A 109,051-nucleotide genomic window follows, 5' to 3' on the forward strand; every position below is an offset into this window, starting at 1 on the left:
CATGCAAGCTATGAACAGGTTCAAGTGATTGAGATGTTTTCACATATAGTCCAAATCTAAGAAATACAGCCGACATGTCACTAACGCTAACTGGTGTCTTATGTTAGCTCATTATAGCTCATATCAGGTTCAGCCAGCTAGTAGCAAGTTAGCCCAACCTCAAATACTGTTTTTTTCTCTAGTACTAACGTTAACTACTGTAGTAGGCTATTACTACTAGTTGGCTAGCTATCTAAATTACCTAGTCGACAGTTCGATTAAATTATAAACCTTTCATGAATTACACAGTGTGACCCTTCAAACCTGTCAAGGTATACGGCTAGTTAAGAATAGATAACTAACTCTTAACATATCGTTATCTAACGTTAGCTACCTAAACTCGCTGTTGTTGGCAATATTTAGCCAACTGGCTAGCAAGCTAGAGCTAGAGGCGAGCTAGCCTTTTTTTTTTTAGCTTACTAGTAAAGCCGGCCAGTGACTCAAGTAGACCGTCTTTGATCCATTGCTTTTTTTAAACTATTTTCCCTTGATCTTTAATATACACTTTATAACATTTAAATGTATACCGACAGTGGCAGTCTAATTTGTATAACTTACCCCTTTTGGATTTTGGTCTGTATAGTCAACCCCCTCTGCCTAGATTCGTGCCTAGCCAAACGGCGGAAGTAATCGAGCAATGGAATCGCAATGGAATCATGTCGCGCGCTGAGCCACAGTGATGAAACACACGCAGTCGGGGGAAAAGGGACAAACTGTTTCAAGCAATCCGCGATATAAATTTCCGTCATTTGAGTCAGGAAACTTTGTGACACGGTAAGTTCCAAACCTCTGGCTTTTGTTTTGCAGAGGCTCACGTGTCTGTAGCCTCTTTGTAATTCACATCGGATAAGGAATTCACTCTAAAAAAGTAAAGTTCTGAACACTGAATTGAGATATCCATGTGCATTCGTTGTAAATGAAAATACATGAAAAAGCTCCTAACTTTATGTACTAATTTATAAAATGCCTATGCATCTGATACATGGTGTAATGGCAGATCAAAGTGTGCATATTGATGTTATGGCAGATCAAAGTGTGCATATTGATGTGAGATGAGGAAGTGACTTGTAATGATTCCGCATATAAACCGATGTACCAAAATATGTTTACTGTCAAACAGAAACCAGATAACTCAGTAACAGAAGAAGTGAGCAGAATCACAAGCCGACCACAGTGTTTTATTGGGTGCTTCAGTAATACAAGTGCACAACAAACCACCCTTCCATTACAGAGGTGGCGGGTAGCCAGTAAATATACAAGTCCTGCCTCTTTCACAGGTCGACCTATACTTTTGTGGTCTGCCTCAAAAGCCTTTGAAAAAATACATACAGTACAAACAAAACCAGAGGGAGTTGAAGAGCATGACATTTCTTTTGATGCAAATCACCCTCCTTTTCCATGCACATAACATTGATGACTGAAATATGTAAAAAAAACAAAAAAAAAAAAAAAAAGTTATGTAAAAGCATATACATTGTTCCTGTAACCACTAAGAAAACAAGGATACATATTGTATAGTTGAAGGACAATGAATGTTTAATACAATAATTCCAACCTTCAGATATTGGAAAATAAAAATCCCAATCTACTCTTTGTATAAAAAAAGCTTTCAAGTCAACAAGGAACAAAGAACAGTTCTTTACACAGAAAATGAAGATAAAGGTTGAGGAAGGGAAGGGGAGGGATGGGTATAGTGTTGCACTTAGTGAGTGTGCTTTAACAGACTGGGGGGAGAGAGGTAGAGAGAAGTACAGTGAGGAAGGGTTAGGAGTGGTAGAGGGATGTCATCGTTTAGGGGATCTATGTGGCGTATCTCTTTGTCCACTGCTTGGCTATTCTGTCATGTTCTGTTCTGTTGGTCAGATATTGTGTTGCGATGCTCCCCACCAGAGGGTCAGCTGTGAAGGACAAAAAGGGGGGAAGAATAGGCATTTTTGAATGAAAATTGCAATTGTAAATTAAGTTTGAGATGTTGGTTTAAAACATTTTATATTAAAAGTGAAATATACACAGCTAGTATTTTCAAGGACTGGGCATTAGAAATGTAAATTAATACAATAATATTAACAACAGCAGTTATAAAAAGTTATAAATTGGAAGCAAACTTTTTCTAGATTTAAAATCTTACCAGGGTTGCAGTCTGTGAGCAAGGAGCAGATGGACAACAGCACCTTGGAGATGGTGAGGGCTGGACTCCAGTTGTCCTTCAAGATGTCCAGACAAATTACTCCCTGGCTGTTGATATTGCAGTGGTAGATCCTTGTACGAAATGTTACCTGGCAGAAATGTAAATACACCCATAAAATGGTCAAAACATTGATAGAAAACATTGGTTATATTAACGTTGCCTTCTATTGTTGAAGTTTGTGAATGTGGAGTTGAAATGTCCCGTAACACTTTTTGTTTCATAGCAATGCAACAAACTTTGACAGGCAAGACTGTATATACATCACTGATTTAACTTCAGTCTCACATCTGTTTAGTCTTGACACCAACACTCTCCCTCAAACATACACATCTGGAGACCATGACCCAGACCTTCCAGAGGAAACTTCTAATGAGCCTTGGCATTCCCCAAATCACACAGGACAGGTTGTTATAAATAACTCCCACAATGATGTTCTCATGCACAAGGTTGTCTGCGAGTCCTACTTATAGTTGCAAAGAGACTTTTCAGCTGTCTTGAAGGTGGGGGATAAGAATTGTAGGATCTTTAGAAGTCCATGTAGTATTTATTTTTTGTAAAGACTATGGATAAATGGAGGAATTAGCTGCAGATCACTCATGTGGGGTGATGGGAGGGGGGGGGGGCATCAAGCCCTCTGGCTACTCAGTCAAACTGGAGCCTGCAGTTTTGTTTAAGTATGCTGTTAAACCCAGAACTGCTAGTGACACAGCTCAAAGAACCAGAAACAGAGGGAGAAAGTGTGTGTGATAGTCAAACTCAGAATGAAGATAAGAGAAAGGAAGATTGAGTGCTCTGGACAGCAAGAGTTAGTCCCCATTCATTTTGATAATGACAACTCAACAATCTAAACCGCTCTGAAGACCATTCAACAGAAGACACTGTTTGAAACAATGAACATTAAAAAGGAAGGCTTGAAGAGAAAAGGACAGATTGTCTTTTTTACAAACTGCTACCTCAATGAACACAACTTGTACAATAAAAGCTTTAGTACATCTAAAAGGAATTGTGAATGTGCTTACCTTGGGTGGTTTGAAGGGGTAATCAGGTGTGAAGGCGATGTCGAGGAAGAAGACCCCTCCCTCGTAAACAGAGCCTGGCGGGCCCAGGATGGTTGACCTCCACTCATAGATGTTGTCTCCTTTGGGGCCAGCGCTAAAATCAAAACAAAGACTTGTCAATATTTTATGTATCGCAGAAAAAAGGAACGATACCCAATCACCGCTAGCAGCTGGCTTGTCTGTGTGAAAAGGTGAAATATCCATACCCATCTGTGACAGAATGCTCTAATTAAGTAACATATTTTACTCCGTCTTCCAAGATTCGTAATCATTTTGAACAACATGAAGGTCACATCCTAACGACTTCCTAACCCTAACCTCCCAGATGATGTGTAAGATCACATGGTGGCTGCTCCCCGCATTACTGCCACCTCTGCCGATCTGACAACCACTAAGCTCCGGGATAAAGACAGTTTAAAGTACATGTCTGGACTGACGGTTGCCTGGCTCCTACCCCTGCCAGCAGGAGAGGGTTTGTGGATTGTTGGAGAGCTGTTAAAGCAGGCTAACCCTTCTGAGCCAATGTCTCTTTTTAGACCAATAGAATGGGAGAGCTGAGGACCACTGTCAAAGCCGGGGGTTCCTCAGATAAGTGGGAGGGTCCAAATGTACACTTTATAATTAAAACAAAAAATTGAAGGTCTGATAAATGGGCCTCCATTAGTTGATGGCAAACCCCTTTCCGCCAGGCATTGGAGGTGAATATTAAACTATTGAATAGAGTAATGACTCTTAAAAGTGTCTTTAATACAAAACAATATATAAATGTGTAACTGGCTTTAGAATACCAATCCATTTCAAAAAGGTGTAGGCCTAGTGGCCTACATTTGCTAATGCTAACCTAGGCTCTGACTTTCATAATACCTCAAAGGATAACTTGAAACACATTTAGATGGAGACAGTTCAGTCAAACCATCCCACAAACGTTTAGAGCAAAGCAATCTTACGCTGGACATTCAAAAGCAGTGGTGAATACAGATATGTAATATTAGTATTTAATTCCTTGATGACAAAATATGTCATGTCCCTTCTGACAGAAACTTGAGCAAAATTTGCATCACTGCTTTGTGAATATGGACCATTTAGCTCATTCCAAATGTCAAGTTGCTTGAGGGGGAGGGGGGGAGTTTAAGAAACAAAGAAAAAGATCTGTGGCACCCTCTGCCTCTCAGTCTACATCTACCCAGCCTCTGTAGCAAGACAGGGCTAGCCCTCAACAGCCTCTTCCTCTTTCTAGGGATGGGGAAAATACTTCTACCAATCAGTCCCCATGGTCTATGGCCCTAGAAACATAAACATCCTATACATTTTTTATCATAAAATTATGCTTATGACTCTAATGGTTATGTCTTGCAAACAATATCTTCTGTGCAATCCCCAATAAATCTGCAGCATGTCAGTGAAATTCCTTGATTCAGTGAGTATTTGGGTCAATTGTTCCAGGGGTCTGGGATACATTAGAGTGCGGGTGTCTGTGAGAATGCGCCCCAACCCCGTCCACTGAGATTACACTCATGTGTGAACCCGCTTCAACAGCTGGAGCACTGCATACACAACCGAGCCCCCAAATAAAACAGCTTTAAGCTGCACTCATTTAAGCTGCTTTCACACGGCTGTGACACTGGTATGCATTTCTTTTTGTTACCGTTTCACTTTTTAAACCCCAGCCTTCCCAGTATCTTGTAAAAATAACAGGTTCTCTCGGCAATGAAAAGCTATCTAAATACTGCTCTAAACTCCATGAGTAATACAGTACATTTCAATAAAGCCAAAACACATATAAAACACAATTTTGTGAGTAAGCTCATGTCAGGTGGAAAATTGGGATACGATGCAATTGCATGGTCATTAACAGATTAGTCGTTGTTTTATTTTTACATATATTTCTAGGATATGCTTCAAGAACACATGTCCAAAATGGAAACATAGAAAATGGATGTGTAACACAGGCCTATCCCTCAAGTCCTACAGCCAACATAAGATGTGCAGTTACTAAAAACAATCTTGATTTCAACCTGTGATCTGTAAGTAAAGAGACCAGAAATCAATTTCATTCAGTATTTTGAATGATGTTTCCCTGTATCATCATTGTGCTGTGTGGGACTAGAGCCCTCTCTGCTCCCAAGAATACATAGTCCAAAAATTAGGGTAATCTGAAGATTGTGTCAGTGTGTGTTTTTTCCTTCCTATCATCTGGAATGACGCTATAGGGTGTAATCACTCTCAAATCAGTGGCCTGCCTTGGGCTATTGGCTGTATCGTCTGCTCTGTAATTCCCCTTGAGATAAGGGCTGTGGTTATGTTGATGAATCAGATATAGACAGCTGATCAGCCTGGATCCCTGGGTCAGTCATCCAGCTCACAACAGGAGTGCACCAGCTAGTAACCCACTGCGACTGTTTGTGCATTTGACATGCTTAAGGTGAACTTCTGTTTGTCTGTGTGTACACTGGTTTGCCAATATGCATGACATGCAATGTACGATAATTAAAAAAAGAAAAAAAACATTCCAAAGATTTCATTTTTACGTAAGCTTTCACAAGCCATCTTGGAGAAAGTAAAATTGAGGTTAAGGATTAAGGTTGTCACCTTGTGTCACCTTTAAAGTAATGTAATTTAGTTTTTTGCTTTTACAGGCCTACAATAAAATAAAACATTGCATCAAAAGTAACCAGTCATACATTACATTACATGAAGGCTTCCATTACTTTAACCCTCGTGCTGCCTTCGGGTCACATGACCCAAAGGTTCATAACGAACCATCGTTGTGTTTACCCAATTTTACCCAATACAAAAACAAATTAAAATAATTTTCTTTTAACCTTTGCAATGTGGGGGGTCTGAGACAGCCCAACGGTTAAAAGAAAATGCTTCACTTTGTCTTTGTATGCGGTAAATCTGTCGCAATACGACGGTGGGTCACAATGACTGATGGGTCAGAATGACCCGAAGATAACACAAGGGTTAAATACAATTGAGACCAGCCCCAGAAAAAACTGAAGCTTATGTTATTGAACCCATTAGACCAAAGTGGTAATGGAATAGAGTAAATGTTTACTTTTGAGTTATTTGTTCCTTAGCCAAAGATTGTACTGTTTTCTTTCACATCAGTTGTGGATTACCATCCTGTCAGTTTTAATGACCCTAAGCTGCTTCTGTGAAACCAGTTGTGTAATGGAAGCACTTCCCAACAAAATATCCACATAACGCTTCACATTTGGTTACCTCTGCACCCTATTAATAACATTTAGGATAACTATTTGCAAGAAAGTACCTCACAAATTAGGACATGGAGAGTCTAGTGACATGCATGAATCAAGACACAGGCTGTGTTAACTGTCAAACAAGTGCTATAGCGTGAACATGAAGGATAAATGAGGTGATGCTTGAGGTCCGGAACAGAGCACCTTCAGTCACTCTGAGAATTCCTCATTTGACTGAACGCTCTTATTCTCTGGGAAAAGAAAGGTCACACCGGGACTAAAAGCAACATTTATACATATATTTAAACATTTTAAGCCATATTTTTATTTCCCCAAGTATGCTGTAACTGGACTAAAATGTTCATCAAGACAATAAAAAAAGTAAAGTACAATTGTACACCATTTTTATTGGTTTGATAAACACAACTCTTGGACACATCACTGGTGTTGTTACTAGGACCTAGGGCTTCAGGGTGTTCCTTGTCTCTCATCATCATACACCCTCACCCAGGCTACTCAGCCGAAAGTTGATCAGACCTCAGGTTGAATCACTACACTAGTCCCCATGGATCCATGCACCATCATAAATAATGCTCAACTGCTAACTTCAGTTTCATCTAACACCTCTTCAAATAATAAAATATGGCTACGGGGTTGTTCGAGTAGTATAACTCAAATAGCATTAATGTATGCTACAGAATTAAGAAAACACATTCTAAATCATCAAATGACAATGACATTATGCATTGACATTTTAAAGACTTTGAGGGCCTATAGTCATCAAATCAGTAATCTGTCAGAAAAACGTGACTGACCAATTATGTTCCCGGACCATCTCTTACATATATGCAAGTCATCTGCTAAAGTTGGTTGAATTTAAATAATTTAAGTACCCAGTAAGAATATTAACAAAGCAGCATAAAATGGTCAGTTCTGTGCACAGATTGTTTTTCCATCTGAGTTATCTGTCCCCTTTTTCTTGGCAGAAACACATCTGTCTGAACCATGTTTGTTGCAGTATTTTCTGTGCCTGGATGGACCAACATTAATCTTGGATAGTCTCTCAGAATTCTATGAAGTTGATGAGCAGATGAGTCATGAAGAAGAATTCCCAGAGGGCCTTCTGCCTGGGGCGCGTACACCCCCTTCTCCCAGCCCCCAACCCTTCGGCCCCTCATGAATACTGATACCCAGAGCCATCTCTCTATGGCTCTGCTAATACCCAGCCTGCTCCCCGCTGTGTTTAATGGTACGTCTGTGAAAAACGACTCTAGGTTTGTCACTCGCACAGTCCCTGAGGGGCACATCACCCTGCTGTCATCACAAACATGGAAATGATACCATCAACGATGGGGGGGTGGGGGATAGTATGCCAAGTACAGTACCTTGTAAAGTACAGCATATCAAATATACACAATATTACTACAAACAAGGCCTCAGATAAAATATTCTGACATGGCTTAAGTATGTGTTTGACCTAAGGGCCTGCATCATCAGACAGAGGCAGCTGAGTTTTTGGAAATCAAACAAGCATTACACGGTTTGGTTCAATGGAACAGAAGCTACAGTATTTGTGTTGGAGATCGACCAGATCCATATAAGATAAGATATTTGTAAAAGTTACTTATATTGTCTGGTCAATTCATTAATCCAGCCTCCTGAACCACCCTCAGGTCCCAAACTGAATTCTACCTAGACAACGCATTTCAGCTTTTGGACGTCAGTTGCAGATTTCAATTTAGTGTTGTTCTTATCTCATCATTTGCTTCATCCCGTAAAAACACACAAACTGCCTCTGCAAATACACTTACGACATCTGACTGTTTGAATAATTGCTGTGTCTAATCCCTTTTAATGCATGACAATGCCAAGGTAATGAGGGCTGCACAATACTGTGATCAAGACAGGCTTCAAAGTGGCATTGAAAGACTTCCCATTGTCTTCAAAAGGCAGTCAAATCAACAAATTCATGTTAAGAGACAAATGTAAAAACAAAGCTGAAATAAACGGATTCAGTGGTTGTGTTTGCTTCATAGTACTTTCTATTTACCATGACAATTTTATAATTCTGATCTGCTTCCCACAATACCATGAAGAGATCACTATTTATTTGACGCAAATTAGATTTAAGAAGTGTGTCTTGTTTAGTCAAAATTGACGTTTTTTATCCTGAGATACTAAAGACCTGGTCGAGCTTTGGATACGAATTTTACAAGCTTTTTGAAAATAGCTAACTTGACCAGCAGTGAGCAGTGTAAGGTAGACTGATACTATGATACTAACTTAACCATGCTAACATACCCAGGCAACTAGTGTCTTTTCTCCCAATTTAATCTTGCTTTTGCACTGCAGACGGGTTGAGTCAAGTTAGTACCATGCAGTGGAAAGTGTCATACAACTTTTTTCAGTCAACCTAATTTTAGGAGGCTTTTAAACAAATTGTGGTCCTTGTGAACTCAACATCATACTCTGCCTTCAGTACAAAAACAAAACTAGGCTAGTTCTTGAAGTAGATTTGTAAGTTACCTACATGTATTTTGTTGGGAACAGGGGGTTCAAAGGGAGGGAGATCTAATAGAGATATCAGCTGAGGTATTTATGGTAAAAGTATCACTTAGATGAGTCATACAAAAGCAATTTTCCTTGATTGTCTTAAACAGGAAACTTGTAAATAAAAACATATCCCAAATAATTACAAAACCTACCACATCCACTTAATCTCCCTCAGTAAAAGCCTAATCTTGTCAGGCCTGGCCTCCATTTTCTTTCCTAATTTGCCTCAGAGTGCAGAATCTGAGGTAATTACTGTGGCTGTTCTAAACAGGGGGATAATCAATGACAACCTCACTTTGTTTTATTTAAGTTAATAAGGGCTGGCGTCTGCTCCCTGTCCCTAGGGATACCTTTTGTCATTCAGCGTGGCTGATGCACATGTGGGTTGCCACTTGCCAGCGACCATATATTTTCCTCAAAGGACAGACAGCCATAGCAGCAACACACAATAACCATTGTCTCTGGTATATCCCCAACAGAACAGGGAAATACAAAAGGATTGAAACCGCTTCTGCAGAAGTCACACTGTTCCATGTTCTTTTTTAAAATGTGCTTTCCAGCACACACTCTAGATACAAATGTTGCTTTTCATGCAGGGTTTAAGTATGTGTAACTTGTGTTATTTAAAGAGCAGCTCATTATGCCTTCATTCTTAGACACTGGAGTCATTGAATCTATATGTGGATTCCAACCCTTTATCAACATTAAAAGAAGATCTGAATACATTTCTGATTGTCTCCTTACCTGCAGTTTGGAGGTGGATCTAATGTTATTTCTGCAAGTTCTTTTTGGATCCTGGAAAACAGTAATGAAATAGGTTTGAATCTAAATGAAAAGCAAATCTCTGGTAGCTCTGATTGCAGGCTTTAAACATAAATATACTTAATACTGTTAATTGATCAATTAAAATGAACAAACGAGTGATAAGACAAAATTATAAAAACAAACAGCATATCTACATGTCGATAAGACCATAACTGATACTTACCTCAATTAACAACATCTCGTAAAGCTTCTTGACAGGTAAATCTATTTATTGGCCATACTGTATTATCTTAAATAAACTGCAATGCATCTCATGCTATTGTGGAAGAAATTCTTGATTTCTCCCACACTATTAGACTATAGACTGTTGTATATGTGCATCGTACAGTCTAGGTTAAAATAATGGTTCTCAGCAACAAAAATGTCTGTCCTTCAGTGTCCCTCAAAGAAGCCATTTACAAGATATTTATGTGAGGAGATATGTATACGCTAACTCTTTTATATCTTTGCTTTCTCCATTGGCCCAATGACAATGGCTATTTAGCCAATAGGATTACTACTAATTAATTCATAATATACAGGGCTAGTGTAAACAGCAAGGGCAAGATGTATGAGGCTAATTCTGACACATCTGCAACACCATGGACAACTGACCTGTTCAGCACATGATCGAGTCAGAGAGGGACGCCGGTTGTGCACACGGAGAGGAATATGTTCAAAATATTAAATAGATTTTCCTGTAGCCTCAGTTAACCTTGTGCTCAATGTGTTGCCGAATTCTGTCATAACCTTTCCCTCTGAAAGAAGCATAGGCTGGCAGAGTCAGGTTGAGAACGGAAGGTTGTGGTGCACTGCATGAGATTTTATATGTAATTGATACTCATTCAGTTAAAGAGAAGGTGCCATTTTTTTTTTTTTTACTTCTGTGAACCGATAGTGCCATGTGCATTTTTGTTGTTGCTATAACACATACTTTTTAAGATAAACACAATACGAATTTCATGGGATTGTTAATGGCATCAATGCTAACAAAAACCATGCCCCCATGAGAACTGTTAAGCAATTTCACCTCTCCAAGCACAGTAACCCCCCCCCCCACCCCCAACCATAATACCACTACAATAATCCAGATTTATGTTTTACCTCTTGGCACTGGTAGAGAGTTTGGCAGCAGTTTTACTTGAGATCTTGGTCTCCTTCTTTTTGGGCTGTGCTTGTTCCCGCTCCTGTTCGGTTGGTACTGATTCTCTTTGTTCAATGTCAGAGCTTCCCCCGCTGGTGCTGGGGCTGTCGTCCGGTCCCTGCACCTCACTGGACATCTTGGCCCTGGGATTAGACACATAACTGTGTGATGAGTTATTTTCCTTGACACAGTGATGTAAAAAAAAGTTATTTCAACAAAGAACAGCACAAAACTCACAAGATGACAATACGGGCCATGTGTGTAGATTTACATTTACATTACATTTATGCATTTAGCAGACGCTTTTATCCAGAGCGATGAGAATGATTTGCCACATTGTGCTATGGTATATGTATTACAAAGCAATACATCAAAGAAGACAAATCTATTAAGAGTGTAGAGCCCAAAACACACCAACCCAAATGTCAACCAACTGCTCCATTTAACTTCTTAAAGATGTGGCCCTCACATAGCCTTTATTGGTAGTGCTCACTTCTTGATTTGGTCATCTTGATTTGAGAAACTGTTTCCCAGTTTTTAAATGATTTCTTCATGACATTAATCATTTTCATTGAGGGTAAAGCAGCATCTTAATTGCCTAAATGAATTGGGCCCACACTATAAACTATAATGCCCACATATAATGACTACCACCTTGTATTAAGATGAGGGATGGATACAACTTAATAGATTACCATTTTAAGACAGGTATGCCTAAATACGTTTAATTATATGCAAAGGGCCTGTTTCACACGATAATTGTACTTTCTTTGATAAACTATAGATGACTGATTGGGTTGAAAACGATACGACTTTTACCAAGTCTGTCCACAGTCACTGCAAATTCAACTGAATCACTAGCCGCAGGAGAAAGTGTTCACACCAAACCGACCATGTCCCTCTAAAATACTAATTTTGAATTGAACCGAATAGGATGCAACTGGACATGACAATATTGGTTGCCATAAGTAAAACAACTGATATCGGGTCAAAATATGTTTGTGTAGCCTACATTTTAGTTAGACAACAACATTAACCTCAATTAAAATTCGCAAGAGAGGTGAGATGGTAACAGTCACCAATGTCAAATGTTAATGTGAAATACAATAGGCTATAACTACCACAATGAACGTGATACTATGAACTTATAAGAATCGACTGTTTGATTGCTCAAATCAAAGGGACACTTCAAAGTAGCTGTCACTAAATCTAGCAAGATGGAGGAAGGAGCGTTCGAGCTCAGACAGCCGCACAATAAACAAATTGTGCAACTCACTGAGTAGGCTATGTATCAGGCTGCAGTATGTTTATCTTATGGAGATAAACGCGTTTGAAGAAACTGAACAGTGACTTGAAGAGGTGCATGATATCAACAACTGCTCCGTCTTTTCCGGTGGCGTTCCATGATAAGGACATCATTGTTAAAATGTATCCACTTCACTCAGTCAAATGTATCGATTTGCAAACACTTTTGTGTCCTCTAGCTCTAGCAACGCCGTGGGAATAATATCCATTCTTACATTATACAATAACGTTTAACGCATCCGACATGCGCATATTAGCCTACCCTGTGGGCCTCTTGTACAGTGGGATACATTTGAACCAAAAATATATCACTTTCATGTTCGTTGATGGTTCTATATGTCACAACATTCTAAAACCGTCTCCCATTCGGTGTAAAACACAAAATAGGTTATGCCCCTTTCTCAAATGTCGCTGTCAAGACCATTGTATAGCACACATCATTAGCTGCCAGTGTAAGGAAAAGTAGCACCCGCTGTGATATTCCCTGCTATGGGAAATTTAAATAGAAAGGCCTCCGGTTTAAAAACTCGCAAAAATACCAGTGACCATTTAGCAGGAATCTTCCTAAATGCAACAAGAGCTCACCAAGCTCGTCGAAGCGAGGGCCAAAAGAAGGGCTTGGAAATGTGTGAATAGACGACTACCCAACATTCTGGAGTGTCCACAATAAGCTTTGAGCACAGCGTCCGCACAAAGGGAGGCACGTCCCACACATCCCCCTCATTGGAAAACCCTACTTTCGTGGGACATTTACTTACTTTCTGTATATACAAGGGACAGTTAAATACGTAGGAAACGTTTACCTGGCAGCTGGCCGTCGATGCTGTATTCTCTTTAATAATTCCAGTTGAGAAATATATCCACACACGGCCGTCTACTCGCGCTCGTGTCCTTGCTATTTAACTGAAGGTAGCAACAGAAAAGCGATTACAGAAAACTGAGGCAGCCGGACCGGACCGCCTCCATGCGCGCTCCCAGATTGCGCGCGCTGCTCGTGCACAAGTGTCATAATCTTTGAGATGGAAAAATGTCGACTGTTATAAATTATAATTTTTTCGATCGAAATTAACGTAGCCAGACTGGACTGGGAATAGTCTGAAGAGAGATTTTAAATAATCTACAGGATACAAACAATCTTAAAACAACGATGTGTGTGATGTTGTTTTCTTTTTTTTCCCAAACTAACAAACGTCTAACAAAAACGTTTTCTAAATTTGCTCTCAAGGGTCAAGACAGCCGCTGTGCTAAAATAAATAGATAAAAATGAAGCAAGTCGAATTGTAGTACAGTACCTGGTTAGTTAACAAAGCAATTAACAATTGTAGACTACTCACTGGTAATGAGGACACAAGTTTTCTGATGGACAAACAACAAATCACATTTTCGCTTTCGTGATTTCTTCACACTCCTTCCTCTATACATGCTCATGGATCTGGATCCTCATTCTTAGGCATGCCTTTTGGATTACCCTTCTCAGCCTTTAGGGCAACATAACAATAGGCCTCTTGCCAATGAAGGGGGCCGATAGCGACCTACTGGGCCAGCATCTGAATAGAAAAGGCTGCGGTGCGAGTCCTGCCCTGACAGGAGCCAAGGTCACGTCTGCACTGTGCAAAGGGGCGTTGTTATGGAAATGCAGGGTGTAAAGTTTAAACCTCAGAACAATCTGAAACCTGGTTCTCCATGTTCCCTCGTCTCTCCACACCAGATCCAATGGACTAAGCATGCCAAAAGTCTCCTATGGCAGTGCCCTGTTATTGGCCTTTTCTTTGGCTTGGCAAGAGCTTTTGTGTGTGGAGTGTGGTGAGTCGAGTGACGTTAGATTCGAACAACTTTACACAGATGTGCTGCTTGGAAGTAAAGCAATGCAATTAGATCCATATGTTGACTTAGTCACCTAGAATTATACCAAATCTGTTGAACAAATGTGAAAGTGAATTAAAAAATGTAAGTTAAATGTGTACCTCCATTGTGTTATGGCTTATGGGCAAGGGCACTGTAAATATTTTTGTTATATATATTAGCAAGTGATTTTATAATGGTGGGTTGGCTGTATTTATTTATTCCAATTCCCATTGTTAAGGTCTCATCGTAAATACCCTCAATTAGTATTACAAAAATGTGCAATGTTAAGTTGTTAATGGGACGGTGCCTCTATGTCCTTATGGATATGACATAAATACATAGAATTGGTAGTATTTAGTACCAACAAATACATTCAGACTCATCAAGCACACAGTTCTGTGTTAATTCTAACATGCTAGAATAGAATTGTATGTACGCTAGAATAGTATTTAATCTATTAAATATCAAGGCTGGAAACTATATATGTATCCAGGCCTAATATATATATTTTTCACACCGCCAAATAGAATTGGATTGTTAAGGTTTTTACAATTAGAGTTATTTTTCCAATATGTATGTATGGAAAGACACAAATGTATTGAAAGACAGGGACAGCTATTGTATAATTTTGTTTACTGGTTACAAGTTTTGAGGTATGAGTGTACATCCTTTTAAGGGACTCTCAAAAGCTCTAGGCCACTCTAAATTGAAAGGTAGGACTGCTTAGTAATGACAATTCAAATCCCTTTATTAATGTGGAAGGAAATTAAAAAAGAGGACATCTGTCAACTATAAAGGTTTACAAATGTTTTATGTTTTAAACTGTGTTATAATCCCTTAACTCAAGGATTCACTTTCCTTTAATCACAAAAATGTTTGTTTTTCTGACAAGACATACACAGCATGGTCATTGCGCCTTGAGGTTTATCCCCAGTTAGTGCATATTTATCCTTTTTGTAGAACACAAGGTGGGGCTGTGAGACCTGCTGTGTGGATCATTAGCAACCCTCTATTTCCTCACTCTCATGTCTGTATATTTCAATTTCGTGTTTTTGAATGCCAGTGACTGTTTGAAGTGAAAAGGTCTGCAGCCTGTCAGTTTCTTTTCTATATAGGAAGGCTAGGAGATATTGTGACATGGAGGAATGGGTATGATCCAAGGTCACATCATCGGTCCTTTACTTGATCCTCTGAATCCTTACATAGTCTTTGTCTCTATGCTATGTCTGATAGGTTCTGATGATGTTTTCATCAATGTTACCACATTTAATTTGAGCACAAGACGTGTCCACAGAACATTTGAGTGTGAGTTAGAGTATTAACATAAACATGTTTATTATACGTGTGTAGGAACTTTAGTACTAGCGGTGTTAATGATGAATCAGTTATAACTGCACAAAGGCACTGAGGCATTGGATCAATGGACTTAACCAGTTGTCTCTACAGTTGCAATAGGGTAAAGGAATTACCTTGGTTTTGTGTGGTACTTAGTTTCCCTCTTGGCTAAATTAAAAATGTTAAAGGGAATCAACACATTTAACAGCAGGTGAAATAATGGCTGCAAAGATGATCGATTGGGGCACTGTAAAGTAAAGTAAATTTTTTAAAAATAACTTCCAGGCTATAAGTTGTTACAATAAGACAGACAGATAAACAGAAAAAAAAGCCACAAGACACAGAGACGTGATTTGTAAAAATGTATTCTTTTAACTTCATTTCTTGAATCTCCGGTATAAACATTATGATAAATAAAACTATTTGGTATTTTTTAATCTGGAATGCCATTATTACATGGTTTCATAATAATCAAAGCTTGATATTCTCTGAATTTCTTATCTGCTATGACATGAAGCATATCTAATCATAGAAAACAAATGTAATTTAGTTACTGTTATCTTACCATGCAAGGAATGGAGATAACGCTTGTCATTCTAGTTTTGTGTCTTTCTTTGTGTATATTGTGGTAAACAACTTTATTTTCAACTCAAAACTAAGTAGCTAATTTGTTAATAGACTGTGGATTTCATTACACTTCTCTAACTACATTATACAATGTCTTCTGCCATTCACATTTATTGGCAGTTATTAGAAAGAACAGAATTAACTGTATGCAGTTCAACAGCTTGCCTGCAGATGACAGCAGTGTAATTTCTGTTTAATTTTCTGTGTAAAAACATAGAAATGCAAAGCTATTTCATTTTAAACAGTTACTTAATGCCTGCATTTTATGTTTCTTGACATACACTAATGTTATAATTGTTTTCTATAGTTTACAGTTTATTCTAATTGAGCATTTCATAAAAACAAAAACAACAACAAAAGATTTCCCTTCTTTACTGTAGTCAGAGCTCATACACGTTACTTGAACATTATGTTTTTGCTCTGCCCCTCAGCCTTACTCTTACTCAGTGACAAAAGAGGTGTCTCTTGTGGAGCGGTCCCCAAGAAATAAGATGACAATCAGCAGAACTGTAGTTTGCGAAAAATTGTTTGAATAAAAGTTGGGCAGTATGTCAGTCTCATACAATTCCAATAATGTTTCAGTGCTTTGAACTGCTGAGAAAAGCAATTCAAACCTGACCAAAGCAGTTCTGTCTAACTCAAAATGTCTACTAAAAGAAGGAAATGGCTATGCTGACTTTAAAAACTGTGAGACATCATGTTTGCTTTTAATTTTAGATCGTTTTTGACAGCCTCAGAAATGTAATGCTATCACAATCATCTTATCTTGGTGCCTCATGTTGAGTTTAAATTCAGGTTTTTACTTTGTTGGTGCGTTGTTGTGACTGGTACAGCAGACCTGCATTACATCCTCTATAAAGGACATCTCATTTGGTGGAGGGAGAGGTCCTTTTGGGAGGTGAGGGTAGGAAATTAAGTTAGAGAGACGTGAGTGAATTCTATTATGTGAAGAGAGCAGCAGCTGGTGGAGGGAGCTGCCTGTTTTGCTCCCAGACAGGATTGGGAAAAGACCCCTCTGCTCTCTGGCTCTCTACACTCGATGACCAAAGAAAAGAGGTAGCCAGAGGAGAATACACAGACCATCCACGATATCAGAGAAACTCTATCAATTGTAATTGTAGAGGCAACATTGTAATCCTCGGGGTAAAATAAATGGTGTAAAGGGGACAATGTTTGGGGAGAGAGAGAGAGTGAAAGAGAGAGAGAGAGTGATGTGCAGTGGTCCAAACCCCCCCACACACATACACACACACTCATATCCACAGGTTAAAAACACACAAGCAGACACATACAGAAAGACAGACGCACACAAATTATTATTATCTTCTCAAGCTCTCTCGGTTGGCTCATATTCAAAATAATGTGCTCTCAGTGAAAACCTGCTTTATTCCGACATTCAATTTAGCAGATTGTGTTTGTTTTTGGGGACAGACAGATAAGGCATTTGAGGAGATAAAGTGGATAATTACTTCCATCCACAGCGCTCTTTTCCTCAAAACCAAATTGTAGTGAGAAGCTCTGTGGAATTTCAAAAGAAACATTTATCTGCCCCCAACAAAACCTCAATGCAATGAATAATTTATGCACAGGGCACTCTTCCTGGCTGTCCTTGGGGGCAGATGTCTTGGAGCGGAGAGCATCCAGGTCGCATACATAAGGTACTCCATGTACTCACACTCGGCCATCCATCAGTGTGTCAAAGAAAGTTTACATACTGGGCAAAAAAACAAAACATTACACTGTGAATTACCAATGCAGCTCTTTTGCTTATTTAATGTGAGGCATAAATAAGAGCAGTAAAAACCAGAGCTGTGAGCAATACCCATTACTGATAGTGATGCATGGCTGAAAGGAATATAATGACTGTTTGGTAGAGGGTGAAGATGACTTTGTAACTTCCCAACTGCTTAAAATTATGCATTATTGTGTTATTAGCTTTATCCTATCCTTCAGGCTTTGAAGGAAAACTTCCATCCTGTAACCAAGCCGTGATTTTCATTTGACATGGTTGTAAAGATCATATAAAGCATGAAATAACTAGCATAAAAACAAAACCATTTCAAATATCCTTTGTTCTTTTATTTTATGTGTGGAAACTGGTCTTTCTTTATTTCAAAGGCATTCATTTCCTTTAACAGGCTTTGAGAGGTAGCCTGTAGACATTCTAGTGTCTGCATTGGCATTATCAAATTCATGTTAGTTCTGTTCAAAGCTTTGCTTTGACTACTAGGCTGATAGTACGGCATGGATTTCTTTATTACGTTTTTGGTGAGGTCAAGAACCTACAGGAATTTATACATTTTTAAGTGCCTGAAACAACATCAAATAATCCAGGATATTCTTTACCAGCTCTCCTACTTCCTGGTTTTCCCATAATTCTTAATTCTAAAAATAATAAAACAACTTTTGCCAGTGGCTGACTCTACGCCTCTCTCTCTCTTTTAAGATATGCTTTATCTGTCACATTGATTTGGATAGGTGGATGGATGCCAAGGATTTAAAACAGAATTAATACTGCTGTTGCACGCCAATGGGGTTTCCACCAAGTCTTTGTAAAGTATATTTTGTTGATCTAATTAATGTTCACAGCTATTGGATCCTCTTATGTCTTGATATCCAAACTTTGAATCGGGATTGAAAGTAAATAGGGTACTAAAGGGTTCACATGTTTTGGTTCGCTCACAAATAAGCATGGGCATTGTGGGTATGATCCATGTAAAATCCCATTTGACTTTCTGATTTGATGTGAGATGATCCAATAAATCAAATAGAAGATCCAAAGTACTGGTTCAGCCAACTCCTGAAGCCTGGTTTATTCTGGTCCTCAGAGATTCTGATCCCACCATCAAGATAGATCAGGTTGACAGCAAGGAACATTGATTATCTTTCCCAGAGGTTGTCTGTGAAATAATCTGTGCACTGAGGTCCTGCCGGGGCTTTCTGCAGATAATTGACCTCCATGCTTTCAAGGTTTTATGTTCTTTTAAAGACAGAGAGTTGTGTCTATTGTATGATGTCTGCAAATTAGATGACTTATTCAAGGTATTGGATTTGTTTCTCATTCACTATGGATATAGATGTTTATTAGAAGTTTGTGACGATGACTGATAAAAAGTTATTAAATGTTATAATTTCCAATAAACATTTGTATATTTTGTCTTGTCATTGTAGGTCATTGAAGGTTACATTGTAGGTTAACAAAACATTTATATGAAATCAGTATTTTCTATTTCTTACAGTTCATTATTTGTTGTTTAGCATAGGCATCAAAGGCTTTACTTACTGTACTGCCTTCCACAACTTTATTTGTACTTATTAGCTGTTCTGTAGATGACGACAGCCAGTGGCTAAGTGCCTTACTTAAAGACAGCTACATTCACCCCACACAGGAGACACATTAGTGTTGATCTCTCTACCAAAGGAATGAGCCTCACTATCATGGCTAATGTACTGTGTATACTGTACACACAGCATTCCTCAGACCCCTAGGGCTTACAATGCTGACCATAAACTTAATGGTTTCCCACTGTAGGTTAAAATATGGGGTTAAACCAATAAACCAATAACAAATATAGTTTTTATGAAGAATGATGTGAGCGTACCAGGTTATTTGCTACAACAAATAAATGAGATGTTATCAATGCCTCTAAACCCCAGAAACTGAGTGAAGAACTAAGAGCAACATCATTCCTCTTCAGGACACCAGTGTTATCGCTGTATAAGGGCAATGTAACGTCTTCCTGCACCTGCTTTGTCTTCCGTTTCCCATCATTCAATGAGACAGCCTGGATAATTAAATATTGATAGAGGAGCAGTAATTAATGATGAGTCTCTACACAATATTATCTGCCTCCGATTCCATCCAGAGGGCTCTGCTGATTGGGTGAGAGGGTCATAGAGACAAAACTCGTTTGTCAAGTCCTTTGACCTGGATCTTTGGTAATGGGATAGAATCAGGTATCGATGGAACTGAACAAAATTCACTGCACTCCCAGTCAAAAGCTACTGAGACAATGATATCCTCTCAGCAGTTTTAGGAGGAATCAGACCGTGTATATAGATTGTTAGCCAGTCCGTTAGACCAAATTGTATATGTAATTATGTGCTATTGAATGCTGTAGATATTTGTCTACACATCATGCAGCATTAAAATTATTATTATTTTAAATAATGTCTGTATGACTGTTTGACTTTGCATATGGGTGGCTGTGGCTCAGGGGGTGGAGAGGGTCATGCAGTAATGGCAAGGTTGGTGGTTTCATCCCCGACTCCTCCTGGCCATGTGTCCTTGGGCAAGACACTGAACCCCAAGATGCTCCTGATGAGCAGGCGTCTGGCATGTCAGCTCTGCTCCTGTCAGTGCGTGAATGGATGAATGAGAGGCAACTGTAAAGCGCTTTGGGGGTGCATCTTAATGCCACTGAAACATGCAATGTAAATGCAGTCCATTTACCATTTTACATCTATCGAGTCTAATCCATTAAGGATTTGGTGCAGAATATAAAATTTTAAGAGCTTTCTGATCAAATTACAACAATCTTGTGAGGTAATTGAGATAAGATTTTTGCAGTAGTCAGTACAAGAGTATCTGATCTGTATGATCTGACCTTTACTTTGCAAGTGAAGGCAAAAAAAAAAAAAAAGGCTGTACAGTACAATGGAGACATTTGAAGGTGCCTGCTGTATGCGTGTGTGTAGGTATTTGTATGTGTGTGTGTTTGCAAGCGATCTCCTGTGTCTCCGCTTTACCTGTGTGGACGTGCACCCCTGTGAGTGATGGCTCTGTGTCTGAGACAGGGTTGTGTGTGTGCAGCGGTGCGTGTAATGAACGTTACCATCAGCCCTTACTCCCTTCACTTCTCCTCCATCCCTCACTTTGCCATGCTTGCATTCTGTACAGGGATACTCGCACCTCCCACCTCCCCACAGAGACCCCTGCGACCAGGACTGATCCTTTTTAAACATAGGAGTTATGTACATGGAGCTATAGGACCGTTTTTTTTTTTACTCTTTAATTTCAGGTCATCTGTATAAAAGGTGTCTCTTTTTCTTTGGGCAGGTAGTGTTCGTGAGTGCATTTCTATCTCAATATGTGCTACAGTATGTATGTGAAAATGTGAAGTGTAATTCGATATACACTCTGCCATCTATTTGACAGAATAGAAACCAAATTGAGGCAATGAGGCATGCACATTAAATATTTTTTTTACCAGGAATTCTTTGAAAATTTGAGAACACATATGTTCTAGACTTCAAGGCTACGTTAACCAAATCCCTAAAATGTTCAACCATGACCCAGTACATCATACTGTAGCTTCAATGGCAGTGTTTTCTTGGCATTACAAGTCAACGGTAGCCAGTGTTAACCCATAAATGGAGAACCTCCTGCTGCAGTTGAGTTCCTCATGGCTCTCACACTGTATAAGATGTACAAGAAGTCGTAGACATCCCTTCACCACTTATACAAGCAGGACCATACTTCTTCAATGCTTGTTTGAGGCCTATGAGCTGAACTTCTGAAATGTGTTCTGAGCTATTTTGATTGAGAATTAGCTAGTATCTTTATCAAGTGATCAAGTGCTCCTCTACTCTACTATACTGTTCAGATAAAATGATTTAGATGTGTCGAATATTTATGATACATGAGTGGAAAATGGAACAACAGTGTTTTTGTAAAGGAGGTGAAAGGGATTTGAAATAAGTTATTAGACAGTTAAGGTAGCCTGCAGTATGTGTGGCTCTCTCTGTCCTTTTGAATAAAATTCAGCCATCGGGGCAAAAGGTATTAGCCATTTATCAGGCAACATCATGCCATCTAGCTCAAAGTGCTGAATATGGGGGAAAATGTGCAAGGGAGGCACATAGTGTGTTGAGAGTTAAGATGAGATGGGTTCACATGTGTGAATGACAAGTAGTTCTGTCATGAACTTTAACGATCAAATCAGATAAGCTGACTGTTTTTCATCTCAGAAACATAAAAATATTCATGGGTTAAGGTGATGTGTGTGTATGTGTTAGTGTACTATGTGAGTAGGTGGGGTAAGGTGATGTTAAGGCTGTGTTGGGTAGGATTCATTCTCAAATGTGCAAACTAAACCTCCCGTAGTATTTTTACCTTAGAAATAGTTTCCATAATGCTTTCGCTCACACGCAACCACGCACAAACACACACATACACTTGTAAGGACACTTACACTCACTCCCACACAACAGCTTGAATTCATATCACTGGAAATGTTTGAGCTCTTTTCTGATTTCAGACTTTTAAGAAGATAAATGTGTTGTGTGCGTGCGCATGTGTGTGAGTGTGTGTGTGTGTGTGGTGGTGCTGGTGTGGGTACCACCAACACAGAAAAACACAAACATATGGAAAGCACGTTACTTTCCACCATTCTCCTTCTTTAGCCTTATTGTTGCCATTATTGTCAATTAGCTCGACACATGGTCCACTGAACATGACTAATGGTGAGGAGTTATGCAAGGCGTACATATACCAGAACATTGTCAGCGATTACTGATGTGGTTGGAAAGGATATCTGTGGCTGACTGGCTGGGTACTGGCATTATCAAAAAGAAGCCTTCTAGAAATTTCTAATTGATACCAGTTCAAGCTTCTGGGACATGTTAAGAGTGCTGCTTTTATCCTTGTAAATGTCTTCTTAGAATCCATTATCACAGCTCACATCATTTCAAGAAAGTCTGTGTCTTATTTGTAACTAATACTTCTGTAAGACTATGTATATGATAGCTGGGAAACAGTCAGGTATGAGTTCAAACAAACATACAGTATATCAAATACTGTATCTAACAAACACACTTTTGATGCCTATACGTGATGGCCTTTAGTCAGGATTGTGGACACCTAAGTGTATAGTATACCATGAATTCCAAATTTGGACATGTTTTGGTCAAATACATTTTAATATGGTTTTGACATAACAACATTTCCACAAGGTTGATGATAAGCATATTGATGCTTATAGTTTAATGGGGGTGAAGGAGTTAGGGGTTGGTAGAGCGTTAGGGATTTAGGAGTTAGTATTGAGTTAGAGTAACGGGGTTAGTAGAGGGTTAGGGGTAGTAAAGGGCTAGGGGTTGGCAGAGAGTTAGGGGTTAATAGGAGGTTAGGGTTCGTAGAAGGAGAAGCAGAACTAATTGATGTATAAAATGGTAGGATAACATAAAGGGCTGTACTTAACTAGTTTCACCTCACCCTATCAGTTTGCACAGTGTGTGTGTTTGTGTGTGAGAATGTCTGACACACTGACAGCTCAGGAATATAAGTCTTTTATGAGACAAAGCATTGCTCTCTCTTGTGAACATTATTTCAGAGAGGGGCAAACGGGAAACATGCACTTTCTTGTCTGTCATGCTGAAGAATGGCTTTCATTTTTTATTTGATTATGTTCTCATACATTAATAAGAAAGATACTTTTCAATTCATCAGAATAATTATTCTACTTATATGACTTCAAATGCATTTTTAAAAGTACTTTATTTCTGTGAAGGAATATCTATAAATATATCACTGGCAATGCATCCTTACATATGAAACCTCCCCATCTCACCTCAAGAACCAAACATTTAAATTTAGATGTGGCAAATGAAGGAGAGGTGCAAGAACCATTTTGTAGACACCCTGTAGATATCTTCCTGAGTGCAGCACTCACACATGGCTGAAGAAGACAGGTAGATCAGTGGGGGGGCGTCCATCATCCATGGAGAAAGGACAAGGGAACCTTTAAGTCAGCAGGACCCATTGTTGAATGAAGGTCAGACACAACAGTGAAATGAAATAGGGTGGTACCAGAGGAAGGTAATGGAGGGGAAAGAAGTTTACCTCCCATGCACTTATGTTATCTTCTAAAAAACCACTGTACTTTGTACAAAACAGTCAAAATCAAGTTGGTAATTGTTTCTTGTTTTGTGATTGTTCTTGAAGGAAGAAATCGGGTAGGTTAAAGCTGTTTGCTGTAGCATTACACCCAAGCGCCACCTGACTCGTACAAAAGAGCTGAGTTTGAAAATGTGTGTTTTATATTATGAATTTCTGTATTTTCTGCATAACAGAGGAATTGTGCAGTCTTAATGCATGACGTTGATAACATCTCCCCCTTAACTGTATTTACCTGGAATTAATCATGTTTCCCAGAGGGGGGGATTTACAATCCATCCCCTCTAATATTTTCCTGTATTTACCATAGTAATTTTGTCCCAAATAATTATGTTTTCATGGTACCGGGTGAAGAGAATATTGAGAAGCACTGCTCTCGACCCACAGCTATTAATTTAGTATTAAATTACATTACTGTGAGAGCAATGTACAATCTGCTCATAGTCAAAAATGTTACAACTAATAATTTTTAAGTTTTTTTTGTAGATAGGGAAACCTAAAATGAAGGTTTTTTTGATCATCACAAATAAGAGGATTATTCTGGGACATATATAGACAGCCGGATGATGGTGAGAGAGAAAAAGATCCATAGGAAAAGCCTGTTCTTAATTACAAATGGGCAGTGGGAATGAGCTGAATATCCTCAGCTTCGGAAAGAAGAGATTTGCACTTGGATCAAAGGAGAAATTAGGGATGACAAATATCCTCAGGCCAAAGTCTGTTGGAATTTAACCGTCAGTCTAACCCCCAAGGATAGAAAGAGGGAGAAGGAGTAAGAAAAGAGAGGATGTATAGTTAAATGGAAAGGTACAGAGGGAGAGAGAATAATAGATAGAGAGACAGAAGAAGTGGAGGAGGGTCATGGCAATCTACTTGAGTGTTTGCCTTCCTCTGACTTTTTTTCAGCCACATCTTGGCATAATTTTTACCCACAAATCACAAACAGGTGTGTGCAATGCTACAGTAATACACCACTTTTTACTACAATTGTAACCTCCTCTAGCCGCATAGGGATATACTGTTTCACAATATTTATTTTGCAGTCCTTGCAAATAGTGAAATCATTGCTCATAAAACTCCACCCAATTCCGCTGTCCCATTTCAGTGATCAACAAAGAACGGCAGAACTTTTTTCAGTCCTTATTTTTTGTGTGTGTGTCCAGCTTAATATGTCACCAGACCCTGTCAGTGAAACTGTCAACTAGGATGTTTAAGACTTTGATGAATGAAGTGCAGGTTACCAAAACAGTAAATAAAGTCAGCTGTCTTTCCTCTCATTGCAAACACACAATAACCTCAAGCTTTGGGAGGTTTCCCAGCTTGGGCACAGCATGAGTCCCAATCCTCTAAATGCTTTGCCCAGTCAACCCCAGGCCCACTTTATGAGAACCTTTATTGTGTGCATTTGTAGACTGTTGTAAGGCCACAAAAGAGGATCAAACTAAATTAAAGAGGACTGCCAACAAATGATGGAAATTCTTTGTTTAGTTTTTGTCTTATCTAGTAAATACAATTTTGGATAGTGGATTTTAGAAATACAAACAAACAAAAAACAAAATAATTATATTTAGGTGTGCTTGCTCGCAGCAAGGCATCCTATTGTTATCTTACGTATATTATAATTAATATTTCCAACTGTAAACTAGTCCCTCAATTTTTGCATTACATAGATATGAACAGTGTCAAAATGTATGTCTCCATCCTGAATGCATTGCTTATACTTCCATGAAGGTTTCGTTGCACGGATTAGGAGATACTTAAGGCAAAAAGTGCTGCTAACGGTCGCTAACTAGCAAGCCACAGACAGAAAAGTCACAACATCATGCAATGTGTGCATTTGTTAGAAGGCCTGTACAACAAGTCTGGTTCAATGGAGACCAATGCGTGGATAATAGTAAGTCTTAAGTCATTTTGCTACTTGCATAGCTAGCTACTACTGGCAAAAAATACAGACCAGGGTGATGTTATTGCAGGAAACATAGCTGCTTACATCCTCAATGTCACGCTGTTTGTTTTTGTAGCTGTTTGTCAGACATCTGCGTTAAAGTTTATTTTATGATTTTAGTACCCAAATGTTGATAGGTATGGTAATCTCACACCAAATACATTTATAAAACTTGAAAGCCCTGAAGAAGACTCTACTTGGTTTAACATGGCTGGCATGTAGAGATGTGGTCGTCACAAGTGCTATTCAATTTAGCTAATTTCAAATCAAATCAACATTTATTTGTATAGCCCTTTTTACACGCAAGCATGTCACAGAGGGCTTCACATACACCCATAGAACTGCCCCTCAACCAACCTAATATATCAACCTAAGGGGTTGGTACCCATGAGAAAGCAAGATAAAGAATTAATTTACTTTTGATTATGTCATGTATCTGTTAGCCTTTAAGGTGTTTTTATTAGCTTATTGAGTTAAGGATGAACAAGTGAACATACGCTTTTAAAATGGTGCACCATCATTTCAGCAGTCAGGGAGTTGGCTACACAAGTTTAGGAGAATTGCCAAAATGTTTCAATTCCCAAGAACACGATATATTGAGTCTCTGTATGGTGCACTGTATCTGAGGGAAATTCAATTCTAGAAGCCCTGTAATAGATTGTGCTGTCTGGGTTTGGAATTGTGTTTTCAATATCCGCTTCAATGGGCAAAACAACTTCTACCCTGTGCCAGTGTTGCAGCTATCCAGAGAAACTAGTCTAATTTTATTCCCCTCAGGTTTCTTCCTCCGACTGATCATAATCAGAATGTGCAACTTTCTTCAATTTGCAAAGCTAAAGCAAAGAGAACATGCACACACATAGGATAAAACACATAGGATTAGAAATACATGTTTGGAATCATTTGTATATTTTTCCTCAAAGGAACATTCTAAAAGTCAAATGGTCCTGAATTAAATATTCCACCTCTGATCTTTGACTCAAACGGCACGATAAAAAATAGGAAACTTCATGCATATTTAAATAATCATAATTGCATAATTGATTTATTCAAATCTCCTCAATGTTTCAGCAACCCATACTGGAAAAATATATTCATATTAAACATCCTTACTACTGTGCAAGAGATCTTCGCTCACATGTTTTTTCATGGGTGAACAACTAAATGCTGAGTTAATGGAATGAGGAATAAAGCAGTACAACAATGCCAGAGAGGTGTGTTAGATAATATAACATGCACAGTGGCAGAAGGTAATGTACAATACTTGGATTTCCAAACCTAAGATGTCTAGACAGTGGGCCTCAACAAACTTATGCCTAAAGCCTAAACAGATCAAATCAACTGTTCCAGAGCTTGATCGAGATCAACCTTTAAGACATTTAAGATATTACAATTATTTAATAAGGGTTTCAAAATGTGTTAGATAAGATAATGTGTTTTTTCCTGGTTACATGGTTGTCACTTTTGTCTAAAAAAAAGCTTAAATCATCGCTTTGAAGGAGGATGAAATAAGATGGTGTCTTGCTATTGCCCTGCTGGTTAAGGAAGAGCTCATCAAAGCTCAGTGGACAAAGTTGAACTCTTTAAATAATGCATGCTGTAGCCTCTTGCCTCTGTTAGCCTCCCTTTCTCAGCAGTTCTTTTTGCATTGCAGATACATAGTTTGCTATGCTACTTCAAAGCAATTTACTGGAATGTGTTCACAGTTTTTCCCAATTGACTGTCAAAACAAATCTGGAGTTTACAAGGCAGTTGTTTTTCACTCAAGAGAATAGTGGGGAGTAAATTTTGCAAGTCACCTGAAAGGTGTTAGAGAATCTAGATTAAGGGCACATTTTGCTGTGCAGATTCCGATATTTTGATATTCTGATAGTTTGAAATTAAGTAGGTGTTGCAAGATATGGGTGTATGGAAAACCATGTGTGCCAAAACGGGAAATTTTACGTTTGTGTTAAGGCGACACATTTGGCTGTCTTAAGACGAAGGGATTTGCCGTCTTAACATGGCCATTTTTAACGCGTTCAAAAAATCCCCCCCCCCTGGTCTCCCAGATTGTTTGAACCCAAACGTTGACAGGTATGGTAATCTCACCCCAAACTTTTGATAAAACTTGACAGCATGCATTTAGTAGGCACTATTGAGTGGGTACATCAGCATGTTCTGTGTCTTCCTAATAAACAGAACATAGCATATACAGCATATACTCAACTCAGCACTAAGGATGGCCCAGTTGGCTGACCAGTCCTCACCTGTCACCCAGTAAGTGTCTTCCAAGTTTCCTTGAATACCCTGTCATTCCTGACCTTTGTCAACCCAGACGCAAGCTATTTCCACTCATATACCCACTGCCCAGGACCAGGGAGTCAAGTCAAGAAAAGGCTGAATCTCCACAAAGCTTGTTTATTTCTTTAACCTTGATAGTGGCTTAGGGAGGACGGAGGAGGTGTCCATTTATCTTGTGCCTCGGTGGCGGCGGCTGAATTTATTGGACTTCAGGTGTCATCTATGACAAGGTGCACATTCTTTCTGTGCATTATGAGCTAGATGATTGCGGTAGGGAAACTGTAAATTATTTCGAGGTTATGTACTTCTTGGAGTTATACATTGTGTTCAATTTATGGTTAGGAGTATCCGTTTGGAAAAATACAAAAAATACAAAATATACAATAATACTCAATGCTGACCAATGATAAATGCTTTGTGGAAGAGTAAAGGCTACATCCATACCATTTTACCAGAAAGATTGGATCTAATCGGATTGGAACTCTTGGATTTGGACTTATGCTTCCACTCATCATCAAACCATCTTATGAAAATGTAATCAGAAAGATATAGTTTATGTGTGACAAATTAAATACTGCTGTTTACTATTTCTGCTGTCTGCCAGAAATGATCTTGTGACTATCTACATAATAAGGCAATTATAATAAATTTGAATATATTAAAATTGCTGCCACACACAATATTATCCAATCACACTAATTAGGATGTCTTTATTCATCTTTATCTGTCTAGAGAAAGATACAAAGATATGTTAATGATATCTAAAAATGGGTGCGTTTTTGTTTTTTATTAAACTTATATGCCGACATGGAACTGTCTACTCTCTTTGTTCAACATAAAAGTGGATATTCGCATAATTGAACATCTCATCTACTTGCAAATTGGTAACTGCAACTTTCCTGCTTCTGATTTACAATGGCTTCTCAAAACGTTCATGACTGGCTGGACTAAAGGGATGTTAAGTCCACATCAGTATCCAATTAGCAGTTGTTAAGATGAAAACATCTTGTGTGGAGTTTGGCAATGGTAAAGGGGCCAAACCCTTGCTCTTTCTTGTTCCATGTCAGAGCAGAGAGTGGTCCCTTGATAGTTCTGGCACAATAGCTTTGGCCAAGACAAAAACAATTAGTTTTTGAAAATCCTGTTTTCTGAGATCACATTATCTCAAACGACACAGGTGTTCTGTTCCTTTGCTAATACCAATCAACGTAAGATGGTTTATTGAAAATCTATCTCACTTTTTGCAAAAAAACATGTTTTAGTGTTTTACTGTTGTTTTTTTGTTTTATATATAAATAAATAAAAGCAAGGCACAAAATGGTCAAGGTTAAAAAATACTGTGTATTTTCCTTACAAGCGCTATTTGTATGTTGCGTGTCAAAAGCTACCACAGATCAATTGTCATAAGATCACTGTGAAAAGAGCAGAACATATACAATATTCACACATAAAAATAAATTAAAAAACATTCAGACGATTGACTTGTTGTTTGAGCCCAGTAAACATTTGTCCATTCAAGGAATCTTGTTGTTGTCCAGTGATGAGCTCGACTTAAAACCAGTTTGTGTTTGTCAGACTACAAGAGTTCTTTGTTCTCCCAAGATCAATACACTCCAATCCTCTTCCCTTTACAAACTGTAAATGCAGATTCAAAAGAAAGAGAGAGAGAAAGAGAAATAGGGGGTAATTACCTAATAGTGATTCCTGTTCTGTTGTCTCTGTGATGTTTTAGAGTCTGACGTGGCTGAGGTTACTAGCTGGAACCTCTCAAGTAGTTCTGTGACACAAACTAAGTATCTGCTTCCAATTATTGTACTCCCTCCAGGACCGGTAGTAGACAGACACTGCAGAGAACAACTATCTGGACGTTTTGATCATTGTTGCTTTGAAACTATTATAGCAAATAATAAATTGCAATTGTTATGCAAGCAGATTCCCATAATAAAGGTTTGTTTATTGGTTATGATTTCGAGTAAAGTTCCCTTTCAGTTAAACACCAAATTTATTGTAACTTTTATTATCTTTTTTTCTTCTTCATGGTTTTAGATTCTGTCAGGCTTGAAAATCAATTCATTATTATGTATCCAAAGCACAAACCATGCCCACAATTAAAATGCTTCTTCACACACTTAAATAGTGGGAAAGGGTTTTCTCAGAGCCTACTACCCTGCAGGTATAAATGGTTTCTCCCTCCTGTACGCCATTGACCAAGATGATGTACAACACATGCTGAGGAAATGGTGGGGAACCAAGCTTTAGTCCCAGAAGACCCTGCGGGAGGGATTCAGACCAAACCGCTGTCTTAGCACATGTAGCTCTGGATAAGAGCGTCTGCTAAATGACTAAATGTAGCTGGGCTACATTCAAATTGCTATTGACTCGACATGGTTCCACTTCCATGTTAGGCTGCCTTTCTAACTGTTTCATAACAGTCATCTGTCATCAGGATTTTACTTTACCATAATGTGCAGTTGAATCTACACTTCAACCTTTGGTGATCATTTTGGTATTGTCCTCCCTCAATTGAGTCATGGTCTTCTCATATTCCTAAACAAAGAAAGGGAAAACAGTTTGACATAGAACTTTTTTTTGTCTCAGCTACCGTGTTTCTGTAATAGTTACTGTCTATTACAACATCTTGCATTACACGTGGTTGTCAGTATAGACAACTCCCATAAATATTTATAACCTACTCTGCCTTGCATCTTTCTCATGAGGACATTTGATTCAACATGAAAAGATGACCCGTTCAGAATACTAACAAAATAAAATAAAATACACACAAACTGAATTACATGCCTGAATTCTGCTCTTCTCAATTTGTAATCTCTTGTACAATATGTTTATCAAAATATTTTCGCCTTTAGCCCAATGTTTGACTTTACAGTGAAACGTACGGGTTGTGGTGTAACTGAAGATGACACTGGCCACTGTTGCATGTCATCACACACTCACCCACAAGCACACGTGCGTGCACAAACACACTCACGCATTATTTATTCATTGCTGTCACACACTGATCTATAGGTTCGTTTGTTTAAGGTCAAGACACCTGAATTGAAACTCAACACCTCTTTTGTACCATCCCCTCTCTCTCTTCATTCTCTCACTCTGTCTCCCAGCCAACATTCATTTTCCCTCCTCATCTTCTCTGTCTCTTCTTCCCTTTACTAGCTTGTTCTCGTCCCTCTCTCCTCTTTCAGGTTCTACTTTGCTCCCATGATAGCTGTTTGAAAAAACTAGAGTTGGCCTGTTGATCAGATATCCCAATAACTAATGAAAAGCGTCGTGGAAGTGACAGGGAGATTAATGAAGTGTCCCAGGCGGCAGTCTCGTGTAGCGCAGCGGGACTTCTCCCTTTCAGTTTGCAAGCGCCACTTAACCGGTATTCACGGTGACAAATATCAGCCTGTCCTTCAACTGACACCTGCAAGCCAAGGTTAAATTTGTACTTTTGCGACTGGCTCAAGCCACTGCACAGGAAGAGGAGCCAGAGAGAATGAAGGAGAGAAATAAATAAATTTGAAAGTGAGAGGGGAGAGAGTGATTGAGATAAAGGGGAGAGAAATAGAGAGAGCTGCCGTCTCCGATATGGAATAAACGTATTTACTGGAAATAGGCTCAAAGGGGAGGAGGCAGGAGTGGGGGGGGGGGGGGTGCTCAGGAATTAATTGAAGACATGTGTGCGGTGCGAAATGGCCGCCACCAAGGAGCCTGGGGGAGGAATAGAAGAGAAATTGCAACACTTGAGAACATTGATTTTTTTCTGTCTTGAGGAGACAGCTATGATGTCACCAACTGGCAGGCTATTTTGTGTGTGTGTGACTGTGTGTCTGAGTGCGTGGACAGACATTGCTCTGATCAGGACAGACTCATTTGTAGTCGATAGGGATGGTCAGGCTTCAGAGTGGTCAATGCTGTCTGACCTTCAGAAGCATTACAGTGAACCGATCAAAGAGAAAGTGTGAAAACAGAATGATGAGAGGTGGAGGTTAAGTAGATGTGAAGATGCCAGTACACACATATTCATGCTCACAGAAACATGAAATGCATTCCTGTACAAGCCCAGTCAATATGTGTTTACATTGACAACCTTCACAACTACACAAACACACATGTAATGTGCAAACATAATTGGCTGAGACACACATACAGACACTGACACACGTACATATGCATTGACTGAGATGTGATCATACTGCATTCTGTGTGGCTGGTGGCGGTGCCTGGCACTGTGCCTAAGGAGGCCAGATATAGAAGAACAAGAGGAAGCAACAAGGGAAAGAGAGAGAAGGAGAGAGAGAGAGAGAGAGAGAGAGAGGGAGGGAGAAGGAGAAAGAGAGAGAGAGGGGGGGAGGGAGAAAAAGAACCATAAATGGAGCAGATATCTCAGAGGCAGCAGCACCCAGAGCTGCATCAGAGCTCCCAGAGTCAGATTACAACTAGCCTGAGAGAGAAAAACTGAAAACAAGAGAGAGACAGATGGACAGGTGGACGGAGAATGAATAGAGACAGGCGGAAAGTTAGTGAGAGGCTATGCCAGGTGAAACCTAAACAGAGAAAGGCAGAGAGAGATACAAAATCAAATGGACACATTGTGCGGCAGAGTGAGTCAAGAAAAAGAGATGTATGCATCTGAAGAGAAACTATTGCCGGAGAATAGAGAGAGACAACTTGAAGAGTCATTGGCCCCGCAGCACTCAAGAAGAGGAAAAGAGAGGAGGAGAAAGCGGGAGGGGAAACAAGCAGGCAGAGGACAGCGAATGAGAAAGAGAGCAGAAAGAGAGAGCGCGGCAGAGAGTGAAATTGAGGGAGAGAGAGAAGAAGAAGGGAGGGAGGGAGGGAGGGAGGGAGGGAGGGGGAGGGTGACGAAGGTACACACACCACAGTGTGAAAAGAGTGCAGCATGTAGACTGGCTGCACACTCCACTTGCTGATAGAGAGACGAACTCTTGCTCAGAACACATGCACATGAAGAGTGTGTGAGAAATGCCCAGGCTACTGCCAATGGACACATGCACACATAGTCTGGCAGGGCATCAGAGAGGACATACAGACACCCATGCCTAGAAGCCATGGAAAGCAACATGTTTTTCGGTGAGTTTTTACAGTGTGTTTTTAGTGTGTGCAATGTGTATGCAGGTGCGTGTGTTTGTGTGTGGTTTATTTTTCTAGATATGGTGTGTGTGATGCAATGTGCATGTACGCTCTTTGTCTGCTGCTTGTTCTAGATACTAACAGAACAAGATGATGGTTAGTCAACCTGATGGGGATGGGGGGGAAGTATAAATGCAGACTTTATAGTGTCAGAACCCATCTCTAGGTGGCGATCACTCCCTCCCTCCACACATGTGGGTTTGAAAGCCCCAGGTTTGGATTTCAAAATTCTGTTTTATAGACTCACTCTGTCCAAATGTGTTTTTAGCAAAGGAATTCAAAGAGTCGACACAGCTAGCTCAAATATCAAGGTTTACGAGCCACTTGATATGTGTTGTATGCTAGTTAGAGATGAAAGAATGTTCCTTCCATTAGTTTTATGGGGGGAGATGAGAGGCTTATGTATACTTAAGGCACAAGTGCCTTGAATTCAAGTGCTCTCCAAACAGATGGCTTAGCGTCACTGTGATGGAGAGTTGTGTGCAGGGGGGATGTGTTCTTCATGAGATTAAAATGATCTGAAAGTCCATGTTCTTGTTCAATCTTGTAGAACGAGAACTCTATAGCCTGAGGTGACAATAAAGAAGAGCTTAAATCGTGTCCGATGCTGAGGAGTCGGACTCTGAAGTATTGTCTTGCTGCAGGGTTGAGGTCAATAAAAAAATTGTCACATCAGTGTTGTATTTTATTTATGACGTTAAAATAGCTTACTATGCTAGCCTGTGTTATCCATAAACCTTTTTCAGTTTAAAATCTATGAAATACTCTCAATGATAAGTAAAAAAAAAAATATATATATATTTTACAACTATATATTTATGAAAGAAAATGTACAACTTATATATTCACTTTTTTCTAAACATTATGTACTTACTAAACAGACAGAACAGTTGTGTTTGTAGCGGCATGTTCAGTGGGTAGAGTCAAGGTAGGACATGCTTGTCTCCTACCTTGGCTTCTCATGTAAGATGGAACCAGTCAGACTCAATGTCAACAGATAATAATTAATAAGCGAAAGCCCCTGTGCGGCTGGAACCCAATGTAATATATGCAAACTTCTTTCACATGAAATGCTATCAATTAAAGGAAGAAGGTAATTTACGTTTATTTAAGGATATCAAATTGAAGCTGTGAATGCTGTGCATTGTTCCCTGGAAACGCATGTCGATTAGGAACACATCAAGAAGGTTCACACTGGGAAGAGTAAAGGTCAAACCAACATTTTAGTTTTTCGGGGACAAAAACAGAAAATGGTTTGGATTTTCAGCAAAAACAACATCAAATTCTAATGCCACATAGATTGTGTCATAAAACACATGGCCAATAGCATTACCCTTTGTACCTACCCCTCTGCCAAATAACCCCTTTAATACAGTCTAAATGGACAGCAAAATAGCAATATATTGACAATAACTCAGATGCAGTCCTTTCTTTGAGTATGCGTCTGTAATCATACAATCCATTAGTGTCGGTTCTTGATACTTTCGGCACGTCGTACCATGGCCTTGTTGCCCACAGTTTAACAGCGAGTAAACATTTATTTGGTTAACCTCAGATTATAGAGCGCTTGGGAAGTGATTGTTGGATCACATTCAGAGACAGCTGTGATTATTAGAGGTTTGCACCACCAAAGTCATGACAACAGAGCGGGTTACACCATTGAGGGTTTGAGGGGCAGACTGGAGCCAAAGGCTAACACTTAGCAATGCTAGTGTTTCACTTTGTGAAATATAGGATGTGAAGAGTGAAGCTCATAGGGCAGAGACGAGATAAATATGTTTTTTACTAGCACAGACATATACAGACAGGGAGGGTCAGGTATACCAACTGGACAACTGGTGTACGTACAAAGCTGTTCAATTAATTGGAATACATTGGCCTGTGAATGACTTTGACTTGCATTTGAACTCATATTTGCTTCATAATTGGATTTTTATTTGCGGAGCATAATAGGAAGACTGGTTTGCTGAAGATTCTAGATTGCTTGAAAGCAGTTTTGCAGCTGTGAGGAATCTTAGCCTGTTCGGACAAACGTTATCAGGGGAATGATCGCGATCAGGGGAGGCAGAGGTAGAGGAGAGCATCGAAAGATGATTAATTATTAACCTGACTCTGTGTCCTCCAGACATAATTTTTAGCCTCTATATCTCTCTCCCTCTCTTTCTCCTGACACTGCCGCAGGAGTAAAGGTGGTTGAGCCCTGATGGATGTATTTTCTAAGCTGAAAGCTTTTACACGCACCAATATAGAAATATACACAGCTCATCCAACGTACACTACAAGCACACACACACTGCAGCTACAAGTGTGTATGTTCGCTTGGCTTTGGCAAATTTCCATTTTAGCAATTGTTGAACTCTCAAAGAATCTGAGAGCAAGATTGGAAATGTTCAAAGCAAACTCAAGGTACATCCAGTCATAATTTTATTTTCATAGCAACTCTGAAAACAATTTTGTAACCATGCAGATATGTTGAGTTTTGCTGTACTTCTTAAACATGCGTTTGCTGTTGTTTAGGGCAGGGTGTACCTCAGAGCACCTTAGAGTAGATCAAGAACTTGCAGGTTCAAATCTACCCCTGTTCTCTATGCTGCTTTGGATGAAAGCTTCTGCAAAATGAATGCTTTATTATTTGACAATGATGTGATGACAAGGATTATAATGAATTCCAACACATTACAGGCAGCTCAATATGACATAAATATTCTGTAGAAAATACTATAAATTACTGTTTACATAAATAACTTGAATTAGACCTTATACAGCCAGATAACACGATCAACACACACACACACACACACACACACACACACACACACACACACACACACACACACACACACACACACACACACACACACTCCATAAACAATGCAGGAGACACATGTATATATATGTTTTTGGTTTGAAGCTTGCAGGTAAGCACTTTACAGCTGGATGCTGCCTGTGAAATGTAACCTGGCCAAGCAGACTGAGTGGTCTGGTAACTGTATTTAATGTCTGTGAACTGATAGCCTCTCAGTGTTAAGTGAGGGATTGAGCAGTTTTCTCTCCCTCCCAGCCTCCTGTGGACAATATGACAGTGAGTTTCTTAGCCTCTGAATACAGATGGAGAACCTTTCCACCAACAGGTCCTGGGAAGTTAGAAGTGGGCAGTGCTTTACATTTGGTACATATGGACGACCATGTAACTAACTTGCAATAACTGTTGTAATTAGAACATGTAGATACAGTAAATGGGAACTTCTATGTGGACAGACTTACATTTAGGCGGTACAAGTTATTACACAAGTGAACTGACGTGGGATTAGGAGCAGGGGCAGGGGGTCCTCTCCAGGGGTGAATTGATGTTAACACTGATCTTTTTTTGGAAACACAATCTTTCACTGCCACTCTACGCCACTCCTTACTCCCCTCACCCATACCCTGATAACCCGAAGTACCATGAAATTACATAGACAAATGATAGATACATGTACCTACAATTTGGTCATAATAGGTGTACATAGTTACATGAAAGTTTATTGGACACTCATTTTAAAGTGTTTTCTAGATACCATATTTTAATATTATGGCTGAATTAAGTTCAGTTGGTCTACATCAACTTTATATAAAAACGTTTCTACTTCTGTGTTGGTTGGGCGAGGGTTAGTTGCAGAAATGATTGTTATACTTAGTACTTGTTTCAACATAGCAGTGGGCTGATGCCAACTGATCAGCCCAAATAGTGCTAAAACACTTGTCCCATGAGGTCATGTCATGGTGGAATGTTGTCCTGTTTGGACATGTTGCTCAGGACCATGGTTGTATTGTTAATGTACCTTTAACAGAGGAAACTGAAAATAGCAACGTCTTCCTTGACAGTGAGAGTTTCTCCAATATTGAAAATATGCTACTATTAATCCCTAGAGGGAAATACAACCGAGGGTCTGTGATCACAAATTACTAAAAGAGTGTAGTGGATGCCTAAGAATGGTTCAGGAGCAACACCTTAATTGCAGTGAAAGTCCTTTCATTGTTTGCGAGCAAGCCCAATTCCAAAAAAGTATGACCAATTTTCCCTTTTTTCCGAGGACTAAATTGATGTTGGACAAACTAACCTAACAACGAAATATTTGTAGCTCATTCTTCAGCACTCAACACAGTGTGACTGTGGGTCTGCTGGCGTATTTGTGTTGGCTGTTTGGACTGTGCACGTTACATTTTGGGATCTCGATGTGGCTTGGCCAAAAAAGCAACATGTTTAAGGGATGACGTCTGAGCAACATGTTCAAAGATCTAGTTGAGGGATGATGCCTTCAGAAGGATATGCTTTGTTAAAGAAGAGCTGGAACATGTCTCCACAGGAGGGTCGGCATGCTCTCTTTCTCAACAGATGGCAGTTCTGTGGCAAATGGGGGTAAAAAGAGACTTAGGCTTTCCCCCTCTCGCTTCTTCCCTTCTTTTTTTTGACTGTTTCTTATTCTTTTTAATTATGCCCTTACCATGGCCTCAGGATCCAAATGTGGCAAACCTTGTTTTTATTTGTCTCAAGTTGCTGTTTTGAAATGGTATCGGCTCGCTTTTAAGAGTCATGCTGGCCGGGAGTTTCTCTGTTGAGCATATGGCAGTAAAAAATAAAATAATTTAAAAAAAACTGCATCCCCTGGTTGTAATTATTGCTTTACGGAATGGGTTCTTTAATTCCTAATGTTTTGGAGGGCTGGGGCAGATTCTCAGCTTTTTTGATCCTCTAGTGTTGAAATAGGGCTCCTCTGTTTCTAATTCATGGCTTAAAATGCCCTTTGTTGGCATCTCATGCTCATATGACAATAAAAGTTAAGTATTTACTCTTGTTTTTCCAAGACGTTTGGCCACCTCTCACTATTGAATCACTGCATAGACCAGATTTTGCCTGGTTTAATCATTTCACAATGTTTGTTTCAACATTGTTTAGCTTTAGGTATAAACAAAGAAAAAATATAATTGGATTACAGTGACCTGGTTTCAAATGATTAAATTAATCTCACTGTGTGTGTGTTTGTGTCTCAATGCTTTGATTAGTGGAGACAAGACACTCTTACAAATGTGTGTGGGACATTGTTTTTGTGCTAAAGCAGAAGATGGGGAAAGAAACAAGCAGTATCTTCGGTCAAAATACTAAGTATGTAAAGGTTGGCCAAACATGCTAGTGATGCTTGAACACAATGGCAATTGCATATCTTCCTGCAAGTAATCTTTGATATAATATTCTCTTATACAGCATGGAGCAAAGGTACTGCAGCAAAGTTTCAAAGTCATGAAAGCCAGGATTTTTGGAAAGAATGGAAGCGTGAGAAGAAAGAAATAAAGTACACTTGACTACCGAGGCAACATACAAAATCATAGCAATAAAACTCCTACATTTTCTGTTTGCAGCACTTCATCCAAAAATGTCAATTTATCAATGCCAATAAAACCCTAATGTTACCAATAGTAATTCCGTTGAAAACATTTAGATTTCTCTTATTCCTCTCCACAGGTAATGCGTGTCAAAATGGCCTCCTGCCTGCTCTGGTGCGTCCTACTCTGCCCACACTCCAACCATCTCTGGGTATGAAGCATTTCCTTCCGTTTCCACTGGATACAGCTTCAGCTGTAAGGCTCTTCCCCAGTTTCAGTGCGGTGAGTACCACTCCCAGGTCATGTGACAAGGGTCATTTCAGATCACAGAGTGTTATAGTTTTAGTTGACCCTGGCAGAGGTCACTCAAAATAATATGTTGTTTGTCCAACGGTTGATTTAGTATCATGAGATTTTGGACTTGGAAGACGTGATTTTTCTTTTTCAATCTGAATCTCATTTAGATGTATGACCAGCCATCTGAGACTGTCACCTTCTGATGTAAACATTAATTTGTGTTGAAAGGCCAACACTATGATAGGCCATGGTACATGTCCTATATTGGAGAATGTGGTCACCCGGCATAAGTATGTGATTGGATTTCGGACTGCTGAACTGTAAGAACTGCTGTGCATGTAACATGGCCTGCACTCACCCAATGTGCATTTACTTGGAGTCATCTGTACACTGTTAGGGAACCCATTGATTTTTTTTTAAGTAGAGAGTAATTATTAGAAAATATGCAGCCTCGCAAGGTTTGAATCACCAGTCATCAAAAAATATGATGATTCCTGGAAAAAATTACTGATCTAAGTCTAATAGTTTGAGCTTTTGCTTTTGAATTACGGGAATAGCTTAATTTAAGGTCTGTTCTGGCAAGTAAACCAGATATATGGAGCACAGCTGGATACAGAGAGAAAAAAACATCCATATAATATATGCCGGGACATCACCAAACACAGTTCAGATAGCCAATGGGAGCCAGATTGTCTCAGCAAGGGAATTTGTCAGGAAGTTCCAGTTCACCCTATTCGTCTTCTCGCCCCTGCTAATCTACATCTAACGGACTTTTCCGCGGATAATAAGTAATGTACTGGGAAGCCTCCAAATCTCTGCAAGTTGATACTGGATTAACATGGAGTAATCCCCCCCCCCCCTCTCTCTCTCTCTCTCTCTCTCTCTCTCTCTCTCTCTCTCTCTCTTTGTGTTTCTCTTTTCATTCTCGTTCTCACTCACTCACTCACTCACTCACTAACTCACACTCACTCACACACTTTGACCTTCTATCTCTTTTCCTCTCTGTCCGTTCATGTTTGTCTCTCTTGTCTACCCTTTTCTGTTCCACCCTTCCTCTCTAAATCCTTGACGTATAATCACTGGCAGAATGTAGGGTGATTGTAAAAGCTTGGGCTGGCACAAACGGTGCTATAAAAGTGTTTATGCGCAAGTTTTTTTTTTTTTTTTTACAATGCAGCATACACTTGTGTGCTACTTGTGTAGGTTAGGTTTCACAGCCATAACAAAGGGAGGATAGCTGTTTCAGAACATGGGGGATTGAGGATCTTAGGAATGTGTGTGATTAATTTTTACTGGGTGGCTTGTTGGGTGTTTGGGTCATTTCTTATGTGAATGAAATTCATGAAGGAATTTATACATTTGTGCAATTGTGTTGCAATCCATCATCCCTAAATGTTCAGCCTTAATGAGAACTGTAGGTGCAGTTGGACGTACTGCAGCATATTTAGCTAAAGCTAGTTTCCATCTGTAGTCTTTGGGAGGGATATGGTTCTATCAGTTATGATGAGGTCAGGTTTGCTTATGTGCCTCTGGGGCACACTAAACATTTATTCACTCCAATACGCAAGATACAAAAGACTCATATAGACAAGATGACTGCAATGTTTCCATTAATCTACAGTGGTAATAAAGAGTCACAGTTCTGGCGTGATATAGCTACACCAGATACATTTTCCATCTTCTTTCCAGAGCCTGGAGTTTGCCACACCTGCATAAAATGAGAGATGCCAAGTCTTTTGTCAAGTCTCATGCAATCTTGTTTTGGAATGTATGACTGACATCATTAGGATGTGCTTAGCCAGAAGGGATGGCTGTGATTTGACTGTTATCTCTCTCTTTCCTGTTTCCTCTGGAGTAATCTTCAATGAAATAATGACGTGGCTAAAGTCCAACAACAACTGTAGATTTTTTTTTTAACACATCCCATAACACAGTCAAGTACGAACAAATGACATTCTTTCTGTCTGACCTAAGAAGTTGCATGATACGTTAATTTATCTAACCCAATATGTTAAAGAACGGCTGTATAAAATGGCACTGTCTGCAAGATTAAACTGAAGGGGAATTTTGAGATTCCGCTGTTTAAAAAAAGAAAATATAAGTGAATGTGAGAATGAAACAGACAATGGATAGAGACAATGGCAGTAATAATTAATTGAGTAGAGTTGTCCAAATTTCCATTAAAACAGCTGTCTAAAGTCAAGGTAATGAGATGACTAGCATGAAAATAGATCAAACCAAAGAAGGAAAAGGAAAGAGTGATTGTTCACTGGTAGGTGAGTTTAGAAGGTGCAATGAAAGAGAAAGGTGAAAGAAAAAAGTACTTTTCATTTAAAGGGATATTTCTTCAGTGTGAAAATACCATTCATCTTGCCAGGGACTTACATTTGTCTTGGAGAAACAATACAAAGTCCATTTCCAGCCTGAGGAGTAATCAGGAATGTGAGTTATTGATTTCCTCTTGCCAATCTGCGCACTGGAAAATTGCTTTGTAGTCGAGGACTAAGAGTGACACACAGGCTTCAGCCTTGGATGCTCAAACATCATGAACCATTTCAACCTCCCCCACTCCTGACTCAATGCTTGTATCAATATCCATAATGGAAATGTTGCTTTCCAAATGCCCACAGCGAAATACAGCTTTATCTGTTCTGGGTTTTGGGAGATAAATGATAGCATAAGTGCACACAGCATGTTGAAAGGAAAGAACAAAGGCGCTCAGGGACTATTTACGTTCCACCATTTGAGTTTCATTTGATTTACACAAGTCCCATAAAGATCTAATGGTTTCTATAAAGTGTCTTCCCAGAAGGACATAAACAATATCAGAAAATGGAGAGAAAAAAAGATCAAAGCAGCACATGCCGATGAGGAAATTACCACCATCCAACTGATTGCCCTCTGAGCTAATCCTTCACAACACCTGGTTAAGAAAAGCACAGACGTTAGACCTCATCATTTAGCACTCAGAGATTTTTTAACCTTTGAACCTACAAGTAGCTCCCTGTTGGCAAAGCCTCTCAATGTTTTCTCCCACGATAATATTTCAGCCGCCTGGGTACCTGCCAGGGCAGCTCTCGCTGCAGGAATGCAGAGATAATACTAAGGACCTCCGGCCCATCTTTATGGGACTACGTCCTGCCAGCTTGACTTGCTCACTAGCAATATAAGGTTGACAACACACACACACACACACACTGGTACTTGTGTTATTACCTGAGATGGTTTAAGTACTGTAAGTACTCTCTAAAACAGATCACTTGTTTCATTATTTGAAAAATAGATGAATTGCATGTTGTCTTCTATGAAAGCAAATCGTTACCAAAATTCAAATGCAAATGCATTTCCAGAAATGCATTTGCATTTAAAGAATGTGGCTGCATTATTTGACTCATAAATGAAATTAGTAATCAATCATCCTATTTGCATTTTAATTTTCTTCTTCAAGAGTGCTCAATCTTTCACTTAATTAAAATGAAAAAGAAATAGACATTAGAGATTTAATTTTCAAAACATGCCCCAGCAAATAGATACCAAAATTCAATTTGAAATGTAAAATTAGAAAATTTATTTCCAGAAATGCATTTTCATTTTAAGAAAGTGGCTGCAAAATCGTGACCACAATTCAAATGACTTTCCAGAAATGCATTTTCATTTTCAAGAACGTGGCTGCAAAATCGTGACCACAATTCAAATTCAAATGCATTTCCAGAAATGCATTTTCATTTTAAGAACGTGGCTGCAAAATCGTGACCACAATTCAAATTCAAATGCATTTCCAGAAATGCATTTTCATTTTAAGAACGTGGCTTAATCAATCAATCAATTTCCCGGCACATTTGCAATGTAATGCAATGCAGATGTGCACACACCGCCCCCTACCGAACAAGATGGATAGCTCGGTCAGCAGGGAGCTGAAGAAGAGCGGCTACTGACGTCACTCTGCTGCGCCGCTCAGAATGCTTTTTCGTTCATTTTGCATTTCTGCAAATGCATTTGAATTTGAATTGTGGTCACGATTTTACAGCCACGTTCTTAAAATGAAAATGCATTTCTGGAAATGCATTTTAATTTGAATTGTGGTCACGATTTTGCAGCCACGTTCTTGAAAATGAAAATGCATTTGAATTTGAATTGTGGTCACGATTTTGCAGCCACGTTCTTAAAATGAAAATGCATTTCTGGAAATGCATTTTAATTTTCAAATTTTACATTTCAAATTGAATTTTGGTATCTATTTGCTGGGGCATGTTTTGAAAATTAAATCTCAAATGTCTATTTCTTTTTCATTTTAATTAAGTGAAAGATTGAGCACTCTTGAAGAAGAAAATTAAAATGCAAATAGGATGATTGATTACTAATTTGCATTTCTGGAAATGCATTTTCATTTGAATTTTGGTAACAATTTGCTTCCATAGTCTTCTGAGTTCTGGGAGAGATAACGTAACATAGAGGTACGTGTCAGTCAGAAGTAAGGTGACGCAATGGCTCACCATATTTACAAAAAGGAGCAATCTGAAGCTCTCAAGTGTTGAGCACTATACCATCTATCAAGTTAAACTGTTCTAACAGTGTGCTCATCTGTTTTCCGTGTTGTATGCCCCAGCTGGTGTTTTTGAAAAAAGGTGGAAGCATCCGTCCAGCTCGCTGTCCATGAGGTTCAGCCTGCACGGCACCATGTTTCAGCATTAAAGTAGAACCAGCTGGAAGGTCATGCTAGCAGTTTGCACCTGTAACACCATTGTTCCTTAATGAAAAGCATACTGTCCTGCAGGGAAAATTTAGAAGCTTTGTTTTGCACAGAGACAAGACTCTCAGGATTTCATAATTGTTTAGATGGTTGGTTGAGGGACTAAAAGTGTGCATTGTATAAGGTCTTTAGACACACTGTATCATACCTGTCACTATGAAGAGTAACATTTCCCCTCCCTCCAGGGAGCTTGTAAAACTTTACGATATGTATTCAAATGTGTCGTTCACAAAGCCCTCACAGTGAAAACTATCAACTGAAGATAACAACCTGAATTGACAGAATTCTTGTTTTGTAGACTTAAAAATACCTGGTGTAAGATTATCTTAAATATCACTATCCAAAATTATTTTCTGAACTTCCACGCTTTTCCAATGCTCAAGTTTGATTGACAGTGGTTTCACAAAATAACATAAGGAGAAAGACATTCCTTGCTGTTGACGATTGGCTGGAACAGGATTTCTGGAAAATAATTGGCTGGAGTGGGCTGCTCCGAAATTGAAAATGGACATTGCATTGGAACTGTGTTGCTAAACAACTCTCACAGGGCCTCATTAACTTCCACAACACGTTTTTTTACCTGTTGTTCCTCTAATGTAACCTCAGGTAAGTTGATGAATTAAAAGTAATGAAGTTGTATCAAAATACTTTTTATTGTAACCATTGTCACTGCTGATTATGTAGTTGGACTTGAAAATGTCAGTTAGCTGTTGCAACATCTGAGGAAGTGAAATCACACAAACTGCACTTCATAATGTGGTCTCAGTTCTTAAAATGGGGGGTCAGATGGCTGAGCGATTAGGGAATCGGGCTATTAATCAGAAGGTTGCTGGTTCGATTCTTGGCCGTACAAAATGACGTGTCCTCCTTGGGCAAGGCACTTCACCCTACTTGCCTCGGGGGGAATGTTTCTGTACTTACTTTACTGTAAGTCGCTCTGGATAAGAGTGTCTGCTAAATGACTAAATGTAAGATCAGAAACCATTACACATTCATTCAACACTGCTGTAGTTTCCGCTTATCACCATCTCTGCCATATTTTTTGCATGTAAAGTTTGCCTGGGAAGTTATCTTTCTGAACCTTGCCGTCAATGATCAATCTTGACATGGTCTAATGATTGCATAAATGCTCCAATTAATACAAATTATTCCAACTAGATTAAGCATTGCACTGATCAGGTTAGAGTTAGGGTTGCTTGTTTTGCCATTGAAAATCAATTTCTCAACTTTTTTGCTTGCATCAAAAACTTTTGTTTTGTAGTGTGCACGTATTAGGCAGCCCATTCATTTGTTTCTATTTCGAAGCATTGATTTAGCAAATTCAACCGACGGCCATGCTTATTGGGCTCTCATTATCAACCTTGTTTGATATTCATTGAAGAAATGATGAATCATTGCAAATTTCATTGAAACTTGTAACGTGTGATAAATATTGCCAGACTGGTTTGATAGAATGATGGATTAGGAATTGGACTCCTAGGGAATTTGACAAAAGCACTATTGAACTTTACCTACAGCGCATCAATAAACTATGATGTAATTTTATTATTCGTTATTTTTGCTCAGTATCAGATCAAGACGTGCGTAGAAGATACAAGTAACACAAAGTTAAGGTATGGTTTAAGGTTTTTGATTTCAAAAAGCATTTTCATCTCAGTGGTTGCCGTGTTATTGTATGGCTCTCAAGTGCCTCTTTGGAGAAGAGCATTCCCCAGCTCAATATTTCATTCTGATTGAGACTAGATGGGGTGAGAGGTCAGTAGAGAAGACTGATTTAAAATGTTTAAGTATCATCGCCAAACTAAACTATCTAAGACCTCTATCTATGTCAAATGGCGGAAGGAGAGATGTGCGTAACGGTAGAAGAAAGTTGGTGAAAGATGGACATCAGTCGAGGGAGAGAAAGAGAGAAAGATGGAGAAAAAAGAGAGAGGAACAGAGAGAGAGTGAGAGAGTCAAGGCAGGTACATGCCAACAACAATGAACAAATGCTTGGGAAATTCCTTACTGCTTGTGTTTTGAAACACAAACCACAGTCTCGACGCATATTGTCTTAGCTGTGTTGTAATGCCTAATGAGTGGCCCAGATGTGCTGCCCTTTACGGTACATTACTCAGCTTATCAATTTAAATGAGAAACATTATTTAAATTACTTCAAATTTGCGATGCCTGCACCATATGAGAGGAGATGAAGCAATATAATAATTGAGGTGAAAAACACTTTTCCCAATGGGCTTTTTGATGAACAATTTGAAAAATATAAAATTAGTCAGTGGTAACTGAGTTAGCATGCCATTAGAATGTGCAATTCAATGATAATTGCATGAATTTCCTTCAAGGCACGTTTTTATGCATTTTCTTATTCAGTGACCAGCCCAAAAGCTCAGATCTCTCTCTCTCTCTCTCTCTCTCTCTCTCTCTCTCTCTTACACACACTCACACACACACACATATAATCGTTCAACTTACCCTCTGTGATGATGGGAATTCTATATTGCCTTTATTGTGCAATTTAAATATTGCACACTACAGCTTTAACTTAGTTCCCCCATGTTCTCACTGTCTACCCCTTTTAGAAAGCTGATAAACTGCACAGACAGTTATTGCCATAGGGGTAAAATTATATTTACTGTTGTCTCTCCATCTCTCCCCATCTGTCTTATATTAAAACAGTCCATCAACCCTTGTCAAGTGCCAAACAGCTGAGCTTCTAAGTTAGGACTTCCTTTGTATTTCTCTCAACTACCTTTCTTGTGCTAAGTGAGCCTTCGTATTAATTACCAAGTGCGAAGATGTTTCTCATTATGAGGTATATGAACAACCTCCGGATTTGACTTGCAAATATTTGTGTGGTAACAAACTATAACAGTACTGACTGATGGTAACTAAGTGACTGGGCCAGGCAGCATAGGTAATTGGAAAATACATAGGAGGCAGGATTACTTCTGACAGGTCATTCATCCCACTTAAGTTAATGGTAAGTGAGCTTGGCGGCTGTGAATGGAACATTCAGGCCTCAAGGTGGAAGCTGCGTTGACCAGTCATTCCGTCTATTTCTCTTTTTCTCTCTCCTCTCTCACACTATCTGTATTTTTGTCCATCCGTGTAATGCTGTCTCTACTGCAGTGGTGAATTCCTCAACACACAGGAAGTATGCAGGGAGGATTCTGGGAAAAGCATACACTGTTTGATATAAATACTATAGGGTTATCCCCTACAGTATTTGCAAGGATTTATTTTAAACCCAATTTTTGGGTTTCTCAAAACCATGTGTTACTTATTCTTTATTATCCCAGCTCTGCTCAATATTATAATCTGGTTATATCCAATACATGGAGTTGCCAAGTATTGTAATTGAGATTTTGTTCTTTATCATGGCGTGAACGTTGTCAATTTTTGCTGTCACGTTACTTGTCACAACTGCTGCTGTTGCACCTGGTCATATGATGCACTGTTTTAAGTTCTAGCTGTCTGGTGTCCCTGGCACCAAACCTTGTTACAGACAAGTTTCTGCAGGCTGTCAGAGAGCATCAAACAAACAGCCTGGTCTTTCCCCACCAGGGCTAGGCGACATGCTCCCAGTCTAGAACACTTCAGCACGAATCACAATGGACCGACGATGAAAGGAAAAAGACTACGAGTGAGGCAGAGAAATGGAGAAAAGAGAACGGACAAGAGAGAGGACCACACTACTAGACCTTAGCAGACTAAGAATGGGCACAGGATGAAGATGTGAGTGTGTTGGGCGGGGGAATTGGAGTGTGCTCTCAGCGGTAGGCTCCTCATGAAGTATTTGGCTCAGTGGGTGGCTGATGGGGAAAATGCATGGGGAATAATGTGTCACTGGCAATGCAGCTGTACTTTGGAGACAAGCCCTCAGAGCTGGGGGAAAGCAGCAGTCAATAAGAAAGAGATTTCTTTTAACGACTCAAGGAGCGATAGATGGATAAGTAGATTTGCGGTGGAATTAGAGGGAACAGAATGAATTGTGAGCAACTGAGCTGTCAAGGCATGAGGTACAATGAAACATGTTCCTATTAGCCACTTCTTTATATATTTTTATTCGTAGATTTGTGACATTTCCTTAGACTAATAGTCTGAAATACACGTAATGATGTTTACGCCGCTTCCATATTCTTTTCACATTGGTTTTGCGGGTGCCTGTGTGAAATTATGTTTCTCAGACTTGAGCGCCATACGTGTTTCTTGCAAGAGCTCATCCTATTTGTGGCCCAGATGTTTTTCACTCTGGGTAGGTTTCCAGTTCTCAACCTCTGGGTTCCCAGCAGGCCCCAGCTAACGTGTCTTTCTGTAGAATTCCTTGCCAGGGATCCGTGCCAGCTTCATGTGTCATCCTCTCTCCCAAACTTGGGTGAGATTTATTATGGAAGATTGTTGCATAAGCTTTTTTTGTTGAGAGTTAGCAAGCAGCTTAAGACATGCTTAGTTTACAATGCTCAGATTTTTGTACAGTTTCTTTTCTTTTTTCCTTTACAGTATCTATGTTCTGTAATTTTTGGTTGCAGTTTTTAAAGTAACTTTTTAAAGTTTGCCTTATGCCAATATCCCTGTTACCAAATGTAACTTATATGACTGTAAAGTCAAGAAAAGAAGGGATTTTACTGTAAAGTGATAAAAAAAGAAACAGTGTCAACAGATACCTCTGTTGCAGCTCAGTCTACAAAATGTATCCCTAAGAAACAGATGGAAGCAATGCTATTCTTTAAGGCTCAATCACCAAACAGATGGAAGGACACAGAGCTGACAGAAGGTGCAGCAATGCAGGAACATAACTAAATATGGAAACAGAAAAGGACTTGTTTCATACATACCCAGTTCCCCTCCTCACATATTGTGACTTTGATTTGAACATGTTTTCTATTTGTTAAAGCTTGTGTCTTTCAGAACTTGCAAGAAAGTTCACTGTTGAATCGATTGCTACTGGATTGAACTTGATTTATACAATGAAATGTCCTCAGACTGTGTCCACTGGCAAAGACATGTGCAATTTATTTAAGATGGAACTAGAAAGCTGTCAGCTGTTCAATGGCTAACTGAAGTTAGCCTCAAAAGTGAAGCATACTTCTTTGTTTGAAGCTCAAGGATCGCCGAAGGTTGATTTAAAGGTCTGGTTTCAGTACTTTTAGTGCCTTAATTATCTTTTGCTCTCTTCTCTTGCAGATGGACCCAATACAGAAAGCTGTTATGCCTCACGCGTTTGGAGTACTTCCCTCAGCAAAACGAAAGCATGTCTCGTGCAGTGTGTGCCAACTACGGTTCAACTCACAGGTGAGTGAGTGTCTGAGATCTAAAAGGGTCAAAATGTCACATGATGATGGTTTCAAAACTGGGTTTTTGCTTTCCCCTTTACACACTGTACTGTATGGAACCACTTCTAATATTGAACTTCAAATAGGACCATACGAAATACAGTGAAGATTTAAAAAGGATGGTTTGCAAAAAACAGTCGTCTAGATATCCTGAAAGCAATCAAATCAACTGACATCTCTTTACATTAAATAGGCTATGATATTGGCTGAATAACCCACTGACACCTTAAAGGTAGTTTTTTGTCTGCTCTGCTAAATGTCTGTCCTCAGTATTTTCAGATTATATGTACCACAAAACAACACAAAGGTCTATTGTCAGCTGACAACTACATTGTTATTGCATCATTGTTCATGGAAAATATCAACCTTGAAAATACTGCAAGAACATTGTGCCAGAATTTGCAATTGTACGACTCCCTGATTTTTTTCATGCAGTTTGAAAATCAAAAGACAAACACAAACAGTCGCTTTTGAGCCAAGAATTTTGATTTACAAGCTTGGGATATTACTGCATAATTAGCCAAGAAGGCTTTTTAGGCCAGTCTGTGCCACAGTAAGGGGTTGTCCTGACTGTGGCACACATACTTTATGTGCTGGATTGGGAAATGTGCATTTGTAAAGAATAATTCATTGCTTTAAAGCCATATTTGTTCAATAGTTATCAATGACAAAGTAGCCATGGGTAATGGCATTTAACCCTGATTTATAGAAAAATGGGTATTGGCATAATAATATAGCAAACTTAAATTGAATTGTTTTTATCTATTGTCACAGCCTGAAATCACAATGGTGGCACCCAGGTTACCTCCCTGACCGAAGTACTTTCTCCTCTTAGCATAGTGTACAACTACAAACACATAACATAGCAAAGTAGTGTAACAACACTTTCTTTACAAGAGTCTACAGAGTTGACCACCTCACACTAGGAACAGTGTGAATGTACCACCTGGCTGTAAGGCTGCTTGTCAACCCTTGGTCCTCCGGGGAGGGTGTAAAAAAAAAGATTCTTTCAGGGCCAGGACAAGGACACCATATGACTGCTTTTCAAACACACACGTTATGGAATAGATGGGTTACAGTCTCTGTATCTGGCCAGGAAGGCCAAATGTCCCCCCCCCCCATGCACACACACACACACCATCCTTTATGATTTCAGTGTCTTGTAATACTTTTTAAACATTAGTCAATGTTACTGTGAAATAGCTTTAGAAGCTAATGATTCTTGCAGTGCAGCAATGCAGCAATAAAGATATGATTTTTTAAATAGGCCTACTGATTGCATATCCAGATAATATCACTCTCCGGATATGTCTGGATATAGAGAAATGGTGTTTGCCTATACAACATCTTCAATGTGAGCATGTTAAGAAGAAAACTGCACATCTGAGATTGCATTTCACATACATTTATTATCGTACTAATTAATTCCCATCCAAGTTAATTTATTATCATTGTGTGTGTCATGGGGAATGTGCATGGTAGCTGAGTGTGTCACAGTGCTGGACTGCATCCATTTCCTTTCGTCTTTTTTTAGTGGTATGATGATGATGTTTGGGTTCATGGGCTTCTTTAGAGACATCGAGTAGAACCACCGTTTCCTTCTACAGTAGGACTGGGACAGTAGAGATTTGTTGCGTTACGGGCATCAGGCACTGCCTTCATCCCTTCCCGTCTACTGTGGCTTTTTAGATCTAGTCTCCCTAACTCTAACGTTAACCTTAACCGCCCTTCAAATCCTAATGTCAACCCACTTTACCTTTCAAACACTAATTTAATCCCATCTCAGCCAAACCTTGAATACAGATTCCCCCTCCAACCCCAACCATGCTCTGAGACTAAAACCTAACCCTCACTCCTCCAAGCAGGCCAGACAGCACACACACTCCGCCTTGGCCCTCTCAAGCCAGGTGGAGTTTATCAAAGGCCACAGCTCTTTTCTATCACATGGCGACAAACAACACAATAAAAACCTGCCATGTACAGCCAGATCCTAACCCTACAATCTCCCCACCTGAGACTCAAAGGCTGGCCACTGGCAGGGCTTCAAGACACTGGTCCTTAGAGCCCACAACCTGTCAATGAATGGCAAAAGGACAAAATTATGACATACTATCATTGTTTACTTAAAGACCATGCAAAGACTAATCATGGTTTTGTCAGATCAAGCATTGTTAAGGCAATTCTTCCACATCATTGCTCTAATGAAAGATTAATTGGTAACACTTTATAATAAGTCAACGCTTTTTGGCATTTACAAAGTGTTAACTAATAGTTAGTTAATCCTTTATAAAACATTTTGAAACATTAACAATACATTATTAAATAGTTAATAAGCTTATTATTAAACACTATGTTGATCATTAATAAACACTGTTAAAAATTATGCATTTTATTCATAATACAATTCATAAGGTGTTTGATAACTGCATTATCATACTTTATACACAGCTTGTTAATATAGTTGCAAACCAGTAGTTTAAAAGGTGTTAATGGTACATGAGCTGGTATAGAAAGCATTAGCAAATGGTGAACAAACCATTTACATTACCTTTATAAAGCATGAGTAAATAACTAACAACATATTTACTTATGTCTTTAATTAATATATGCCAAGTTGAATACAGGATGTACACTATGCTTTGCAGATATCTTAACAACTATTTTATAAAGACTTACTAATGATGCAACTTCTGATTAGTAATGCAAGTTATAAAGCATTTACTAACTGTTAGTTAAGGCTTTTGCGTGACCTAATCTAAAGTGTGAACTATTTATGCCTTATTAAGCATTTATAGAAAGACTATAGGCCTATAGATGTTGTGTTTTTGTTTTTTTAGAAGAAATAGCTGTTAATTTATTTACCTGGGTAATAAAATAGTATTTTATTTCCATTAAGAAGCAATACAGTAGAATTGGTATAAAAGTTGGTTACCCGAAGCTGTATTTTATTTTCCAAAAATGGCTGTAATAAACTGCAAATGTTTAGCTACTCCTCGACAGGTCTGCAAACGCCTTTGAAAGCAGAGATTTGTTAAAACGTTTGTTAACCGAGATCGTAGGTCGAGGTTTACAAACAAATCGTTTTAACAAATTGAGGCGACAAAGCGTTTGCTGACCTGTCGAAGAGTAAACATTTGGTTTCTTATATACCACAACAATACGTGGGAAGATCCCAAATCAAACACGGCGAATCTGGAGCAGACGCCATCTTGTCAGAGCAATCAGCTGCACTTGTACTGGTGACGTCACTACATCTCCAAGGCAACATATCAACAACTCTTTTGAGAACGTCTTCTGAACCAATAAGAACAGCATATTGGTTCAATTGCAACAACAGTACGAGCGTTCTGATTGGCTAATGGGTAGTCATGCCAACCGCGTATTAAGTCTTTATATATATCTATGCGCGTATTGACCTCATCTGCGGTCTGATACGTATTCTTATTGCCCTCCGCTGATGTCATCTTCAAAATGAGCGAGATCGAGGAGTTTTACTATCCAGATGACAATGAAGACATCAACAGCGACGAGGAAATTCTTAACTTCCTAAAAGAGCAGAAAAGTGTGAACACAGAGAGATAAACGACAAGCGCTAGGCAGATTGCTAGGTTTGGTTGCTCAGATTTCAGATTGGTTGCTAGGTGCTAACACTTGAAACACACCGTGAGAAGACGAGTAGAGCTGAACAAAACTACATGTTTTAAATGAAAAGAGCTAAAAATGCCATATAATAAACAACTTACTAACCTCGACCGTTCAGTCATGCCGGGAAATATCAAACTGAGGTTTTAACGTATCGACCGCTGTCACTCTCGGCTAGTAGAGCTAAGTAGTTAGTAAGACACATGCCTGTCATTACTTCAATAAAATAGTAATTTTGTGTATCACATTGTGTTGTGTCTGTTTCCTTTTGAGAAACGTATGTTTAGCCTTTGTGAATGTGAGGTTCGAGAATGGACAAGAATACCTTAATAAATAACTTATAAATGTTTAATAAGGCAGAGATAGTTCACACTTTAGATTAGGTCACGCAAAAGCCTTAACTAACAGTTAGTAAATGCTTTATAACTTGCATTACTAATCACAAGTTGCATCATTAGTAAGTGTTTATAAAATATTTGTTACGATACCTTTGTGAATGTGAGGTTTGAGAATGGACAAGAATACCTTAATAAATAACACAAAAGCCTTAACTAACAGTTAGTAAATGCTTTATAACTTGCATTACTAATCACAAGTTGCATCATTAGTAAGTGTTGTTGTTAAGACATCTGCTAAGTATTAGTGTACATCATGTATTCGACTTGGCGTACATTAATTAAAGACATAAGTTAATATGTTGTTAGTTATTTACTCATGCTTTGTAAAGGTAATGTAAATGGTTTGTTCACCATTTGCTAATGCTTTCTATACCAGCTCATGTACCATTAACAGATTATAAACTACTGGTTTGCAACTATATTAACAAGCTGTCTATAAAGTATGGTAATGCAGTTATCAAACACCTTATGAATTGTATTATGAATCACATCCATAATGTTTAACAGTGTTTATTAATGATTAACATAGCATTTAATAATAAGATTATTAACTATTTAATAATGTATTGTTAATGTTTCAAAATGTTTTATAAAGGGTTAACTACGTATTAGTTAACTCTTTGTAAATGCCAAAAAGCGTTGACTTATTATAAAGTGTTACCGATTAATTATTATCTTGATTATATTAAACAGTCATCCATATAACTTTGTTGACAGCATAGATAACTGGAGCATGTGTAGGGGGTGATTGTCATAGAAGAGCACAATTATTATAGATATTTTGGTATTGCCACTCAGCTTCTGATTTCAGGAAGAATCTGAAAACAAAGTTTTACCACAAAATATTGTTTCATAATTACTATTCGAATAAATTACCGTCCTCTCTTTCTCTCATTTGTTATTAGTGAAACGTCCCCCATAGCCTATTTAACAAATGGACAATACCCTGATGGGAATATGGCTGGCATACTGATTTATTCTTAGAGGCAATCGCATTCTTCCTGATACCATTCTTCTTGCCACGGGCAAAGTCATCCAGGAAGTGCAGAGAAGTAAACAAGGACAACTGAATGTCTTTACATATGGCCTTGTCTGAAAAGCCAGGATACATCCTACGTAGAGGTGAATCTTGGTTAGTCTACGCGTCTGGACTCTAAATTGTATCCATCAATTAATTATATTTATCCCCAACAGAGACCCCCATGTCACATTTGTGTTTGAGAGGAAGACACAATATGCTCATCTGGTCATAGGAAACAGAATAGCTTATTCTCTGCCTGAAAAGGCTGGTTTGTGATTTCACAAGTGCACTTTCGATTTTTTGCCCTTTTAAGGCCAGCTCTCAGTTGGACCTTTCTGGCTCAGTTGAATATTTGCTAATCTCTAATTGTTTTAATATGATTATAACTTGAAACAGACTTTGTCTGCTTTTTCCTGTGTTAGGCTTGTCTGGGTCTAAATTGAGCTACTTATTTGTTCTTCTACAGAGCCAAGCCCTGGCCCATTACAAAGGAACCAAACATGCCAAGAAGCTGAAAACTCTGGATGCTCCCAAATGCAAGCTCAAAGGCTTAATGGTCACCAAGGAAACAACCAACCTGGAGACCTCTAGGAACATCAACACTTCAGCAGTCTCCAACTGCACTGACATGAAAGGTTATTCATTTTCATTTTTTAAAACGTCTTGCATCTACAATAGATTTACTTTCTCCAAATCCATTAATGTACAGTATCTTTTCAGCAACAAATTGGTAAACCTATTAAAATTTAAATATAGGGAGCCCACCGGATAAGTGGTGTATAATGTAGGCTGAGGCCTTACCTCAGTGGCCTGAGTTCAAATCCAGCTTTTGCCCTTTGCTCCATGTCCTTCTCTTTCTTTCTCTGCCTTTCCTGTCACACTTCACTTGAAAATGGTCTAATACAGCATGACAAATATATCTTATAAAAAAAAAAAGTAAAACTTATTTTTTACTGTAATAAAAATTACAATTATCAACTAAATGATGTTGTTCCTGTGTACAGTAGCTGACACATTTATTTGATGGTTTGGTTACATTTATTTGATCAGTTTAATCATACTCAGGAGCCGATGTCAACTGAGATTGTCCAGATTACGTAACATCTTGTCAAAATAAGTATGTGGAAGAAATGTTCACGCCTCAAAACTTGTAGACAAGGTGAAAGATACCTTGAATATCCATGTAAAACTGCTCCAATTTAACTTTTCAGAACGTGGAATCTTAGGAAATTGAAAAAAGAACACGGGGCATATTTGTCTGGGTCTCTCCAATATTAGGTCTCAGTATGGCATATCCACAGAGTACTAAAGTTCTATGTGAGAAAATGTTAAACCGAAACACATTTTCGGGCGCACACTCTGGCATTTATATTTCAGCTCAGGTCTCGACATCTTCGCTCTATAATATTCAGCTTTGTTTGTTTTCTGGACACGCATGCTCAGTCTCTGACACCCACAGACTTGTACACTTGCATCAACTTAGTTGTAGCCAAATTAACAGTTGATACCTGAATTACTGTAAATCATGTATTCTGTCAGCATATTCAAATCAGTTAAGCACTTTCATCCTGTAGTCATTCAACATAATATAAGAATAAACAATGGCCATCTCTGACCGAACCAGTTTTCTCCTCCACCTCTTATTGTATCTGGACCACATTGGAACGATGGTACATTTGTCACAAGTGGCGCTACTTAATGAATATTTATAGGCTCATATGTCAGTGGAATTCATTGGTGAGGCGGGTAAATTCTACATTATCTGCCAGGCTCAATTATTTGAAGGTATATCAGTGCCAGAAAGCTCCTCTGACGAAAAGCAGGGGTCAGGGAGGAATAATGGCTACACAGAGCTTAAATGAGCAACAGGCTGAGCAGCCACAGACACTTGCACAAAGTCAGCTTTCAGTGTGTTTGTTTGGTTTTGCAAACTTCTGCCAAATATCGATTATATTTTGCAAGTGCTCATTGGCGCTCTTTGGGAACAAGAGTGTGTGGAACAAGAAGAGGTTCATTGTTTCCATTTTGTGTGTGTATGTCTGTGTGTTTGTGTGTTGGAAAGGCGGGGTATATTGATTGTGTTTGTTTGGACACATGCTTGTTATTTAGGTCTCATCGAGACCTTACATCGAGATCTATTTTTTCAACCAAATGAACTCGAGAGGGTCCTGTAAATGAAAGGCGGTGGTGTGATTGAATAGATTAGTCAGTGACTCAGTAGCCACCCGTCAAGCCTGCGTATGTGTCTGAGTGTATGTCTGCTCCAATGCCAAACAGAGAGAGAGAGAGAGAGAGAGAGAGAGAGAGAGAGAGAGAGAGAGAGAGAGAGAGAGAGAGAGAGAGAGAGAGAGAGAGAGAGAGAGAGAGAGAGTGCGAGAGAGAGATGCCTGTAGCATGGCCCGACATCTTTCAGTTCCAGCCCAGTGCCCGAGGAAATGTACCCTGATATTAGCTATTAAAGAGGAGATTGTCAAGGGAGCCTTGCCAGCCCTGACAGCAGCTGTACAGCGGAGCAGGCTTGAGGAGGCAGGGTGCTAGCGTAGGCTTGTTCAGCTAGCAGCACTTGCTCCACTGCTTCCTCCCTCACTCTCCATGTCTTTTTCAAAGACAGGAATACAAATCTGCCCAAAACACTTCTTTGGTGAGCACCGGGTTGGAAAAAACCTGTACACAGTCGAGGTACATCAAAGAGAAACTAAGATGATGACTGCAAATGACCATGCCTGGGTAAAATGAGTTAAAATACTGGATAATGTGTCTATCTATCTATGTAACAATTGTAGTAATACACAGTTGTACTTTATGAATCTCAAACTAGGCAGAACAACACACTTTTACCACTTGTGTATTTGTGTTTACTTTACTCACCTTAGAAAAATATGGGAAAGTATTGGTTGGTCGACTTGAGGCCAAGGATCACTGCTGTGATCTCAAAGACAGTTGTCCCATAATCAAAATGATAATTGCAACTATTGATGTGGAATACCTATAGAGCTAATTTCACATCTTCATTGAAATATCAAAACCACATTGTTGTCAAGAGGGCTGCTGTAGATGACCTTTTCTTCTTTACTTTGAACATTGATAAGCAAAAATGTATTTTAATGGAAGATAGAATTCAGCCTTGAGGGATTCCTGTCCTTTAAATGGTTGTGACATATAATGGGGTCTAATCATTTTAATTAAAGAGCTTAATCCAGCATCATTGAGAAAGGTAATCAGATCTCTTGGGAGTCTTGTGATTGCCTGGAAGCTTATCAGGAGAGGAAGGATTTCAGAGGCACATGTCTGCTTTATCACCAAAGGAGATCTCCAGAGAGACTCAGGCGCTATGGAGGTATAGAAACTGAGGAAGAAAAGGATTGTTAGCTCTCAAAGAGAGTCACAGAACTCGTCTGCTTTCCCCTCACTAATATCTTCACTCTTTGTGGCACTTACTTCGCCCTCTAACTCGTTCTGTCTATTTAATTGCGTCTTCCTCTTACTCACGTTTAATATCTTCTCTGTCTCTTTGCTCATCCTCCTCTTAATTTTTTCATGTACTCTGTCATTCACCTTTTTACTGTTTCTCAACTCCCCAATTCTCCCTTTCAGTCTTCTTTTATCAGTCCCTCTTACCTTCTTGCTTCCTTCCTCGTTGCTTCCTCTTTCTACTCTCACACTCTCTTCCAAAGCTGTCAGCTCTCACCCACAGCAACTTTAGATTGATCACAGTCATTACCTCCGTTAATGAGAGGGGATTGAGTTCTTAACTGGGCCTCCCAGAGCCAGTTAGGTCACAGAGAGTGGTGCTGTGAATTCCTGGAGGCTTTCCTGTGTAGAGGGCGTTCTAGGCCAGGCAAAGTACACTTTAATCACCTGCCTCCAAAGGCCAATGGGTCTTTAATGGCATTAAAGGAAGATGAGTGAATGGTGATGCAAGGACAAACACATGGACAGGTTGACCAGACCCTTCCGGGAGGCAGAAAATGTTACAGTAAAGGTACATGAAAGGGCCATTACCAATACAAGTTGTGTACAGTGACTGGTGCAGGAAGCACAACTCACAAATTAGTTACACAGGCAGTCAACACACTACTATGCATACTCAAACACAGATTTTAAAGCAAACACATCCTGTATATGTAGAATCCTAAAGCAACCTGAAAAGTTGCTCATTGTGCTTTCAAACTGGCCACGGAAACGGGTGTGATGATAGCTTTGGGTCCTTGGTGAGTTGGTTTTGATTTTTGGTTACCATGCTGGGGTGTGTTATGATGTCTGACAGTCCAGAGTGATGTGGGAGTATGTGGACTTTAATTACAGAGTGGTGTGAGGTCACGGTGTTCCTTTCCTCTCAGCATGATCATTATTCAACACAAGCAAGAAGGTGACTTGCAAATAATCGTTAAGTAAATTTGCCCATGCAAATGGCAGTGACTTAAAGTGACATAATGAAATACAATTCATATTGTCTATTGAGCTGTTTGTCTATGGAATGTTGTAACTATGATGCTAGGGTTTTTTGCTAGTCATTGTACATAGGATTAAGATGTTCAATTATTGAGAAACATAGATCCCATGAAACATAAATCCTTCCCTGCAATGAATCTTTCTGCAAAAAGCAGATATGTCTGAATGATGATAGATGTCTGGTGCCAGTGTTGCTCCGTTCCGTATCTCATTGCTCTGACACCTCTTTTGGGAAGAAATAAGAGCCATACATATTGGCTCACAAAAATAGCACAACATAATTCACTATTGATTGGCCCTCTTTGCTCACTCTGTTTCAGTGGACAGTGGAGTACTGAGAGGCATTGACATTGATCAGGGGATGCTGCCAAGGCAAAATTTCATTTTGGTAAACTAGGAACAGTTTATAGTAACATGTGTTGTCCATCACTTTATGATATGAGATAATTGTTTTGAGGTTTGAGAGCTGGTCTTATAAGGTGTTTTTCCTCCCAGACTTGGTTATGTAATAACAGCTTTAAAAGCAAGTATTGTCATATTGCAGTAGAAACTGAAAATGCCATGCTATACATTGCAAAATACTGTACATATGAAAAGGGGAAACACAAATTATTAACTTAAATTTAAGTTACACTTTTTTTTTAATTTAAGTTAAACTTTTTTAATATATATTTAATAAAATAATATTTTAGGAAAATTATCTGTGGTTTTCTCTGAATTAGCTAACATGGTCATGTTACACCAAAGCAACAAACATTTGAAGTATTAACTGGCACACAAAGGAGTCCTCCAAAACCATCCAGTACTGAAGGTTTAAAAATAATCCATTAAAAATAACCTTTCTCTTTCCCTTTGCAGATAAAAACCCTGAAGTGGCACATTTGCCATTATCTCCTGTACTCAAATTGACACCACCTCTGACACTTACATTGGCACCACTGGCAACTGAGCTGACCCCAGTTCCCCTCACAACCACACGGACAGAGACTACCTCAGCCATGTTAGAGGATGAGAGGCAGCCGTCTAAGCCAGCATCGCCCCTGGAAGTGGACGAGGAGGCGGAAGCCGAGGCCGAGCCGGAGACAGAGGAGGAGAAAGCCAAGCGTCTGCTGTACTGCTCTCTATGCAAGGTGGCCGTCAACTCAGCCTCCCAGCTAGAGGCTCACAACAGCGGTGAGAGACTGGACTACCATCCCCTCCTCTCGTCCCCATTCTGGACGCAACTTGGCAGATGCTGCAAGAGAGTTTAATATTTGTTTTAGTGCTATGCCAGTTGGGCTTGTTCATCAAATTGTATGGCATTGACAGTCTTTTTGTGCCGTTTTTCATGTTTTGTTGAACAGTTTCTAAGTGAAGTGTGACAGGAAAGGCAGGGAGAGAGAGAGAGAAAGAGAGGGGGAGAGAGAGAGAGAGAGAGAGAGAGAGAGAGAGAGAGAGAGAGAGAGAGAGAGAGAGAGAGAGAGAGAGAGAGAGAGAGAGAGAGAGGGGAAGACATGCAGCAAAGGGCAATGGCCAGATTAGAACCCAGATTCAAACCTGCATTGTATGCACACTTATCTGGGGAGCTACTGGGGCTCCCCATCGTCATGGTATTTTAGTGCTGTTGAGACTTAGGGAGGAATGTCTATTGAAGAGGGATTGTTAGCTTAGCTTGATTTCTGTAAAACGTTGTGCAGTGAGCTTTTACACAGCATCTGCTATATCGAAATGAAAAAATGACCTATCTTCTAAGGGTATTTCATGTATGGCTCTAGTTTGGTTCAATCCTGTCAGAACCTTGACAGCCTTTTCTTCAACTACCCATAGGTACGAAGCACAAAACCATGCTGGAGGCCAGAAATGGCATGGGCTCAATCAAGTCCTTTCCAAGGCCAGGGATCAAGAGCAAAATGACCATGCCCACCAAAGCAGCCACGGGCCTGCAGAACAAAACCTTTCACTGTGAGACCTGCGATGTGCATGTCAACTCAGAGACACAGCTCAAACAGGTGTGTGAAAAATCTCGGTAAATGTTTGAAATAGTTGTTTATGAAAAGAAAAGATTTTAGTAGAGAAAAAGGATTTTTCTGAACCTTCCAGCACATTAGCAGCAGACGACACAAAGACAGAGCGGCGGGAAAACCAGCCAAACCCAAATACAGCCCCTACATCAAACCTGCAAAAGACCTGACCAAACAACCAGTAAGTCCTGCCACTTTGTCGATATACTATTATGCCATTCCATATAATGTCACGGCAGTATATTTATATCAGGGGTCAGATGGCTGAGCGGTTGAGAGTCGGGCTATTAATCAAAAGGTTGTTGGTTCGATTCCCGGTTATGCCACATGACATTGTGTCCTTGGGCAAGGCACTTCACCCTACTTGCCTCGTGAGAATGTCCCTGTACTTACTGTAAGTCGCTCTGGATAAGAGCGTCTGCTAAATGACTAAATGTAAATATATATGAATAATGAGTAGGATGTGTCTATTTTCTTTACATCTAAAACTGTGTTCTTCACTGTGTTATGTTCCGTACAAGGTGTTACCACCTTCATAGATTTACAAGCCAAATTAAAGTAATGGTCCTGCAAAATGTGTAATGCATTGAGGTGGAAAAAAGAAAAGATGCTGAAAAGCTTCATAATGTTTCTGAGAACATCAGACTTACTGTGTACTAAGATTTTAAAAATTATGTTTAGACAATCATCAATTGAATAAATCAGGAAAAGTTTATTTTATGTTTAAATTTAAAAACGTTTTTTCTTTTTTTTAGCTCTAACCCATAACAATTATATCCATTTTACTGTTGAGAGAGGCTGTAAAATCCCTTCCCTTGATTTTACCTGATTTTACCAGTATTTTCCCCTTGACACCAGATGATGGTGTCAGATGACTCTCATGACCTTCTGAAACCTAAGATTTTAGACACCGATATGTGTTTGTGTACATTTTCCAGTTTTCAGTTTCCTCACTATTTCACTGTCTTTCTCTCCCTGGTTTTTAGGTGAAGCTGACCGTGGGTAAAGAAGTATGCCAGCCTATGACAACGGCCCAAATCTTGCCCAGCCACCTTGCAGCTATGGCGGCAGCCATGGGCTCTGCCTTCTCATTGCGTACAACCCATACCCCAAACCATGCCCCTACGCCTACCCTCTTTCAGACACAGACCCTGTCTGCAGCGTTGCTTCGCCCCGCCCCAGGCCCAGTCAGGACCTCCCATCCACAGATTCTGTTTGCTCCCTACTAAATCACAACACCACCCTGTTATGGAAAGCTATGGATCTCATTGTGGAGCGCATCCAGAGGGATATGAAGCGTACTATGCATTTGGTCTAAAGAACAACTTTGTCTGTAAGATGCGGACTACTGGAAACTATTATCAATAAAACACGACATCTCCATCCATCACCTTTGGCTATTTGGATTACCTTGTTCCATATCAGTATCTACCCTCAATCTCCTGTTCAACTGGACTATGTTTTTTCTTTTCTTCTTCAGATCCTTAATTTATTTATGGGTAAGATCAGAACCCAGAAGTCCTTTTATTTTATTTTTCTCAAAAAGAACTTCTGGAAGTTGAACACTGATTGAATTTTGCCTTAAGTTTTAGCTCATGTGTCAGCTTACATGACATGTGCTTTGCAGATCCCCAGCACCTAGCAACATGATACATCAAAAGATAACAGGAGAAAAAGTGTCATTCCCGATTTACTAAAGATTACCTGTATTTGAAAGTTCGATTTCACTTATTTAGAGAAGTTCTTTTAACCCTGACAACATAAAATAAATAATGAAATGTAGGAACGCTTAAGTATTCATTAGGATTGTCTGAATGGGCTAACTCATGATGCCAACATACATGGATTCATTGCTGCCAACCAGGTCTGACTCCCTGTGTACCTCCCACTGTTACATGCTAATAATCCCACACATCCTTTTCTCTTGCCCATGCATACTCCTACTCTAAAACCCTTGACCTACATTGTACCGCAATAATATATAAGACAAACCACCACTATGCAGTGTCATTTCTGTGTAATGCAAACACAGTTTGAGCTAAAACTGTACAAGGGAAATACTATTCATGAAGCTACTGTGTCACACTCAGACCATTGCTTTAGTGGAGGTTACTGACAATTGTATTTAAGACTAAATATATTGAGAGAAAGAGTGAGCAAGCCCCCTTCCACTTTGCTATATGCACTTTACACCCCTTTGTTCTCTGTCTGCTTTAGATGGTTAGAGTATTTAGTATTGTATCTTCTCTTGAATAATGTGTGTTTGTGATGTGTGCCAGTGTTTTCCCTGTCCATCTGTGAACATGGAAGTGTGTGTGTTTGTGTATGAGTGGTTTCCTCCACTGATAATTGCCCCAGATGATATACAAGCTAGAATCTGTTCTGAATGACCATGAGCTCGAGGGACCACAAGAAGCTTGTGTACTGTGCTGTGTCATGTCAATGTGTTACAGGTGAATAATTCCAAATAAAGAGTCTTACTTTCCTAACTTTTGTAAATCAACAAAACATGCCCTCTTTAGATCTCTCTCTCACACACACACACACACACACACACACACACACACACGCACACACACGCACTAAAACACAGACACACAAACACACCTCAGTATAGCATGGTTGAATGAACACATAAGCTAAAGTTCAAGCTCACAATAACAATTTCCTACTCAGGAAGCAGAGTCACTGACATAGGCAGGTTTTGTAGCTCAGAATTTGACATTTTGGACAAAATCCACTACAACACCATAAGTCATCACATGTTGAACCCAATTCTTCAGTGTTTGAACCTTTCCATGAAACTTTAAGCTTCATTCCCAAGTTTGTAGTATATTAACCTCGAGGGGGCGGGGGGGTGGAACTGTCTACACAATTTCTGACACACAAAACTGGCTTTTCCGACTAGTTGAGCTTATTTCCACACCACAATCCCAGCCTGAAAATAACACAGCAGGCTTCCTTGGGACCAGAGCAACTCAGCTAGTGGGATAGCTTACCACCATCTTGCTCCCATTTACTCTCCATGGAACAATAATCAAGAACATCTGTAAGGGGGATGCAGCCTTGTCTTGCTGTGGTTCCAGAGAGCTATCAGCAGGCTGATATTGATTGACCCTCTCCCAGTCGGCAGTGAAAACAGAAAGCTGCAGGGTGCCACAGCTCAGGGAAAGCAGAGGGAAGTCTAAACAAACTGGAAAGCAAATATGCCAAGCTTTTGTAGTTTGAGTTACTGTTAAATCTTAATGTGGGTGGTGAAGCACAACAGCCCAACAACACCATTACTGGTTTGCCACTCATCTCTCATCACCCTAGATACCACTGTCATAGAAACCCTGTCTTTGTCTCTAGCTGTATTATGAACCAGCGTACTATTGTTATCACGGTCCCTTCTGATGATGCACAAAAATTCTGATCAGAAATCCATTCAGAAATGTTTGATACAGTTTGGTGTGGGAGATCTTGACTGACATGCACAGATCCCTGATCCCAAGGTGTCTTGGTATGTATTCTAATGCCATCTGTGAGCAAGACCTAATTGCCCAAAATCAAACCTGCATAGATATTCCAACATATATTGGAAATCTATTCCCAGAAGAGTGGAGGCAGAATAAATGTAACATGGGGACCTTCTCCATATTAATTCCGATCAATAAAGCAAACCAGCTCGTTTTCAATTATGGAAAACCTTTAAGACTCAGCAGATCAAACTTTTTTAGTTGACACAGCACAGCAGCAGGGCCATACTGTTCAACTGACTGACAGCTAAACAGCCTGGTAACCACTGGCAAGCACACACAGGCTTTTACAGTGTATTTCTGAAGCTGAGAATAGGACACAAGCTTAAAACAGACTCCCTATGTCATCAGATAATTATGAATAACAAAAAGGGGCTACTTTTCCCATTCATGCACATACACAGGCTTGAGTTTAATTGGACTGCTGGTCATAATTTCCAGCTGATGCAATTGCTTTCACACTTCTCCCCCACACTTTGTTAGTTGGCTACAGTAGCAGGCCACCATGCTAGCTGTTAGCATTAGTATGGCATGTTTGTTGATAGAAGCTGCACTGTAGAAATATAATGTGTAGAACAGGGTACTTCAGAACTCTTAACTAATGCCTTGCTCAATTGTTGAAGCTAGAGATTAATTTGAATGTGGAATCACATACAAGCTTGCAAGGATTTAAAAGGATTAAAAGACACACTTTGATTTCTTATGTACTTCTGTTGGTAGTTGAAAGAGCCAAGTGTACTTGAAACCTTGAAATACATAAAATACAATAAGCTTGTTAAGGTCTCCTCTCTTTTTAAATAATATTTTAAGCAACTAGAAATTGATGAGTATAGAGCAGTGGTTCTCAACCCTGGTCCTCAACTACCCCCTGTCCTGCATGTTTTAGATGTTTCCCTGCTTCAACACACGTGATTCAAATGAATGGGTTGTTATCTAGTTATGCAGAAGCCTGTTAACGACCATTCATTTGAATCAGGTGTGTTGGAACAGGGAAAGATCTAAAACATGTAGGACAGGGGGTACTTGAGGACCAGGGTTGAGAACCACTGGAGTATAGAACTGGATGGAAGTTTACATTGAGAGATAGAGCACCCCCCCGCCCGCTCACAAATCACTGATTAAACATTTACAGGACAGTGCTTCTTAGTACTATTTTCTTTGCCATTTTGTGCAAAACTTAGTTTGAGATATATTATCACCCAAGATTCCATCTATGTATGGCCAATGGCTATTAAAAAACGATCATGTTTCATGGTGTCACCAAAGTTTAATATACTGCCTCATATTTTTAGTGAGTTGTCTTTTTTGAGTCCAAACAATCTCTCATGCAACATGGCAAATAATGTGTTTTGTTACTACACGCTTTGATAAAGAGTCTGTTTTAGAATAGCCTTTTTTCTTTTAGTTGAAAAGGTCGAGAAGTTCACTGCTTTTCATTAGTTGCTATTGGAGATGATTTTCCTTTCTGTTTCCTGGGGTGTAGGGAAATGATCCAGTGCTTGAGTGGCATACAAATCAGAAAATGAACAGGAACTAATTCACCCTTAGGACATGGACAGATTCAGGCAGCTTGCCTGTCTACTGTATGTTCAGCTATAGATTCAACCTCATGATAAGCAACTCAATTATAATTTAACTCCAGTAGGACTTTGACATCTTTCTTCCATCTGTCTTTCTGCAGTTTAGAATAATTTTCCTCCTGGCAACAGTGTTTTGAAATGTGGTTCTGTCTTGCTGAAGTCATAATACAGTCATCAAGAACCGTATGTTGCTCAACATTACAGTAGTTTGGGGATTTTTGTCTGCTGGAGTATGAAAAGCAAATTAGAGATCCCAGCTATGTTATGGTTTAGTGACCAAAACAATACCAACCCATCAGTATGACATACATATACAATACCCAATTCAAAAGCTAGTCAGAATCTACTCAGAAGTCAAACATGTTTCAGTACACTGAGCTATAAGTTAACAACATGGTCTCTTAATTGTTGTACACTTAAACTGTACAACTAAACTTTGATTTGTCATTTGCAACAAGTACTGTACAAGTACAGGCACATTCTAGAAATATTGGTCTTGCACCTCTTTACAATTTCCTGAATCAGTCTAATCTAAGTTCTTGGTGGTTGATAGAAAATCGTAATTGTTCTATAACAAAATCTAAATTTTACGCGAACATTCCTTGAAAGCATAAGATTGAATAAATATTTAAAACATATATAACCCTATATAAAATTTTATATAGCCCCTACTGCACGTCCTGTCCAAATTCCAGTGTAATAACTAGTGTACAAGGTAAATACAGTAATTAGTGAAGGGGGCTGACAATTTTGTGGGTGTAATGAAGGAGGGAGTAGTCCAGTGAGAGCAGGGAAAGGTGGGTTAAGGGTGGACAACCCCCCGCCCCCATTTTTCTTCAATTTTCCATTGTTATGCGATGTGTGCCTGTCCAGTATAACATGTACACCGTCTTGATGCTAGTTGATAATAATGACATGATCAGAATAGGAGGCCACAGCGTGAAGTAAAGCGATGTTTGTTATGTTTCAAATTATTCGTATTCCAATGAACATGTTTTACTGCTTAAGGTCTGATACAAGATGACCTTTGAGGAAATAGAATGAGCAGTATCCTCCAAGATTACATTTACACAGTAGACTGCTTTTTTGAATTACCATGTGACCTGCCCTTGTTCTAATCACCTTGGCCCCATGATGGCCGCATCAACTAGCTAGTCATTACATTTAGACTCAAACAGATGTCAATCAAGTGAGAAAGACACTTTGACCCTAATAAATAATGGGGTGCTATAAACATACAGAGAGTGTGTCTGACCGCCTGGCACTGGGCTCTCAAGTGTGAACGGATCAGAGAGGTGCCATAAATTACAAAGACAGAGAAATAGTAAAAGGAATGGTTCCGAGTCAGTGACCGCCGGCCAATATATCAGCCCCTATGATGTTATAAATGCTTACTCTGCTCCACTTCACCTCTAAGAACCAAATAAGTGTTCCGATTTAAAACACACTACAAATTTACTACATTTACTGTAACTGGGGCCATATGGGTGAGGTATGCATATGAAATGGGCAAGTGTTATGAAACAACAACATGGATTGAAATATAGAGAAGTTTCATGAACATGCCTAGGACATGGGATGTCTAGGCTTTATATTATTGGTTGCAAAGGAGGTCTCAATTAACAACCATCAGATGTATAAGATGTACAATATTATATGTTCAGTATAAGGAGGCCAGGTTTTAGAAGTGTGTAGGATGTGTAGACAGTTCAGTGTGTGTGTGTCTGCGCACACGTGTGTGTGCGTGTGTGTGGGAGCGTGTGTGTGTATATACATTTTCATGTGTGGTTGTGTTTGGATGTTTTCAAAGGTGCCTCTTTGTCATAAGTAGAACACTACACTCATACTACGATTTATGGGAAACATATCAGTAATGCATTAAGAGGCGGGGGAGTTTCCATCGTAATGAGATTGTCACGCAGCTGACATCTCATGGTTAGTGGTGAAAATCAGGACAGGTACAGACAGAGCCAAACCCCACATCCCTCATACTGTGAGGAGCCTGTCTAATAAAACTGATTTGAATTGCTGATGTTTTGTTGTTACAATATGCACATCCATTTAGCTTTAAATACTTCTTCTTGGGTGAGAAATATGTCGATGTGTACTATAACTGTAACCTTTGATGATTTTTCTTGGTTATGTTGAAGAAAAGGCATTGATACACATGTATGCAGCTTCATTAAGCGAAAAGTCAGGTTTAACTCAGTTTACTGCTGCCATCTAATGGATAAAATAGGTCAATTCAGGAAGGTCATTTTTGTCTTTTGAATTAACTGTACCTTCCCAGCATATTTGTTTCTACTAAATCAACTTTTTGCCATGTAGATCAAATCCTGAACTAAAAAAAGCATAAATAAAAAAACTTTTGCATGACTGCATCTAGACACAGCACTCTGTCACAGTGCCTTTTGTTACCAAGGAAACTGTTTCCGTGGGAAGGCCTGTAAACAGCTGAATCCAATATTACAAGTACCGTACTTCAACAACTTCAAGCGAGCCTAATGGACCCATGGTACAGATTAATTCACATAAACTACATAAGTACATTTACAGATTTTTTTTCATGTAACTTTATATTACTTGAAATGCAAATGTATTCAAATTTACTCATAACTCACAAATTCAATATATGGTAAATTACTCATGTTTCATCCCCGACTCCTTGCTTACATTTGCTCCCTGAGGATTATTTTGGGTCCACTCCTGATTCTGGCAGCCCCCATACTTCCCAACACAATATACTTGATAGCGAAACGATCTTCGATTTAGTGAAAGCTGAAAGGCACTCCAGTGCAGGGGCCAAGTGTGTGGAGGCTGAGCATCTTTGCCACATGCCAGAATACAGAGTCAGTACACACAAAGGGAACAACCCCTTGGTCCATGCCGTGGCAGTGTGCGAGGAAAGAAACACCACGTGGAAAAGAGATATGGAGGATGTGACAGTCTATAAGGAGTGTTTCGGAGGCAAAGAGGGGACCAGTTTCTTTGGGATCTTTGATGGGTTCCACGGACAGAACTCTGCCACAACAGCATCCAGGGAGTTACCTCTGTTAATACTCGATCAACTTTCGAAACAGGACTTCTCCTTGTCCTTGGAGAAAGACCAAGCAGATCTCTTGTCCCGTTTTGACGCTCTATTCCAGGAGGACTGCAAGCCTCAACCAGGCCAAGGTCCAAACACACTAGTCGCTTCAGAACAGGAGAATGAAACCAAAGTGGAGCAGTTAAACCTAGTCTTCAATACAGCCTTCTCTAAGATGGACAGAATTTTGGGTCTGGGGAGGAGTGAGTCCTCTAGGATTCGCTGGAGTGGCTGCACTGCTCTGGTCTGCCTTATAGACACAGAGGCTTCCCCACATCTATGGCAACATGTGGGGGAACATGGGAGAGGAATTGCTTCAACAGTCAACCAAACTTTACAGGAAGCTCCATGTGGAAGAATTCTCATTGCTAATTGTGGTTGGTAGCCTATTCATAATATGAGCTAAGTTAGTGTTACTACCAAGTGCTAATATGTAAATGTAGGTTTCACCTTACATAATGGTAAATTGCAGCAGTAAGCTCATTTCAAACTGTGGTTAACTCTTTTTTCTTTCATACTGTGATGATAGGAAATGTGCATGCAGTGCTCTACAAGAAGGGACGAGGTTACCGCCTAACGGAAGACCACAGCACTTCCAATCCAAAGGAGCGAAACCGTATCATGCGAAAAGGGGGCTCCATCAGCATCAATAAACAACATGGGCTTGTTGAGGGAATTACCAGAGCCACCAGAGGGCTCGGTCACTACGGTGACAGTAAATTAAGGAAGTCAATCATCCCTGTGCCTCACGTAGTATCTCTCCCCATTGAACAGTCTTACAGACTTCTGGTCTTGGCCTCCAGTGGTCTTTGGGAGGCATTGGATGTGAATGCAGTTGCGGAGATAGCCCAGACCGTCACTGAGATGACACAGAACTCATCCATGTCTAAAGCTCCTCAACTTATCAAAACCTGTGAGGAGCCATCGTCCATTTCAGATACTCGTGGACAGTCCAGACAGGAGTCCCTCTTTCCAGATGACCAAGTACCCTTGAATGAAAAAAATGACTTGGAAGTTAGGATCAAAAATTCTGAAACCCTGCAGGGGGAAGAAGGAAGTGAGGTCATAAGAATAACAAATACACAAGGAGAGGGTTTCTCCTCAGTCTTCCCTCAGGAGAGTGGACCCAGTGGGAAGGAGCATGACGTCTGCACTTTGAGGACACTTCATGTGGACTATGAGTGCCTTGCAGCTGATATTTGCAGAGAGCTGGTGGATGCAGCAATTGTTTCAGGTTCAAGGGAAAATATTTCAGTCATGGTCATACTGCTTCGGAGAACGGACACGATAAACAATTACACTCTCAACGAGGAGACTTGACAGTTAATTTTAATGTCTCATTTTTCAGCAGTGGAAAAAGTATTAAATTAATTTGTCTCATTTTTCAGCAGTATTCAAAAGTATTGTGAAAAAAAATAATCTAGACTTTAGCCTAACACTGCAATACAAACTTGCATTTATGTGTTATTCGTCAAATTTGTAAAACAATAAAGGCAATGGATAGACCTCAGGTATTATATTTATTAACTTGGACACATATTAATCAGTCCATCGCTATCACTGTTTTACATCCGTGAAATTGAGCAAAAAGACCGCCAATTAGTTTGATACCCAACTGCTTTTGGCGGTAGGCTATGTTAGCAAATCCAAGAGTTCATCAGTTTTATAAAATTTAATGGGCATTAACTACAATATAACAAACAATTGTGCAATGCAATAAAAGTCATATCTGACATAAAATGTAACAAAACACGGGGAGATGCTTTGATTTTGTTAACACTAGGTCTACATATATTTTAAAAGACCACCATTGATTATAATTTGACCAGTTTGTGATGAAGTTGCAAAACCTAGAGCACAATTGTCTGGAAAAGCTAACTTTTTCCAGGCAAGTTGTACTAGAAGAGGAAGAAGACAACATTGTCAACATCCTGTTATACAGTTATGAGAGAATATTCCACATGCTATGATGAAGTCAAACCTTATGTTGATCGTCTACTACGTCTACTACGGTACTCACCTGAAGGACACTAAATCTGACACCGGTTGATTGCTGAATAACAACAGTGAGTATGTGAAAACATTTACTCAAATGTACTACTAAATTGTTAAAGTTTTAGCAATTTATAACAATTTACAAAGGACTCTTCTGAGCACAACAGCCCATGGGTTTAAGACCATGGGTGTTCTCAATTATATTGTTTTTGCCGTCCTTTAAGTCCCAGAATCAATTACTGGTTGGATGTTGAATGTTGCGGTCTGACAAAGTACTTCCCATGATGCGAAAGTCAGTAAAAGATTAGACTTTATCATCCAGTCCAATCACAAACCCCCCGAAGAATCCTGTTCAACAGGTTGCTGTGGGTAGATGTGTAAAGTCGCTTGGTGTTCCTGCCAAACTGCTTAGCAGATGATGTTGTTTTTGCAGAAGATGCAAGGAGAAGGAATGCTCGGTTGGAATGAGTCCTTGCTTGACACTGCACTTGTCACAACACAGCACAAACAGTCAAAGCCTTCAGGCAGGTCATTATGGGATAATTTGGTTTCTTTTAGTTGGAAGAAAACTAAACCCACAAACAAAATGTATCAGAGGCTAATCAAATACAACTTCCTTTCCACCCACTCCACTTAATTCTGTCAAATAACAAGTTAAGTTACACCTTTGCTTTAGGGAATCAGCCCTGAGCACACACCCTTTATACATTACACACACACTCAAAAGTTGCTCATTCTTTCAAAAGAGGTTAGTCCTCAAACTGAACTAAGTTAAAAATGTTTTAGGCCTTGTAGTGATACATGCATCAATTATACTGGTACACACTTTAAAAAAAGAAAAGAAAAAAATAAAGTAAAAAAAAAAAATAGACAAAGATTGTATTAGAAATGCAGCTATACAGAGTCTTTTAACTATTCCAGGGGAGTGAGGTGGAGAAGTGGAAGGTCTGTTGTCTGGAAGGGGACTTCCATATCCAGATGTTAAGAGTTAGAAGGGAGAAGAAGTAGAAGGGAGGTGCTTGTCAAGAGGGTGGGGCCTGGGGGCTGAGTTAGTTGCTGCAGCATGGACGGCTGGTGGGCTGTGCTGTCTCAGTCAGGTCCACTCCCCTGTTCCGCCCACTGCTAGTTCCGGCAGCCTGGGGCTCATTCTTGGGTAATTTCTTGGCTGCAAAAACAAAGATGAGACTTGGTTGTGTTGGAATGAAGTATCACAATAGTGTGTTGAGTTCAAAATTCATAATAAAATAAAATAAGTATATATATATATCAGATTCTACTCAGCTGGCAATTTGTGTTCCACTTTGATGGTAAAAGACTTACCAATGGCCATAAATATCTCATTAACATTCATAGAAGTCTTTGCTGATGTTTCCATGAAAAGCAAACTGTTATCATCTGCATATGACTGTGCATCCTGTGAAGCAAACAAGTACAACCCCAAGGTGACAATTCAGACATTTCAATGAACCCAGTCATTTTGTATGACTTTCTATTACTATGTTAGAAAACAGACATGTCAATGTGGCATAGCATGTCAACACAGCAAATTTACTGGCACAAACCTGAAAGTCCAATGCCCTTTTGTTCGCCAGGTCAGCCTTGTTCCCAGCCAAGGCTATTACAATATTTGGACTGGCTTGTCTCTGCAGCTCTTTCACCCAGTTCTTAGCTCGTGCAAAAGACTCCTGGCAAACAGAAAGGAATCAGGGTATGACATTTCTACATAAATAACAAGCTTCATATGAAGGAGGCACACAACAAGACCCTCCCCCTCCAATACCACGTTTCGTTTCTGGACTTTCATTTTCAAATTTCATGGTATGGTCTCATTATACGAGAACACTAATGACAATAAGTGTTTCCTAATCGCTAGCAAACTTGTCTCATTGATAGTGAATAAATTACTGTAGGCCACACAACCTGGTCATACCATTCTGTGCTTGAATTTTTTTTTAAATTGTTTTTCTTTTTAGCACACAGAACAAAGTGCATCATTACCTAATTAAGTAAATTAGATCAGGTGAGGAAGGTGTCATAATAAAGAGAGAGAAGAGTCATAACAGTGCTACTTTTGTATTTAGGACAGATTGCAAGCTGGATGAAACATGCCGAGGCTGACTCACCTCGTTTGTGATGTCATAGACCACTATGGCCGCCTGGGCACCTCTGTAGTACATTGGTGCCAGACTGTGGTAGCGTTCCTGACCAGCTGTGTCCCAAATCTCAAACTTGACCGTTGTGTCATCCAAACATACTGTCTGAGTCAGAAAGGCAGCTACAGAACAATAAAATCATCAGCATTTACAAAAAAGTGTCGGTGCGACAAAAACAACCTGCACTGGCCTTGTTGCAAGAGTTCAACCTGGTATTCATCAGAACTGTGGTCAAGAATTACATTTGTTAGACAGGTGCAGTATATTTCAATAATCAACTCATGAAACAACAGAAAGTCAAATACATGATATGAACACACATTATTTTGAAAACCCACTCTGAAGAATGCAGACATCTAGCCTACAAGTTAACATACCGCCAATTGTGCTCTCTTGGAATTCATGAAATTGGCCCTTAACAAAGCGCAGGACCAGACTGGACTTTCCCACTGCAGACTCTCCTAAGAGCACTAGCTTGAACTGGCAGATCTTGTTGCCTGCGTTGGGCCCATTGGGTCGTGTTGCTCCACCTTTACTTGCCATGTCCTACGTGCCTATCTCAATTGCAGAAGTATTGTTTGAGTTATCACTCCAAAACCTATTCAAAAGGAAGAGCACATTATTACCTGGCCTATATAATACTGAAATGGCCAACGACGTGCCCTGCAATCTAAATAACTACAATGCAAATTAGCTTTGACACATAGCTAACTTTTGTAATGGAGGCTGTAGACATTATCTTGAATAAGAGTACAAGTAAACACAAGCTTGTCAAGCCAAAAATACTGTGAAGTGGGTTGAAATCGTGTTACGTCACAGTCTTGACCACAGATAGCCTGACCACTGTTGATTGGCTCATATTAGCTGACTAGCTAGCTAGGTACAGGTAAACAAACTAGCTAACAGAAGCAGGGCGGCTAAAATTGGCAGGCGAAAACTGAGTCTGGATGGCTTGTTTTTAGCTCGCTAGCTCCAACTAGGTATATGTAGCATCAAGCTTAAGCTAGTTAGCTAACGTGATATAGAGCTATAGGTTGGGAAAGCACATTACTTGCAAGCCAACTACCTAGCTAGTTATATAGGCAGTTCTTAACTTAGATATTTACTATAAATTGAGACAAGTTAGCAAGCTAACAATACCAAGACATCAGACGATCTTACGTCGTTAGCCAACTAGCTAGCTAGACTACTATTGGAAATGTCGTTGACATAAGCTTGCTAGCACTAGCTACATGTATTGCATATCGCAGCCTCATCTACCCATAAACGCATTCTAATGGAACAATACATCAGTTTCAATGTATACATGTAAACACAACCGGGTAGCAGTATAGTTAGCTAGCTAGTAGTTAGCATGAACACTTGATTGGGTAATGCTAAAACATAACAAAAAAGAACGTTCGGCCTAAGGGGAAATTAGCCTAGTTTTCAAACCTACACTTCTGACCACAAGTCAGCTTCCTAGATAATGTTACACACCTTATTTCCAAATGAAGGAAAATTTCCCTCTGATGAATATTTGCGACACTTCAATGTCTATCCAACAAGAGCAAATTCATAAGGCTGGTTGTCCCTTCCCACTTCTGTCAACTTCCCCTTGGCCTGGCATTGTACGGTGGATGACAGATCGTACGACTGGAATTGACATTTGCGTAATGGAAACAACCAATCACTCACTTATTTATTGTCCCTAATTTGTGCGATTATTGTCATAATTTTAAAAATGATTAGCCACCTGTACACATCTCAATTATGTATAATGGAAAAGGTGTATAAAAAAAGGTATTCAGGGGAATTTTGATTGTTCTTCCAATTGAGTCTTTTAACACACTTTTAACACACATATTTCGGAAGTCAGAAACAGTATACGTTTTGTGATTAATACATTTAATATAATAAAATGTATAAACAGGCCTATGGCGCACAGCTCTGCGTTCTTTTGTTCTGTGAGAATAAGAATTAAAGTAATTTTCCCGCCACAGTTGAATTCACCTGGATTATTTTAACTCATTGGTTTCCAAGCGCCTGTTGCCATAGAACTACAGTGGAGATAAACATAACATTACAACTATGTCTGATGGCCAGAATGTGTTAGCTAGTTAGCTAGCATAGCACTAAAGAAGTTTAACATTTGTTCGGACAATTGTGCTCTAATCCAATGGAAACATAACACAAACGTTTTTTAATGTAGGATTAGGAATGCAACAAAATGACTTTAATTGAAAGGAATGTAACCCACAACTGTAAATACACTGATAGATTCCCCGGCATACCAACGGTAAGCTAACGTTACTAAAACTGAGACTAGTACCTAGCAAGTCTAGCTAAATTGCATGCACTGGTGACGGTCAGAAAAATTCACTACTGTTATCTCTAACGACACTATGCCAGTGCAATACTAATTGAGACAATCATGTCTTCTGTCCACTGCTTTGCATTCTTATCTCGCCTTAGGCAGGAAAAGTAATACCTACAAGTGACAGAGCAAAAACCTGCTTACAGGAGATAACACTAAGGGTAAGTCACTCACACACAAGTCATAATCACACACCTTCTTTAGCTCTAGTACAGTACATATAAACAGCTCTACTAGTACAGTACATTTAAACACAAACTCTCTTGGCTGATTATTTAACATTATTAGCCATTCTAATTGGCATGTCAGAGTTAGTAGGGGGTGCATTAAGCCTTCCATGAAATGCACCCCCCTCTTTTGTCTGTTCTGTATATCCCAGCATCAAATGATTCTTACTGTACACTGAGGGGACTAGTATGTGTAACCAGAGTATGTTTCAAGCATGTGACACTTTCCTAGTCAGAGTTAGCAGGGGTTGCATTTCGTGGCAAGAAGGAATACAACAAGCCTGCCATGAAATGCACCCCCTCTATTGTCTGTTCTGTATATCCCAGCAACAAATGATTCTTACTGTACACTGAGGACTAATATGAGTAACCAGAGCAAGTTTCAGGCATGTAACACACAAAGGCATGCGATTGTAATGCAGTTAGCCTGCGCGTAGGGGCTATTCAGACAGGTCGAAAACAACAGCCTTCTGATCCAGAATATCAGCTGTCCTGAAAACGGACCAAAGGTTCACATGCCTATAGCCTACAAAAGACAAGTACTAAAACCTCTATGCATCAAAATCAAAAGAAATGTTCTCACCATCAAATCCTTTTTTAATATAGGAAAATATTACTCTTATTGTTTAAGTCAATGAAATAAATTAAAAAATAAAACATAATAATCCCCCACCTACCATGGACTATACTGTTTTCAGACCTGTCCAGCCTATACATACACATGTATTGGTATTAAATGTATGCTATTAAATGTACATAATGTTGGGGTAGAAGGGAAAAAACGTATGTGGGGGAGAGCATTTCACATGGCAGGCCTTGTTTTCCATTTGATGTAAATACAATGCACCCCCGGCTAACTCTGACTAGGAAAGTGTTACATGCCTGAAACGTACTCTGGTTACTCATACTAGTCCCCTCAGTGTACAGTAAGAATCATTTGATGCTGGGATATACAGAACAGACATTAGAGGGGGGTGCATTTCATGGCAGGCTTGTATTCCATCTTTCCACGAAATGCACCCCCTGCTAACTCTGACTAGGAAAGTGTTACATGCCAGAAACTTACTCTGGTTACTAATACTACTTCCCTCAGTGTATAGTAAGAATCATTTGATGCTGGGATATACAGAACAGACATTAGAGGGGGTGCATTTCATGGCAGGATTGTATTCCACCTTTCCACGAAATGCACCCCCTGCTAACTCTGACTAGGAAAGTGTTACATGCCTGAAACTTACTCTGGTTACTCATACTAGTCCACTCAGTGTACAGTAAGAATCATTTGATACTGGGATATACAAAACAGACAATAGAGGGGGTGCATTTTATGGCAGGCTTGTTGTATTCCTTCTTGCCACAAAATGCACCCCCTGCTAACTCTGACTAGGAAAGTGTTACATCCCTGAAACTTACTCTGGTTACTCATACTAGTCCCTTCAGTGTACAGTAAGAATCATTTGATGCTGGGATATACAGGACAGACATTAGAGGGGGGTGCATTTCATGGCAGGATTGTATTCCATCTTTCCACGAAATGCACCCCCTGCTAACTCTGACTAGGAAAGTGTTACATGCCTGAAACTTACTCTGGTTACTCATACTAGTCCACTCAGTGTACAGTAAGAATCATTTGATACTGGGATACACAAAACAGACAATAGAGGGGGTGCATTTTATGGCAGGCTTGTTGTATTCCTTCTTGCACAAAATGCACCCCCTGTTAACTCTGACTAGGAAAGTGTTACATGCCTGAAACTTACTCTGGTTACTCATACTAGTCCCGTCAGTGTACAGTAAGAATCATTTGATGCTGGGATATACAGAACAGACATTAGAGGGGGGTGCATTTCATGGCAGGCTTGTATTCCATCTTTCCACGAAATGCACCCCCTGCTAACTCTGACTAGGAAAGTGTTACATGCCAGAAACTTACTCTGGTTACTAATACTACTTCCCTCAGTGTACAGTAAGAATCATTTGATGCTGGGATATACAGAACAGACATTAGAGGGGGGTGCATTTCATGGCAGGGTTATATTCCATCTTTCCACGAAATGCACCCCCTGCTAACTCTGACTAGGAAAGTGTTACATGCCAGAAACTTACTCTGGTTACTAATACTACTTCCCTCAGTGTATAGTAAGAATCATTTGATGCTGGGATATACAGAACAGACATTAGAGGGGGGTGCATTTCATGGCAGGATTGTATTCCATCTTTCCACGAAATGCACCCCCTGCTAACTCTGACTAGGAAAGTGTTACATGCCTGAAACTTACTCTGGTTACTCATACTAGTCCACTCAGTGTACAGTAAGAATCATTTGATACTGGGATATACAAAACAGACAATAGAGGGGGTGCATTTTATGGCAGGCTTGTTGTATTCCTTCTTGCCACAAAATGCACCCCCTGCTAACTCTGACTAGGAAAGTGTTACATGCCTGAAACTTACTCTGGTTACTCATACTAGTCCCCTCAGTGTACATTAAGAATCATTTGATGCTGGGATATACAGAACAGACATTAGAGGGGGGTGCATTTCATGGCAGGCTTGTATTCCATCTTTCCACGAAATGCACCCCCTGCTAACTCTGACTAGGAAAGTGTTACATGCCTGAAACTTACTCTGGTTACTCATACTGGTCCCCTCAGTGTGCAGTAAGAATCATTTGATGCTGGGATATACAAAACAGACAATAGAGGGGGTGCATTTCATGGCAGGCTTGTTGTATTCCTTCTTGCCACAAAATGCACCCCCTGCTAACTCTGACTAGGAAAGTGTTACGTGCCTGAAACTTATTATGGTTACTCATACTAGTCCCCTTAATGTACAGTAAGAATCATTTGATGCTGGGATATACAGAACAGACAATAGAGGGGGTGCATTAATGGCAGGCTTGTATTCCTTCTTGCCAGGAAATGCACCATATTTTTTGTACTTTGAATTAATTTGGAGACAGTTTGCCTAACTCTGAATAACATCTTGGTATTTTGAGCTCAATATCTATTTACATTTTCATGAAACAAAATGGAAAATAAGGGAGAGTGAACATATAATATCAACATATGGTATAAACTTTTTCCCTCCTCCAGCCAACTACCCCACCTGTGGTACGAAAATTTCTTAACACCACCAGACCAGGTGTGGGATCTATCCGGGTATTTCATGGACGAGCCAACGAACCAGACATTGCCAGCAATATTGTCCATGGACTCTGCACTAAAACGTCTGCTTCAGTGAGTAGTCAAAGAGGACAAAATATAAATGCGTAGGCGGCCACCTTAACTGAAAAGTACTGCGGGAAACCCTGAGGTTATATTTGTTGTTATTCCCAGGGTGGAACAGTTATCAACCCACCACCGAAGACCATCTTCCAGCAGAAGTTACACCGGTTCCGTGAAGATGTCTATGCTACCAGACAGAAGGCTCCTCTGGGCAAGTCACATGATCAGAGACCTGGACTTCCTTATGGCATAAACACAGACAAAACATTTGGCATGAAATTGTTTAAAGGTGAGTCAAATTCTATATATTTTTCATCTAATTTGTTTGTCACATTAAGAAAGGTTTGCCAGACTTTATGACCCAACGAGTCCCATGCCATGAGTTCAGCATGAATGTTGTCATTTATTCCTGTGAATACATCCAGGCATGGCAGCTGACGAGTTAATCAACCCTCCTAAACCATCACACCAAGTGGAGAGAGAAGCTCAAGAGGGACACAATTCGTATGTCCGTTCCCACAATGCCTATTTTGTTGGTAAGTTGCTGTGTATTTCTCTGTGTCTTTATGGTTCACTAACTAATGTCAGATAAAACAATTAGTCTACAGCTCATGAATTCATCTCTTAACACTCGTTTATCTGACTGTAACAAAATAATAATGCGTTCAAGGTGAGCGTGTTGACAGGAATTACAATTGGAGTCGCATTAGCAAAGACAGTAGATTTGGAGTATCCACTCCGCACTACAACAATGGACGCAATGTCTTGAGATCACTTAACTGGTCGTGTGACACAGAGAAGTAAGTAAGCTTTCCTTCTTTATCATGGTTAACATCTGATCTTATAATTATATGACCTTCATTGTCTCACAGCTTGACGTTGCATAAGCTTTGCCAAAAGTAACATCTAGCAAAAATAACATCTAACTTCCCATGCATCACAGTGCAAAGATGGTTTCCAAGATATGTGATGACTTCAGAGAAAAGACACAGTCACAAATTGGAAAAGTGCATGACCCGTGAGTATATACAGTATATACTGTAAATAAACAGTATTCATGTGTGTGTGCTCTTCAAATGTTGACATTGGCCTCACTATGTTCAGTATCTGCCAGTATCACTTTCTAACATATAGCACATTGTACTGTACCTTTATCAAAAACTGTGGTTTGGTACTTACAGGATAGCAGACACCCTGAAAGTTCCACCAAATCATACATTTGGAATCTTGCTGCCCCCTGATACTTTTGGTGAGAAAAGTGTATTTCTAAACATCACACGGTTTATTTGATTGTATTTAATCTACAAGCAGAGTATCTCATTGAGAAAAATATATCTTATGCAAGTGAGCCCTGCAAACAAGTAACAAGTAGATGTTCAATAATACGTACATTTAGTACAATGAAAGTAAGTAAAGTAAAGTAACTTACAATTCAAACAAATAATGTAAGCAGAAGTAACTCATAAACATCTGAATAAAACTCATTCACAATTGTTTTTACTTGCTTATGGCAGTCTGTCTGTATAAGAAATACAAACTTTATAAGTTCGGAATTGATTTGGGGGACCTCAGGAGTTAGTGGGTCATGAGTCAGAATCTTTTTCTGCAGGGCCTTGTACGTTTTGGTTACAACACAATGGATTAATGTTATTGAAAAAGGGGACTCAAGTAGTTTAGAATTATGTATATTGACAGGGTATAGACACATCATCTTTGGCAGTATGGTTCTGCTTCACAATGGAATCCCAAATGGAGAGTTGATCTCAACAACAGTGACAGAGAGCTTTGATGTCCTCCTAACAGACTGAACCAACGTTAGGTTGGTGGAAGGAACAACAAAAAATGTAGAACATTTGTGACTTATTTAGCAGGAATGTCAGAGCAGCATGCGAGTTCCTGCTATAAAATATGCTGCCTTTCCAATGTTGGTGATGGGAAGGAGAGAGATGTTCACAATTTAATAGCGCTATTTCCATATCACGCAATATGCCCTTTGGAGCTTCCTGCCTGAAACAACTTCACCCATTTAAGTTCAAAATGCTAGATTAAACTGAAAGGGATAAATGTAAAGTCTTTATTTTCTTAATTAAAAATAAATTAAGTTAAGTTACATTAATTACATTAATTGGACATTTCTACACAGGTGCAGGTGACCTGATCCACTCCGCTTCCCAAACTGAGTACCTCAGAGGCACAGACAGACAGCGTGCCCTCGTCAGTGCTGTGCGCCAGCACCTTAAGAAGGCCAACTTCCACAACTTTAACTCTTTGCTACATGCCTTCAGACATTATGATAAGGTCAATCACAGTCAAGACACAATAGGATGTTTAATGGACAGCAAGTTGACAGGAAGACATATCCTAATGTCAAGTATATGTAACTGTTATTGGAACATTCAAAATATGTAACGACACATGACTATTGAATTATGTGTGATATAGAGGCAGTATTAAACATAAGAAGCAAACTATCTGTTACAGATGTTTCAAATGTATTTTTATAGATTGTTTTGTATTTTGTACAAATGTAAAGTATAAGATATGTATTAGTAGGCAGTAAAGGTCTGACAATGTTTTTTCTACAGAAAGGCCAGGGTATGATTGACAAAAAAGACCTCTGGGATGTTTGTCGTCAGTTTAACCTGGACTTGAGTGGAACGGTACTGGACAGTCTGATGGACTATTGTGATTTGGACAAAGATGGACACATAAACTTTCTTGAGTTTGCCAATTTCCTAAACTGGAAAGACAAGATGCCCATCAACAAACTGGAGCAGCGTATTATAACCAGTGGTTAGTATGTTTGGTTGCCTTTGGTTGTCAGTACGTATACTGTTAAGGGCAGGGTAGGTCAGTTTTGCTAAACGAGCAGTTTTGGCTTGAGTTTGAAAGGACATAAAAAATGTCTTTTAGAGCATTGGTTTTATTGATTGCTATCAGGATCTTAAGTTTATTTCAGAAAATATGACGAGTATTTATTTATCTTTCAATCAAACCCACTCTTCCAGAGCGTCGAACCAGCACAGCTCCAGCCAACATGCAGAGAATTTCTTTCTCAGACCAAAAGGAACCTGCTGTGTCAAAGGCTCTGGTCAGACCTGATGACCTGGAGCCAGCAGAGGTGACTAGCACACTCAAGACCCCCAAAACCCTGAGCCGTTCCAGGGAGGCCCAGGACCACTTCGTCAAGTCCAGCTCCACGATTCAGGCAGTGGTGGGAAGTCACCCTCCAACTGGTGAGTTGGAGACATGCTACATGTAGAAAACAAGGATTGATAGGAAATACGTTTAGTTTGAAAAGCTATTTTAATCTATGAAACAAATTAAAAAGAAAAAAAAGGTATAAACATTTACTGTTGAGATTTGAGCCATATCGGTAATTAGTAACATTTACACCACTCATCATTTACCACTTATTGTTAGATAGATTTTTGAGAGGCGGTGACATCTTTCTCTGCAGACTACCGTCCGTATGGGATTCCTACTGTGCGTACTGATCTGGCTGCCCCTCGGATCAAGCGTGTTAGCGACCATACGAACTACGGAGATGGGGCCACAGCCTATGAACTACTCTATCCCACACTGCTCTCTCTCAGGGGAGTGTATGAGGAACACTTATTCTGCCCCCGCACCAAGGAAGAGGTTAGCAATGCCCTGAGATGCACTTTTAAGTAAAGAGTAGTTTTACAGTGAAGAAGAGCACATGTCCATGATCCCAAACTGCTCCACGTCCATTTTATAAAATGTTCACTAAAAAGCACTAAGGGTACGACCATGCTCCCGTGCAGCCTGTAATGCTCCGGGCATTTCATATGTTTCATGCTACCTCAGATGCGTTTGCGTAGATTCCGCAAAGTTTGCGATGGAGTAGGCGTTGCAAGTTATGGGTGTGTTGGGAGGAAGAACAGCGCATTAATGCAGTGCCACCGCTCCTCCCAAATGGTAAATGTATTTATTTGGTCATTTCCGATTTCCGCGAGAGGTTATGTCACTCACGTCTACTCAGCAAACAGTTATTTTACAAAATGTGTAACTTACCAGAGGAAAGGCAAGACGTGGCTGATAGGAGACAGTGATTATCCATAAAAGACCTGGTTCATCATGCCATACTGTTCAATAGTCCTCACCTCTCAGACACAACACGCCTTCCATCAGTGCAAGGTCCCGAGTTGTAATAGAAATAATATTAGGCTGAATGCTTGTCCACTCGGGGAGCACAATACAGTCATCAAAAATCCAGTGCTTCCTTGTGAAATGTTGCATTCTGCGCAATATTGCCATAACTAATGAATGCCACTTGGAAACAAAAAAAAAAGAAGACACTGCAGGGCTGAATAGGCACATGATGGAGAGCCAAATGAGCCGGTAGCAAACAACCTGGGAATTGCACCCACAACACAAGCAAATAGGGACCATTAAGAAATGCTGTTTCCTACTTGGTGTGAATGCCCATAGAAGTCATAACCAGAAAAGCATGTAGGCTCTGAGCCTCACAAACATTTGGAACAGTTGATTCACATAGAATCCGTTCTGTCAAGTTAACGTCAAAACACTTATTAACATCAAACAGTAATACGACAATCTTTAAATTAACGTTGTTGTTCTCTCCCACGGAGATTGTGGTGCCATGTTTGATTTTAAGTATTTTAATCATTAAGGCAGATATAATACAAATCTTATAAGTTGAAGACTTTTTAATACAATTATCGGTGGTACAGGGAATATAAGGAATATATTATTTGTACAGTTCCTGAGGTACTAGACTCTTCTCCGCTTTCCCCTAACTAACTGAGGTGATGGTATCTAGCTTTGTATTGCTCAATTGCTCCGGGGTTCTTGAGACCCAAGACTAAGATGCTCTGCCAGTCACTACTACTTCCTCCCACGCGGTTCTAGATGTAGCAATCCTTTGGGGATGTTGAGCAACTCCATAAATCGTATTTGTTCATCTTTCTGTGATGAAAAATCTCTTGATCTCGGCCTTGTAAATATGAGTATAGTCAGAAAACCCAATTGGTTATTGAGACAAGTCACATTACTCAATTATGCAATTATTTTACCCACAAGGTGGAGCCTGTCTCACCAACTTCTGGATTAGTGACTTGAGCAAGATACCAAAGCGAGTTAGACAACAGTGTTAAAGTAAGCTGGTACCCTGGAGCTTTAGACCCTACTCTAGAGCCTTTTCAGTTCCCTATTTTCAGCCTAAGTCAATTCTTGATGAGAAACAGTATGTTGAGTATTTCAATTAAAAAACTTCAACCAAATTCCTTTGTCCAGGGGTCAAACTAAAGAAAATTATGGTAAATACCATTGCATTAATTGTCAGCCCCTAACATCCTCAATTTCCTTTTCAGATTTCTAAGATTTTCCAAAACGTGGGCTTGAGTATTTCCAAGGAGACATTTGAAGAAGCATGGAAACTGGCGTCTATGAGACACCCCACTGGAGAAGTTTGTGTGGAGATCTTTCGGAATGTTTTAAAGGAAATTCCATCAACTCAAAGCATTGAGTAAATGTATTTATAAAGTATTTTTATTTTAAGGGTATATATTGTACTTTGTCAACTGGTATACCATTAAGTGTTCAATGGATTGTTTTGTTTTTTGTCTTTTAGACTGGTAAACAATTGCTTAAATGATTAATTATCAGTTGAGTTTTTAATTTCTGCCAGTGAGAATATTTGTATCTGCTTGTCGAACCATAAAGTGTTGAGCACAGTGTTGTCTAAGCCTTGGTCATATTTATTTTGTCATTCTTAGATTACATTTCCATACACAATTACTTTTTAATTCAATTAATCAACCTCATGCCAGTTTGTCAAAGCACACTTATCGGTGGCTTTTAAGAGCTCAACCGCCAAATACTTGCCGTCTCGCACACACAGACCAACAATATATGTAGATTGTGTTGATTACATTTACAACTGATTAATACAAAGTTCTGTTTCCCTCAAACAATGTCAGAACGGTAAGAACTATCAATACGGTATTTAGTTTGTGTGTAAACTTTTTTTAATTAAATGATTCTGATACCACTCATCAGGTTAAGGTCTGAACTACCATTTGTATACCGTGAAATGCTAACACCTTCCGCGAAATGTATACATTGACTTGACAATGAATAACAGTAGTTCATGCCAAGATGTGGACACATGTATGAAACAATGTGCACATATGCTGTAGACCAAACTACTGTAGATAATGGGGAAATAGCATTTCAAATAGAATAAGGCATCGATTGGTGTCAACATAACAGGTTTATGTTGAGCCAGTACTTCTTGGAGACTTTGAAGGATATTCCTAACAAATCAGGGGACAAGTCAGAGTCATGAGGTACCTTTATGTTTTAAGTTGTGGTTCTGTTTGTTTACAATAGATTAGTTAGCACTGTGTTCAACAAACAGCAGATCTATCTTTTGATATTATCCAGTCAGTGGATAATGTTTGGGGAGTTTTGAATATTTTCCACAGTGTGTACATGATATATAATTTCACCTTCCTTATAAACCAATAGTTTGATGATATATCTTAATAAAGATGCTCTTAAGGCTTGTCTAGTTATCACTCATTTAATGCTATTCCCCAGTCCCAGTGCCAGATGTTGGTGATGGTCCAGTTTGAATCTGCCCCCTTGGTCAGCTCCTGGTGGAACCTGGAAGTAAAGAGAATGAGACAGATTAGAAAATTAAAAACACACCCAAATCCATCTCATGTTGCAATGCTTCCTAGACTGCCTTGTATGTTCAATTCAAAAAGGTAAACTTTAGAGATCTGGAGAGAGTATTTTTACAATGACTTTAATAAAGTCAGTTTGTGCAAACACTTCTGCTTTGCACTGCCAAATACCTCAAACAATGGGTGAGCTAACTTGATGGGTATTAAGACATATATACCATACTTCCAAACAGGATTTCTCATCAGAAAGGAGAAGAGATTTGTCCTGCTAAGTAGGAAGTGGATTTATCTAATCTTTGTCTCTCCAGGAAATTTACATTTATGCATTTAGCAGACACTTTTATCCAAAGCGACTTCCAAGAGAGCTTTACAAAAGAGCATAGGTCACTGATCATAACAACGAGATATCCCCAAACATTGCGAGCAGCCAAAACATGAAGCATACATTGTGGAAAACCAAATAAGTGCCAAAGGGAAGAACCATAAGAGCATGCAGTTAAACAAGTTACAATTGAACAACATGAAACTCCCCACAAGAGTGCAAGAGTGTACCTGTAGAAAAAACAATCAACAGTAAAAATATTTCACAGCGAGTACAAGAATTTGAAACTGTTACAACTAACCAACAAGAGCAACAAGTCTCTCAATACGAGTCATTGTGATCCTGGAGGAAACTAGGGGGTCAGGTGGCTGAGCGGTTAGAGAATCGGGCTAGTAATCAGAAGGTCACTGGTTCGATTCCCGGCCGTGTCAAATGACGTTGTGTCCTTGGGCAAGGCACTTCACCCTACTTGCTTCGGGGGGAATGTCCCTGTACCTACTGTAAGTCGCTCTGGATAAGAGCGTCTGCTAAATGACTAAATGTAAATGTAACTAACATCAGGTCCAGCCAAGCATTCCTAAGTGCCGTTGTACTCCCGGAACAAGTGCGTCTTGAGCCTTTTCTTGAAGGTGGGGAGACAGTCAGTGTCCCTGACGGAGGTGGGGAGTTGATTCCACCATTGGGGGGCCAGACAGGAGAAGAGCTTGTGTTGGGACCGGGCGCTCTTGAGCGGTGGGACCACCAGACGGTTGTCAGAAGAAGACCGTAGGTGGGTGGGGGGGGGGTGTAAGGCTGGAGGAGAGACTTGATGTAGTCGGGTGCAGTCCCGTTCACCGCTCGGAAGGTCAGTACCAGAGTCTTGAATCTGATACGGGCCGTGATGGGAAGCCAGTGGAGGGAGATGAGGAGCGGGGTAACATGGGAGCGTCTGGGTAGATTGAAGACCAGACGGGCCGCCGCGTTCTGAATCCTCTGGAGAGGGCGGGTTGCGCATGCTGGGAGACCGGCGAGCAGCGAGTTGCAGTAGTCCAACTTTGAGAGGACAAGTGCTTGGACTAGCAGCTGGGTGGAATGCTCAGATAGGTATCTCCTAATCTTCCGGATGTTGTAGAGGGTGAATCTACACGACCGGGAGACCGCAGCAATGTGGGCCGTGAGGGAGAGCTCGTCATCCATGGTCACCCCGAGGTTCCTGGCAGAGGATGAAGGGGTCACCGTCGCCGATCCCAGGGTGATTGAAAGATCGTGGGAGATGGAGGGTTTGGTCGGGATGATGAGGAGTTCTGTTTTGGCGAGGTTCAGCTGGAGGTGGTGCTCAGTCATCCAGGCGGAGATGTCTGTGAGGCAGGCCTCGATCCTAGCTGAGATCCCCGGATCAAAATCGAGTGATTGATTCCCACCCTCTCAAAAAGGCATAGAGGAGTAGACTTCTCTTCACTGAACTATCCATAGTTCTACTTAAGTAAGTGCCCCACTCGCTTTCTTAAGGGATAACAACTTAGACTGCTATAATTGTATCAAATAGGCATAAACTGTCTCAGTACTGTTAATTACTATATTGTCTAGGAAATACAGGCCTGTGTGTGTCATATGCATGGATTCCTTATGGCAATGCATTTAAATACCTAGTTGCTTCGATAGTCCCTAAGAATGTATACAAACACTCAATATGTTGTTCTACTATTAATTGAAATATTTACAGTTATTCAAACACTTATTTCCAGAGCATCTACACATGTTTACGTGATTTAATTGAACTAAATGATTTATGTTTAGATGTTGGCAAGGTTCAAAGCTTACTCATAGACAGCTGTCACTATTTTCTGTGATTTGTCACTATCCTCTGTGGTAGCTATTTTGAAGATCTTTGTACTCTCTGGATCATCTGGAGCATTGGTTTTGGACAGGTACCAGAACCGCATCTCTATGACGCAGGATCTTCCACCTGGGAGGAACAAAGGTAAGCCTCACATTAGCTCACACATACATAAATACATACATATTCCCATAATAAGGTTAGAATGACTGAGTTATAAATAACCATACCACGTTTATCAAAGACAACACACACATCCTCTGGAAGCAGAAATAAAATGTCATCTAAAGAGATAGCCAGTTGTTGTCTCTGAGCTTCTGATAGGGTCTTGCACTTCTTCTCGACATAGTCCACTGTCTAAAACAACATATGTACTTGGTTATGTCGCATAGGGTATCAGAAAATGTAGGTGAAGGAACAAATATATAAGGACAAATATATTAACATCTAGACATGTGTGGAGGATATAAAGGAGGGTACCTCATTGGACACCACACCCCTTAGTTCCTCAAAGTTGCCAGTGGACATCATGTTGGAGACATGGACCAATGCCTGAAACAAAGACCGAGTCAGTCAGGTTTAGTACATTTTGGCCCATAAAACAGTATCCTATAAGCCATAATATTGTACCAATTAATCTAGGTTCCCAGAAACTATGATAATGGTGTTATCAAATGAAACAGATTTAAGCATATTTCATTGGTTACCTGCTTCACTCCATTGTCAAAATCCACAGTGGTAAGGCCCAATTCAAAAACAAGTTCTATTAAGATAATGAATAATTTATTTATGATCCACGTAATTGGATCTGGACTCCCAACCACTGAGATGGTTGGATGCCCCTTTGTGCTCTTCCGGTCATTGTCGCTCGTGCAGTAATGTCTGTAATTCTGAAAAGCGAAATGCGTACTCTGTCGTCTCAGTTCATACAAGCCGCAATTAAATGAGACTGGATCTCTGACCAGGGGACGTGTACTCCACAGACTAAACATACATGCCTCCGTACAACACTGCGACCGCTTAGGTGAATGCTTTTTCCAAGGGCAGGCAAAGCACTGACGCGTTGCAATTCCTCCGAGTTGACGGTATGTAGCAAAACTCGTAATTCGTTGCATCATGCACCAGAAAATAGTAAACACAATAGTAGATGTTGCATTTTGAATTTAAAAGCAGAGCACAACGGCTACTCTCAAGAAGGAGCTCTTCCGGCTACCTTATGCAACTATCCCATGCTGTACCCATAATGCTTATGGTAAAATCCAAAACAACGGGGTTTATTACAAATATCCAGTAGAGGGAGCTAAGCGTCCACTTGTTAGCCAGAAGATGTACTGCACCATGTATTAACGTATCTAGACTTGGTGGGTATGTACATTTCTGCTCTGTAAAGTGGACGCTTGCATAATGTATCATAAATGTTGAATATTATGTTTAATATACAATTAGCATTTAGTCAATCGAATTGGTTCTGTCTCAATTAGAAAATCAAATGTTGGAGAAAATATGTGTCTACTGCGCCCTACGTCTGTTACATTACCTGACTAGATTAGGCTACTTCAAAAAGTGATGGGGTGTGTGCAAGTATGCGTGCACGCGCTTCACAGCATAGTTGGCCAAATGTTTTCAAATAGTTTCTACAGATTTTCAGCAACTCCCCACACAGGTGCACAAAATCATTGTCTCAAATTCAAAAATTTGATCAGTAGACCAAAACATCATTACATTCCCGCTGTTCTTGATGATTACAGGTCAGAGCGTTTGTGCACGCTTGGTATTTCGTTTTCTGTTTAGTGCTCAGACGAATGATGATAATGTATTCTAGCACGAGATAATAGTCTCACGCATGAAAACAAGCCGAGAGAGAGACACCTGCGCTCGTCCCCGCCCCTTAAAGTTCTGTAACTAATTTTATTGATAAATAATTGCTAGCGCAGTACTTGATTATTGAGATTGCGTTCAGATATGGAAACCTTCCTAAGATGTATTATAGTAATTAACAATGTCAGTTGGGGATGCTTTTACATCTGTGAGTTGAATGGTGCAGAATATTAAAATTGTTGTCTTCAATGCATTATTCAGTCTTGATTGCTGCTCAGTGAATCTTTCATTTGAAAATTGAAAAAGTAAAGTAAGTAAGAAGAAACAGAAATAACAACATCTAAATTACATTTTAATAATCCCTCAAAACACACAACCTACCACCTTTTTTGTACTGCGTCTGGGTGGTCTTCCCTTGACATGCCACTAAAAGGCACTGTTGCCCACACAAGAGAACTCATGTCTGGGATCATTAGAAATCATCCATCACTCATTCATCAAGTGGAAAGGCAGGACTGCCATTTTAAATAGCCTACTCAAATTGAGATTGTTTAAGTAACTGGAAACACTGAATGAATTTGTACTTAGGGCAAAAACTGAAAAAGAGAGTATCTAACTTTTCATGAAGTAACATTTTATTATTTATTTATTTACTCCTGGTCCATTATGGAAATGCATCTTCATACAGGCTCTGGAGCATCTTTATATTAAAAGTTAGGAATCATATAATCATTAACTTAAACATTCCCCATCCACTTCCTAAATTGAATGCCCTGATAGTCAGACCTAGTATAAAAGTAGTTCTTCCATGAACAGAACTACCTATTTGTGATTTATACAACACTTAACTTGTTTTTGTATGCTCAATGGGCAGGTAGTCCATTGCATAAAATCTGTTTATAGGCAAACAGCCACAGAAAAAAAGGCACAGGTGGGGAAAAAAACTCAATATAGGAAAAAGAAACCTATATGTAAATGTCACTTTGGACGCTGTTTTACTAAACTAAAAACTAAAGTCTAGATTATTTTCAGTATCAAGATATATGACTAGTAATCAAGATTCAGCGTGAAGGTATCTTTTCATTTTAGGCACAGATAAATTAAGAAATTAAAGCAAATGCTTTAAGTAATAGTTCCTGATTTCTTCCCTCACAAATTATTTTTCTACTTGTTTTTGTATCTATGCATAAATAAAAAAAATCTGCTGAAATTTATTATTCATCTGAGATGTGATTAATATGCAAAATTATGCAAATTAAGATGCAATTAGTCTCCAATTCTCTAGTGGAATTTTCCATTATAATTTAATACAAAGTAACAGAGTAATTGGTGTCACGTGTAATTATGGTTACTCAAGTGTACTTTTAGGCATGCAAATCATGTGCTATATGTTGGTAATCCTATGCAAATGTACCATGTGGTGCTTTAACAAGTTTGTAAAAATGACAGTGGCATGAGATCCAATGGTGCAAACAGAAAGGTAGACCCTCCAATGCTCATTACTTTATTATGAAAGGTTATTATTGGTGTTGGCTTGTAAGTATTTGCTGAAAGTCAAGTCCCTGAAAGTGTGACCAAAATACTGTGAATGTAGAGCATATTGAAGTTCACGGAAACCTTTTACTTCCACCCAGGACCATCTTAGAATAAGAGTTGGAAAAACAGACAAGTCACAAAGGGACACTGTTAAAGTTTTCAGTATAGTTACCAAGACACAAACATGCTGAATAGGCTGTGGACAATACCTACATGGTATGTTTTGGTATTTCTATCACTATTATGACCTAAAAGATTTCACAATCAATTCAACAAGACACACATAAGATAAATCCCACCGTAGAGGGTGACAGACTTTCCAGTGGTAGTCTACACTAAGCGGAAGAAAGTGATTATGTAATTGATATCTATTTAGATTGAGTGGAAGTCCTTTAATGCTTCTCGGGAAATGCCTTTCAGGGAGCAATTCCTTCTTGGGAGGCAAATTGATTTTAAATTGTTACATGGCTGGTTACATGTCCTGACATCTCGCTTTGAACTCTCTCTCTTTCTCTCTCCCTTTCTCTTTTTCTCTCTCTTTGTCTGTCGCTCTCTCTTTCACACACACACACACACACACACAAAAACACACACACACAAACTCACTCTATCTTTCTCTCTTTCTCTGCTATCTGTCTTGTTCATGATCATTGCTCTGAACAAAGACATCCTCCCCACTCTCCCCTCCGCTCTCTCCACCTCCACCCTGGGTGCCTGCCTGCCTGCTTGCGCACAACTCTCTCAAAGAACATAATCCCCAACAAAATGACAGCACAAAGGAAACTTGAGCTCAATCCTATAACACAGACAGAGCAGACAATGCCCCCTCCCACCAGTCCCCACCCCCCATCCCCACCTCTCCCTCCGCAACGCCCTGTGGCACAGATCAGGCTTTATCAACCCCCCACCCCCCCGTCCATCCATCCATCTATCCATCCATTTCTCCCTCCCACTCCAACCAGGCTTACTGTATAAGAACCCACCCATTCATCCTGCAATTCCTCCTTCTCCTCTCCAGAATTTCCCAGACTTCCACATTGCCTTCTCCCATCAGTTGAGCTGGAGAACGTATTGATGGTGAAACGGTACAACTGTAGCAAAGTCTAGTGCAGTTTCGGAGTTGAATTGTGGATGCTGGGTAGTGCGGTTAAAGGAATGTCCCTACATAATTACAATAATTAATTTGAGGTGTGTACCACCTTGTTAAAGTTAACCTCTAGCCTTTTATACCCAGAAAATGTATCTATTGTGTATAACATGTCCTAGTACATAACAAAACATAAAAAGCACAAACTATTGATGCCTCAATTGCATTTAGCATATTAAATATGCAGAGAAGATAGGAATAATGGGGTTTGTGGCTTTTGTTATGTAGGTCAGTGGTGGTTTGCATGCATGTCTTTACCGCTTGCAGCCATTTAGCTATTAGCGCTCAGCTAATCCTTCGCAGACACCTGAGTGGCAGCCAAACCCTGTTGTCTCTGCTCTGTGTGTTGTTTTCAGCGCCTCTACATGGTAGGGATGCAGCGAGTTTGTGAGGTAGGCGAGAGAGGGGTGGAGGTCTGATGTAATCTGCTGTCGGGGGTGTTGGCACAGGCAGGGTTCTCATTCACTGTGTGGTATCCAGACAATTCCCTCCACCTCCCTGCCTTTGCTTTCCCTTGTGCACCCACACCCTCCCTCAGTTCGGGAGGAGACAAGCGCTCGGCTCCTTACCCCATCTGCTGATTACATCAATGACGCGCAGGCAGACATGACACAGTGAGAAAGTAGGCCACCCTTGCTCGCTGTCACAGGAAGTGGATGAGTACCGGTGCACCTTCACCTGTCTCAGGACATAGTGAAGTGTGACAATCATGCACATCTGCCGATACTGGTTGTGAGTTCATTGTAGTATTCAGGTGCAGAATTTATTTGTAGTGTGTGTGTGTGTGTGTGTGTGTGTGTGTGTGTGTGTGTGTGTGTGTGCGTGTGCGTGTGCGTGTGTTTTCTGCATACTTTTAAACATCCTATAATTTATTTTCTGAATCAAGAGTGTTTTGTAAAATGCATGTTATTTGTAACAATAACTCAATTATTTGTCAACAAAAACTCAATGTTTTTTATATACAGAACAAATAATACAGTTATATTTTAAATTAATAGTTTATTATATGTACTGTATATAAACAATATTTTAAAGGATGTGTTTATTTTCGGGGAGGTTTCTAATCCAGCAAACAATTAACCCTAGTCAATTAGATTTTTTTGAAAATACTTTAAGGAAGACATTTTGTGATTTTACTCATGCCAAGAAATGTGAATTTCTACACAAATACTAGCACACATTAGAGAAAGATGGGGACTGGAGGGTACTGAATGCAGTCTATAAATGTGTCCCTTTTTGCATGGATTACTGTCATTTGCCATCCACCATTGTGAAAGCTTGCCAGGCCTTCCTAACATTCCTGGGCCTGTGTTTCAAACCTTGATATATTTGCCAAATGAATATTTGAAGCTGTAATTAAATTTATCCCACCTCTACACCTTCTGTAAGATGGCCACCTTGCACATTTCTCATATGGCAAATTTCAGCTGGTTTGGGTAAAATCCGACAGCTTGTTGCCATTTTTAATTATTTTAATTGAGGCTATTTTAGTGGATACTGAGCACATTTGAGCACATTAACAATGGGCATGTGTATAAAAGTGTTAATGCATATACTAAGAAGATCATGCAAGATCATGGCTATGTTGAACTTAATGAACTGAGACCATATTGAAGGACAACATAAATTGTAAATATGTAACAGACGAGCTATCCAGTCTAGGGACCACAAACATCCTTCAGAAAAGATTACATTTCTTATATGTTTATGCAGCATTTTATAGAAATGTATGGTACAATTCAATGAATTTAAACATTTTTTGTTACGAATGTCACCATGCTGTGACATCAAAAGTTGCCCAATTAAGTGTATAAACAGGTTTATTGCTCTATATTAAAGCATTGTCTTCTTTATAATGATACCAAATGTAGTTTTAGGGATCTCACTGGAAATATAAGTCATTCTGCTATAGTATGAACATTTGTTTTTGTCTGTTCAAATTGTCTCTTCAGTTGAATCTTGTTAGGTACACTTCAAAGGAGGCCTCTCCCATAGCCCCCTGAACGCCTCATCTTGTCTCTTGATAATTACTACTGGTTCCCTAGCACCTTTGCATAGCGCTTATGGTGACATAATTCATTAGTGTTTGCCGAAAGAAATGATTTAAAGTCTTTAAAGTGCTCCTCCAAGCAGAATAGCTATTACAGAGGCCATATGCACCAACTTAAAGTGTTAAATGGTTTGTTGAAGTCAACTAGGGTACAAGAGATGATAAACATAAATTACGGCTAATATACTGCACCAGTGGTTTTTTAGAAAATAAAAAATTACTGACACAGGGAAACCACTTTGGAATCACCGTCTCTGCAGAACTGCCCCCCCACCCCCACCCCCCCTCATCTGTGTGTGGTGAAGCGAGGATGTAGAAAACACAACACAAATGGCACAGCGTCACCTTGAACATTCAGATGGGTTAGTGCATTGTTAATGCCTGGATACACAAGTGTGATTACACAGCCATGGCATCACTGTGATTGGTTGAGATATAAGACAACACACAGTTGTTTGTGCAGTTTGCATGTCTTTTGTAATGGCATGTTTTTTTCTAAGAACAAAGTGCCTTCTTTGAGTGACTCTGTTACATTTAATCCAGTTATATTTAATCAAACTAAATGTCAATTTACCTCAAACCTATTTGTTGTTGTAAAGAAAAATGATATCTACGTTGCCTCAAAACTTGATCTCCTCATTATCATTCCTTGTGACAAGTAAGAATGGATGTTGAATGTCAAGGAAGAAGTGTATTTTTACCATTCCTAATAAGTGTAAATGAGCAAAGTTCCAGTAAGGCTTTAATGAAAGTCTGTCAATTAGTGCTATTATTGGATGTTTATAACTCATTGTCAGTGATTCTTTTCAGGGTTAATATTTAAGGAGAATACATGTAAAGTATAACTCAACGAGTTAACTGGAATTATTCAATTTTCCTTTTTTAAATCCTGCTAACCATTTTAGTTAAGCTGTCAAGTTTAAGCAGGATATAATGATCATTATCTTCCCTAACATTTATATGTATTTTAAATTCTAACAGGCTAGTTGTTTTGAGGCAGACGTACAGAAATATTAACTATTATGTTCACATGAACTACAATGGTTACAGAATAGATTCTTCCTTCTAGTTTTGCATGGTCAGTAGAACACTGACCTTGCAGACAGTCCAGTGGCTGAGAGTCCATGAGAGTCCTTTGTGAAAGGCAGTTTCTTGTTAGATTGGAATGACTATTACCATATACAAGGCATTCAATTCTTTGCAGGAATTATTAGAGGCTTAGCATTGAGAGGGCCCCTAAGTAGCTGGAGGGGTGTAAGCTTCTTCCCCGAGTCAAGGCCAACATAAAGCTCAGAGCCCCAGTCCCATTCAGTGAAAATGTACATGTCAGCAGGGACACACCATGATCCCGTACTTCTCAATACTAAATGATCACACTCTTTCTTCTCTTCATTCATGTAAACCCCCCCCACCCCATATGCCAAAGAAAAATCACAAAAAGTACTAACAATAGTTGACAGAAAGCATGAATCAGCAGACAATTCCCAAAGTATGGAAGAAGCTGAACGTCTGTATAGTAATGACGTCCTACAGAATTCCAAACCCTTGGACTTGGGCGTAGGGGAAGTTAGGGGGGGGGGTTGATCCTTGGGAAAGCTGCAAATGGCAGTACTGCAGAATACCTCTGTGTCTCCAGACGACCTGATTTGGGAACGCCGTGAAATCTGTGGCACCTCTCCTGGCTTCCTGGCTGAATGGCTGCCATATCTTGTGATGGACTGAGGCAGGAGAGAGAGGCAGCCAGCGATGAATACGGCTTAATCTTTACCCAGGCCACATGTGTGTGCATGATAACATGGTTGCTTTCTTCCTTTGCAGGGTTATTCACTGGCGGTTGCCAGGTTAGCTGCATCATACAGCCATGTTTCGTTGCGATATTTGCCTTGTGCTAAAAAGAACTATTGCACCTTAGGAGGGGACTAATGCATGTTTTTGGAATTGCCTGTAATTCCTGACACATTTCGAGAGACAGATAGGGTCTTATGGCAACTGACAATATGTAAAAGCATCGACACATGGCCTGTTTTTGGTTCTAATATTTAATTTGTAAGAACCATGCTTACGTAGAAGATGGGGATCGTTTTTTTTGCAAAACTAAGGTGCCAGAAAAATCATTTTGATTTACTTAAACAGACACCCTAAGTGGGACATTAGGTCTCCTAACATAAAAATACCTTGAGTGGTATTCTAATGAGATGGAGTATAAAGCTTTCTGAATGAGAAAAATGGCAGTGTTAACATCAGAATCAAATGTTGTCATAAAATGTGTGTGTGTGTCTGTCTGTCTGTTTTAGTTCACATGTGGTTACTCTAATACAATAACACAAGGTACATTTCAGCTTTGTATAAATCTATCTCCACATTTCCGAGGCTACAACATCTTTTCCTCCCTCCGTCTCATAAAACAAAGTAATTCATTATGATTGCATTATCATAAATGATTTTATAACATCTGCTTGTCAATAATTATCGAACAATTTACCTCGCCCTCTGACCCAAGGTTTGGATGAACCCCAGGTGTATGGCACCGTCAGGCTAATGAGTATTGTGGCGCTAAAACATTGTCCCCACGTCACTGCACACTGGTATACTGTCACTCTGCCACTTCAATTAAAACACAGTGCAGGCCTTAATATTAGAAGAAAATTAAGAATCAGGCACTAATTGATAGCATTGGATTCAAGAGCAAGCCTATAAACAAATGGCAAGGATATTTGATCAAATATTGTGGACTGTATGCTCATCACAGGAATGTAGAGTGGGATAATGATGTCTTTGTTTCTTCACAAGGAGAAAGTATTTACTGCTATGCATTTCCTTTAAAAAAAAAGAAGAAAAAAAAGAAACCTCATTCTGTCAGTGCTTACTGGATGTAGGATTGTATTTCCTTACCGCAATGTACTGAACGTTAGGGTTTGACTTCTTTTTCCAAAACCTTTGAAACATATTTCTGGCTCTATATGCTTGCTTTTTAAAACAATGTATTTTGGGTGCTTAGATATTGCAGAACATGTCAATCTATTAACCCTGTAGGTTTGTCCTCATATAGTAATGTTGCTGTTGTAGACACTACTGCAATGTCAAATGCAGACCTAATTGAAAAGTTAATTATCTTTTTGAATTCATCAGCTGTCATTTTGGCAGATCAGATTCTACCACAGTCCCCTGGGACTAACTTTATTTCAGTCTTATTGGCTCGGGACGTTCCATTCTGCTGTGTGGGAACATTTGGCCATTGAAAATGTAGACTATTGTTTATTAAAGTCAAATCAAGAGAACTATATCCAGAATGTAATTTCCTTTATGAATACCTCTCAATACGAATGTGGTACGGTGGCATACTACCTTGCACTGTCACCTCACAGCAATCCTAGAGCACTGTTCGATGCTCAGGTATCTTATCTGTGTTGATTTTGCATGTTCTCCCCATGCTCACATAGACAGTAGATAGTAAAGTAGAGAGCCCCAATATCAAACCCATGCAGAGCAGATTGCTCTCCTGTCCCTGACCAGGACATGGGTGAGCACTTGGACTTGGCCCCCAGTCGCTTTGACATGGCTTATTTACATTACATTACATCGAACCGGCAACCTTCTGATTAATAGCCCAATTCCCTAACCGCTCAGCCACCTGACTCCTCATATTCTGCATGTGTTGGTGTCGCTGCTCCCTGCAAATGTGTCTCACGTTGCATGACCAATAAGACAATACTTTATTCATACATTTTCATACATTTCATAAATGTTTTAAAATCTAAAACAGAGTGCAACTTGTATAATCAAACTTTGTCATTGTCGTTCCTTTCCTCTTGAGGTCCACTCAGTTTCTCTGGTGCTCTATCACATTATTTTGTTGACTGCACCCAAAACATAACTGTAAATGACCAAAAAATAAATAAAAAAAATCCCCGGGAGACTGCAAACCTTATCTTAAACACTCTGTAAAGTAAATGGGTTCTCACACTGTATCTGACATACGTTGCTTTCAAAAATGTGGCCTGAGATATTTTCTTCCAGGAACAAAGGCCTAATGTTTCTTTCCTGTCTGGAATTGATAACTGTCTAAGTGTTAAAGTCAATGGATGTTTTTCAAATAGCCATCACATCGGGAATACTGTGTACCATTGTGCCCCCTTACAATATCATCTCACAGACCAAGGCTTTTCCGAATTCTCTCTATTCTTTTCTTTCAAACCATTCAACTCAATATGTTGCCCTGACACATACAGTGTTATCATTGCCCTCCATATTTGTCTCACAAGCCCTACAGTTGTCACATGTTACCTCCTGGGGGTCAGCATCTACTTAATTGATTCTTCTCCTTCCATCCTACTGTATGAAGCCACTTGTGCTCACCATGGGAACTGCTAATTGGTTCTCCCTGATGAAAACTTTGAGAATCTGGGCAGATCAGCCTTGCAGTGTCTCCGTTGTGTCCAGAGGGACAGTGGCTGATAAAAGATTCACTTCATCATACTACTTGCTCTTCGCTTGCTATGTCTCCAGTGTGGAACAAGAGATTGGTTTCCATATTGTGTTATCTTTCAATACATCTTATGGTCTTGTTTTTGTCAGAAAGAGCACCCCATGGTCACCTAGTCATCATATCAGTCCCACATGATTTCTGATCGTATTTGCCTGTAAGAGACAGTTTTGGGGCAGCAAAGTCAGAGCAGCGTCAAGCAAGATGGGGACACACCCCTTTTGCAGTGTAAACATATTTTACTGTAGCACACAATTAACAACTAGCTACCGGTACATGGTTTCAATCTGGAGTATGCCCAGGCCATCCATTATCTTTGCCCCTATTGGCCAACCAGCCCTACCTGTCTTTACATGGATATGCATTTTTATTTTTTATTTTTCCTGATGTTATTGTGGGTATGGTTGAATAAACTCTTTGGACAGTTTTTGTGCCAGGCTAGTTTTTGTGAAAATATGCTTGCTGGAAACTTGTCATTTGCATGCTCTAGCTTGAATGTGAAACGCCAAAAGAGTACAGATCCTTTTTACACCTGAAACAATTTAAAAACCTTTCATTGGGCTTAGGTCTTTTACATTTAGTCATTTAGCAGATGCTCTTATCCAGAGCGACTTACAGTAAGTACAGGGACATTCCCCCGAGGAAAGTAGGGTGAAGTGCCTTGCCCAAGGACACGTCATTTTGCACAGTGGGGAATCGAACCAGCAACCTTCTGACTACTAGCCCGAATCCCTAACCGCTCAGCCACCTGACTCCCTTTGAACTGCCTCCACATCAATAACAAGAACAAAAGAGCAATAAATCTCTGTCATTTTATAAAGTTCACCTAGTGATATACCTAATATCTTAGTCAGAAACATCTATCCATAAATGAGTCTCAGTACTAAGTTTATGTACACTTAGAGATATACATAAGAATTTACAGTAAGTCGATTCATATCCAAAGTAACCCTTCTGCAAGTGAGAATGGCAAACCCACACATTGTTTCTGACAAAAACTGAAAATAAAATAAAAAATAAAAACTGCTTTGGATTCATACTTTTGCTTTCATTTCAACTGTTGTGGCTTTATTTTTTGTCAAAAACTTGAATTTACCTGAAGCAATTTATCTTTTTTTTTTTTTGCAAGACCAACAAAGGAAGTGTGAAACCTAAAAAAAAGTGAACTGAGATCAAAACCACACTCTTCTTGTTTAACAACTTAGACCATAAAGACCTGAGATGGAGATGTGACATGTTATGCATGCACAGTTACTGTGTAGAGAACAAATTGTTCTCCAAACAGAGTTTAATTCTGAGAAATTACTTGCAAGATAACTTGTCAGTCATCTCTACCCAGCATGTATCCATTCATGAAATATCGTGCTGCTATAAAATGCAGTTGTAAGTGAATCCATTGATAAGTGTATGCAAATACAGCAGTAAGTGAACTGTATTAGTATAGATAAGAATCACTATGAACCTCTCAGTCCAGTAAGGTTTATCATTTAAGGGTTAAATGGAGTTATCTGTTCTGATTAAGGAGTGTGTACAAGATACTGCTCCACCACTGAGACAGCCCTGGGTGTCAATAGGGCTAATTAGCTCATTACACCAGGTATTTAACTGTGCCATAATCATTCCATGTCACCACTTACACCCTTGCAGAGCACCGTAGCTCTGAAGAATGAACACATTGCAACCTCTGAAATGATCTGAAATATTGAACAGCCCAGATGATTTGACAGGAAGTTGTACTGGGGACAAAATAACTGACAAAGAGGTTGGTTTAAAATCAGTCAGACAGATTTTCTTTAATGTTGCTGCACTGCACTTTTATTATGTAAATGCTGTGAAACTACAGCCATCTAAATATGATGCTTAAAGAAAAGTCTATATTTTATGACTCCATGTTCTTTTAATAACAAAAACCCTTGCTAAATCAATTTCTGTTTGATTAACTTTTTTTGTCAATTTTTTCTCTCTGAAATAAAGAATTGCCCTTTCCCGCTCAAAGTCTGCTATTCCATCAGATGATTATGCTTGTGTTTAGTTGGAGGGGGAGACAGGAAGACTTCAGGGCCTGAGTGCTGGCATGGTGTTGACCATGCCAATGCTCTCTATGTAAGGAATGTGTGGCAAAGTTTACTGCTGGCATCTTGAGATGGGCAGTCAGTCCAGTCTAAACATGCCACACTGCCACACAGTCACACGCGCACACACTCAGCAACAACTCAACCCATGCTGAGCAGTGATAGGCAGAGGACGATGGATGGGGGCTCCTTATCGTTGCCAATCCAGATGAACCAAAGACACGCTTCCCCAGCACCCCAGACCCACTCTCTACATTTTTTGGCCACCATTAGCTGTATTTGAGCTGCAGCAGTCCTAAGGCTAGGCGGCTGCCACTGCCAAGGCATACCCATGATTTGCTCCATCTCTCAGAGCTACAAGGCCTCTGGGCTTGCTGGCCCATGGAGACTTAAGCTCCGACCTCCCTGGGGGCTCTCGGCCAACCCAGGCGCTTGGCATGGACCAACCACCGAAAGGAGCCATCCAGGAGCAATGGATGGCTATGATATGCTTCCACCGAGGGCCATTTCTGTCACGCAGGATTGGGATGAAGAGAATGTGTTTTGCTAGAGGTGGGCTGATGGGGAGAGAATTGTGCTTGGATTTCTTAACTTAGCCTTTACATCCAAACCATGTGATTTTACGGTGACAAGTTCGCGGAATAAAAAAAATTAACTTCAATTTGGCTCAATCCTTTATTTACTGTAAACGTACAATGTATAGAAACTACAGACAAGAGCTTTAGTCAGAACTGTTTCTTTGAATGTTACAAGGGTTTTAGTTTTATAATACTGTGGGTAAATGTATTATATACTCTATAATACATTTACAGGTCCTGCGACGATTCCATCTAGAGCCCCCCAACATTGTTTAGAACTGTTGTAATAACATCCTTAGAAATGCATGAAACATAAATACAGTAGAAATGCATTAACTAAATAATTTCTCCTCTGAACAGTAGAGAGTTTTTTAAGCACTTAAAAATGAAGAACTAGTTTGATTAGTTTGATAGGTTATTGTTCTATCAGTCGTGTGTGCAAATAATGCTGTCATCTAAATTAATTAATAATCTGACTAACTGAAAGTCAGAAAAAAAAATCTGCATTGTTGCTCTATTACTGTAGTGCTTACATTCTCCTGTGTGAGATGTATGCCCCATAAAGACATCATTATGGCATGTTTTTCTGCATTTCAATAAGACTGTCATACGGTGACAAAATAATTCAAAAGAGACCAAGCACCAAGCAGACATGCAAGGGGTTAAGAGCACACTGATGAAGGATTACAGTAATTTTTAATTTAGACGTGTTGTTATTTTAATTGCTCCGACTGCTTTGCCTTGATGGTTTTGATTTATATCACCAGGAAGTGTTTGTGAACAAGACGTATACCACGATTCATCTGCAAAATAATCCAATCATTACTAGCTAATGACAGGGGGCTGAAAAATGAGCTGGGTGCTTCATCAGTTCCCCAGCATGCATTGGGGCCCCATAGACACGAAAGATCGGAGGCCCCACCTGTCACGCCGTTGCAGTAATTGCATTGTGGCTTGTCTTTCTCACTCTCTCCCCATCGCCATCCTCTACCATTCAGCTGCACAGACAATACTGGTCTTAATGAAGCCGTCTGACGAGGTGGCAATTATAGACTTCTGTCACTGTCACTGGGGGCAACCCGTAAAGGGGGAGGGGCATGCACACCCCTGAGGGCTTGTCCACACCCCCTTTGTTGCGTTTATAAGAAGGAAACTAAGCTGCTGTCACAAGCAACTTGTGAATACTAGAGGATTACAACTTACAGTACGGTTGATTGTGAAAACTAATGATACAATGGTTTGTGGAGATGGACAATGGGGGGTGTTTACCCACAGTGGAAAACGTTGTTTGTTGCTGAGGTACATTGATGCATGTATGACAATGTATAGTATATCATGCAAATGTCATGGGCAATACACAAAGAACTCTTGATTAATACTTAATGTAAGATCATTTTAAAAGTTTTTGTTTTAATGTATTGATGTTTAGCTCTTAACCCTCGTGCTGCCTTCGGGTCACATGACCCAAAGGTTCATAACGAACCATCGTTGTGTTTACCCAATTTTACCCAATACAAAAACAAATACAAATAATTTTCTTTTAACCATTCCAATGTGGGGGGTCTGAGACAGCCCGACAGTTAAAAGAAAATGCTTCACTTTGTTTTTGTATGAGGTAAATTTGTCGCAATACGACGGTGGGTCACAATGACTGATGGGTCAGAATGACCCGAAGATAACACAAGGGTTAATTGACCTTAGAAAGCACACACAAAATCAAACTGTCTGAATCTAATTTGGCAATGTATTGAACATGCTGTGGATTAAGTAATTAAACACTCACAATTGTACAGTACATCTAACCCTCTTCAGATGGTTTTTTAACATTGATATAACATATCAATATCTACTTTATTTCTCTACTTGGACAAATGTTAATTGAATCAGGATCTAAATGCTATGCTCAAGTGTTTTGATGGCTCTAATGAGGCTGACACTACCAGTGCGTTCACAAAGCTGTTCACTCACCCTCCTGCCATCCTGCACACACTCATACACTGATGTATGTGGGCATGCACCTACACACAGACACACACCTCCTGCTACTTATAACCCCTGATTGGCCCCAACACAGGTGTGCCTCAGTGTCTCAAGATGTTGCTATGGATACATCATGCCTTCGACTCCTATATAATTATGTTGAATAACTTGATAAGGTTTCTCAACACATCAAAATAATGAAAATATATTCAAAGGTCCATTCCTTTTGTTTATTTCCATACACAGATAAATCAGGGTACCTGCATTATTACTGTAACAGACTGTTGTGTGTTGGTAGAGAGTCTGTCGAAGACTGCGAGCACAATCTTTACAATTGAAGGCTGACATTTCCTATAGCAATACATATTGAACTTTATGTTTCAAGTAAAACTTGAATAAATTACTGAGGAACTAAGGGAGACCTCATTAGTTTGAATTACCAGTGACCCAATAACATAGGAGGACATATTACCTTCTGCCTTGTCAGGACTCCTCATTTGGGTTGGAGATAGAAAGACCATTGTTTGGAGTCTGTATGCCCTTGATTTAGTCTTGTTTGCTGGGCATGTTGTAATGAGTTCACTATTAGATGACTTCAAACTGAGATGCTGGGGGCAAAGAAAGTTCAAGTTCAAACGGGAGCTCACTGTACTCTCCAGTTACTTTTCAAACTTTTTAGTTTACTTGTTATTGTGCACGTTTACAATGTACTGTACGGATACATGCATTTGAATTCATCTGACAATGATGTTGTGATGGTTATCCAGAAGCTAAAGGGTAAAATGAGTGGTAACTGAATCCCTTTGTAGATCTCCCTCTGCAGTCACTCTCAATGCACAGCTTTTGAAATTCTGAAAAATAGAGAAAATCCAGGAAGGTTTATATCTTTTATGGATTTGCAGCAAGTTGTATTTGATGTTGGACAACACTTCAATTTTCATACAGTCACAAAAAACTCAAATTTCCCACAGAGCTTACCCATCCATAAATGACACTTACTGGAAATAGAAATACATTTGTTGAAAGTGTATGTCTTGATACAAAGAAATGTTGTGAGGGTTGCAGTGGCAGGCTCTTGCAATCTAATGTATGATAATCTAGCGTATGAATTCATCACACTTGTTGTGGCATCCCTGCTTTATAGTCTGCAAGGGATTCTTTTCCACTGTAGGGATAGTGACAAAGACCAGTAAGCACTGATGAAGAAAGTGTTTTGGCCGACTCTTCATAAACAGAGTGACTAAGTTCAGTTGAGTTCTGGATTTTAATAAGTATTATCAATCTGCAGATTGGGAGAGAAAACCAGACCCCTGACAATAAAATGACAACACGACACCAGGCTTAGGTCTCAATCGTGTCTCTCTCAGCTCTGAAAGCCGGAGGACCATCTTTTATAGGGAACAAGAATGTAAACATAGATAGTGACAGTCAAGCAGTAATGACGTTACAACAGTCTCAGAGACAGAGATTCACTGCTCCCAACACATGACAACTCTCAGACTAGAGAGTTCATAGTTGGAGCTCTCCTTGTAGTCATGACAAGGAACGTTTAGCCAGTACTTTCTCCTGACCCCGAACATCTATTAACCCTGACACATAGACACAATATACTCTTATTAATAGCAAGCTTACATGAGAACGTACTAACTAGTATCCAATGACTAGTTCTATTGATTAGTGAATAATGTAAGCACACAGGAAATCCCAATTTCTTCCACAGCACACAAGCAAACACTTTAGTCTTTTTAGCAGAATCGACTTGTTTGCGGGTTGCCCTGGGAGACCCTGTGCACCATGATGTTGCATTTCATACTCAAAAGTAATTTAAACTAGATTTGTGTACCTGTTACTTTAACTTGACAGCATATTTTGTGTATAAAGTATGAGTTTGCATACTTAAAGTATAAGTATGCAAACTTAAAACGTGGGTCTGTAACCCAGCAAGAAGGTCCTGGTTTCGATCCCTATTTGGGGCTTGTTGGTGCTCAGATGGGCTACTTTTCCGTGGGGAGTTTGCATGTTCACCCCGTGCTAACATGGGTTCCCTCCACAAAAATACCCCAAATAAAAGAAACATGAAGTGATTGCTTTCCTGCCCATGTCCCTCACCCATGTCCCTGGCCAGGACATGGGTGAGCACTTGGACTAGGCCCCCAGGGGCTGCTGATGTAGCTGCCCTGGGAGGAAGGACCGCAGGAAGGAACAAAGGCAGATGCTAATATCTCCGGTGAATGTGTGTGTGTTGTCCACCGCTCCCTGTACACCCGTGTGTGTGTGTTCACATTGTGAGATTAATACACTAAAGGATTCTTCAATCCTATTTTCTCTCTACATGGTATTGTTTTGATAACCAGCAGTGCCTGAGTTAATCTCTATACTTAGGCCAATGACCAGTTGGTGATGCCAATCAACAAAGTCTGCTCTTAGATTCTTTCAGAACAACTTGAGAAAATGTGTCAGGGTTTTCTAAACATTGCTTATTTTGAGGATTTGTACTTGCTTTGGTGGTGAATGGTCCGTTCTATTAACAGTGGCCAGTGTAGAATTCCTCAACTAATGCTTGCCACAAGTTATTGATACTGTATACCACACTATCACAAATATATAATTCACAAATAGACATGTTAGTCACTTGAATAAACCATGAAGTTCACAATTGGGCATGGGAGGAAGTTGAGTATAATAGGTACCATTAATAATGTGTAGCCAAGTGTGACACCACCCCTCTGTGACTCCACTTCATGTGGTTGGATCCCTATCAGGAATTCAGTTGTGTGAGTTTGGATCAGTCTAATCACATTTGTTCAATTAAGCACAGCTAATATCTCTCCTGGATATTTGGTGTATTGCTGTGATGGGGAGAATGGTGTTGAGATGCATGTCAAACAGAGAGAGGAGTACTGGAGGGTCTCAGAAGGATCTGCATCGAGAAACAGGCAGGGTGGTGAGGTTATACAAGGCTCAGTGCGAGTTAACGAACAGGGAAACTGGAATTTGCCAATGACATTTTTTGGTAGGAATTCCCCCTTTTTCTAATTAGTGGGCGACAGAGTTATGAGATTATATCACGTTGCTCTGTCAAACCTTTTGTAAGTGGCAAAAGGACACTTTAAGTGTCTACTCATACCTTTCCAGTAACTAGTGTCTAATCACCTTTGCTGACCTTTAGCAGGCATTAGAGGGCAAGCACACAAACAGAAGAGCCAGACATGATAAAGAACCTCTAAACAGTGTTTAACCAGACTGTCTGACATTCCATTAGTGCTACAGGCGTGTGATCTATTCACAGGCCTTTGTAGGTCAACCAGTTGTTTTGATTGATTCTCATCTCCAGATCCCTCATCAATGGACCAGAGCATTCTCAGAGCAGGCGGATATGGATATATAGCCTTTCATTCACACCTCCTGTCAGAAACAGCCCTCACTTATTTAGTGGGTGTTTGTATTTGATTGGATCTAGCTTTTGGTTGACAAAACCTAAAATAAGCGCAAACAGTTCAGCTTCCAATTAAACCTAATTGTAAACCTAACCCTACTTTGAATTCTAAAAGTGAAATGCAGGGAATTAACTCAGTAGTTAGAAAGTCATCTAAAAAAACAAATGAAAACCATTAATTAGACAAGTGCTAGTTTGAATTTCTGAGGAATGCTTGTTAATCTTATAAGGTGAGCTGGTGATTATACATTTGTGTATAAGTGAAGCAAACAGCAACAGCCACTGCAAAGAAAAAACAATAAAAGACATTCCAGATTTAGATGAAATGTCTGACTTGTAGCCCTTTGGCATCTTTTTTGGGGGGACAAATTACCCTACAGTAGTCTTTACTCTGTTATTAAAATATACCCACTTGATGGAAATGCAACTATGTCTATCCTTTTAGTTTTTTGGTTGGAAACATTAATTCTGGGGTGTGGAACAGTTTTCAAAGCACAGTTTATTATACCTTGAAAAAGTACAAATGATTTAGATGTTTTATGGAACACGCCCACAGTCTACCTTGATCATACCTTTTTGCCACTTCACATTTCACACTTCTGTTGTTTCCAGACCAAATTCCTCACCTGAGTGCTCCTTGCCTTGGTTGAATCATCTCTGCAATATAAAATATCTATACAGTTATCTCCACTTTGACAACTCTTAACTGTTACACAACTGTCTAAAAACTATATTTTAAAGTGTACAACCCTCTGGGAGCTGGAAGAATAAAACGTTTGTTGAAAGTAGAAAGTTCTTGAACTGACAAAATCCCATCCAAATGTCTCTACAGAAATTGTGAAAAAGTAGCCTTTTACTTGTTATATCCTGTCAGGATATCTACATGTTGCATGAGGATATCAGTCCCTCCTGTGGCCAAACTGGGAACAACACTGAGATCCATGTGCTGGAGAACACATTGGGCACATACTTGTTGTCTGTGCACATCTGTTACCAACACCAAACTGAAGCACTGGTTTGCAAAGGCAACTGTAACTTCAGTCTCCCATGGGAATGCAAGAAACTGTACTGAAATGAATCATTTGTAGAAACAGATTTTTGTTATGTAGCTTTCGGATGTAACTCATTATGAAACAAGCATGGCTTTTGTGGATTCCCAGAACCACAATAAGATAACTTTTCGGAGAAGTATTCTGGTTGTGCTTTACAATAAAGGCTAGTGATATATACTACAGCATGCACACCATAAAAAAAAAAAACTCTGTCCAATATGCAGATAATAATAGAAAATACAAATTATGTGAAATTAATATATTGTTTTGGGTTGTTCAGGGATGCTCAATGAACATTACAATATGTGCTTTTTTTAACATATAAGGAGTCTGACATGATTCAATGGTGCAATTGTGGATGGGTTTACTTGTTTAAGTAAAGCAGTACATTATCATCTGTCCAGATGCAAGCTCAATTAGATTTAATTACACACAAATACACACAACAGAAAGAGAACACGAGAGAAAAAGAGAGCGAGAGAGCAAGACAGAGAGAAGAAAGAGGGATTGTGAATATCCACATCCCTATATTTGGTGTGAACAAAATGCACAAACTATCTTTGTTTCAAAATTTCCCCGGTTTAGTGGACCACAATAAACTATTTTCTGTCCGTAGTTTGCATCTCAATATAATCTGGCAGCACTTATTGATAGAACCTTCTTAAGGTTTAAGATTTATTAAATACATTACACATGTAGACATGATTAGATGACCACCATGACCAGCATGAGCTAATTACATGAGGCTATGTAACACATCAATAGCTGCCAGTGAATAGTGACAACCTGTAGACTAAATAAATGTATTTTTCAGACATTTTTCAGAAATGTGCACGGGTGAACGTCAAAGACTACAGTAGTTAGATATTTATTTCGGTTAATTAACGTACCAACTTGGACTGGCGAATAAATCAGGCGAATCTCTTTTCTTGAGAACTTTTAGAACAACAATTTCAGAATTATATGTAGTTGTCTTTCAAGGGTGAAATGGAAATGTATATATTTAAACCTATCTTTACGTAAATAATAATGCAGGAATTTTTCATACCAAGGGTAAAGTTTACTTCGACTATGCAGTCTGTATGCGCAATTGTATCATATGTATTTTTTTCATTACAATTCTTTCTGATTACTTGTTCAGTTCAATCGTGTTTTCACATGGATCTCCTAGCACATGCATCAATAAAATGGATCCGTAAGGGTAGGGAAGTTTGGTAAACTTCTTAAAAGGTCTAGGCTAGTTGGCACTGTACACTGTAGGCTGATTGAGCACCTGCGGCAACGATTACCCATATGAATGCGTATTCTTGTC

The 109,051-nt window shown here is 39.5% G+C and overlaps 7 protein-coding genes across 14 annotated transcripts in view; 3 read left to right on the forward strand and 4 right to left on the reverse strand.

Annotated features, from left to right (window-relative positions):
• Positions 1–746, reverse strand: part of LOC134023331 (ubiquitin-conjugating enzyme E2 E1-like) — a 3,181-nt gene extending 2,435 nt beyond the window's left edge. Inside the window, exon 1 of one of the 2 annotated variants that reach the window (XM_062465354.1) lies at positions 598–746. The gene's annotated coding sequence lies outside the window, so the exon portion shown is untranslated. The remainder of the gene's footprint in view (positions 1–597) is intronic. The other variant, XM_062465356.1, reaches the window with a different exon arrangement.
• Positions 747–1,196: 450 nt separating this feature from the next.
• On the reverse strand, positions 1,197–13,253 carry ube2e2 (ubiquitin-conjugating enzyme E2E 2). The gene is made up of 6 exons (XM_062465353.1): positions 13,098–13,253; positions 10,950–11,132; positions 9,786–9,836; positions 3,247–3,379; positions 2,168–2,315; positions 1,197–1,937 (listed from the first exon to the last, which is right to left on the reverse strand). Exons 2-6 carry the CDS (start codon positions 11,123–11,125, stop codon positions 1,840–1,842), a joined length of 606 nt encoding a protein of 201 aa, XP_062321337.1. The 5' UTR covers positions 11,126–11,132; positions 13,098–13,253; the 3' UTR covers positions 1,197–1,839.
• Positions 13,254–33,088: 19,835 nt separating this feature from the next.
• znf385d (zinc finger protein 385D) lies at positions 33,089–63,120 on the forward strand. Of its 5 annotated transcripts, XM_062465360.1 has the most exons (9): positions 33,089–33,320; positions 38,623–38,710; positions 38,881–39,023; positions 48,970–49,077; positions 54,646–54,814; positions 59,490–59,804; positions 60,438–60,619; positions 60,711–60,812; positions 61,618–63,120. In XM_062465360.1, the coding sequence occupies exons 3-9, from the start codon at positions 38,955–38,957 to the stop codon at positions 61,858–61,860; spliced, it is 1,188 nt and encodes a 395-aa protein (XP_062321344.1). In that variant the 5' UTR covers positions 33,089–33,320; positions 38,623–38,710; positions 38,881–38,954; the 3' UTR covers positions 61,861–63,120. The 5 variants fall into 5 exon arrangements, with proteins under 5 accessions (XP_062321344.1, XP_062321343.1, XP_062321346.1 ...); XM_062465359.1 differs by lacking the exon at positions 38,623–38,710; XM_062465362.1 differs by lacking the exons at positions 33,089–33,320; positions 38,623–38,710 and adding an exon at positions 47,350–47,520 and having other exon boundaries at positions 38,902–39,023.
• Positions 63,121–68,563: 5,443 nt separating this feature from the next.
• On the forward strand, positions 68,564–70,134 carry LOC134023849 (protein phosphatase 2C-like domain-containing protein 1). The gene is made up of 2 exons (XM_062466207.1): positions 68,564–69,191; positions 69,344–70,134. Exons 1-2 carry the CDS (start codon positions 68,564–68,566, stop codon positions 70,132–70,134), a joined length of 1,419 nt encoding a protein of 472 aa, XP_062322191.1.
• A 337-nt stretch (positions 70,135–70,471) lies between these two features.
• On the reverse strand, positions 70,472–74,589 carry rab5ab (RAB5A, member RAS oncogene family, b). 2 transcript variants are annotated; one of them, XM_062465364.1, is made up of 6 exons: positions 74,442–74,589; positions 73,340–73,560; positions 72,933–73,084; positions 72,372–72,494; positions 72,130–72,223; positions 70,472–71,974 (listed from the first exon to the last, which is right to left on the reverse strand). In XM_062465364.1, exons 2-6 carry the CDS (start codon positions 73,503–73,505, stop codon positions 71,859–71,861), a joined length of 651 nt encoding a protein of 216 aa, XP_062321348.1. In that variant the 5' UTR covers positions 73,506–73,560; positions 74,442–74,589; the 3' UTR covers positions 70,472–71,858. The 2 variants fall into 2 exon arrangements, with proteins under 2 accessions (XP_062321348.1, XP_062321349.1); XM_062465365.1 differs by having other exon boundaries at positions 73,340–73,516; positions 74,442–74,571.
• A 378-nt stretch (positions 74,590–74,967) lies between these two features.
• efhb (EF-hand domain family, member B) lies at positions 74,968–84,524 on the forward strand. Its single transcript, XM_062465368.1, has 13 exons — positions 74,968–75,240; positions 75,417–75,479; positions 78,641–78,784; positions 78,884–79,061; positions 79,198–79,308; positions 79,443–79,568; positions 79,703–79,790; positions 79,954–80,021; positions 80,916–81,070; positions 81,358–81,565; positions 81,781–82,008; positions 82,233–82,414; positions 84,130–84,524. The coding sequence occupies exons 1-13, from the start codon at positions 75,172–75,174 to the stop codon at positions 84,286–84,288; spliced, it is 1,779 nt and encodes a 592-aa protein (XP_062321352.1). The 5' UTR covers positions 74,968–75,171; the 3' UTR covers positions 84,289–84,524.
• A 239-nt stretch (positions 84,525–84,763) lies between these two features.
• Positions 84,764–89,023, reverse strand: si:dkey-82o10.4 (uncharacterized protein LOC797793 homolog). 2 transcript variants are annotated; one of them, XR_009930763.1, is made up of 6 exons: positions 88,295–89,023; positions 88,068–88,139; positions 87,818–87,944; positions 87,572–87,716; positions 85,092–85,426; positions 84,764–85,059 (listed from the first exon to the last, which is right to left on the reverse strand). XR_009930763.1 is itself a non-coding variant. In XM_062465366.1 (5 exons), the coding sequence occupies exons 1-5, from the start codon at positions 88,703–88,705 to the stop codon at positions 85,336–85,338; spliced, it is 846 nt and encodes a 281-aa protein (XP_062321350.1). In that variant the 5' UTR covers positions 88,706–89,023; the 3' UTR covers positions 84,764–85,335. The 2 variants fall into 2 exon arrangements, 1 of the variants encoding a protein (XP_062321350.1); XM_062465366.1 differs by having other exon boundaries at positions 84,764–85,426.
• Positions 89,024–109,051: the final 20,028 nt, after the last annotated feature.

This window comes from Osmerus eperlanus, chromosome 7, assembly GCF_963692335.1.
Source record: "Osmerus eperlanus chromosome 7, fOsmEpe2.1, whole genome shotgun sequence".
Taxonomy (NCBI): domain Eukaryota; kingdom Metazoa; phylum Chordata; class Actinopteri; order Osmeriformes; family Osmeridae; genus Osmerus; species Osmerus eperlanus.

Excerpts from the sequence above, each read along its gene's own strand:
- ube2e2 (XM_062465353.1), bottom strand. The coding sequence starts at position 11,125 with ATGTCCAGTGAGGTGCAGGGACCGGACGACAGCCCCAGCACCAGCGGG. Across the intron at positions 9,837-10,949 it reads CTCTCTACCAGTGCCAAGAG|GATCCAAAAAGAACTTGCAG; the intron begins GTAAAACATAAA and ends ACTGTTTTCCAG. Across the intron at positions 2,316-3,246 it reads ACCCCTTCAAACCACCCAAG|GTAACATTTCGTACAAGGAT; the intron begins GTAAGCACATTC and ends CATTTCTGCCAG.
- znf385d (XM_062465359.1), top strand. The coding sequence starts at position 33,299 with ATGGAAAGCAACATGTTTTTCG. Across the intron at positions 54,815-59,489 it reads CAACTGCACTGACATGAAAG|ATAAAAACCCTGAAGTGGCA; the intron begins GTTATTCATTTT and ends TTCCCTTTGCAG. Across the intron at positions 60,620-60,710 it reads CAGAGACACAGCTCAAACAG|CACATTAGCAGCAGACGACA; the intron begins GTGTGTGAAAAA and ends TGAACCTTCCAG.
- LOC134023849 (XM_062466207.1), top strand. The coding sequence starts at position 68,564 with ATGCCAGAATACAGAGTCAGTACACACAAAGGGAACAACCCCTTGGTC. Across the intron at positions 69,192-69,343 it reads AATTCTCATTGCTAATTGTG|GAAATGTGCATGCAGTGCTC; the intron begins GTTGGTAGCCTA and ends CTGTGATGATAG.
- rab5ab (XM_062465364.1), bottom strand. The coding sequence starts at position 73,505 with ATGGCAAGTAAAGGTGGAGCAACACGACCCAATGGGCCCAACGCAGGC. Across the intron at positions 72,495-72,932 it reads TCTATGACATCACAAACGAG|GAGTCTTTTGCACGAGCTAA; the intron begins GTGAGTCAGCCT and ends TCTGTTTGCCAG. Across the intron at positions 72,224-72,371 it reads AAAGGGCATTGGACTTTCAG|GATGCACAGTCATATGCAGA; the intron begins GTTTGTGCCAGT and ends TTTGCTTCACAG.
- efhb (XM_062465368.1), top strand. The coding sequence starts at position 75,172 with ATGACTTTAATTGAAAGGAATGTAACCCACAACTGTAAATACACTGAT. Across the intron at positions 79,062-79,197 it reads TGGCATGAAATTGTTTAAAG|GCATGGCAGCTGACGAGTTA; the intron begins GTGAGTCAAATT and ends GAATACATCCAG. Across the intron at positions 82,009-82,232 it reads GGGAAGTCACCCTCCAACTG|ACTACCGTCCGTATGGGATT; the intron begins GTGAGTTGGAGA and ends CTTTCTCTGCAG.
- si:dkey-82o10.4 (XM_062465366.1), bottom strand. The coding sequence starts at position 88,705 with ATGATGCAACGAATTACGAGTTTTGCTACATACCGTCAACTCGGAGGA. Across the intron at positions 87,717-87,817 it reads TGTTGTCTTTGATAAACGTG|GTGGAAGATCCTGCGTCATA; the intron begins GTATGGTTATTT and ends TGTTCCTCCCAG. Across the intron at positions 85,427-87,571 it reads ATAGTGACAGCTGTCTATGA|GTTCCACCAGGAGCTGACCA; the intron begins GTAAGCTTTGAA and ends CTTTACTTCCAG.